Here is a 144,179-nt window from a genome sequence, read left to right on the forward strand (position 1 = left end):
TTGTTTGGAGGTGGAGATGTAGTAGATATGATGAAGACACTGCTAGAGGGTGCTAAAAAATTAAAGACCTTGACTGGAACTTATGAGTTCCTTGATGAAACAAATGCATTGATGGTAGTTCCAAATGGATTACATGACATACAGGTTGGATTTAAAGATGTGGATACCATTAAACTAATCAATGCTTTGGTTGAAGATGACCATATGCAAGATGCAAAAGATAGAGAGGAGTGCAAATAAGATATTCTAGATTTCACTATAGATTGGGAGATTAGAGGGGGTAAAGATACTCCATTAGAGATTTTGCTAATGTTTTTGCAAGACATGCAAGAAGACCAAGAAAAAGTATGTGCATGCAAGAGTATGATTCAGGAGTGCCTACAGAGCATTATATAATTGATGTTTTACCATTTGATTTAGGATACAATATTTGGGTTGCATCCATGATTGATTGGTTGAGTAAATTGTGGTTGTTAGACCTAACAATCAATATGGCTATAAGTGACCATAGTATATAGGTAGGGTTGAATTGAAAATGTTTTAAATTGCTTTAAATGGGAGAGGGTTTCATCTAGAATGGGATTTGATACCTTGGGAAGAGGCCTACAAATTTTGATGACAATCTAAGTTCATATACAATGAGATATAGAGATGGAAAGAACGATGTCTAGTTGAGACTGCATGCTGTAAAGAACAATTGCAAGCTACACATAAAATTTTAGGGGCTAATGCCTTCAAAATTTAGTCCTAGGGTGCCTAGAAATTTTGTGGATAAAAAAAGGCTATAGTTTTCCTTTTTAAAGCTTGGAGATCCGAGTTACAATTCAAAAAGATATGGGCAATTTTCTATAGGGTGGACTTGTAGGGCAACTTTTTGAAGGGCAAAATGAGACTGTTTGATGGATGTGATCTACTATATGTGACATATGATTTGACAAAGCTAATTGAGGCTAACCTAAGGATACCCAAGAAATAGAGGAGGTTGAGGATATGCGAGATAAGATATGTAGAAGAGATGGATGCAGAGGAGAATCCAATGAAAGATGAGTAGTTTGGCAATGAAGATGAGGATGACGAATATGCTTTGATAGAGAAGCTTGAGCTTGAGATACCATATGATCCTAGTGGATTTACAGAGCTTGAGTTACAACAAATATTAGATGAGATATCATTAGATGTAGAGGGATATATACAAGATAACAAGATTGGGTTGTTGATGCCTTACGATTTGGGCAAGCAGGAGTGATTGAACTTGTAATGTGATGAAGATAGGTGTTTGGATGCATCATCATGGAGACATAGTGATCCAAAGTATGATACCTTGGGAAATGCATATATGGGTTATCGATCTAGGTGGATTACATTGTGTGGCCCATTTGGAGGATGTGCAAGTTCAAAGGGGTAGATGTCGTGAGACTACATGTTCAATGAGTGAAGGAAAAGCAAGGAAAAGACATCCATACAAGTATTTTGAATATGTACTTATGGATACTTAAATAAAAATTTTACATGATTTCAAGGAGTAGAACTGGTCCATCAAAATAGTATGAGCTTCTATTATTAAGTTTTAATAACTCAATGAGAAGTTTGAATAGATTAAAATACATGCAAGGACTTATCTTGAGTGGTACAAACTGTCCAAACCCAAAAGTATAAAGAAATGATGCATTTACAAAAGGGAAAACAACAAAGGAAAGAAAGGCAAAAGCAAGCTTTTGTATTTGGAAATAAAGATTTTGAGTTTGTAAAAAAGGGATAAAAATGTATAAATAGAAGCATGGATGAAGGAGAAGGTCCGGCCAATCAAAGTTCTGAAGATAACTTGTGCCTTGGCAAAAAGAACACAAGCTTGAGCTCTAAATGGGTGCCTTACCTTAGAAGGCTACCTAAATGACGAGATTGAACAAAGATTCTGCATGACTTTGGACTAAAAGTTGAAGGTCTTGCAAAGAGAAATCGTTCTCGTATTATCAAAGTATGCTTGAGGAATTCTCATCATTTTATGGTGCTTGTATTTAGTAATACATACTGTTGTCTATTCTTTTTGTTTCTCATCTTCCATCTTGTTTGTTCTAGGATCCCTATAGTTAGTGGCTACTCGCAAACCCTCCTTGACAATTTGTTGAGCTCAACATGAAAGCCACATCCATATTATTAGCAAGCAAGACATGCGAATCATCTCTATCATCAAGTTTATCAATTTCCACTGGTAAGTTGAAGCAACTTTTATGAACTTTTAGTGCACATATGCAATAGCAAGAACAACACCATTAGCACCAAATGCTACAACAGATGCAGTGACAAACCAATGTGTAGTATGAGGTTAAGACTACCAAGGCTATGGAAGGAGTGAAAAGCCAAAATATGATTTTTGATGGTTGCAGTATCTTGAACTATTTAAAGTTGTATGAATCAAAAATGGAGTTCTTGGGTGTGCCTACACATAGCCACAATACTTTTATAGCTAGTTACTTCATCCTTCAAACCGCACATCAACGAGCTCTATACTATGAGTCGTATTTGGCATGCCTTCAAGAAAGCCTTGAAGGAAGAATATTTTCTAGAAGATCTTGGAGTAGATACAATATGTAATTTTGACATGTGGGTATATAAGCCAAACAAAGGCTTGGTGGTGATAGAGCTATTACGAGAGTTCAAATTAAGATTTAATAAGATAGATGCTACATGTCAAGCAACTTTAGAGCTTGAGAAGGTGAAATTATTCTTACAGTCTTTGAACCCAATGCTTCAGCACAACTAGGAGAACTCTTGAAAGATAGGACTCAACCTACAGCTCTAAAGACTAATTGGCAAGATGCAAAGGATGCAGTCACTACCTTGGTGAAGTGGCAAATGTGGTAATCCAAATTGCCAAACGATACAATCTTTTCTCGATTTCTCCTATCACTGCACCTTCTACTACTTTGACTGTGGCTATCAATGCTATGCATACATCAAATTTTCCTACCCCTATTTCCATACCAAAACATGTTTCCCTACATCAAACTTCTTTGTGATTCCACCACTCAAGAATGACGATATGGATGAATTTCTTAAAGCTATTTAATATCTAAAGCTTGATGTTGCTAGAATTGCAAGGCTTACACTAGAAAATGTAGGTTCTTCATAGGCTCTACCTAGGAGGGAATATATTAAGAGACTTATTTGGTGTCATAGTCTTGATCATTAGTTTAAGGATTGTGAGTCATTTAGAAATTCCAAGAGAAAGAACTCGGTTTTCTGGGGAGAAAATGGAAAAATCTGTTTGACTTAGACAAGTATGCTGGTTACTCCAAACTTCGACAAAGAGTGGTATGAAGAAGATTCTCGGGGACATGACTATGCAGACATCTTATGGAACCAAGGGAGATGCTTAGCTTATGGAATACATGTTGAGAAGAAGCCCAAGATGAAAATAGAGCTATGGTAGTATGTTCTCAGGAAAGAGAAAGAGTTGAGAAGACAGAGTTATTTGCAAGATAAAGAGAGCATTGATGAGTATATGGACTCATTTTGTATAGAATTTGCTACATATATTTTAGCTATGCCACAAGTCGAGTTTCAAAGTGGATCTAAACTTGTGCAAAAACATACATTGGATATGTTGGATGCTAAGTTTTCTTAGCAAAAAGAGTTATCTACTACTTTATTTCAATGGCAAATGAGTTTTAGTCGAGACAGTTGTAGAGGATTGAATTATATTAGCTAAAGGAGTCTAATGCTAAATTATTTCAGCATCCAAAGTGTGAAGATGTCCTTATGCAGTCCAAAGAGTATAGGGCTAATCGTTTTTAGCCAATAGAGTCAATGGTGCTGCCCATTTGTAGCAAGAGGTGTGTTTGACAGAGGGTATGTTTGATGCCAAGGTTCCATCCACTAAGGCTTTGATTAGAGATGTAGTAAATATGACAAAGACACTACTAGAGGGTGCTAAAATAGCAGAGTTCTTGAGTGGGACTTATGAGTTCCTTGATGAGAGAGATGTGTTGATGGTAGTTGTAGATGTACTATTAGTAGGTAGAGTACATGAGATACAAGTTGCATTTAAAGATGTGGATACCATGAAAGTGATAGATGCTTTGATCAAAATGCACATATGTAGAATGCAGAAGATAGAGAGGAGTGCAAATAATATATTTTTTATTTCATTATAGATTGCGAGATTAGAGGGGAAAAGATACTCCATTAGAGATTTTACCAATGTTTTTGTAGGACATGTAGGAAGACCAAGAAAAAGTATGCATACAAGAGTATGATTCAAGAGTGTCTACACATCATGATATAATTGATGTTTTATCATTTGATTCAAGATACAATATTTGGGTTGCATGCATGATTGATTGGTTGAGTATGTTATGGTTGTCATACCTAAGAGGTTGATATGGCTATAGGCAATTGTAGTGGATAGGCAAGGATGAATTGATTATGTTTAAAACTACTTTAATTATAGGAGAGGATTAATGATGACCAATGCATCTAGAATGGGGTTTGATACTTGGGGAAGAGGACTATAAAGTTTTATGATCATCCGAGTTCATATACAAGAGACATAGAGATAGAAAGGATGATGTCCAACCGGGACTTCATATTGTAAGGAATAGTTACAAGTTGCGCAAAATTTTTTGGGGCTAATACCTTCAAAATTTGATCCTAGGGTCCTAAGAAAAGCTGGAGATCACAAATGGGGCTACAATTTTTCTTTTTCAAGCTCAACAATCTAAGTTATGATTCAATAAGATACAAGTAATTCTCTACACGGTCTTGTAGGATAGTTTATTGGCCAATATGAGACTAAGTTTGGTGGATGTGATCTATTGTATGCAACAAATGCTTCAATATAGCTGATCGAGGCTAACCTAAGGATACTCAAGGAAGAGAGGAGGTTCTTGATATGCGAGATAAGAGATGTAGAAGGGTGGATATAGAGGAGAATCCAATGAAAGGTGAGCAGTTTGGCAATAAAGATGAGGATGATGAATGTGCATTGATAGACAAGCTTGAGCTTGAGATACCATATGATCTTGGTGGATTTATAGAGCTTGAGTTATGATAGAGGTTGGATGAGCTATCATTAGATGTAGAGGGATATATATAGAATAAGAAGACCGAGCTATTGATGCCTTACGATCTAAGTGGGAGTGATTGGACTTATAATGTGATGAAGATAGGTGTTTAGATTTATGATCCTAGAGGCAAAGTGATCTAGATTATGATACCTTGGGAAACACATCAATGGGTTTTTGATCTAGTTGGTCACACCAACACTGCTCCATCTTGGAGCGAGACTTGCATGCATTAACATGCAGAGCCAAGATTTCACCATCATGCCCATGCATTCATAAATGGGCACGATACATGTAAAGCCAAGATTTCACCATCGTGCCCATGCATTCATACATAATGAATAAGAGTTTGTTAAAGCATGACTTTACACATTTTAATTAGGCCCTTTCAATGAGCTACAATCTCTATCTATCATGTGATGGACATGTATGGGTTAATGGTGGATCCCATAATTAGATCTATTCTAAACCCATGGGTGAAAACATGCATGTCCTATGATCAATTAGTGGTAAGAGGCCAATGCAAATTCTTAGGTTGTTAATTGTTGCATTGAAAGACCAAAGTTAACAACTTCAGGAAGATAACAAAAAAGGAAAATCATGTGATTGCTATGGTCATGGAAGTTATAACCTATAACTTATGAGAGTCAGAGACAAAACACAACTACAAATACATGTTTATATCCTCAAAATGGTTTATTATGAGTTCATGCTCGATAACATAAAAAGAAGTATCATCCAAAAGAATTTGCATATCACTCCATTGTTTAGAGGATTGGCACTCAACATTGTTCTATGGAAAGCATATTTAGTTTTTTCCTTTACATTTATTGTAAAATTATCTCACAAACTAGTACACTAATGATACAAAAATTATGGTTATCTAACTTTAGCATGTCTTACAACGAGTTAACTAACAATGGTATTTCAATAAGCTTCGTAATAATTTCAAATTTGCCATCAAGTTGATCAAATGCATTCTTCAATGATTCTCCCATGTCTTGCCAAGTTGTGGGATAGAAACATCTTGCAAATCCTCCATTAGTTTAATGATTTTTCTTAAAGTTAAGTTTTTTTTTAGTGTGTCAATAAAAGGATGAAAAGTAAATTGTGCGATTCTCCTATTACTCTAGGTATCTACACGTTCTTGCCTTTTTTTTTTTGTTTCATTTCCTCTCCAAATGTTTTTGGAGCAAATGAGGTGCAACAATGTTATTTGGATCAAAAAATGAGGCTAGTTGTGATTTCTAAAAAGTCAAGTTTTATCGTCTTAAAAATCTCTCTCTTCACTTAACCAAATTTGCTTCTATCCTAGCTATTATTATTGGGAATTCACTCTTGCTCATTGCTTCCTCTCCCTCCAGCACTCACACTTGAAACTATCCTTTTCCACATTAACATCGGATACATGAAACACTAACTCTCCCACATTATCATTAACAAGCAAAGAAACAAGTATAGTCTATGGAAATACATAAATTGGACACACATATTTGTACCAAGCTTCATAAATCTTTGTACGAAATTGTATTATGACATAGGGTGGTTATTTGTATACATTATAACATGTAGGCTGTTCTTCATAGCTTTCTTATCTTATCTCTCTACCTTTTCAACTTTTGCAACTCTTTTAGCCTCTTGTATAATAGGAAGTTATCTGCAAAGCTATCATGCTATTGGTTATTGGTCTAATCTTCATTTTGGGCATATCAATTAGTAGTGTAGCTCAAAATCTTAGCATGCTCTTGGTGGCTATATGCTCAAATTATGAAGCTAGCTAGGTACCTTGAGTTGATCCATAGGTTGTATCGTGGTTTATATTGGGAAGTGTCCCTTTTCCAATTATTTGTTGACTTGTGTTGTGATGTGGTTATTCGTGAGTTTAGAGTTTCTTACATGCACTAGGGCTGTGGTTGGCACTCTATCTCTCTTTCCTTTTCAACAATGTAATGCCACATACATAAACCTATTAGGTCTATACATATTGTATATTGTATGGGGATTTCTATGGGCATATGAGAAGGCACCTAGGAGGACTAAGTGTGACCAACATTGGTTGCTTAAGCTCTAGTTATTTTACTTTGGGTTAACTCGTACCAACTTGAACCATCAAAACCATTCACAATTGACAAAGAAGGGTGCATTACATAATACAAATGTTGAGAAATAATATAGGAATTAGGAACCCCGTAATTACTTTTGCTATTGGTCCCTAATGTATTAGAAATTGAATCATTTGTAAATCCTTCAAGTCCACAAATTTATATTGTTCATACCACCTAAAAGTAACGTATATAAATAGGATGCACCAAGATAATCTAAAAAATCCTACATTTTTTAAAGAAGCATCAATAAATTCACAAAACAAGAGAAACTCATTTGGTATAGCGATGTTATGGTGAGAAAGAGAGAATATAGAGAAACATTGTTAGAGGACACACAAAATGAATAAAGCTCTTCGATAGGGTTATTATAACCACATTAAGACACATCAATCTATGGATGAAGCAAACATATGAAACAAGCATACCTCTACTAGTACAATGAGATTATTGGGTTGGGTTGGGGGGGGGGGGGGGGGGAGGGAGAGGAAGAGGGAGGGAGGCAAAGAGAGAAATGAAATGATACGTTAGCCTTTGTAAAGGACTAAAATGGCCTACAAGACCATGAGCTACAATCATTTGTATGATGGAACAACTATCTCAAAAGAGTAGTAAATGAAAATGCAATAAACAGTAGAAGAAGGCTGAAAGCTACAAGTGAGGAGAACTCTAGATGACAAATAAAGAGCTCTAGCTAAGACAATCTCATGGAGGTGTAGAAGGACTATACCTAGCCTAAGTAATAATCTATTGGATTTGCCTATGGAAGTGCCACCAATGCATGTGTTAGGGTCTAGCATGTCTAAATTGGCCAAGTTGGACAGCTTGATCAACCAATATCCCATGCGTATGTGTAGATGAATAAGGCTATGACTATGTTGGAACCTCAAGAGTCTCCCTCATAGAGAAATATGTAAGTTGCCTCTAGGTCAAGCCTCAATGTCTTGAAGTTGCTATACTCCTAAGGAGTGTGTCTCAAAGTTGTCATACCTCAAGGAGGAAGAGACCAAGGCACCAATGATCAATGAAATCCATGACTTTAGATAACGGTCCAAAATCTCTAAATAGATAATGGAAATGGCCTTGAATCTTGTAGTATAATGGATAGATGTAAATATAGTGTTCTCTATCTTTGACTCTAGCTAACATATCTAACATATGCACACCTCTAGTGGTATGGTTTTTTATTTGCCACTCTCAATATATAACCAGTTCAAAGAGGTGCACACTTGACCAATATCACACCAAATCCCATGTGAGAGGGTGGGTGTTCGTGTAGCTCATGGAGAAGATGCTCTTCATAGAAATACATCTAATCCCTAGCTCCTATACTAGTGCCAACCATGTCCCATTGGTGTCTAGTTGGGTGAGATCCATCATGATAACCCTACCAATCTCTAAGTGGATCAAGGTAAGAGATGGTGTATCAAGGGAGTATTGAAAGAGGGGTATCTTGTCCATACTAAGCCATGTGACTCAAACAAAATTGACATATGTGTATACCAACATGAAGCATCACCCTCTTTGCCAAGATGTTGAGAGGACTCAAGAGCCAATTGTGCATATTTATGTATGGGTAGATCCCATAAGCTGTGTATGTTGATGTAATGTTAAACACCGTCACTTTTACTAAGGTTCACTGATAGCCACCAATGTCTTTGGTGTTTGGGTATAGTAGCTTGTGAATTGCAATGATGGCTTACTTTCATGGGAATGTGGGTGAGGATGTACATGCATGGATTTCTTGTGTTGAGCAATGAATAGAATGGTGTGGTGTAGTGGTTGATGAGGCAAAGGAGGATTTTGCTATCCAAGGATTCAAAAGCTATGTAGAGGAAGTGATGAGTTGTATACTAGAGGATATTGTTAGCACTTGGTCAAACATGTCAATGTTTTCTTAAGAGTTTCTTCTTTCTTTGACCCTTAGGTTCTACTACGACTAATAATATGTACAAGCATTTTCAAGATTTATATTAGGTGTATCTAAATGAGATTAGGGAGATGGGTTGTTATTATGTGGATTACATAGATGTTTGCATCCAAAGTGGCAAAAGGTGTAGGATTTGGCTTATTGTGTACCTCTAAGTTTCCAACAATATCCTGGATGTGGAAGAGAAGACATGCATACATGTAGAAGAGATAGATGAATGTAGATCAATGCATACTTATTTTGAAGAGGACGAAGATGGATTCTATGCATGTACTATTGTTATGTGCAATGATGAAGATGTGGGAGAGGGCTCTCCTAAGTCCACTTTATCTTGTAGTATTAAAACCTTTTTAGGTGTTTTTCTTGCTAACGATAATTTTGATTTGAGTTCATTGTCTTTTGGAGAGGGTTTAGATACCTCTTGTGAGTTTGGCAATGGTTTTTGTGATATTGCTGGATTTTTGCATGGTGAATGTTTGCACAATGAATGTGGTGATGTTATTGAGTTTGGCCCTATTAAGTTGGTCATTGAAATAGTTGATGATATTTGTGTGGTTGATAAACACAAAGTTGAACATCAATCCTATATGCAAGAAGATGTGGGTACTTTGGATAATGCCTTTTGTGTTGGAAGGCTATGTTTCAATCACCAACGATGCAAGGATGCAAATGATTGTGATGTGCTGGAATATCTAAGCTTCATGCATGTCAAGAAAGTTAAGGACAAAGCAGTGAGAACAAGGAAGCACCCAGAACAACCTTTCTCTCTATTGTTGAATATACTTTTTCTTATGAATCATGTGTGCAAGAACCTTTATTAAATTTGACTTGGACATCCCTTATGAGAGCACTCATGTAGACTTGAAGGTTGATGATTATAGAGTTAGTGTTCTTGAAGCAAAAAGCCAGGACACTACAAAGTGGCTCTTAGTACAAATATGGAGTATCCATTAAAGGAAGTTGAAGAGGATGCTAATACTATGGTCGTGATAGAAATTACAACATAGGATGTTGTTGTAAACCCAAAGGTCTCTCTAGTCCCTATGGAGAATCAACTATTAATACAATGGCATCTATGTTTCACCCCTTCGCACTCTACCAACAACCCTCTCATACAGTGCTCGATTCCCTCAATTGAGCTCCTTAAGCACTCCCATAGTATATAGTCTATGTATCAACCAATCTCTTAGCACATCATCATCAAAGGATTTATGGAAATCCACAAAGTAGTAGTAGATCTATTAGCCACGAGCTTTGCCCTCCTCAATGATCACTCTAAGTGTGGGGATGTGATCCAACATAGAGAAGCCTCTCCTAAAGCCAACCTATCCCTATGCTTTGGGACCCCGCATCTTCACTCACCTGCTCAACTCTAGCTCAAGAATGGAGGCATATAATGTAGCCAATGTATGTCCAATCACAATAGTATGATAGTTACTGGGTAAAGTAGGATCCCTTGGACTTGAGAATAGGTTCAATAGTTTTTGTGCTTCAGCTCTCTTAGAGGCCTTCACACATGGCTTTGTTAAACATGTAAGCCAGGAACCTTGCCACCAAGTCCTTAGCATGAATCGAGTGCTCAGCTACTAATCCATCATGATCTCGTGCCTTGCCTTTGTTGCCGAGTTTGTCAATAACATCACACCCTACTCTCTATAAAGAAGGTGGTGGTCTTTGGGCAAGGCTTTGGTGGATCAAGGATAGGAAGTTGACTTTCTATTGTGGAGACTAGCTACATACTACTCCCACGTGTGTGTGTGTGTGTGTGTAGAGAGAGAGAGAGAGAGAGAGAGAGAGAGAGAGAGAGAGAGAGAGAGAGAGAGAGAGAGAGAGAGAGAGAGAGAGAGAGAGAGAGAGAGAGAGAGAGAGAGAGAGAGAGAGAGAGAGAGAGAGAGAGAGAGGATCAACTATAGTAAACAACATAACTCTATCTACTTAGCCCTTGAGGTGCTTCTAGTTCATGATCCCCCTTGGGGCTAGGAGCTCAATTGAATCCACTCATGGGCATGTAGCTCCCACAACGTGGTTCCACCTCAATGGGTCACCCCAACACATGTCCTCAACATGCCATGACTGACTAGTCATAGATGTGAGATGATTTGCACCACAACATGGCTCAAGCACCTCAACGTGGCTCCACGCTTAGAAAAATTTCACTTGGCATCTCCCTCTAATGAGCACGGAGTTTTCAACTTGAAATCTTTGTAAATTAGACCCTACAAAGCCCAAGAGTGTGAAACCCTCCCCTGAGCACTACTACCCTGCTCACTTCTCATCTCAAAGCATGCGAGGATAGATTGTTGTTTTACATCTTAATCTGATATAAAATAGAATAAAAAAATGCTTTGAATCTGTCACCTCATTTAGTGCAAATTCTTGAATTTCAATGAGCTAAGAATGTTTTTCATGCACAACAATCATGTGCGTTCTTACCCATCAATTCATATGTATCCTTTGAGTTACATCTTAGTGTAAAGTAGAATAAACATATCCCTTCAAAAGCCTTCAAAATAGCCTTACCATGTAGTGCTCTTCAAAAAAGTGCTCCAACGCGTTTTCTCAAAATGAAAGAAATGGTAAACTAATTATTTGCTTCCTAAAAGGAGAGTACAAACTTTATTAAATTGGGAACTTTTTGGGGATGTGTCTCAATTGAGAAGCTTGAGCAAATGGGTAGTTAATGAGTATTGAAACCAAAAGGAAAGTGGAAACAAATTTTTGAAAGAGACACACTGCAAAGTGAGCATTTACCTTTCAACCAATGAGAAGAGCACCTTTGCTTCATGGTGTGTAGGATCTATAACTACTTGGAAGAGTATAAAAGTGTTTCTACAACAAAAGTTGATAGTGAGAGACAATGAAACGTGTATAGAGTAATACTAAGCAAAGCTTCATAGCATAAAGCTAGTTGTGCTTTTAATACAAACCTCTTTTATGATAACAAATGCTAATTAAAGGATTGATAAGTTAGTAATGAATGGGTTTTGAATTTTTCATTTTAGGTGACTTGATGGCACCTAAATGCATAGGGTGAAGAGTTTATTGAATGAAAAGTCTGACTAAATCAAATTCCATCATAACCTCATTTTGATAAAACGTGTGGTTTTGATTGAAGAATTGAATAAAGAGACTTGCAATAAGAAAAGTAAAGGAAGATAATTACACATAGAAAGGAGAGAATACCTAACAAGTTTCAGTCAATTTTATTGCTTATATTATGCATGTAAATGTAGCATTAATAGATGCTTGATTTCTCCACAAAACAGAAGGTTATGATCATTGCAGCTACATATCTAGGAGGAATAAGAAATGTGCAATAGTTTGCATTGGCATGTAATCCGCAAAAGCAAGGGCTCTAAGTATTTAGATATTTGGGAATAACCAAACATTGGCTAATTTTCTCTCTCTATTTCCAAAGCAAAGAGCTATTTTTTTTCTCTCGATAGGAATAAACTTTCAAAAACTATTCACCATGCCATGTACCATTGTAAAAGCATATACCTTAATGGTCAAGCTAATAAACTATTCCAAGCGAGGTGTAGTCACACATTTTCACATGGACATGAAATTTTGAGGTGCTTTAATTTTGTTAATAACTTTTGATAAAGTTATTAATCAAATGTGCAAAGCTCTTTAGCACATGTGATGAACCTGGCAATTATTTCATGATAAGAGGCCAAGGACCCTAAGGATGTAGTGGGTGTTGAAGGCAAAAGTTGTAATAAGTTATGTCTCACAGGTTCTAGGTGGTACCCGGTGCCAAATTTGGGCCTAGACCAATTTATTGGCCACTAATGTCAATGGTGACATTAAAGGCTAGGCATTAATTAATTAATTAATTAATGCCAGTCTAAGGGCTAATAAGGAATACTTGGAAGACAAATTGGCCTAGCCAATTTAATTATTGGCTAGTGAAATTAAATTTTTGAGCACTAGAATGATTATTAAATTAATTGGTCACAAACTTACCAAACTATAAACTATACCCATGTGAGAAGCCCCTCTAGAGGGTAGTAGAGCAATAAGAGATTTATTATCTATTCATGAAAAACATATCTAGTGGGTTGATACAAAAATGTTCAACTTTAAGCTTTGGAGGGATTTTTTTTTTTTTTTGTTTTATGACTAAAAATGTTTGTACTTTTAAAGGTTTTAAGATCTTTGTCCAATGAAAAACATTTCTAGAGGTAGAACAAAAACATCCAACTCAAAGTTTAGGTACGAGCTTTTGGTTTGTTTTTATCATTTTTACAAGTAAAAAATTTATATGCTCAAAGGTTTTAGATTCGATCCAATTTTGAAGATCCTCTTGGGAAAAATTGCAATTTAAATCTTATTTTGGAGAGGATTTTTAAAAAGTGATTATATCATTTTTAAACCATGAGAAAATTTGTAAGTTTGAAGGCCTCTGTAACTTAAATGTGTTTATAGTAAAGAGAGTCAATTTTGGGCACGAATAGATTTGATAATACACCTCTGGGGAAGTTAGATGCAGGGTTCGAACTCGGGCACGCCCCAGAAGCCAACGCACATGCGAACCACTACGCCATGACCCCCTTGGCAAAGAGAGTGAATTTTAAAAGTCTTTTTTCAAAGGCAATCTAAACCTTTGGTTTTTCATGTTAACTCTGGGACTCACAGAATTGATGTGATTGATGTGGGTAAATGCGTTTCCATGTTGATTATTAACCCGCTTTGCTTATAGAGTAAGATCTAGTCTCTGAATTTGTCAGGAAAAGCACAGTCAGTCACTGGGGGGCGTCAGGATTGTCTCATGTACTGACCAAAACGGACCAACAACAACAATCAACCTCCTCATTGCTCAACATTTGTATAAAGAAAAGGGTCAGCAGGTCCGAGTACGACTGTCAGCATATGCTGGCATAAGGCATTTTGCAGCAGAAAAGGATCTGCTTGTGTAGTATACACAGCACTGTCAGAAAGCTCAAGAAGAAGAAGGAGGAGGAGGAGGAGCAGGAGAAGGAGAAGCAGGGGGTGCTCTGTTCCTGTGGATCTGGGATCTTTTTGCATCCGCCATGGCCAGTACCGTGGGCTTAGTGCCCATCACCCGCGCCTACCTTGCCAAGTTCTATGACAAGTACCCTTACTCCCCTGCCTGCCCCGACGTTGCCTCTCTTTCTAGCTCGCTGAGAGATCATTTCCCGCAAATGGAGGCTCAGATTATCGAAGCATCAGGTACAGTCACATTCTTCTCTCTTAACAATCTACATACAGAGGATCTATTTTACATGAAAAAAAGGTTTCGTTCTGAGATAATCCCTTCTCATTTCAATAGAATACTAGGGTTTTCTCAATAACAATCTGTGACTACATAAGTGGACTAGCTTCCTAGCTGTCTCTATGCTGACGGAAGACATCAATGTGATGGAATTAGACAGTATCAGCAGAAAGATATCCTCAGTTTTCATTCCTAAATGCTGTCTATGAATGCGAGTCTTCATATTTCTAATCTGTATACGACATGTTCATCATGTTCATGCAGGGGATCAGCAGATTGTTGCCAGCCTTGATTTTTCTCCACCTCACAAAATTGATGAGAACTTGTGGAAGAATCGTGAGCAGGTGGAAGAAATACTGGACCTTCTGAACGAACAGAACTGGCCTGCTCATGTAATGCTCTGCATGAACATTCTTCAACACTTATGATGGAAACTTATAAATCTTCATAATCCAGTTCGTAATGTTGTTGATGCTTATTACAGCTCCATGAGCATGCATCTGCAACAGCTATGGTTGCTCGTGTTGCAGCAGAATTGAGCTCCTTGATCACAGTGATCGAGGATTACCAAGTTAGAAGTTCTGAAAAAGTTTCCAATATGGGTAAGCATACCTTGAAGTGCTTTAATACCAGTAACTCTGAGAGTTATTGAGTTGATTTTTCATCATGAGATGAATTGGATAGGGTTGTTGACAGATTGGCTGATTAAACTATAATGTGATTGCATTATATGCTCCAGTTCGAAGAAGAGCACATGAAATGAGCCAGCTAGAGTGTAGTGAGGCTGTTTCCAACATTAACTGTTCATTGGGTGTGAAAATGGCTGCAAAAGTTTGTACATTATCACCTATTTATGTTTATCTAATAGCTAAAATAAAAATTTTCAAGAAGTAATTGACCAAATAAAGAAGAGCCCCAATGGTTGGTCTGCCTGTTCCCAGTGGTGGCATTGTGAGGGAAAAGCTTGTTGTATGCTTAAGCTTCCCTGAAAGTGGAACCTTTTTAAGCAAGGATGGTTCCAAAAAAGTAGTGAGGTGAAGATAAAAAGTAAACAGAATGGTACACAAACATGGATTGACCAAGGTGTTAGTTGCAATCAGTTTCAGAAATGTTACAGCAGATCATAAAATATGCCTAGTGGAAAAGGTGCGATTTGTGCTCGAAACTGTAGTCCTAATATATTAATCCGATTTCAAAGAGTAACAAATAGATACTTTGTGGCCGGTATTTGGTGGAAGAATCCTTTGCATCTGTATTCAATGTTTTCACGTCCTTCCAATGATGCATGTAGGGATGCTTTTGCCAACACTGATCCTCCTTATAGTTGCCCCTCTTGTAATGAGGGTGCCTCTCAGAAGATCCTTTGTTCTCTTTCTTAACCTTGCCCTCCTTTTCTTTCTTGCCCTTTCCTTCTCCTTCGTCCCCCCCACGCCCCCACAATTGGAATCTGCTGCAAAGGCCCAGTGATTTTCTCTGATCCACTAGAGTTCTCTGCATGCCAAGGCTCTCACTCATGCACTAAAGGAACCAACTCCATTCATGCCAATGTTGCATGTGCTTGTGAGGTAAGCAACTGGTATTATAAAAGACATCATACCTAGGAGAGGGAAGATGGATAAATAGTGTGACTGCCAAGTCCCTAGAATCCACCAATTCTCCACAAGAAGTAATTCAGACTGAATCGGCCCCCTCTTATTGGTGTGATCCCTCATGGTGGGAGTGTTGAGAAACCCTTCACCCATAGTTTTGCATTGTGCGTTTTGCGTTTAGGGTTTCACAATCGACAGCCCCAAAATGGGGCTGAGTGCCCACAGTGGGGTATCACCCAGACAGTTGGCGCCCTCCCTTCGGGCGCCACCCTAGACAGTCTTTTGCCTATTTATAAGTTGCCTCTGTCACTCATTTGATACGGTTGATTCATTCAGTCCGTCACCTCTTCTCTCTAGCCTTTCCACTGCCCTCATACCCCTTCAAGAGGACATTGCGGTTCGTGGTTCGTGGCTGTCTTCATCATCTTTCTTGTGCTACGGCACCCTTGTTACCTTTTATCACATTCACTCCATGATTCAGATCTTTATCATTCCATTCATTAGAGTTTCTTCTCTCTTCTCTTCTCTTCTCAGTGTTTACCGAGTTCACTCTCTGTTCCTCCTCGCAAACCCTGCTGTCTCGTTGGTACGTCATCTTTTGACATGGTATCAGAGTTGGATCTGCTCAAGTAGCGGCAAAGATCCTCCACTCTAGTGAAGGCAAAGACCGGTGGTGGATTCATCATCCACTTCTCTTCTTTTTCTGCTGCATCAACACCATAACTGGCGGCTGCTCCCTCTTGCGTTTGCTGTTTTCTAGCTTGCGTTCAGGGCTGCTGCTGCTGCCTCCACTTCCCCTTTGCTGCGTTTACTGCTGGTAGCTCTTCTGTTGCACTTGGTGGTATTCCGACACCTTCTCTCTGCTGCTATTGGCGGCTCCTCCCTGCTGCTAGTGGCTCAACCAGACAGTTGGCGGTTGCTCTCTGCTGTAGGTGGCTCAGCTTGATTGCAAGCGGTGATATTCTGCAGACGGTGGCTCCTCCCTCATTGTTGCAGGCTGCGTTTGTAGCTGGCGGCTCCTCCTTGGCAGCTGGTAGCTTCTTCTTGGTAGTTGGCAGCTTCTCCTTACAGCGGGCAGCTCACTTCTAGCCCTTCCATTGCCCTCCTAGCCCTTGAGACGAACATTGCAGTTCATGGTTCGTGGTTGACCTCTTTCTTCTTCAACAAGGCACATTGGTACCCATGGCTTGTTTACCAACAGATAACCAATCTATTGGGTGTTTCTATTGTGGCATCATTGGACATACCATTGATGCTTGCCGACTTCGACCTTTGCTCCCCACCCCTCGGGAGTATATGCATCTCCCATCTGGCACTACCTTTGCCACCTCTCCTTTGTGGGCCACAGAGATCGTTTTACATCGGCTATAAGAGTACTATGCTCAAGGCAATAAGATACATCTGATGCACACTAAGTTCTTTCGAGCACATGGAGGATCAATTGGCACTACGACTAGAGATTGTGGCAATGCCAACGACAGTCTTTTCCCACCTATTTTCGGGTACAGTGGCTACCGCAGCGCGCGGTTTTGCAATCCACTCCATCGAGAGACCATGATTATTTGATATCGTCTCCTTATCAGTTCGGTCCTTCGAGAGACAGTGGCTGCTCGATTGCTTCCTCTTTTTCGGCTTTTCGGTTTGCTCCATTGAGAAGCAGCGATTGTTGTCCACTTATTGCTCAGTCTGAGCCCCACTCTTCACCCTCTCTTGCTCAGGTTCGAGAGGCCACCTTTGTGAGTTTTTCACCATCCCAGATATCTTCTTCGCACGACCGGCAACACTTTCTTCATCCTTAGACATTTTGGAGTCCGTGATCCATGAGTTTTTGGATTCCCTATCTGCCTTGGAGGGGGGTTTAAAGGGGGATGATCTTTCTTTGCCCTCCAAGGGGACATCTTCATCTATTGCGACTTCGGAGGGGGCTCCTATTTCTCCAGTTTCAAAGGGGGTCCCCACCCACCACTCAATCCTTCGCATACCCTAGTGGAGGCCTTTTACTTTCTTCTACCTTTGGATGGGGTGGCTTCCTTCCAGCGGTCATCTCAATTATTGATACCTAGGATCTGGAGGATCTACCCAGATCGGGGCCTTGGAGGTTCAGGTGTGACTTGATGACGAGGCCTTCGTATTTCTTTCCGTATGGATGTACGGAGCTAGTGGCTTCTCTCGTGAGGTTGACTTTTAGGTTCTCCAATTCACTTTGTCTACTATTCTTTACTGCAGGTTACCTTTCAGGTGGAAATCTTGGATCTTAGGGATCCTCTACATCTTCTTCCTCCTCTTCTTCTTGCCTTGGTCGCTTGGTTAGTATGGAGCCAACTCCTAAGCTCGAGTATGGGCATATCCTTATCGTTCTCAGCACCACACAAAGTCCAACATTCCTCCTATGCATTGCATGTTTTCATCATCTTGTACTAGGGCGCTTGGGCAAGTGAACAATTTCCCTAGGAGGGACATTGTCCAAGTGGCACCTGCTGCATGAGCATTCTTCAACATGTAGCATTCCATCTCCACCTCACTCCTCTCTTCTTCCCCTTTTTGGGCTTGAGAGGGGGTGTTGAGAACAGACTCGGAAGAATGTGGCATTGTGTTTAGGTGATGTGACTATGGTTTCCAAGTTCAAAGGCAAAGGAAAAGTCAAGCAAAATGTAAGAAATCAGCAAAAGAGTGATGCTGGACAGCCATCAAATAAGGTTGTCCAAGACACAGAAAAGACTAAAAAGAAGGGAAATGCCATTATTGCAAGAAGCCCGGTCACTATATCGATGAATGCAGAAAGAGATTGGCCAAATAGAAGAAAAAGAACTCCGGTTTGATTATCCAAGAAACATCAGCTAGCAAATCTACTGATGATGATACTTCAGCTAACTTTGTAGAGGAGGACTATGCATTTCTCACGTACAGTTATGATTCTTCAATGGTTGATTCAGCATTTAATGCTGCTGAAATGCAGCAAACATGGTATTTTGACAGTAGGGCATCAAAGCACACACTTCTAGGAAGTATTTGTTTACCGCTTTGCATTCAGCCCCTGCTAGGAAGCGTGTTACATGTGCGAACAACATCAGTTATGATGTATGTGGCATTGGGACAGTCACTATTACTGCTGCAGATGGTTGTGATTTTATGCTTCTAGATGTCTTGTTAGTACTTGGCATTACAAATAACTTGTTGTCTATTTGTGCTTTTAATAAGCATGGCTTTCAGGTCATCTTTGAGGATGACAAATGCATTGTTAGAGATAGAGAGATGGATTATGTACTTAGGCTGTTTGGCACCTTGCATAAGGGCCTATTTTTGTTGGATACATATGACGGACAATCTCATGATGCTTTAGCAGTCACTACTCTTTTGCCCGCTATGCAAAATGCAGAGCTATGGCATGCGTGCTATGGATACATGAGCTTTGGGAGTTTGATGACCCTTCAGAGTTGTCATATGGTAGATGCATTGCCTCCAGTGGAGACTCCACCTCCTCATGCATGTGAGGGATGTATTTTGGGCAAGATGCATAGGTTTGCCTTCAAAAAGGATGGTGCGGTGCGAGCTGTCTGAAAAATGCAGCTTATTCACTCTGATGTTTGTGGTCCCATGAGGACACATGCACTTGGAGGTCATCAGTACTTTGTTACATTTATTAATGACTACTCTTGGTATACATGGGTGTATGGGCTGAAGGCAAAATCTGATGTGTTTATGCATTTCAAACATCTTGTTGCAAAGCTTGAAGCTAAAAATGACCTAAAAGTGTAGACACTTCACACAGATAGAGGGGGGGAGTACATGTCTCGTGCTTTTGAGACACAATTGCTTAATCATGGCTTTACGCATCAAGCCACTGTTAGAATGACTTCTCAGCAAAATGGTGTTGATGAAAGGAAGAATTGGACTCTTATGGAGATGACTCGTTGTATGCTAAAAAGCAAGGAGCTACCTCATAAATTTTGGCTAGAAGGCCTTTAGTGTGCACATCATGTCTTGAATTATGCACCCATTAAGGCACTGAAGATGATCACACCGTTCGAAGCTTGGCATGGCGAGAAACCCAAAGTGGACTACTTTTGGGTGTTTGGTTGCATAGCCTATGCAGATGTTCCGAAAGAGCTTCGTGGGAAGCTTGATGACAAGGCTATAAAACACATATTTATTGGCTATAGTTCGGAGCGCAAGGCCTATCGCTTGTATGACCCACACACAAAGAGAGTCTTTGTCAGTAGGGATGTTCTATTTGCTGAAATTGCTGCATTTTCACATGATCAGTTTCAAATGCGTGCCACCCATGACATTGGTGATGTCTTTGAGGGTCTTTTGCCACTTACTTTGGAGTCTATGCTTGTTGTAAATGGCAGGGCAGACTTAATACAACAAGCTGTTGCTGCACCATATGCTCCCGAACAGCAAGGTATCAATGATGGTTTGCCACATGCAGTTGAAGCAGTACAGCATGAAAGGGCTGCTGTAAATGCAGCCAAAACAGTCCCAAGATGGCTGTTACAGACTCTCCAAGAGAGTAAAATGGATGCTCCTATACCTCAACGCTCTAGAAGGTTGCCAGAAATGTAGCAAATGATGCAGGGGGGCACATTTGATTGATTTTACGGAAGTAGATGATTGTGATGAGCATGTGTTTATGAGCTCACTATTGGATGATGATGAGCCTACTTCCTTTGACGAAGCTCAGCAAGATGTACATTGGATGCAGGCCATGCAGGATGAGTTAGACTCTATTGCCACTAACTCTACATGGGATCTTGTGGATTTACCACCTGGCAAGAAGGCCATTGGCACAAAATGGGTTTTTAAACTCAAACGCAACGCTGATGGTACAATTGACAAGTACAAAGCACGGTTGGTAGCAAAAGGCTATGCACAGAAGAAGGGCATAGATTATGAAGAAACTTTTTCCCCTACATTGCGTATGAGTATGGTGAGATGTGTGATTGCTATGGCTGCAAATTATGACTGGAAAGTACATCAGTTGGACATTAAGACATCATTCTTGAATGGGGATTTGCATGAGGATGTTTATGTGTCACAACCTCTAGGGTTTGTGGTTAAAGGGAAAGAGCACATGGTATGCAACTTGCATAAAGCTCTTTATGGTCTCAAAAAGGCTCCTCGTGCATGGTACTCCAAAATTGATGCTTATTTGGCTAGCAAAGGGTTAAAAAATAGTCCAATTGCTCCCACTCTATACATTAAGAATCAGGGGGGAGGACTTGCTGATTATCATTCTTTATGTAGATGACATGTTGCTTACTGGACCTATAGAAGAAAAATTGCAGATTTAAGGCTGAATTAAAACATGCATTTGCTATGTCAGATATGGGCTGCCTACACTATTATTTGGGGATTCAATTCACCCAAAATCAGCATGGTATCATCATGTCACAGTCACAATATGTGGATAAGCTGTTACATAGGTTTAGTATGCAAGATTGCAAACCTACGTGCACTCCTATGGAGCCATGCTTAAAGCTGTCTATGCATGATGGTGAAGTGATGTCTGATGTTGCAATTTACAGTCAGGCTGTTGGTTGTCATATTTATCTTTGCAACAACTGCCCTGATATTCAATATGCAGTATCTCAGGTGAGCATGTATATGCATAGCCCACGGACCATACATTGGCAAGCTGTTAAGTGGATCTTCAGCTATTTGCAAGGTACTCAGTCACATGCATTATTATTTCACATGCATTATTATTTCCTAGGGGGGGAGACTTGCACTTACATGCTTACAATGATTCAAATTGGGCTAGTAATGCAGACACTAGGCAGTCTACTAGTGGACACTGTTTCTTTCTAGGCCGTTCATACATTTCATGGCTAAGCAAGAAACAGCCTACATTGGCTACCTTGTCTTGGGAGGTTGAGTATAGGGCAGCCTTCATGGCAATAGTGGAATGTGTATGGTTGCGCAGATTTTTGTTGGTTGATCTACATTTACCATTGGAGGGTCCTACACCTATTCTTTCTGATAGTCAGAGTGCTATTGCAGTAGCACGAAATCTTGTGTTTCATGCTCGCACGAAACACAGAGGTGCATTACCATTATGTTAGAGAGAGATGCTATGCAGGAGAGATCAGGTTGATGTATGTACCCACACAGAAAAATGTTGTAGACATTTTCACCAAGGCACTACCACACGAGAAGTTTGAGGCTTTTTGAAAGTCCGTAAACTTGTTACCCTTTGGTGATTGATCATCCTTGTACTTCATCACATTGGCATTGCAAGGGGATGTTAGAATTTGCCGATTCTATGGGTAGCGGCCAATGTAATTTGTGTGGTATGGACACTTATTAAAGTGTCAATGTAAGGTCTTAAAGTAGTGACACTAGGCTCTAGAGTAAATTAAACCTAACTCTAGTTAGTTGGTGGAAGGCTGGTTAGGTCAACCCTTAACTTAAACATAAGTTGTACTTTCACTCTATCTTTCATTCTAGCAAGTACACTCTTCTTTTTTTACTTCAGCTCACTCTCTTGCTGTCATTGTCTCTCCTCTCTCCATAGCTGGCTGCCATTTTCCACCAAGTAGTTCTCACCATCGAGCTTTTGATCTGAAGGAAGAGTGGGTAGGACAGGCACCTTTTGGTCCATGATTGCTTGAAACTTTGTCTCGGCCTTAGAAGACATCTTCTTCTACAATGCCTGCACAAAACACAAAAAGCAGCTCCCTCTGACTGTGAAAATACAGTTTGCTAGGGCTGAGGTTCGCTCGTCCCATTCCTTCTTCACTTGCCGGAGGGGATGAAAAAGTAAAATCTGCACTTGAATGCCAAAAACGCAGCCTTCTTCCTTCTCTAATAGCAAAAACACTAGCAACTTTAGCAAGTCTTCTCTTTTCTCGCATGCCCACGCTTGCCTCAGCCTTGTTTTGATGCGCAGCCCACCTGCTGGCACTTGAACGCTGAAAATGCAGCCTTGTGTCGCACTGAAAACTCCTCTTTAGATAGGTCCACCCTAGGTCAATCCTTCGATGCTCTCATACCATGTTAAGAGTGAAGTAATGCGGAAGCGAATGACTGTGACAAAGAGTGAACAGAGAGAGAGGAGAGAGAGAGAGAGAAAGAGATAGTGAAACACAAAAAATCTGCAGTGAAGAATGTTGTATAAGGATGCAGAATTATACACGGGTGCAAAGAAAATATCTTGGTATGTCTCTACCTCGAGGATCTTGATCTCTGTCAGCCTCGAGAGCAATCTCCGCAATCAGCGGACTGAAATCTGTTAGAGACAATGTGTAGACTCCTGGAAACTCAGCCTATTTATAGGCTGTAAATAATATCAATAAATGATCAGGTCGGCTGCATTAAATGCAGCGGACTGTCTGATTGCTGCCACGTGGCATTGCTGACGTGGCTGCATGCGTCTAAGAAATGACTCTCAACAGCTTCAGGATGTATGATTCTTTGTGTATACCATTAGGTTGGGGAGGAGGATACAAATGAGCAAGATCAGATTGATGCCAGCTGCACTTGAACATTGGGTTGCCCAAGGTATATCGCAGCCTTTCATGGTAGAATTTTTGAGGAGATTGGATGACAATTCAGACCAAGAAAGGTTTCACTCTCTTTGGTTACTAGCACACAAGAGTTTAGCAATTGATACATGGCTTAGCTATGGTAGAGACCCTCTCCCTTGCGTTATAGGTGTGAGGAGCATGAGGAGACACAGGGGCATTGCATGTGGGATTGCCCCAAGGGCTTAGGAGGTTTGGAGGAGAGCCCTTAGGATGGTGTTTCATGGCATTGCAAACTCTATGATTGCTACATGGGAGACGATTGCTTGGGTCATAGACAACAAAGGCTCAACTTGTGGATATCTTCTTTTGGGTCAGCTTGTGAGGAAGACTATCATGCTAGATTTCTCAGACAATGTGGACTCAAGGACATTGTCATAGAAGGTAGCTTATAGCTAGTTTTATTGCTTGGTACATATGGACGACTCGATGTAGCTAGTCTATTGATTTGGACATATCTACCGCAGAGACTCTCCAGGATTTTGAATAGAGATTGTGCATGCTCTCCATAGGAGATGGGAGAGAATACAAGGCAGTGCATAGAACTATGAGGAGGAGAGGTGCTTTTCTTAGGACATTCTAGATGCACATGGTGTGGCATTATAGACCTCCCAACTGGTCATTCAGTCAGGCTTTGTAATAGACTTCCCCTTATTACATATATTTTGATATGGAAGCCCCTTACAGGGCTGCTTTGTATTTTGCATTTTGCCTTGGGATGTTTGTTCCAAGGAGTTTTATAAATACAAAATTTTTTCCTTTCTAAAAAAAAAGTATGCATGAAATTTGATAACAAGTTTAATTTCAAAGCTTTAGTTTTATCATACCCTACAAAAAAACTCTTGGCAAAATGAGTTGGCTTCACAAATATTTCAAAGAGGTAATCTTTATTAATAGAAGATTCTTTTGGAATCTCGCAACTCGGCACTCCTCAAAGCAGTTTGCTTGTCCAAATCATCAGTGCAAATCTGAAACAGGGACAAAAGATCTTGGTATCTCAAACAAAAATTTCAAGATATTACAGTGTATTGAAAGTTAAACATGCAAGTTGACATATTTATCTTTGGTATATTATTGCTCCTTTGAGACTCAATGTTAATGAATCGGTCTGTTGCGTGAGTACATGTGCCTTACACTTGTGTGTATATGTGTGGGATGGATGTGGATGTGAATTCATCAACCCTCTCATACACTACTTTTTATATCATAGTGCTGGATTCACTTGAAAACATAAACGTTTCAGATATATGACTTCTAAAAAACTATGCAGTTTGTACGCATTAGGGGGAGGATTTATATAATGATTCAGTTGATTTTGCACTTTAACATTTTTTAACTTTCTGGAGCTGGAGAACTGTTCTAAGCATTCGAAGAATTTATCTTTTCAACTTGCATGTCAGAACAGTATATCTTTATGGTTCATATGAAGATTAAAAAACTTCAATCAATTAATATGCAAGGCATCCAAGATTAAAAAAACATTCCCTATATGAAGTTTGTTTCCAATTAAAAAACCTGAAAAAGTTTACTTGCTGTAATCCTTACGTGTGACTTCGAGATATTTTGTACCAATAGGATTAGGATAGGTGACTGACCATTTATTGGGATGTATCATTGTTAATTTTCTCAAACACGCCATACCTCCTTTTCCTGAAACTTTTCTAATTTATACAAGATCTCACCTATATGCTAATAAAATTTTCAACTCTGTAAGTGTGCATATCCTTTTTGGTTTCCTCAAAATCCAGGATGATTTTTTGCCAACATTATTCTTGTGCTCTAAAGTAATATTTTATCTGCAGTTATGACATACATGCCTCAAGATTTTCGTGGATCTATCCTGAAACAGCAACGGGAGAGGTCTGAAAGGAAGCGGCAAGGAGAAGTTATTTCTCTTGTAAGCAGTGGAGGAAGCATTCATGACAAATATGCCCTTTTGTGGAAGCAACAGATGGACAGGTAAAATTTTACAGTGTATGCAGTTTATATCCAGGAATGACCAAGTGATGGATTTGAATTTCGCATGTGCATTATCATCATTTTATGGTTGTTCTGTACATGTAACATTTCATCCAAAGTTATATTTTGACGTGCTGTATTACAAGCTCATGTTTGTTGCATAATTCATCTGATAATTTGTTCTTTGAAACCGATTGTTGATTGTTTTGTGTACACAATAGTCTAATAAACTCTAGCCCTCATCTTTGCTTGTAGACGGAGGCAGCTCGCCCAAATCGGTTCTGCCACTGGTGTATATAAAACTATTGTTAAGTACTTAGTGGGAGTGCCACAGGTAAAAGTCTACACAAGATAATAGCCTTGTTACAGATGCTTTTGTCAAGTTCAACCTTTTCCTTACACCTTACTGGTGGCAATATGACTTTCTTTAGGTTTTACTTGATTTTGTTCGGCAAATCAATGATCATCATGGGTGAGATGTTTCAAATATTTGTCATGCTATCAAACAATGTTTATCAAACATTTTTATCAGAATTATGTATGCTTCGAGGTTTGAACGATGTGTTAGACAGACCTATGGAGGAGCAGCGTGTGCGCTATGGGCCTCCTCTCCATCAATTGACCACCCTTTCTATTTCGATTCGGATTTTTCTAGTGCTTTGGTGGAAATCATTTGATGATAACTTGTCGTAAGTTTTCCTCTTTTTTGGTAAATGACATGAATAAATGGGTACACGTTTCAATGACTATTATGAATACATCCTTTTATGAAAGCATCTTCATGTGAATCAGGAAGTTTGTAATTTCATGATTATAATGGAAATTTACCAGGCCTGGTGCCTCATGCAGCATCTAGGTCACTATTCTTCAATCTAGATGTGAATTAATGATTGGCTTAGGGAAACTGATAAAGAGAGAGAAATAGCAACTCCTTCTTGATTGTTCAAGGACTCATTTATACATGTAATGACACACAAAATGTCACTGGGTTGTAATAGGTTGTAGTAACTTCTTCGTAGAATGTGATTATTTGTGCCGTTTAAGTACACAAAAGTGATTTTGTTTTTGAACTTTTTTGCACAAAGCCCTAATGTCTAATAATTAGTAAATGGATGCCGTGGTCCATGGTGGTACTTATATCATTCATGTTATGATGTTATCAATGGTGCCTTTAATGTGAAAGGCCATTGTAAATGGAAGGGTGCTCTTTGATGCATGAACTAACATAGGGAAGCATTTAGGGTAGGACAATGCCTCAGATAGCATTCCAAAAAGGAACAATGAGAGAGAGAGAGAGAGAGAGAGAGAGAGAGAGAGAGAGAGAGAGAGCGAGAGCGATGGCGACCTGACCTTTGCGTTGACTCTGTCGAGGCCTGAACGCCTGCGCAATCCAGTGCGCAGAGAAGGCCTGCGTACATGTCTACCTGTCTGCGGACGCGTTTTCCCTGCGGACGCGTTTTCCCTGACCTGCGCCACTGTTCACCTGCTTTGGGTGCCGCCTGAGTTCCTGCTGCAGACTAGCGCAGGGTCCCGTCTTCCTTGCCCGACACTTCGAATCCTGCCCTTGCCTTCCAAAGGTCCATTTTCTGTCCTGCTCGCACTCTGTCCCAGCATATCTGTGTATCATCATCGACCTGATCTGCATCCTGACATTCCTCTGGCACCCTGCCCTGTGTCTGACTCCGAGGATCTGTCTGTGACGGCCTGCTCTAATCCCAGAAGGAGACAGATTGTGTTAAAGTCTGTACAAACAGTACCGCAGAGTATAGATTTGTATAGAGGACCTAAGATACAACGACCTGCACAGAGAGAGAGAGAGCGCCCTGTAAATAGCTTCAGATCTCTTGTTAAAGTGGTGATACAACATGGTTGTTCTGGACATGGCCTTTATTGACCAAATGGTGGCAGCCCTTGGTCCGGATTCTAAAACAGAGGAACCAGAGGATATGGTTCCTTGCACAGAGGAGATGTCACCTGGTCCTGACTTCCAGCCTGCGGGCAAACGCACCAAGCATACTTCGGAAGACACAATGGATCATCAGGAACGTTCTTATGCTCAGATTGCTTCTGATTCTATGGATTCTCAGGATGTTGACTGGGAGCATTTGTTGGAGTTTGCCAATACTCTGCTTGGTGATTATGTTCAACATAATCATGAAGCGTTTTCTGGCTCTGAAATTGAAGATGTTCTGGAAGCCATTGTGGATCCTAAAAATGTGTTGCGCTCATTCTCAGTGTTTTATGAACATGCTGTTATACTCTTTTTCACTGGTAGGATCCCAATGCTTTCCTATATTCGCTAGTGGCTGCAAAGTCTACTGCAAGGGGAGTGTGTTAAAGAGATTTTTGTTGGGCCCCGAGGCTTTTATGAGGTGCTGTTGAAATCCGAGCAGCATCGTGCCGATCTGCTGACTAAACTGCCATTGTTCTTTGATCGCCGTTTGGTCCATGTTGTGCCATGGCGCCTAATGGCAGATTTTCAGCGTTTGCTTCAACGCGAATGCCCGGTGTGGGTTGAAGTGGAAAACTATCCTGCTGTCTATTGGCCACTGTTAAAGGATGCCATGGCTGTTGTGGGCACTGTTTTGGTTCCCCCGAGCCTAAGGGCCACGAATCGTAACCTTTTGTATATGTTATGGGACACTGCCTGGAAAAGGTCTGCTTGGTTACGTCTTAATTGCTTTGGCATGCATCCTTTGCACTTTCGTTTGAAATGGGGTAACTTTGCAAGGCATTGTTTTTCGTGTGGAAAATTGGGGCATTTTATGGCCGAATGTCCAGTGAAGCAACCGACTTCAGATGCTGAGCATATTTTGCCTCCCATGGAAGATATGGTGCTTGATGCTCCGTCACAGGATGTGACCTAGTCACCTAAAGTTTTGGATAAAGGCAAGCAACATGTTTCGGGTCTGGATTCCCGTGACAATGACTGGGTAGATGTACGTGCCAAAAAAGGTAAAAGGTTTAATGCTGATATGGCGGATACTGTGCCTTATGCTTCACAAGATTCCTTGTGTACTTATATGTGCAGGAAAGACATGTTGTCTTCAGAGCACACTACTCATGCTATGGTTTCTTCTGTTCCTCGCAATCAGCCCACTAGGAAAGTATATACGGATGGTCCGAAGGGCCCACCTGCTAAGTTGACTTTTGATGCTAGAGGTAATGTGATTACCCTCGTCGTTATCCCCGTTCCATCCCCAAGACAGTGGATACACTGTCTACCTCTAAATTTGGTCCTTGGAACTCTTTTGCCGTGTTAGCTGATTTTTTGGATGAGGAAGTCCTTGACATTCTAGCAAAAAAGGTTAAATCGAGGCAAGCTTTGTCTCGTTCCTGAGTTTCTTTTTGAATACACATGAAGATAGCCACGTGGAATGTGCGAGGCATTTGTTCTCGCAATAAGCAACATGCCATGTGGAGTTTATTGCATGAGAATCAGTGGGATGTCTTGTGTGCTGTTGAGCACAAGAGTCACGGTGAAGCAGGAAAAGTTGTGGATTGCCATGGGTTTCGCTTGTTTTATGCAGGGACACATGCCATGCATTATTCTGGTGTGCTTATGATTGTACATGAGAAATATCTGCGTGTTCTTATTAAAAATGATGTACATGGCCGTTTTGTGGTGATTGAAGTTTTAGTTGAAGGTGAGATCTTATGGTTGCTGGGTCTCTATGCTCTGAATGACCCTCTATCGCGCCGGGATCTTTGGAATACTTTGCAGACCTCCTTGTCACTTGGCAGACGGGGTTTTTTGACGGGGGATTTTAATATGTGTGTTGATTCTTCACAGTCCACATCAAAGCATTCGGTGATGGACGCTCCGGAAAGCCGTCTGTTGAATGCGTTTGCTCTTGCCGTACTTAAGCAAGATCTCTGGTCATGGCTACACCCTTCTTCTACATGGTTACTTTTCATTCTGTGCAGTATACAACTACATGGTCGCGGTTGGACCGCATGTACATCATGCAGAATGATGCTTTTATTCCTGAGATGCTGGAAATGAAAGTGTTGCAGCAATATGCCTTGTCGGACCATTTTTCTCGATAGCTTGAGATGCTTGCACAACCCATTGCACCTTTTAAGCAATCTCTGGATAGACTCCCTTTGCGTTTCAACTCGTCTTATTTGAAGCATTCAATCTTTCAAGGTTATATGCAGTAATTGATTGATTGATTTTTATTGGACTTCTCCTCTGAGGGCAATGCTTCTTTTGAACGATTGCTCTCTAATGTGCAGCGGGTTGTTCGGCGGTATGGGATCCATCATGCCTCTCTTTGTCGGGGGCGTCGACAAGTAGCGGAGGAATTACTGGCTTTGGTTTGTTCTCTACTGGTGGAGACTCCAGATGATGTATTTCTGCTGCCATGGGCTATGCGTTTGGCTGATCTTATTAAATAGTTTCAGTTGAAATCTTATCAGCAGGCCAAATTGCAAAATTTGACTGAGAATTTGCGAGATAGTGCTTGTCAGACTCATAAGTTCTTTCGAGCTCTCCATGCATCCCCTGCTCGAGAGAATATGACTAGACTCCAGGATGCAGATGGTCAAATGGTCATTGATCCTCAGACTATTGTGAATATGTGTAGGAATTATTTTCTAGGCCTTCTTGGTTCTACTACTCCACCTTCTGACCAAATTACTCATGCCGGCTCAATTTTCTATGATTTGGTCCGCAATCAGGTTCCGCATGGCATGCAAACTACATTGGAGACAGATATTCGTGAGGAGGAGGTTATGGATGTTTTGTTACACTTGCCCAAGGATAAAAGTCCCGGTTGGGATGGTCTCACTAATGAATTCTTTGAGGTTTTTGCTACCTGACTGGTGAAACCATTGACGGCTATGTTTCAGCAGGTTTGGGAAACGGGGTTCATGCCTTCCTCATGGAAAGAAGGACTTATCAAACTGCTTCCAAAAGTTCCTTCGCTGTCTATGTTGAAACATTGGCGACCAATTTCTTTGATGGGTTCTATGTATAAAATCTTTTCCAAAGTGATGGCGAATCGTCTCCATAAGCATCTTCTTGCCAGTGTGCATCCTCTTCAATATGGTTTCATTAAGGGCCGAAAAATTCTGCATAATGTCTTAAATGTGCAAATGGCTATTGACTATGCAAGGCACTCTAATCAGGAGGTGGTATTGATTCAATTGGATGTGGAAAAGGCTTTTGATTATTTAGACTGGTCTTTCATTGCAAAACTTATGTCTACTATGGGCTTTGGTACTCGGATGTCTCGTTTGATCTACACCATTAGTGCTGCGGCTTCTTCGCGAGTTATGCTGAATGGTGGTATTATCAAGCCATTTGTCCTTGCATGCTCTGTGAGACAGGGTTGCCCTTTGAGTCCTCTCTTTTTTGCCATTGCGACTCATCCAGTTCTTTCGATGTTATCCCATATGGTAGCTTCTAATCAGTTGGCTGGATTGTCTCTTCCTTTTGGACAGCACTTCATTAGTCAATCCTTGGCTGATGACAGTTTTATGATTTTGCGTGCAAATAAGGATAATCTTCGCAAAGCATTAGATGTTTGGACTCTCTTTGGTCATGCTTCTGGTCTTCATATCAATGCTTTGAAATCAGCCATTCTCAGTTGCACGGAGTCAGACTTGCAGTCATTGGACTGGCAAGGAATGGTTGTTCCCCGTGGTTTCATTGTTAGGCATCTTGGGTACCCTTTGGGTGTTGATGTTCGGCCAAAGTAACTACTAGAGTGGATTTCACAGAAACTGGCAGCTAAGTTTCTGTATTGGAAGTCACAGGCGTGGCCCTTCTATGTTCGCCTCAAAGTGGCTCAGACAATTTTGTTGCCGATGCTCACATATTTCTTGCCATTGCTGCCTTGGACTACTACTACATTGAATGCTCTTACTCAATACATTTGTTTCATGTTATGGAAGAAGGATTCCTTGCATGCAGGCATTTCATGGATTTCTTGGTCGCATGCATGTACCCCCAAACGCATGGGTGGTGGGGCTATTTTGGATGCCGAAACTCATATGCTGGCACTCCGTTGGTCTCTTTTTCGTGCCATGTGCTTGGATCATCACCCGTGGGTCTTTATAGCCCATTATTTTCTTGAGGATCACGGGCTTATGCATGGTAATACCCAAATTCGGAGCTCTTGGTGGCATGTTCTTAATGCAGACTCTTGGTTTTCTAGTCCTTCATCATCCGTGCTTGCTCATCTCGTATGTTCCTGGAAATTGGTTCTCCAGAAGGCTCAGTGGCATCCTGCGGAGGACTGCTTAGCTACTAACTCTTTTCAACTGGAATTGTTGGCAGCCTCGTGATTACTTTCTTGGGAAGGCAAACATGAGCTCAGACCAAAATTTAACCGCATGGCACGCTTGGGCTTGACTTTAGTTGCAGATGCCACCCTTGCCAGTCGCAATGTGTTGATATCGTTTCGTACAGTGAGGAGGCTTTTCAGGATTCCTCGTGGATACCGTGATTTATGGGGACAGCTTTTGATGGTGCTCCAGAGCAGACAACCCTTTCCTGCCCTTGCTTCGGGTTGTCCGTGGCAGGACTGGGACCTTGCAGGCCGGCTGAATTTGGAAAAGGCCTCAGCTAGTCAGGTGTTTCATCTTCTGATTAAAGATCATTAATGGCTGGCTACTAAAGCTAATACTGTATGGGGATTGCGTAAATCTCAGTCATGGTGGAAGGTAACTGTGATGGAGGGCTGGTTGAACAAGACACCGTTCAAATGCAAGGGCTTTCTTTGGAGGGTGATGATTGGTGGTCTTCCTCTTGCTTCAGCCCTTTCCAAGCGTCGAATCTCCAACGCCAATTGTTTCTTTTGCACCACCAGTGTAGAATCGGCCTGTCATCGATTTATTTCTTGCCCTCTCGCTAAGAAAATCTGGTCACTCTTGTCAGCGGTTTGGCGAGCAGTGGTTGGTTTCTCGCTAAGCCCTTATGATTGGGTTTTGTGCGGCCCAAATACCCCACACCGGCACAGTCGCATATGAAGATCTTGTTTCACTTTCTTAGATACTGGGGCTGTTGGCACAATTGGACCATTCAGAATGCTTTTCTTTTCGATTCAGCCTCTAATTTTCAGGGACATATTGCTAGGCTTAAAGGTCTCTTGCATTGGCAGATAGATCTCATTCGGCACTCTGACTTACTCCCTCAGGAGAACTTACTTCCCTGGCATATGGCAATTTCCTCTGTGTCTTTGCCATGACTTTTGTAACTCTTTTGTTGTTTAGTACTTTATAAATATAACATCCATTACGAGAGAGAGAGAGAGAGAGAGAGAGAGAGAGAGAGAGGAATAAAATGACTTATAAATGTCTAAAAGAAGCCAAATTTACCTATGAGACCATAAGTTACAACCATCTACATCATGAGACTAGTGTTTGGGAAACATACATTACAATAAAGAAATCTAGTTCTAAATGGTAATAACAAAAGAAAACTAGCTAATAATGTGAGGGAATACACGTGAAGAAATGCTCTAAATGCAAAAAGCATGAAACCAATTATATGACACAATGTAGAGATTGATGAACTCAGAACACAGTTAGGGTTAGGGTTAGGGTAACTAAGAGACAATTGACACAATAAATAATAAAGTGAATGAATAATGAATAACAATGCTCATGCAGTAAACACACTATATAGTGAATATTGAATCTCGAACTCTCGTATCTCTGGGATCAAAGTAGAGGTTATGAGTTGTAGAGTGTGTTGTGAGAAATAAGCCCTTAATAGATATATTCTTTTACCCCACGGCGTCCCATCCCAAAGCAGCTAGGGCATTGGGCAAAGGGCGCACGTCAGCTGGCCAGCTACCTATCAACACTATAGAGGTGATGATTATCTTAACAAGGGAGGCCAAGTGATCACCTAAGAGAGGCCAGGGCATTGGACCAAGGGTGCATGTCGGTTGCCCAGGGGCCTACCAAGTCTTGCAAAGGCAGATGGAATCAACAATGGACTTTTGATTTTAAAAAAAATTAGGGTTGTCGGTGTGATTTGTTCAAATGATTTAGCACTAAGTGATGGTTTCAAATTAGTCTTCGTCATATTGAGTCACTGTGTCTCGAAGTATGGGAAAATAAGGATGGATAGTTCCACTATCTTCATAAAACAAGCAAAACAATTCCACACAGTACTAGGATAAGTGCTTGGGGATGTCTAAGTGCGTGTGTGTGCCCACCAAACATATGGAGAGAAAGCCAAAATGGAAAAGTAAGCAAGACAAGCAATGCGAGCATGCAAGAGTAAGAAAAGATTGTCTTTGGAGACTACCTTTTGTAATGCTACGATTATGGTGGATCCAAAGTCAACCACTCCAAGGGTGATCGAAAAGGGATAAATGGACTCAGATGTATGTTTACATGAAGAGAATGTCAATGCATGGGATAATGCAAAGGAGGATGCAAATATTCATGCTTATGCAGAGTGCGATGCAATGGTGCCACTGGGACAGTGCCCTTGGCAAGGGAATTATTTACTTGCGCAAGCGTCCTTTTACAATCATGCAATCTTGACTCTGCGGATGAAGTTATAGATGTCCATAATATATAATACATAAAAAATAAAAATTTAAAAGGGAAATGCTGTTAATATTATCATTGTCCAAGAGAAGGAAACCGCTCCTCTCAAACTGGAAGGAGAAGTAAGAGAGAAGCACCCTCTCCCCTTCAATCGGAAGAAGTAGAGGAGGATGTACCCAAGCCGATTCGTGATAGAAGATACTAGAGAACTAGCCGGTTGATTGGCTTGGTCAAAATATTTGCAAAATTTTTGCTTGATGGCACAAATGCTAGGCAAATGGTACCTAGCTCAACCTGTTTTTTGGTGAAATGGTAGTGAACCACCATGTGTCATGTTAGAGAGGAGATGATTGGATTGCCCTTAAGCGCAATGGTACTCTAGTTATCGCAATAGACAATTGTAGGCGACTTGCAAGGAAATTGAAGCGTAACCACCAAGTTTCTCAAGTAGATGGTCTCCGTAGTACCATCGAAGAGAGCCCAATACTTTGCTTCGGTCATGGAAGCCGCCACTGACTCTTTCTTACGATTGACCCAAGAGATAGGTGGTGTGCCCAGGGTGTAGAGATAGCCTCCATGAGAACACCGTTAGGATCCCCTATCTAGTTAGAATCAGTGTATCCTTGCAAGCATAAACCATGTCTATAAGTTAGTCCAAAATTATAGGTACACCTTAAATATCTTAACACACGAAGACAAGCTGTCCAATGAGACATTCTAGGTGTATTAAAATACTAAGTAAATTAACTGAGAGTGCAAGATTTGGCCTAGTATGAATCAACCAAAGTAATTTCCCTACAACAGAACAACTGATATGAGCATCAAAAGGCGGATCCAAGGAATCCTTGTGTAGATGGATAGTGAGATCTAGAGAAAAGCCTACAAAAGTCAAGAGATCAGCTCGAGGGGTGAGCTTTCCTATCTTGTCATTGGGAGTGTGTGTATAAGTACGACTACCGAAAACTTTGAAGTGAGAAATAACAAGCCAAGAGTCAAATAATACCTCGTACAAAGTCTTTCTAGGGACCACCACAGTCCGGCATCGGTTGAGGATGTACACTGAAGTGTTAACAGCCTCAACCCAAAGGTGCTTAGGGAGCTCTATTGCAAACAATATAGAGCATGCCATATTTAGGACAGTTCAATTTCTTCGCTCTACAACTCCATTTTGTGCAGGGGAGTTGGTAGAGACGAGCTACGAGCAATGCCTTGCTCTTGTAGAAATTGAGAAAAATCATGGGAGGTAAACTCGCCAGTAGAATCATTCTTCATAGTACCCACATGATGACCAGTCTGATTAGAAACTAGCAGCACCCAAGCATAGAAATAAGTAAAGGCATTGGACTCGTACTTGAGGAGGTACACCCACATGTATTTAGAGAAATCATCCACTATAAAAAATAAGTAAATTGCGCCATTTAAGGTGGCAGTGGATGTGGGACCACAAAGATCAACATGAATGAGCCTAAGGGGTTTAGTAGCTCTAGTGATAGATTGCTGAGGAAAGGGCGTATGATGTTGCTCACCTAGTTGACATGCTTTACAAACCTCTCGAGATAGTTTTTAGGCGTGGAAGGTCCTCAAGCATCCCCTAATGTGAAATACAATGTGTCATTGAAGGCGGTAGTGGTGGGACCACAAAGATCAACATGAATGAGCCTAAGGGGTTCAATAGCTCAAGTGATAGACTGTTGAGAAAAGGGTGTATGATGTTGCTTACTTAGCTAACATGCTTTACAGACCTCTTGAGATAGTTTTAGGCGTGGAAGGCCCTCAACCATCCCTTGACGCTACAACTCATAGAGAGAGTCGTAGCCAAGATGTCCTAAGCGAAAATGCCAAAGATGCTTAGAGTCAGTGGGCTCCTATGTAGTGGCCAAAGAGCTTGGAAGTGATGGAACTCCGAATCATCGCTAGTCGGCTCAGTAAGAAAGTGGATCATGTGGTAAAGGCCATTAGGTTTGCCTTCACTAAACCAGTTTGAGAGTCTAGGACCTTGACTGTTGCTGTGAAGAAAACTGCTCGCCCTACTTGGGAAAGGTGTTGAATGGACAACAAGTTCACCCCAAGTTGGGGGACATGATAGATATTATCCAACAAAGTGAGATCTGAACCCAGATTAGAGAGAAAACTGACGCGACCTTGGGCTTGAATTGTGATTGAGGAGTTATTTCCTACGTGGACATTCTTGGCTGTAGGGGCTTGAGAAATAAAAATATACACTCTACGAGTCGTGATAGGTAGCTCCACTGTCCACAAGCCAAATAGGTACTGATGTGCTCAATTGTGACGAGTGGGCCTCTGTAGGCACCTCATCAAGAGGCAACTCGCAAATGTGAACGAGACTTGTATCCAATGTCTCTAAGGAGACAATGTAGGCCTTTGCAAGCCAATCGGACAAACCCTTTGGAGTTGAGTAGTTCGCCAACTGTGATGATGGACCGGTGGTAGTGTGGGTTTGGCCTCTCCATTGCCTCTACTGAGGGTTGCTATCACCTTGCTTTCCTTATTGCGGGTTACCCGATTGGGGTGCAGGGGTCCGACTCTTGGATTTGGGTTGTGTACCTCTTGCCTTAGATGGACACTCGGTGTCATAATGGCTAGTCTATTGACAATACCGATTCTTTCCATCTTGGTTTAAGTGTGGATTGATTGTTTCCCTGGGATTCACTAGCCTGATTTTGATTTTGATTTGAGTTTTGTGTGCCCTTGCTGTGTTGCCTTCTTTGAGAAGATGCAACAAGAGCCCCCTCTAGCGAGGATGTGTTATGAAATTGATTGAACAACCGTGCATAACGCAACAACTGATACTCTAACTCATAAAATGTGGGCATCTGAGGCAGTGAAATCACTTGCTGCACAAAATGGAAATATTTTCTTGGTAGCTTGTTAAGGAACATGGTAACCTGATCGTCAGAGGACTTAGGAGCCCCAGTGGTTGGAAACTCGACAAGGAGACATCGATACTCAACCAACTTGACTTTCAAGTCATCCTTGTCTGTGATTTTGACATGATCCAAATTGATGCGACAGGTCCTAGCCCGAGTAGCATAGTTGTCAATCAAGTGTGCCCAATGCTTGGATGCTAAGTTGAAATGGTGAAGCTGAGAGTGAAGCCCAGGCAACAAGCCTTGTATAAGCTTGACAATAGCAGAGGCATTACGAGCCTTCCATGAGCAGATAATCTCATATGGAACAAGGGCGGGATTAGGTTGGGGTTCCAACCCTTGCACTAATTCCCATAGGTTTTGAGAGTCTAAGATATGCCTCATCAAATTTGACCAAGTGGTGTAGTTTGATCCGTTGAAATGAGTCTTGTCATTAAATGTATGCTTGGTGGATGAAGAACTAGAACCATGAGGTGTTTGGGAAGATGGATAGATGGAATAAAATGGAGGATGAGATGGTGGTGGTGGCAGTGGATAATAAGTAGGAGGGGGTATAGGTGGATAAGTAGAAATAGGCTGCTGATGTCGAGTGAGTGCTGATTGCTGCGGAGGTACTGAAATGGACATAGGTCCACATGATACCATAGGTATAGTTGGAGGCACTGGGACATGATAGCCTTGTTCAAATGTTGGATGGAGTACTACAGAATGATCAAATGGTCCACTAGGTAATGCCATAGAGGCAAATTGTGATATCGAATGATCCACACTTGAACACTTGAAGAATGTCTTGGAGGGGAAAAACTTGAAAGTGTGTCTGTGGGAGGTCGAGTTGCCATCACAGGTACACCTGACAACGGGTATGTAGAGGTCCTAAAGATCGTTCCTAAATATGCAGAACCCCTTGGTGTGGTGTGTGGTGGATAAGGTAGTGCACTTAATGAAAGCAAAAAGGTAGGTGCAACAGAGGATGAGGGAGGGATGGGTGGGAGCCCAAATGGATTTGTAATGGATGTTGTCACGGGAAACATCGTAGATTCCTTTTGTCCATTAAATGCACTAGATGAAGATGCACCTACTCCATATTGACCATGAGAAATAAAATCATTCGAAGGAAAAGGAAGGGTAGGAATACTTACAAGTTCTTTTAGCTTCTTACCTAGTTTTGAGTTCATGAAGAAATAGCTGTCTTCCTCATTACTTACAAACCAAATATTGTTTTGAAGAGTCTCTTCTTCTTGAGCATCTCCTGATCCAACAACAAATACAAAATCAGTTGGCATAGAATCTGAAATAGTAATGTTTATACTTCGCATTGGAGAAAATAAGTAATGGGGAAGTGATGTGTACGTTAAGCCAGGTTCCACTTGTGGATGGCCGGTCCGTAGTGGAGATTTCGAAGGTCCTACTAGATCATTAGTTCTGTGCATCGAATCTAAAGAAGAAAACTCAGGCTTGCCTTCAACCTCCTGCTGAGAAGGATGAGATCATACTTATCAGTAAAAATCTGATATGGTATGTGGACTCCATGGTAGTCCAATGGTTGTCCGCCCACGTCAAATCAAGCAATATCAAGTTGGGAGACCAACTCCTAATTGTTTTTGTCCATGTTTGGTTGTGGAGATTGGAGCAATGTCGTGAATGTGTTTGATGTCATGTTACACTTTTGTTGTTTTTGTTTTCACGAATGAGCTTTTTGATCAAAGGCCAAGGTTTCTGAGAGAGTACCTAGCTCTGATACCATGCGAAGAAATGCTCTAAATGCAAAAAGCATGAAATCAATTGTATGACAAAGCATAGATTGATAAACTCAGAACATAGTTAAGGTTAGGGTCAGGGTAACTCAGAGATAGTGAACACAATGAATAATAAAGTGAATGAATAATGAATATATAGTGCTCATGCAGCAAGCACACTATGCAGTGAATAGTGAACCTCGAACTCTTGTATCTTTGGGATCAAGGCAGAGGTTATGAGCTGTAGAGTGTATTGTATTCTGAACGGATCTCGAATCGTAGCAAAGGCAGGCTCCGAGTGTGGAACACCAACAAATGCAGCCAAGGAAGGTTGGATTTGATGCATACGGCAGTGCAGGAGAGAGAGACTAAAAATGTAGGTACCTGAGGAGAGAGAAAAATTCGGTGACAGTTATTAGATGCAAACACAAATGTTAGAGGTGAGAGAATGCTAGGCAACAGTCAGAAATTGCAAACACGGCATTCAAAAGAGAGAAAAAGTCATGGTGATTATAGACAATAGGTGGCCATAGCATCTAGTAGTAGGTGACAGCTCCACAGGCCTGGCGATAGCAGCAACTGCATGTAGAAGTTTGGGATCAGGTGTTGAACGATGAGAGGTGGCTGGTGGAAGCTTTGACTTTGTGATGTCCTCCACAAACAGGGGAGTTATGGCTTTTGAACCATGCAAAAACGAGATTGAGGGAGAGTGGTGGCATGCATGCATATTTATAGAAAGTTTGGGACACCCAAATTAGGGTTTTACTTGTGGGACACAGTAACTCTCTAAGATCGTGTTTCTTTTTAAAATAAAAGGTTTTCTTCATTAATTAAATATGTAGTCAAACTAATGCATTTTTAGCTCAACAACACATTATCTAAGAAATCCCCCATCGTTTGTTGTTGCAGTATAATCTCAATCTCTCCCATATATGTGAGAGAGAGAGAGAGAGAGAGAGAGAGAGAGAGAGAGAGAGAGAGAGAGAGAGAGAGAGAGAGATTATTCGGGTGTGCTCATGATTGTACATGACAAATATCAGCCTGTTCTTATTAAAAATGATGTTCATGGCCGCTTTTTGGTGATTGAAATTTTATTTGAAGGGGAAATCTTATGGTTACTTGGCCTCTATGCTCCGAATGATTCGTTATCTTGTTGGGAGCTTTGGCAGACTTTGCAGACCTCCTTGTCACTTGGTAGACGGGGCTTCTTCATGGGGGATTTCAATATGTGTGTTGATTCTTCCCAGTCCACATCGGAGCATTCGGTAATGGATGCGCCGGAAAGTCGTATGTGGCATGAGTTGGCTCTTGCTGTTCTTAAGCAAGATCTTTGGTCCTGGCTACACCCGTCTTCTACAGGGTTTACTTTCCATTCTGCCCAGTATGCAACAACGTGGTCGCGATTGGACCGTATATATATCATGCAGAATGATGATTTTCTTCCCGAGATGCTCGAAATAAAAGTGTTGCAGCAATATGCCTTGTCGGACCATTTCCCTCTGCAGCTCGAGCTGCTTGCACAACCCATTGCACCTTTCAAGCAATTTCTGGAGAGACTCCCTTTGCGTTTCAACTCGTCTTACTTGAAGCATGCAATCTTTCAGGGCTATATGCAGCAATTGATTGACAGATTCTTCTTGGACTTCTCCTCTCAGGGCACTGCGTCATTTGAAAGATTGCTCTCTAATGCGCAGCGGGTTGCTCGGCAGTATGGGATCTATCATGCCTCTCTTTGTCGGCGGCGTCGCCAGGCAGCAGAGGACCTGCTGGTTTTGGTTCGTTCTCTGCTGGTGGACACTCCGGATGATGCATTTCTGCTCGCACTGGCCATGCGGGTGGCTGATCTTATTAAAGAATTCCAGTTGAAATCATATCAGCAGGCCAAACTGCAACATCTGACGGAGACTTTGCAAGATAGTGCATGTCAGACCCATAAGTTCTTTCGAGCTCTCCACGCCTCTCCTGCTCGAGAGAATATGACTAGACTCGAGGATGCAGAAGGCCACCTTATCCTGGATCCGCAGACTATTGTGCATATGTGCAGGAATTATTTCCGTGACCTTCTCGGTTCCACTTCTCCACCTTCAGCCCAAATTACTCAGGCCCGTTCGGTTTTTTATGACCTGGTCCGCAATCAGCTTCCGCAGGACATGCAAGCTACTATGGAGTCAGATATTTGTGAGGCAGAGGTTATGGACGTCTTGTTACACTTGCCCAAGGATAAAAGTCCGGGTTGGGATGGTCTCACCAATGAGTTCTTTGAAGCTTTTGCTACCCAACTGGCGAAACCATTACATGCTTTGTTTCAGCAGGTGTGGGAAACGGGGATCATGCCTTCCTCATGGAAAGAAGGACTTATTAAACTGCTTCCAAAAGTTCCTTCGCCATCTAAGTTGACACAATTTCTTTGATGGGTTCAATGTACAAAATCTTTTCCAAAGTAATGGCGAATCGGCTCCATAAGCATCTCCCTGCCATTGTGCACCCTCTACAGTATGGTTTCATCAAGGGCCGAAATATTTTGCACAATGTATTGAATGCTCAACTGGCAATTGATTATGCAAGGCATTCTAATCAGGAGGTAGTACTGATTCAACTGGACCTGGAAAAGGCTTTTGACTATCTGGACTGGTCTTTCGTTGCTGAACTTATGTCTGCTATGGGCTTTGGTGCTCGGATGTCTCGTCTAATCTACACCATTAGCGATGCAGCGTCTTCGCGAGTCATGCTGAACGGAGGTGTTACTGAGCCATTTGTCCTTGCCCGCTCTGTCAGACAAGGGTGCCCTTTGAGCCCTCTATTCTTTGCCCTTGCGACACATCCAGTTCTTTCGATGTTATCTCATATGGCAGCCTCTTCTCAGTTGGCCGGACTGTCGCTTCCTACAGGACAGCACTTCATTAGCCAATCCCTGGCGGATGATAGTTTTATGATTTTGCGTGCGGACAAGGATAACCTTCGAAAAGCATTGGATGTTTGGGGTCTCTTTGGTCAGGCGTCCGGCCTTCGTATCAATGCGCTCAAATCAGCCATTCTCAGCTGCACGGAGTCGGATTTGCAGTCCTTGGACTGGCAGGGTCTGGTTGTTCCTCGTGGCTCCATTGTCAGGCACCTTGGGTACCCTTTGGGTGTTGATGTTCCCCCAAAGCAGCTTCTGCAGTGGATTTCTCAAAAAATGGTGGATAAGTTTATGTATTGGAAGTCTCAAGCCTGGCCCTTCCATGTTCGCCTCAAAGTAGCCCAGACAATTATGTTGCCAATGCTCACATATTTCTTGCCATTGTTGCCCTGGACTACTATGACTCTGAATGCTCTTACTCAGTCTATTCGTTTCATGCTATGGAAGAAGGACTCATTGCATGCAGGTATTTCCTGGATCTCTTGGTCGCATGCGTGCACCCCCAAATGCATGGGTGGCGGAGCTATTTTAGATGCCCAAACTCACATGCAGGCACTCCGTTGGTCTCTTTTCCGCGCCACGTGCTCGGATCATCATCCATGGGTCGATATAGCCCGTTATTTCCTTGAGGGCCATGGCCTTTTGCATGGCAATACCCAAATCCGGAGTTCTTGGTGGCATGTTCTTAATGCTGATTCGCGGTTCTCCAGTTCTTCTTCGTCGCTGCTTACTCATTTGGTATGTTCCTGGAAACAGGTCCTCCAGAAGGCTCAGTGGCATCCAGCGGAGGATCGCTTAGCTACTAACTCTTTTCAATTGGAATTGGTGGCAGTCTCGCGTTTACTTTCATGGGAAGGTAAACATGAGCTTAGACCACAATTCAACGGGATGGCACGTTTGGGCTTGTCTTCAGTTGCGGATGCCACCCTTGCCAGTCGCAATGTGCTTATATCGTTTCGTACAGCTAGGAGGCTTTTCAAGATCCCTCGTGGATATAGGCCTTTATGGGAACAGCTTTTGAGGGTGCTCCAGAGCAGACAGCCCTTTCCTGCCCTTGCTTCGGATCATCCTTGGCAGGATTGGGACCTACAAGGCCGGCTGACTTTAAGCAAAGCTTCTGCTAACCAAGTGTATCATCTTCTGATTAAAGATCATCAATGGCTAGTTACTAAAGCGAATGCTTTATGGGGATTGCGTAAATCCCGGTCATGGTGGAGGGCGACTGTGATGGAGGGCTGGTTGAACAAGACACCCTTCAAATATAAAGTCTTTCTTTGGAGAGTGATGATTGGTGGTCTTCCGCTTGCTTCAGCTCTTTCTAAGTGACGAATCTCCAATGGCAACTGTTTCTTTTGCACCACTACTGTGGAATCCACCCGCCACCGATTTATTTCTTGCCCCATCGCTAAGAAAGTCTGGTTATTTTTGTCGGCTGTTTGGCAAGGGGTGGTTGGTTTCACCTTGCGCCCCTTTGATTGGGTTTTCGGGCAGCCCAAATACCCCACTCTGGCACAGCCACATATGAAGCTCATGTATCATTTTCTTCGATATTGGGGCTATTGGCATAACTGGACCATTCGGAATGCTTTTCTTTTTGACTCCGTCTATAATGTTCAGCGGCATATTGCGAGGCTTAAGGGCCTCTTGTATTGGCAGTTAGATCTTCTCCAGCATTCTGATTTGCTCTCTAGTGAGGACTTACGTCCCTGGCATATGGCAATTTCCTCTGCGTCTTTGCCATGACGTTGTAACTTGTAGTACTTAGAACCTCTTCACATGATGGCTTAGATTGTCGTCATGTATCTTGTAATCAAGTAATCTTGTACTTTTTTCGTAATTAATACAATTACCTTTCACGAAAAGAGAGAGAGAGAGAGAGAGAGAGAGAGAGAGAGAGAGAGAGAGAGAGAGAGAGAGAGAGAGAGAGAGAGCGAGGACTCCTTGCATGCAGGCATTTCATGGATTTCTTGATTGCATGCGTGTACCCCCAAACGCATGGGTGGTGGGGCTATTTTGGATGCTAAAACTCATATGCTCGCACTCCGTTGGTCTCTGTTTCGTGCCATGTGCTTGGATCATCACCCGTGGGTCTTTATAGCCCGTTATTTTCTTAAGGATCACGGGCTTGTGCATGGTAATATCCAAATTCGGAGCTCTTGGTGGCATGTTCTTAATGCAGACTCTCGGTTTTCTAGTCCTTCATCATCCTTGCTTGCTCATCTCGTATGTTCCTGGAGATTGGTTCTCCAGAAGGCTTAGTGGCATCCAGCGGAGGATCGCTTAGCTACTAACTCTTTTCAACTGGAATTGTTGGCAGCCTCGCGATTACTTTCTTGGAAGGCAAACATGAGCTCAGACCAAAATTTAACCACATGGCACGTTTGGGCTTGACTTCAGTTGCAGATGCCACCCTTGCCAGTCGCAATGTGTTGATATCGTTTCGTACAGCCAGAAGGCTTTTCAGGATCCCTCGTGGATACCGTGATTTATGGGGACAGCTTTTGACGGTGCTCTAGAGCAAACAACCCTTTCCTGCCCTTGCTTCGGATCGTCCCTGGCAAGACTGGGACCTTGCAGGCTGGCTGAATTTGGAAAAAGGTCTCAGCTAACCAGGTGTATCATCTTCTGATTAAAGATCATCAATGGCTGGTTACTAAAGCTAATACTGTATGGGGATTGCATAAATCTAAGTCATGGTGGAAGGTAACTGTGACGGAGGGTTGGTTGAACAAGACTCCTTTCAAATGCAAGGTCGTTCTTTGGAGGGTGATGATTGGTGGTCTTCCTCTTGCTTCAGCCCTTTCCAAGCGTCAAATCTCCAACGGCAATTGTTTCTTTTGCACCACTAGTGTGGAATTGGCCCATCATCAATTTATTTCTTGCCCTCTTGCTAATAAAATTTGGTCACTCTTGTGAGCGGTTTGGCGAGCAATGGTTGGTTTCTCGCTAAGCCCTTATGATCGGGTTTTTGTGCGGCCCAAATACCCCACACCCTCACAGTCACATATGAAGATCTTGTTTCACTTTCTTAGATACTGGGGCTGTTGGCACAATTGGACCATTCGGAATGCTTTTCTTTTTGATTCAGCCTCTAATGTTCAGGGACATAGTGATAGGTTTAAAGGTCTCTTGCATTGGCAGATAGATCTCATTCGGCACTTTGACTTACTCCCTCGGGAGGACTTACTTCCTTGGCATATGGCAATTTCCTCTGCGTCTTTGCCATGACTTTTGTAACTCTTTTGTCGTTTAGTACTTTATAAATATAACATCCATTACGAGAGAGAGAGAGAGAGAGAGAGAGAGAGAGAGAGAGAGAGAGAGAGGGCATCCATGGGCATGTGGCCCGTGTGCGAGGAATATTCTTATGGCAAATCTCCTCTATGATGTGAGCAGACCTGGTTCTTTTGGATATTGCTGCTCCCTGGATGGTGATTGTTCTCTCCACTCCAACTACTCCTTTTGTGTGACTTGATAGTACTGTTCATGTAATAGGTTGTTCTGAGAGAGAGAGAGAGTGTGTGTGTGTAAGAGAGAGTTTCTCGGATGACCTGACGGTCTGATGTAACAGAAAGTAAGAGATACACAGTGAGAATGCTGACCTGATGGTCTGATGTAAATATTTACTACTTAATTCAATTATCTTCACGAAAGAGAGAGAGAGAGAGATAGAACTACTTTTTTTTCAATCATCCAACCACAAGAACAGCTACAAGATCTTCTGAGGAAAGAGGTATCCGATGATGCAACCGTTTCTTATTCTCATTTCAGGGTATAGGCTAAACAAACCTAAAAAAAGACCAACTTAAAAAAAAAAAAAACCAATTAACAATGCAGCAAGCATGTATATTTTGGATATCGGGGAGTTATGTTTGCACCTTGAAATCCATGGGAGGCGGGGCAATTTCGAATGTGGGGACCCATATGACAACCCTTCATTGGCCATTGTTTCGGGCCTTTTGTATTGGTCAACCCCCTTGGACTTTTATTACTCGTGCTTTCCTTGAAGAATAGGGCCTTTGCCATGCAATTCAAGGATTTAGGGTTCTTGGTGGCATGTGCTTAATGCTAAAGTTCACCTTTCTATGTGTGCCTCATGTCTTCTTAACCATTTGGTGTCTTTACGGAAAATTGTCATTTCCAAGGCTTATTGGCATCCGACATAGGATAGATAGGTGGTTAATTCATTGCCGACGGAAATTTTAGCTCTTTCTTCGATTCTTTCATGGGAAGGCAAATCGGAGGAGAGACCTAAATTTAACCTCATGGCACGCTTTGGATTGTGACCTCAGTGGTTGATTCCACTCTCTTGCCTCGAGGCACCTTGATGTGCTTTTGCACCATGAAAAGAGTCTTTCAGGTACTACGTGGCTACAATGATTTTTGGGGTAGAGTCTTTGATCTCTTGCAGGATTGGCAACCCTTTCTTGTTCTAGATTTCAATTGCTCGTGGCAGGAGTAGGATCTTGCAGGGTGTTTGATCCTTCACTACTCTTTGGTTAATTAGATCTATCATCTCATGATTAGAGGCCGCATAATCAAAGCCAATTCTCTTTAGGGATTGCACAAATCTAAGGCTTGGTGGAAATTGACAATAATGGAGGGATGGATCAATACAAATGCAAGGTATTCATTTGGAGAATGTTTGTGGGGGGCCTCCCTCTTCCATTGGCCCTTCATTGTAGAGGTATATCTAATGGGGATTGTTTCTTCTGCACCATTGGGGTGGAGTCTTCCCATCACATATTCATTTCTTGCTCTTTCGATCGGAAGATTTGGGCCCATCTCTTAGACGTTTGGCTCGTGGTGGTGGGCATGTGGAAGTGTCCACTTGATTGGGTTTTTGGGATGGCTAAATATAATGGTTTGCCTTGGGTCACATGAGGATTTTGTTTCACTTTTGGAGATTTTGGGGTTGGCATTTTTGGGTCACTTGCAATGTGTTCATTTTTGATGCTGCCTCGGGCATTCAACATCATGTTACGAAGCTTAAGGGACTTCTCTAGTGGTAGCTTGACCTTCTTTAGCATGCTGATATCTTGGTCAGAGATGATTTAGTCCCTTGGCATACGACAATCTCCTCTGTTTCTTTGCCATGACTTTTGTATCTTTTGTGCAGGATGGACTAGAGCCATCTTGCATCTTGTAATCTTGGAATCTTGTACTTGTATTTTTTTCATAATTAATACAATTACTTGGGGGAGAGAGAGAGAGAGAGAGAGAGAGAGAGAGAGAGAGAGAGAGAGAGAGAGAGAGAGAGAGAGAGAGAGAGAGGGAGGGAGGGAGGGAGGGAGGGAGGGAGGGAGCCGTCGCCTGCGCCCCGTCGCTGTTGCCTGCATTTGTGCCCCGTCGCCGTCGCTTGCAACCCCGTTGCCGTCGCCTGCATCTGGAGGCCCGTCGCCATCGTCTGGAGGCCCATCGTCTGTCGCTGCCTGGACCTGTGCCCGCCGTCGCCTGCATCTGCGCCTTGTTGCAGCAAACCCTAATTCGATTGCTTTCGTTAACGACAAGAAGCGGCGACAGAGAGACAGGGCGAGAGCAACAGAGGCAGGCGTGGATGCTGTTCCTGCGCTGGCCCCTGGCGCCTGCCCGCGCGACCTGCACTCTGTTGACCTAGTCCGCCCCGTTTTTCGTGTCTTGCATACTGCCTACCGTCAATCGTGCTGTGCCACATCGTGGATGCCCTAACCAGCGTATCGCAGATTTGCCAGGTTCAATCGGGTGGTGATACAACATGGCTGGTCTGGATATTGCTTTTATCGACCAAACGGTGGCAACCCTTGGCCCGAATTTTGATACAGAGGAACTAGAGGATCTGGTTCCTCGCACAGAGGAGATGCCTCCTGGTCTTGACTTCCAGCCTGTGGGAAAATGCACCAAGCATACTTTGAAAGAGACAATGGATCATCAGGAACGTTCTTATGCTCAGGTTGCCTCTGATTCTATGGATTCTCAGGATGTTGATTGGGAGCATTTGCTGGAGTTTACAAACACGCTGCTTGGCGATTATGTCCAACATAATCATGAAGCTTTTTCTGACTTGGGAGCTGAAGATGTTCTGGAAGCCACCGTGGATCTGAAAAATGTATTGTGCTCATTTTCGGTGTTTTATGACCGTGCTGTTATACTCTTCTTCACTGGCAGGATCCCAGTGCTTTCCCATATTCGCCAGTGGCTGCACCATCTACTACAAGGGGAGTGTGTTGAGGAGATTTTTGTTGGGTCTCGAGGCTTCTATGAGATGCTGTTGAAATCTGAGAAGCACCATGCTGATCTCTTGTCTAAACTGCCATTGTTTTTTGATCGCTGTTTGGTCCATGTTGTGCCATGGCACCCAATGGCAGATTTTCAGCGTTTGCTTCAACGTGAATGCCCAGTGTGGGTTAAAGTGGAAAATTGTCCGGCTGTCTATTGGCCACTGTTAAAGGATGCCATGGCCGTTGTGGGCACTGTTCTGGTCCCTCCGAGCCTAAGGGCCATGAATCGTAACCGTTTATGTATGTTATGGGACACTGCTAGGAAAAGGCCTGCTTGGTTACGTCTTAATTGCTTTGGTATGCATCCTTTGCACTTTCGTTTGAAATGGGGACAACTTTGCAGGCCATTGCTTTTCTTGTGGAAAATTGGGGCATTTTATGGCCGAATGTCCAAAGAAGCAACCGACTTCAGATACTGAGCATGTTGTGTTGCCCATGGAAGATATGGTGCTTGATGCTCCGTCACAGGATGCGACCCAGCCACCTAAAGTTTTGGATAAAGGTAAACAACACGTTTCGGGTTTGGATTCCCGTGGCAATGACTGGGTAGATGTGCGTGCCAAAAAAGGTAAACAGTTTGATGTTGGCCTGGCAGATATGGGAAAGAAATGGTGTCTTCAGAGCACAATGCTCATACTATTGTTTCCTCTGCTCCCCGTAATTAGTCTACTAGGAAAGTATATACGGACGGTCCAAAGGGCCCACCTGCTAAGTTGGCTTTTGATACTAGAGGTAATGTGACTACTCCATGGGATCGTCGTTATCCCCTTTCCATCCCCAAGACAGTGGATAGTCTGTCTACCTCTAAAGCCGGCCGTCAGAACTCCTTTGCCGTGTTAGCTGATTTTTTGGATGAGGGAGTCCTTGACATTCTAGCAGAAAAGGTTAAATCGAGGCAAGCTGTGCCTCGTTCCTAATTTTCTTTTTGAACACACATGAAGTTAGCCACGTGGAATGTGCAAGGCATTTGTTCTCGCCATAAGCAACATGCCATGTGGACTGTATTGCATTAGAATCAGTGGGATGTCTTGTGTGCTGTTGAGCACAAGAGTCACGGTGAAGCAGGAAAAGTTGTGGATTGCCATGGGTTTCGCTTGTTTTATGCAGGGACACATGCCATGCATTATTTTGGTGTGCTTATGATTGTACATGAGAAATATCAGCCTGTTCTTATTAAAAATGATGTACATGGCCGTTTTGTGGTGATTGAAGTTTTAGTTGAAGGTGAGATCTTATGGTTGCTGGGTCTCTATGCTTCGAATGACCCTCTATCTCGCTGGGATCTTTGGAATACTTTGCAGACCTCCTTGTCACTTGGCAGATGGGGTTTTTTGATGGGGGATTTTAATGTGTGTGTTGATTCTTCATAGTCCACATCAGAGCATTCGGTGATGGACGCGCCGGAAAGTCGTATGTGGAATGCGTTTGCTCTTGCTGTACTTAAGCTAGATCTTTGGTCTTGGCTACACCCTTATTCTACAAGGTTTACTTTCCATTTTGCGCAGTATGCAACTACATGGTCGCGGCATGTACATCATGCAAGATGATGATTTTCTTCCTGAGATACTGGAAATGAAAGTGTTGCAGCAATATGCCTTGTCGGATCATTTCCCTCTATAGCTTGAGATACTTGCTCAACCCATTGCACCTTTTAAGCAATTTTTGGATACGACTGCTCTCTAATATGCAGCGAGTTGCTCGGCAGTATGGGATCCATCATGCCTCTCTTTGTTGGTGTCGTCGACAAGCAGTGGAGGACTTACTGGCTTTGGTTTGTTCTCTGCTGGTGGACACTCCAGATGATGTATTTTTGCTGTCACTGGCGATGCGTTTGGCTGATCTGATTAAAGAGTTTCAGTTGAAATCTTATCAGCAGGCCAAATTGCAAAATTTGACTAAGAATTTGCAAGATAGTGCTTGTCAGACTCATAAGTTCTTTCGAGCTCTACATGCATCTCCTGCTTGAGAAAATATGACTAAACTCCAGGATCCAGAAGATCGAATGGTCATTGATCCTCAGACTATTGTGAATATGTGCAGGAATTATTTTCTAGACCTTCTTGGTTCTTCTCCTTCACCTTCTGACCAAGTTACTCATGCATGCTCAGTTTTCTATGATCTGGTCCGCAATCAGGTTCCACTTGATATGCAAACTACTTTGGAGACAGATATTTGTGAGGCGGAGGTTATGGATGTTTTGTTACACCTGCCCAAGGATAAAAGTCTCAGTTGGGACGGTCTCACCAACGAATTCTTTGAGATTTTTGCTACCCGACTGGTGAAACCATTAACGACTATGTTTCAGCAGGTTTGGGAAACGGGGTTCATGCCTTCCTCGTGGAAAGAAGGTCTTATTAAACTGCTTCCAAAAGTTCCTTCGCCGTCAATGTTGAAACATTGGAGACCAATTTCTTTGATGGGTTCGATGTATAAAATCTTTTCCAAAGTGATGGCGAATCGGCTCCACAAGCATCTTGCGGCCATTGTGCATCCTCTTCAATATGGTTTCATTAAGGGTCGAAATATTCTGCATAATATTTTAAATGTGCGAATGGCTATTGACTATGCAAGGCACTCTGATCAGCAAGTGGTCTTGATTCAATTGGATCTGGAAAAGGCTTTTGATTACTTGGATTGGTCGTTCATTGCAGAACTTATGTCTACTATGGGCTTTGATACTCGGATGTCACGCTTGATCTACACCATTAGTGCTGCGGCTTCTTCGCGAGTTATGCTGAATGGTGGTGTTACCGAGCCGTTTGTCCTTGCACGCTCTGTGAGACAGGGTTGCCCTTTGAGTCCTCTCTTCTTTGCCCTTGCGACTCATCCAGTTCTTTCGATGTTATCTTCTATGGTAGCTTCTACTCAGTTGGCTGGATTGTCTCTTCCTTTTGGACAACACTTCATTGCTCAATCTTTGGCTGATGATAGCTTTATGATTTTGCGTGCGGACAAGGACAATAACCGCAAAGCATTAGATGTTTGTACACTCTTTGGTCACGCTTTTGGTCTTCAAATCAATGCTTTCAAATCAGCCATTCTCAGTTGTACGGAGTCCGATTTATAGTCATTGGACTGGCAAGGACATGTGGTTCCCCGTGGTTCCATTGCCAGGCATCTTGGGTACCCTTTGGGTGTTGATGTTCGGCCAAAGCAACTACTAGAGTGGATTTCACAGAAACTGGCAACTAAGTTTCTGTATTGGAAGTCGCAGGCTTGGCCCTTCCATGTTCGCCTCAAAGTGGTTTAGACAATTATGTTGCCAATGCTCACATATTTCTTGCCTTTGCTGCCTTGGACTAGTACTACTTTGAATGCTCTTACTCAGCACATTCGTTTCATGTTATGGAAGAAGGATTCCTTGCATGCAGGCATTTCATGGATTTCTTGGTCGCATGCATGTACCCCCAAATGCATGGGTGGTGGGGCTATTTTGGATGCCGAAACTCATATGCTGGCACTCCGTTGGTCTCTTTTTCGTGCCATGTGCTTGGATCATCACCCGTGGGTCTTTATAGCCCGTTATTTTCTTGAGGATCACGGGCTTATCATGGTAATACCCAAATTCGGAGCTCTTGGTGGCATGTTCTTAATGCAGACTCTCGGTTTTATAGTCCTTCCTCATCCTTGCTTGTTCATTTGGTCTGCTCCTGGAAATTGGTTCTCCAAAAGGTGCGTTGGCATCCAGTGGAGGACCGCTTACATACTAACTCTTTTCAACTGGAGTTGTTGGCAGCCTCGCGATTACTTTCTTGGGAAGGCAAACATGAGCTGAGATGGCTCGTCATCGATTTATTTCTTGCCGTCTCGCTAAGACTATTTGGTCGCTCTTGTAAGCGGTTTGGCGAGTGGTGGTTGATTTCTCGCTAAGCCCTTTTGAGTGGGTTTTTGTACAACCAAAATACCCCACACCGGCACAGTTGCATATGAAGATCTTGTTTCACTTTCTTCGATACTGGGGATGCTGGCACAATTGGACCACTCGGAATGCCTTTCTTTTTGATTTGGCCTCTAATGTTCTGGGACATATTGTGAGGCTTAAAGGTCTCTTGCATTGGCAGATAGATCTCATTCGGCGCTCTGACTTACTCCCTCCGGAGGACTTACTTCCCTGGCATATGGCAATTTCCTTCGCATCTTTGCCATGAATTTTGCAACTTTTGGTTTATCTGGTACTGAGATTTACACAGGATGGCTTAGAGCCATCGTGTATCTTGTAATCATGTAAACTTGTACCTTTTTTTCGTAATTAATACAATTACCTTTTACAAAAAGAAAAGGAGAGAGAGAGAGAGAGAGAGAGAGAGAGAGAGAGAGAGAGAGAGAGGCGGGCGATGGCGGATCTGGTGCCCCCCTGACCACGCGGCGTGCTTTCTGTGTTGTGGGCGACTTCAGACCTGCGCGCGATTCAGTCTGCCTTGATGTCAACATCGTGAGCGATTCAGTCTGCCTCGACGTCAACATCGTGAGCGATTCAGTCTGCCTCGACGTCAACATCGTGCCCTTGACCTTTCAACCTGCTGACCTGTTTGAAGGCGCCGTCTATTGCCCTGTTCGTTTCCATCTGACTTTCGCGAGCAGCAGGGCACAGAATAGGGACGTGACAAATTGTTCTGTTTGACGAGCAGACGGGGTCCACAGGACAGTCCGACAGGCCACGGTTTTTGCAGAAACAGACGCCCGTCTGCCTTCGTCTACTCTGCTGTCCGCAGGTCCGCTTGCTCGTTCTCTTCCCTTCTGCAGAGGCGCCTGGGGCTGCAGTCAACCCTAAGCCCCACAGTCGTCAGACAGGCAGCGTCTTGACCAGCGTGCCTGTTGATCTGTACAAAGAGAGAGAGAGAGAGAGAGAGAGAGAGAGAGAGAGAGAGAGCTTGCCACACAGAGCGTGCGACAGCGTGAGCCAGCAAAGGGAACGAGCCCTTCTCTGCACAGCGGCCGCCTGTTTCTGTGCACGCGCTTCCCAAGCTTCTTCGTCAGTCCAGTGTCGGGTCCGTTTGGCCTCAGAAAGCGGGAGAGCGGCCTGCGCATTCCTGCCTCCCGTGAGATCTTCGTTCACCCTCTGACCGGTATACGCAGTGATACACCATGGCTGGCCTGGACCTGGATTTTATAGACCAAACGGTGGCAGCGCTTGGTCCGGACTCTGATACCGAGGAACCCGACGATGTGGTTCCGTGCAAAGAAGAGATGCCCACTGCTCCTGACTTTCAGCCTGCAGGCAAACGCATCAAGCACACTTCGGAGGAGTCAATGGATCATCAGGATCGTTCCTATGCTCAGGTTGCTTCGGACTCTGCAGACTCTCAGGATGTTGACTGGGAGCATTTGCTAGAGTTTGCCAACACTCTACTTGGCGATTATGTTCAACATAATCAGGAAGTCTTTTCCGACTCTGCACCGGAAGATGTTTTGGAAGCCATTGTTGACCCCAAATCTGTCCTGTGCTCCTTTTCAGTATTCTATGATCGCGCGGTGATACTCTTCTTCACTGGTAGAATTCCCCAGCTTTCCCGTATTCGCCAGTGGCTGCACAGTCTGCTACAAGGGGAATGTGTTGAAGAGATTTTTGTGGGGCCCCGAGGTTTTTTTGAGGTGCTGTTAAAATCTGAGACGCACCGTGTTGCTCTTCTGTCTAAACTGCCTCTGTTTTTTGATCGCCGTTTGGTCCATGTTGTACCATGGCGCCCAATGGCAGATTTTCAGCGCGCGCCTGTTGCAACGGGAGTGCCCTGTATGGGTTGAAGTGGAAAATTGTCCGGCTGTTTATTGGCCACTGTCGAAGGACGCCATGGCTGCTGTGGGCAGTGTTCTGGTCCCTCCAAGTTTAAGGGCAGTGAATCGTAACCGCTTGTGTATGTTATGGGACACTACCAGGAAAAGGCTTGCGTGGTTACGTCTCAATTGCTTTGGCATGCATCCTTTACACTTTCGTTTGAAATGGGGCAATTTTGCAGGACACTGCTTTTCCTGTGGAAAATTAGGGCATGTCATGTTGCGCTACCCATGGAAGATATGGTATGTGATGTCCCGTCGCAGGATGCTATTCACCTACCTAAAGCTCTGGATAAAGGTAAACAACAGGTTTCAGGTTTAGATTCCCGTGGCACAGACTGGGTTGAAGTATGCGCAAAAAAAGGTACCAGGGTGATTGCTGGCATGGAGAATTCTGTGTCTTCTGCGTCACAAGATTCCATGCGTACTTATATGCGCAGGAAAGAAATGTTGCCATCGGAGCACTCACCTCCTTCGATGGCTTCCTTTGCCCCCCGTCCTCAGCCCACTCGGAGAGTGTATTCGGATCGTCCAAAGGGTCCACCAGCTAAGCTGGTTTTTGATACCAGAGGCAATGTCATTACCCCGTGGGATCTCGTTATCCCCGCTCCATTCCCAAGCCAGCAGATATGCCGTCTACCTCCAAATCTGGTCCGCAGAACTCTTTTGCCGTGTTGGCTGATTTCTTGGATGAGGGAGTCCTGGACATTCTCGCAGAAAAGGTCAAATCGAGGCAAGCTATGCCTCGTACTTGATTTTCTTTTACAAAACACCCATGAAAATAGCCACGTGGAATGTGCGAGGAATCTGTTCCCGCCATAAGCAACATGCCATGTGGACTGTATTGCATGAGAATTAGTGGGATGTCTTGTGTGCTGTTGAACACAAGAGTCACGGTGAAGCTGGAAAAGTTGTGGATTGCCATGGCTTTCGTCTGTTCTATGTAGGGACACAGGCCATGCGTTATTCTGGTGTGCTCATGATTGTACACGAAAAATATCAACCTCTTCTTATTAAAAATGATGTGCATGGCCGCTTTGTGGTGATTGAAATTTTATTCGATGGAGAAATCTTATGGTTACTTGGTCTCTATGCTCCGAATGATCCTTTATCGCGTCGGGAGCTTTGGCATACTTTGCAGACTTCTTTGTCACTTGGCAAACGGGGCCTTTTCATGGGGGATTTCAATATGTGTATTGATTCTTCGTAGTCCACATCGGAGCATTCAGTAATGGACGTGCCGGAAAGCCGTAGGTGGCATGAATTGGCTCTTGCTGTTCTTAAGCAAGATCTCTGGTCTTGGCTGCACCCGTCTTCTACAGGGTTTACTTTCCATTCTGCCCAGTATGCAACAACATGGTCGCAGCAGTTGGACTGCATATACATCATGCAGAATGATGATTTCCTCCCTGAGATGCTTGAAATGAAAGTGTTGCAGCAATATGCATTGTCGGACCATTTTCCTCTGCAGCTTGAGATGCTAGCACAACCCATTGCACCTTTTAAGCGATTTCTGGAGAGGCTCCCTTTGCGTTTTAACTCGTCTTATTTGAAGCACGCAATCTTTCAGGGTTATATGCAGCAATTGATTGATAGATTCTTACTGGACTTCTCCTCTCTGGGCACTGCTTCGTTTGACCGATTGCTCTCTAATGTGCAACGGGTTGCTCGACAGTATGGAATCCATCATGCCTCTCTTTGTCGACGGCGTCGGCAAGCAGCGGAGGACTTGCTGGCTTTGGTCCGGTCTCTGCTGGTGGATACTCCAGATGATGCATTTCTACTAGCACTGGCAATGCGTGTGGCTCATCTTATTCAAGAGTTTCAGTTGAAATCGTATCAGCAGGCCAAATTGCAGCATCTGACGGAGACTTTGCAAGATAATGCGTGTCAGACTCATAAGTTCTTTCGAGCTCTCCATGCCTCTCCTACTAGAGAGAATATGACTAGACTCCTGGATGCAGAAGGGCACCGGGTCCTTGATCCGCAGACTATTGTGCATACGTGTAGGAATTATTTCATCGACCTTCTTGGTTCCACTTCTCCACCTTCAGCCCAAACTACTCAGGCTCGTTCAGTTTTTTATGACCTGGTCCGTAATTAGATTCCGCAGGACATGCAAGCCACTTTGGAGTCAGATATTTGTGAGGCGGAGGTTATGGATGTTTTGTTACACTTACCCAAGGATAAAAGTCCTGGCTAGGATGGTCTCACCAATGAGTTCTTTGAGGTTTTTGCTACCCAATTGGCGAAACCATTGACGGCTTTGTTTCAGCAGGTGTGGGAAATAGGGATTATGCCTTCCTCTTGGAAAGAAGGACTTATTAAATTGCTTCCAAAGGTTCCTTCGCCATCTATGTTAAAACATTGACGCCCAATTTCTTTAATGGGTTCTATGGACAAAATCTTTTCCAAAGTAATGGCGAATCGGCTCCACAAGCATCTCCCTGCCATTGTGCATCCTCTTCAATACGGTTTCATTAAGGGCCGAAACATTCTGCACAATGTATTAAATGCGCAACTGGCGATTGATTATGCAAGGCATTCTAATCAGGAGGTCGTACTGATTCAATTGGACCTGGAAAAGGCTTTCGACTATCTGGAGTGGTCTTTTGTTGCAGAGCTTATGTCTGCTATGGGCTTTGGTGATCGGATGTCTCGATTGATCTACATCATCAGTGCAGCGGCGTCTTCGCGAGTCATGTTGAATGGAGGCGTTACCGAGCCATTTGCCCTTGCCCGCTCTGTTAGACAGGGATGCCCGTTGAGCCCTCTTTTCTTTGCCGTTGCGACTCATCCAGTTCTTTTGATGTTATCTCATATGGCAGCTTCCAATTAGTTGGCTGGATTGTCGCTTCCTTTTGGACAACATTTCATTAGTCAATCCTTGGCTGATGACAGTTTTATGGTTCTGCGGGCGGATAAGGATAACATTCGCAAAGCATTGGATGTTTGGGCTCTCTTTGGTCAGGCTTCCGGCCTTCGCATCAATGCGTTGAAATCAGCCATTCTCAGCTGCACGGAGTCGGATTTGCAGTCATTGAACTGGCAGGGTATCATTGTGCCTCGTGGCTCCATTGTCAGGCATCTTGGCTACCCCTTGGGCGTTGATGTTTCCCCAAAGCAGCTTCTACAGTGGACTTCTCAGAAACTGGCGGCTAAGTTCCTGTATTGGGAGTCTCAGGCTTGGCCATTCCATGTTCGCCTCAAAGTAGCCTAGACAATTATGTTGCCGATGCTCACATATTTCTTGCCCTTGCTGCCCTGGACTACTACTACTCTGAATGCTCTGACTCAGTTTATTCGTTTTATGTTATGGAAGAAAGATTCCTTGCATGCAGGCATTTCCTGGATTTCTTGGTCGCATGCGTGCACCCCCAAACGCATGGGTGGCGGAGCTATTTTGGATGCCCAAACTCACATGCTGGCCCTCCATTGGTCTCTTTTCCGCGCCATGTGCTCGGATCATCATCCGTGGGTCGTTATAGCCCATTATTTCCTTGAGGAGCATGGGGTTCGGCATGGCAATACCCAAATCCAGAGTTCGTGGTGGCATGTTCTTAATGCCGATTCCCGATTCTCTTGTTCCTCTTCATCACTGCTTGCCCATTTGGTATGTTCCTGGAAACTGGTCCTCCGGAAGGCTCAGTGGCATCCGGCGGAGGATCGCTTAGATGCTAATTCTTTTCAACTGGAATTGCTGGCAGTCTCGCGGTTACTTTCATGGGAAGGTAAACAAGAGCTTCGACCACAATTCAACCGTATGGCACGTTTGGGCTTAACTTCAGTCGCGGATGCCACCCTTGCCAGTCGCAATGTGTTAATATCATTTCGTACAGCCAGGAGGATCTTTAGGATCCCGCGTGGATACAGGAATTTATGGGAACAACTTTTGATGGTGGTCCAGAGCAGACAACCCTTTCCTGCCCTTGATTCGGATTGTCCTTGGCAGGATTGGGACTTTGAAGGCCGGCTGAGTTTAGGCAAAGCTTCCGCTAACCAGGTCTATCATCTTCTGATTAAAGATCATCACTGGCTGGTCACTAAAGCTAATGCTCTATGGGGATTGCGTAAATCCCGATCATGGTGGAGGGAAACTGTGATGGAAGGGTGGCTGAACAAGACACCCTTCAAATATAAGGTCTTTCTTTGGAGGGTGATGATTGGGGGTCTTCCGCTTGCTTCGGCTCTTTCCAAGCGATGAATATCCAATGGCAACTGTTTCTTTTGCACCACCAGTGTCGAATTTGCCCGTCACCGATTTATTTCTTGCCCTATCGCTAAGAAAATATGGTCGTTCTTGTCAGCCGTTTGGAGAGCGGCGGTTGGTTTCTCGCTTAGGCCCTTTGATTGGGTCTTTGTGCAGCCCAAATACCCAACACCGGCACAGCCACATATGAAGCTCGTGTTTCACTTTCTTCGATATTGGGGCTGTTGGCATAATTGGACCATTCGGAATGCTTTTCTTTTTGATTCCGCCTGTAATGTTCAGCGGCATATTGCTAGGCTTAAGGGTCTCTTGTATTGGTAGATAGATCAGATCTTCTTCAGCATTCTGACTTACTTTCTCGGGAGGACTTGCGTCCCTGGCATATGGCAATTTCCTCTACATCTTTGCCATGACCTTGTAACTCTTAGAACTAGAACCGTTTCATATGATGGCTGAGTGCCATCATGTATCTTGTAATCAAGTAAACTTGTACTTTTTTCGTAATTAATACAATTACCTTTTACGAAAAAGAGAGAGAGAGAGAGAGAGAGAGAGAGAGAGAGAGAGAGAGAGTCTGATGTAATAGAAAGTAAGATATACAGAGAGAGTGTTGACCTGATGGTTTGATGTAAATATTCACTATCTAATTCAATTATCTTCACGAAAAAAGAGAGAGAGAACACCCATTAGAAAAAAGACTCCTTGCATTTATGTATCTCTTGGATGGAGCCATGTTTGCACCCTGAAAAGCATGGGTGGTGGGGCGATTTTAGATGTACATACCTATATCGTGGCCTATCGTTGGTCACTCTTCAAAGCAATGTGTATTGATTGTCATCCTTGGGTCTTTATAGTCCACTTTTTTCTTTGGAGGATCGAGGTATGGTACATGGTAACACCAGCATACAGGCATCATGGTGGCACGTTCTGAATTTGGATACTCACTTTTCCACACCCTCCTCCATTTTGGTAAATTATTTGGTTTCTTCTTGGAGGCTCGTTCTTCAGAAGGCTTGCTGGCATCCTGCAGAGGATCATATGGAGGCAAGTTCCTTTTAGTTGGAATTGTTGGTGATGTTGCAGTTGCTCTCTTGGGATGGGAAACAAGAAGATAGGCCCAAGTTCAATCGTATGACAAGTCTAGGTTTGTCTTCTGTTTTTTGCAAATGCCACTTTATGAGCCATGGGGAGCTGATGTCTTTTCGTATGGCAAAGAGACTTTTCTGGATTCCTCGTGGATACCGTGACTTATGGGGCCAGATTGAAAGGTTGATGCAGCCTATGCTGCCTTTTCCTGCAGTTGACTCGGATTGCGCCGTTGGCAAGAATGGGATCTTGCTAGTCATCTTTGTCTTCGAAAGGCTTTAGCTAACTGGGTGTATCATCTCTTGATTAAGGACAAGCATTGGTTGGTTGCTAAAGCCAATGGGGTTTGGGGCATGCATAAATCCAAGACTTGGTGGAAAATGATAGTGATGGAAGGATGGTTGAACAAGACCTTGTTCAAAAGCAATGTCTTTCTTTGGAGAGAGATCATTGGTGGGCTTCCCCTTGCTTCGGCCCTTTCTAAGTGTCGAATCTCAAATGGCAACTACTTTTTTTGTACAACCAGTGTGGAATCTTCACATCATAGATTTATTTCCTGCCCTTTGGATAGGAAAATTTGGGCTCTTTTGACAAATATTTGGCATGTGGTTGGTTTATCGCTGAGCCCTTTTGATTGGGTTTTTGCCAAGGGCAAATATCCCACGTGAGTGCAGCCACATATGAAGGTTTTGTTCCATTTTATTTTGGGGCTGTTGGCATAATTGGATCACCTGGAATGCTTTCGCCTTTGACTCTACCGCGAGCGTCCAGGGACACAAGCTAAACTCAAGGGTCTTCTACATTGACAATTAGATCTTGTGCAGCATGCTGACCTTCTCCCTAAGGAGGATTTACCTCCTTGGCATACCGCAATCTCTACTACTTCTTTGCTGTGACTTTTGTACTCTTTTAGTTATTTGATCTTTTGTGAAGCGAGTTTATGCACAATGGCCTAGAGCTATCCTACATCGTGTAATCATGTAAACTTGCACTTTTTTGGTAATTAATACAATTGCACAGAGAGAGAGAGAGAGAGAGAGAGAGAGAGAGAGAGAGGGAGAACTTCGTTGATGCAATCAGGTGTGTAGATGAGCATGTTTCTCTTGTGGAGAACTGTGTGAAGGCTTATGCAACCGAATTCAAACATTTCTTGGATTTTCTTGGGTGAGACATGTTTTCCAAACTTTATAGTTCAATGATGCTCGTTGTTTATCCACTTATGTCTTTCCCCTAGTGCTTGTAAAACAGCTGTCTGACGCAAAACATTGTTTTCAGGCTTGTCTTTGATAACTCACCATTTTTGATCTCTGCTGAGGAAGCAAGGATTGCAGAAGGAATGTAAGTTCATTGTTAAAATTTCTCAACTGAGGTTCTGGTCAAGTAATCTCTTGACAGGAAGATCTTGCAGCTTACAAATCAATTTGAACATCTATTTCAATTAAAGGACCCACATGAAAGGAGAATTTCAACAATAGTATTATCATTTTGAAAAGATATGTCGATTTTGTTTCACATGTTGTGCAACACAAAAAAGATGAGGCGTCAGGTTATAACAGGAAAACATCTGTGTAAGTGGTATGATAAGCAAGTAGACTGAAAGATGTTTCCAGGCTAAAGCAAAAGAAGAGGAAATGAGCATGTAGCTGTGGTTGGGTTGTTGCAGTTTGAAATAGAAAGCAGATTATGTTTGCTCAACTTTGTGCATAGAAACTTTGCAAAAAGGAATTATGAATAAGTTGACGAAGAATCAGTAGAAGAAAGCTTTTGATGATGCTTTGTAGAGTCATCACTGGTTTAGATTCTGCCTACAGGATGTCAGGCATAATTTTAAGATAGATGGATGGAATTATTCTGCAAAGTATAGGACCACATTTGTATTCTTTTTCTGCAGAAGCCTTTTTGAGGTATGCTCAGGTGCTGCATTGGATTAGTATTAACAAGAACATACATATAGTAAGATTTAACAGTCAAAAGTGTTGGGAAGCACCCTGTAGACGTGTGTGTAAACACATCTTTTAGTATGAGAGTGTTTCACATCATGTAAACACACTTAAGGTTAATATTGGTCAAGCAAGTAGGTGTATCTCTTGGCCTATATTAGATGAGCCTTGTACCTTGTAGTCTAAAGACTAAAGACTCGAGAGCCATAGATTTCTGAAGGCTGAAATACATATGTCTATATGAAAAGCCAAGGTCCCAGTGGCAAGGGAAATAGTAGATACATCATACATATATCAAGCTATATTCTCAAAACAATGCTCATAGATGGCAAGCTGAAGCCACAAGCTGCATCTACGACCAATTGGCCAAACTGGTGTTGGGAAGAAGTAACCATTTTTTGACTTTGGGCTTTGAGCTTTGTGCGCGCGTGCACACACACACACACACACACACACACACACACACACACACACAAAGTTGTATTAATGTCTACAAATGGCCAAATTAGCGTATGAAGCAAAATCATGGGTATGTCCAAATGGATAGGTTGAAGCATTGAGGTAGAGCTACTTGGTGAGGTGTTCTGTATCCCTTAGTGGTGTCTCGAGCGAGGGCATGGGTCGATGGGTTGTGGGCAACATGCTTTGCATCTCTTGGTGGTCCTATCTAAGGTGACTGTGTGTGGTGGAACCACCATTTCATTTGGGGTATGCTCTGAGATACTAGGTGTAGTCATAGCTATGAAAAAGTTAGTGAGGATGTGTTGCTATGATCCCCCAAGATACCTCCCTTGAGATTGCAAGAGACGATCTCTATGTTGACGGGGCTCCAAAAGGAAGAGTTCAAGGCAATACTGATTTGGGAAATCTATAGAGCTCAGAGAACGAGGGGATCAAGACACGTAGTGGCTGTTAGTAGCAGAGAGAATGAGAGAGTAGCGAGTGAGCATGATTCTTGGGTACAATGATGAGTGTGTACTCTTTAGGTTTATATATATCACACTGTGATTCTCCTGCTCCAGTATGCCATTCTCTTGAGGTGTGTTCGTGTTGGTAAACTACTAGTGAATGCCATGTTTTGCACAAAACTTGGCTAGCATGTTGGAGACAAACTCCCCTCCTTTTTCAAAATGTAGGGTCTTGAGTTTCTTGCAAGACATGTTCTCCTCGAAAGATCAACCAATCCTTATAAAGTGTGAGAAAGCTTTAAACTTCAGCTTCAAGAAATACGCCCAAGCCATTTTGCTAAAATCATCAACAATTAGCATAAAGTATAAACTCCCCTTAAGGGACTCCATTTGCGTTAGTCCACATAATATCGTTGAAGCAAGCTCCAAGGGTTGCTCAACCCTATGTGAAGCTTTGTTGAGAATCACATCTCTATGTTGCTTGCTATGAATGCAAGATACACATGGCAGGTGGCTCATCTTAATCTTTGGCAAGCCAATCACAATGGACTACGAGCTACCTTCCGAAGGTACTCGTAGTTGAGGTGGCCAAATTGAGCATGCCATAGCTTGGTTTGAGTTTGAGAAGAGATAAGAAGAGAAGTAAAGGTTGATAAAGTCCGCATCTTGTAGACTCCATTTTCCTCATGGCTTGCACAAACAGCCTATCGAGAATCTCCATTGAGAACTCCGAATGAGTCCTTGTCAAACTCAACCATAAGACCAATAGCACAAATCTTACTTGTTGAAAGAAGATGATATCACAAACTTGGCATGTAGAGAACTTTTGATATGTGGGCACCATTTGCCTTTGGTAGGGACCGAAGAGATGTCACATATGAGAATTTGCCTATACATTGGATGCATATGGGCAATACCATATGAAGGAGTCATGTGGCGAGAAGTGTCACTATCCACAATCCACTCATGAGACTAGGGGGCCAATATTGCTGCATCAATGGAAATCAAAGGAGCATCCTCATTCACCTCCAATTGGAGGAAGGCGGCTGATGCAGGAGCAACCATTGCTCTTGAGTCCTTCATAGTTTTCTCCTATGAGTGTCCTTCTTGTCCTTGTTTGGACAGTCCTTCTTTCAATGACCTATCTTGCCACAATTGCAAAATAGACTCCTTGGCTTTCTCGCTTGGTCTGTTCGTCCTTGTTGTTGTTGTTCTTTCCCTTCTATTAGGAAGATTGTCCTATCAATGCCTCCAAGTTGGGAGCGTTCTAATCTTTGAGTTGTTTCTCTTGGTCCATGACCATCAAAACCAACTCCTTCCACTTAAGGGTGTTTGTCCACCTTGAGGCAATCAAGGCAGAATAGAAAGCACGAAATCAAGGTGGTAATTGTGAAAGAAGAGTTATCCCCATGTCCTTTGAGGTTATCACTTTCTGTGCATTTTGGACCTACATTTGCAATTGCTAAAGCTTATTCACATACTCTTGCATGGAAGCGGACTTGGACGGGTTCAACATCTACATCTGCATTTCCAAAGATACTCACTTCATCACGGTCATCCAATTGTATAAGTGGTCTTATTTCAGCCATATCTCCTAATCATTTGTTGAATGTTCGATGTGAGCTATAACAGTTGGAGTGCAAGAGGGAGAGAGAGAGAGGAAAGAGCCTCAACTTTCTTATCAACATAAATCTTAGAGGCATCACGAGCTGTAGGATGGTCTTTTTAGAGATTAGTGATCCCTTGAACTAGCATTTCTCAAGTTATCATTGGTGGAGTCAATTCTCTTGGAGTTACTCTCGGAAGGCATTATTCATTATTCGTGTCACTTTGTGGGTATTTCCAGCAGTGGCAGTGTACGGGCAGTTTATTAGGTAGGCGATGATGCCATGTGGTAGCTGGAGGACCGATCACTGATTATTTTATTCATTTGTGCAGTAGTCAGGAGGTTCTTGACCAGGTCAGCCAGTTTTACTGACCAACTGCATTGTTTTATTGCATTATTTTCTCCTATTTAGGCCCGGTTGGCAGCCTGCCCTTCTTACTTGCTTTTTAGGTGTTGGTGGGAGAGATATGACATGAGGAGATCCGTCTACAACCCCTATATATCAGCTCTCTTCATTTCAGCATTCATTGACTACAAATTTTTGTGTTCTTTTGTCTCTTTTCTCTCTCCCTTTCTCTCATGTTCACTTTTCTTTGAGTCTTGTCCATACATTTCTGCATGCACTTTGACATGGTATCGGAGTAGCGTAGAAGGGCTGATTGATTGTGGGCAGACCTGATCGGGAGGATTCTTCGTGATGAAAGTTTGAGTTTTCAGCCTTTGTAGGCTGCAGTGAATAGGTTGTGCGTGGAGGAGTGAAGTTGCTGTTTTCTGTAGGTCCTTGCTGTTCGTGAAGGAAAAAAGGCTGTATTTTCAGCTTTTTGCTGCAGATTTTGAGTTTTCACCACCTTTGGTGGGTGAAACTCTTTGAGGACAAGTGGAAGAAGCCCTAGTAGGCATCGGCACCGGCATTGTGCGAGGAGATAGCGGGGGATTGCCCTTGTTTTTATGCAGGTCATTCTATTTACAACGTTGACCAAAATTGACACGGAGTTAGCTATTATGGACCATAAGGTCCCTATGCTCTGGGTTCCTCCTCCAGATCAAAAGCTTGATGGGGAGAATTACCGCATATGGCATGTAATGATGCTTGCCATCTTGGAGTCTTATGATTTGGCAGGGTTCGTGATGGAGGCTATAGACTGTCCTATAGCACGTGATTGAGGCTATAGACCATCCTATAGCTCGTGATCGAGGTCCTACAGTTGGTGATATCTCCAAGCTTTCTTCAAATGAGAAAGCCGAGTAGATAAATGTATAGACACATTGGGATCTACGGAATGCCCACATCCGTACTTTTCTCTTTACCTTAGAGGACATGGCTGTAACTCTTCTTTCTCAATTATTGCTCGAATTCAATGCCTTTTACTTCACCTTGATTGCTTTAGGATGGTCAAAGACTCTTCGTTGGGAAGAGTTGGTTCCTATGGTTTTGGACCAGGAGGAGCAATTGAAAGGACATAATGCTTTCAAATGGGAGGCATTGATTGGTTAGTCTTCTCGGAAGAAGATGAAGGACTAAAGGAAGAAGTAGGAGGACAAATTGAAGATAGACAAAGAGAAGGATTCCACTCCTCACATTTGTGGCAAGATAGGTCTCTTGCAAAAGGATTGCTTCGACAAGGAGAAGAAGGAGAAGTTTTAAATGGATTTAGTAGTGGTGGCTGCTCCCTCATTAGTTGCCTTCCTCCACTTGGAGGTGATTGAGGCCTTGACCCCTAAGGCTTTTGATATTGTGTTCATGGCCCCACATCCTCTTGAGTGGATTGTTGACAATGATGTCTCTTGGTACATGACTCTTTTTGTAGCATGCGTTGCACATTTGCATCCTTCGCATGGATAGATTCTCAGCAGCGATAGCTCTTTTGTTCCTATTCAAGGGAAGGGTAACGTGTAGCTTATATGAGATGGGCAGGGTGACGCTCATACTTCAGAGGTGCTTTATGTGCCAGGTTTGGGTTACCATTTTCTTTCGGTACACAAGATTTGTGGCCTTGGCCTCTTGGTTGAGTTTGACGAGGATTCCTTTCGGTTTCGTGCTTACTTCTGGTTATGAGAAGAATGGAGTCTACAAGCTACAGTCTCCTTCTACCTTGAGCCTACCTTGAGCTCTCTTTCTCTTATCACTTAGACACAGTTCCCGCATTGGCAAGCTCGGTTTGGCCACCTAAAGTATGAGTACCTTGAAATAGCATTGTGATGCCATTCCTAGCAAGGCTTCAAGGTGGACTTTAGCACCCTTGGAGCTTGTTTCTATTGATCTGTGTGGACCTACAAGGACGAAGTTTCTTCAGGGAAGCTTGTATTTCATACTGATTGTGGATGATTTTAGTAGGATGACGTAGGTTTTTTTTAATAGTTGAAGTCGGAGGCTTTCTTGCACTTCCAAGGCTGGTTACTCTTTGAGGAGAACCAATCAAGCTAGAAATTGAAGACCTTAGGATTGGATAAGGGAGGAGAATTTGTTTCTAATGAGCTTGCTAGATTTTGTGTAGATCATGGTATCCAATAGGAGTTTGCAAATACAAATACATCTCAAGACAATGGCATATTGGAGTGGAAGAACCAAAGTGTGATTGAGATGGCTCACACTATGATTGAGCATAGTCAAATACCTTAGTGTCTTTGGGTCGAGGTTGTGGCTATTGCAGTCCACATCCTCAATCGATCTTTCACTTTAGCAGTTGTTGGTATGACACCCTATGGGGCATATTTTACATCTAAGCATGGCGTTTCTTATTTTAGGGTTTTTAGGTGTGACACCTATGTCCACATCCCAAAGACACAACTTCATAAATTTGAAGTGGCTTTTCAAAGACAAATCTTTTTGGGTTATAGCTTGCAGTCCCAGGGTTACCAATTGTATGATCCCGTTAAGAGATAACTACACGAGTTGAGATGTTTGATTTGTGGAGATTCCAGCCGCAGAGGGGGGTGAGGAGTACCCCGTGCTTGGAGATCTAGGAGATAGTTGGTTCCTCTAGAGCTTGCACCTCATGGAGATGCTTCCTCTTTGGATGAGGATACTAGTTTCCTGCCGGCTTTCCGGATTGAGCCATTGCCGGTGGATGCTCCAAAGACTTTAGTAGATGGTGCGTGTCGAGGAGATCCAACTTGCTCCTCATTGGGTACAAGATACACTCTGTGATTTTGGGATTGAGGGAGTCCTTGAGGAGTGGCAACCGTAGGATTGACTGCAGTGGTCTTTGAGGAACCAAGCACATGCTATTAAGGTTGTCTGTAGTAACTATTGTTTGATGACCCGTGCTATACAGGATAGGGAGCCCACCTTCGTAAAGAAGGCTTTGTAGTCACATCATTGGAAGAAGGCTATGGAGCAGGAGTTGGATGTTATTGAGTAGAATAGCAATTAGGATCTTATGTCTCGGCCCATTTATAAGAAGGTGATTGGTGTGAAATGGATCTTCAAGACCAAATATCACAGTGATGGTACTTTGGATAAGCACAAGGTGTTGCTCATTACAAAGGGCTTCGCAAAGCGGCTAGGGGTGGATTTCCATGACACCTTTGCACTTACGACTCAGATGGCTACCATTATAGTCTTTCTTGCCTTAGCCAACCATAGGAGATGATTGGTTTGTCAACTCGATGTGAGGTCTGCCTTCCTCAATGGTGATTTGAAGGAGAAGATCTATGTTGAGCAGCCTCTTGGCTTTTCCTCATCAAATGGACATGTAGGCAGGTTGAAGAAGGCCCTTTACGGCCTTAAACACGCTCCATGTGCTTGGAACAAGAAGATAGACTCGTTTCTCCAAGGGACGTTGAGGTATTGACATTCCTCTTTTGATCCATAGTTGTATGTCCACACCTTAGTCGTAGGGCACATGTTGTTTGTGCTTTCTATGGATGATCTTATTTTGATATGTGATCGTGCCCAAAAGGTCAAGGAGACTAAGCTAACACTATACGATATATTTGAGATGATGGATATGGGCCTTCTACATTTCTTTTTAAGCCATGAGATTTACAAGATTGTGAGGGAGTTTTTTGTCTTCCAACAATGGTATATGTAAGACCTTAGGCCATGTTTGAGATGGAGAGATGCAATGCCATTTCTACTCTTGTGAATTTGAATTGGAAGGCTACGACCCATGTAGATTCTCCGGCGGTAGATGCTACTTGCTATAGGCAGTTGATAGGGTCCTTGAGTTGGCTTCTTCACACTCCGTTTATGAAACCAACCTTCCTTCTTGGATAGGGTGGTAAATAACTTGATTTAACACTACCTACAACAAGTATTAAATTCACATAAATTAAAAATCCAAATATTACCACTTTAGTCTTGGAGATTGGACATCTTGTTGGCCCTAAAATTGGTGTCCCTTGTAGTATTTCTTTATCTTATATTATAAATGGAAGAAGTACAATTGAGATCCTTTGATCTCCTCTACTAATCTAAGTGGCTCTTGTTGTTCAAATTGACCAACAAGCCTTTAAACCAATTTATCCCTTGGTTTGCTTGGAGATTGGCTTTTACCCTACTCCTTGAAAGACAAATTCAGCTCCAATTTTGATATTGGTTGGTTGGGTTTCTGAATCTCCTTGAAATTTCTCAATTTCAATTGTTGGAATTCAAGCCCTAGGCCCTCAGTTCTGAGCATGCATCTTGAGGTGGCTATCAAAACCCTAATTTCTGTTGTAAATTAGGGTTTACAGTAGAGATTGACTGAAATCTATTTCTTTGATGGCTCAAACTGCTAGAAAATTTTGAGGTAACTTGAGAGATGCCTGGGGGATGAGAGAGAATGCTGTAGAGAGAGAAGTTTTAGAGTTTCATCGCGAGAAATGTTGAAAAACTGCTGTTGCTCTATTCAAATAGCCATGGAAGCTGTCACTTACAGCTTAGGACCACCAGAAAGACTGATGCCTTCTCTTGTATTTTGTCACTTGCACTAGAAGGACCTTGGACTGCTTTCACCTGCCTCTACAAGGCTCCAAATTGCCGTCACTTGCTGTAGGATTGGTCTGTGGTGGAAGTCTATTCCAGCCATTGTGAGAGAGGAGGAGGCTGAGAGAGCAAGGAAATGCTGGTGATATAATTTGCAGCCAATGAAACCAGCCTTCCTTCTTGGAGAGGGTGGTAATGCCTTGATTAAGCACTTAATTACAACAATCAGCAAATAAACATAAATTGAAATGCATGGTTTACCTTAATAGTCTTGGACATTGGACACCTTGTTGGCCCCAAAACTAGCGCTTCTTTTGGTATTTCTTTAACTTTAATTGCTAATGGAATGAGTATAAGTTGAGATTCCACAATCTGCTTTGCTGTTCTAAAAGCTCTTTGCTGTAATAACAATCAACAAGCAATTTGAGCTGATTGCTCCTTGATTTTTACATAGGACTTGTATGAATGGAACCACCAATTGGCCAAATGCTACCCCAATTTGCAATGAATGAGCTGGCATTTGAATTTCCCGGACTATTACTTAAATTTCAGATGCTGAATTCAGTGCATGATGCCTTCTCCTATTGGTGCGGGTTTCGAGGTGGCTGTCAACCTCTAATTTTTGCAGAAATTTAGAGTTTATAGTAGAGATAGGTGAGAGAAAGCTAAGATTAGAGAGAAATCTGATTTTCTTTGCGAGAAAACCCTAAATTTTACTTGCCGCTCACTCCACCTTGCATTTAATGCTGTCACCTATTGCCAGGTACCTCCAAAATGTTGTCACCTGATCAATAGTGTTGTTGCCAGCCCCTGGAAGTGACTCCCTACTGCCCCTTGCCTGTTGAGGCTTCCAGATGGTTGTCTTCTGCAACAAATTGCTTTTCTCTGATAAAAAATTAGACTAATAGTTCTCTCTCTCTCTCTCTCTCTCCGCACAAGCTGTAAACTAATTGAATGGCTGAGACCCAGTCCCTAAAAACGTTTTCTTTGTTTGTATGGGCATTTTCGCTAAGTGGCAGTCTTCTAAACCCGTTTTTCGGTATTATCCAGCTATTTTATTAATTTTCAAAATTAAATAATCCTAAAAATTAATTTTAGCCCTTCTGACCTTGCCCATCGTTAAATGTGCCTATCCATAATTAAATTGGCTAGGCCATTTGCAACTTGGAGTGGTATCCAACTTCAATTGACTCTTAAACTATAATTAATTAATTAATTAATTATTGCTAGTCCCTAGTATCATCATTGCCACTTTTTTGCCAAATAACTATCTTAGGCTCAAAACTGACACCAACTAACCCCCAAGCCCTACCTAGTATAACTTGTCACAACTTTTGCCTTTAATACCCACTGCATGCTCGGGGTCCTTGGCTTATGACCATAAAATAATTGCCATGTGCATCACATGTGCTAAACAACCTTGCACATTTGATTATAACTTAATCAAATATTATTAGTAAGATTAAAGCTTCTCAAATTTAACTGGTATTAATTAATTAATTAACACTAGTCCCTAGTATCACCACTGGCGCTTTTTGGCCAAATAACTATCCTAGGGTCAAAATTGACACCAACTAACCTCCAAAGCCCAGTTGGTATAACTTATCACAACTTTTGCCTTGAACACCCACTGCATTCTCAGGGTCCTTGGCTTATTACCATGAAATAATTGCCATGTGCATCATATGTGCTAAACAACCTTGCATATTTGATTATAACTTAATCAAATGTTATTAGCAAGATTAAAGCATTCAAAATTTTGCATCCTCGTGATAGGTTGATTTTTGCTTTCTTGTAGGTTTGTTGGCTAGGTTTATGAGTGAACCGAAGATGGTACATTGACGGGCTGCTATGAGGATTTTGTAGTTCTTGAGGGGAACCCTTGATCTTGGTATTCATTATCCAACAGGTACTCAAGATTCACATTTGGTTCTTACAGGCTAGATGGATTTTGATTGGGTTGGAGATGTTGACCAATAGAGGTCAATGACATGATATTATTTTACTTTGGGTGTAGGTGTTATCTTGTGGAGTAGTGAGAAGCAGCCCATTATTGCCTCTTTCTTCCACAGAGGTGAAGTATCGAGTAGCGTTTTCTACCACATGTGAGATGGTATGGCTTTGAAGGTTACTAGGAGAGCTTGGCTATCCTCAGGCAGGTCCTATAACACTTCATTGTGACAATAAGAGTTGCATTGCTTTGGCATGGAACCCAATGTTTCATGCTAGGTGGAAGCACATTGAGATTCATTACCATTTCATTCGGGAGAAGATCTTGGATGAGACAATTGATGTGGTTTATTGCAAGAGGGAGAATAATTTGGAAAATTTGTTCATGGAGGTGCTTCCTTAGCTTCTTCTTCGACAACACTCTAGATCCCTGAGCCTTGTGTTGCCTCCAAGATTTGAGAGGGGGTGTTAGAGATTAGTCATCTTTGGGCTAGTATTTTTAAGGTTACCATTGGTGTAGTCATTTCTCTTGGAGGTACTTTCGGAAGGCATTATTTATTATCCTTGTTAGTTTGTGGGCATTCCAATAGTCATAGTGTATGGGCAGTTTATCAAGCGGGCGATGATGCCAGGTGGTAGTTGGATGACTGATCATTGATTATTTATTCATTCGTGCAGTAGTCAGTAGGTTTTTGATGAAGTTGGCCATTTTCGTTGGTTGATTGCAGTATTTCCTCCTATTTAGGCCCAGTTGATAGCCTGCCCTCCTTATTTGCTTTTTAGGTGCTGGTGGGAGAGATACGGCTCGAGGAGATATGTCTACATCCCATCTATCTTTGCTCTCTTCATTTCAGCATTCATTGATTGGAGAATTCTGTGTTCTTCTGTCTTTTTTCTCTCTTCCTTTCTCTCATGTTCACTTTTCTTTCAGTCTTGTCCATACGCTTCCACATTTGTTTCACTCTAGCAGGTCTATAGCCTTGGTCATAAGCTCCGCCAAATAAGAGGACTCCAAGATGGCAAGCACCATCACCCGCCAAAAGCGGCAATTCTCTCCATTGAGCTTCTAATTTGAAGGAAGAGCTGGTAACATGGGGATCTTACGGTCCGTAATAGCTGGAAAGTCCATGTTGATCTCAGAAGATATATTCACTTGAATAACCTACACAGAAACAAGGGCTGCCTCCTCTGACTGCGCAAATGGTGTCTGCTAGGGCTTCCTCCGCTCATCCTGAACTTGTTTCAACCGTTGGAGGTGATGAAAACTCAAAATTTGTTACAAATGGCTGAAAACACAGCCTTTTCTCCTTTACGAACAGCAAAAACTTGCAAAAAACTTCTCTCCTTTCCTATACTTGACTGTTGGGCCCAACCTTCCAATACTGAAAATGCAAACTTTTGTCATGCTGAAATCTCATGTTTGTCCCGAACACCGTTGCTCTACTTGTCTTGGACTTGTTCCAATTGCCCGAAGCGTTGAAAACTCAAAGTCTATTACCAAAGGCTGAAAACACAGCCTTTCTCCTTTACAAACAGCAAAAACCTGCAAAAAACAGCAACTTGGCTCCTTTCACGCACTTCACCTGGTCGCCTCAGCTTTCGAATGCTGAAAATGCAAAGTTCTGTCATGCTGAAATCTCTAGTTCAGGTCTGCCCACAATCAATTGGCCCTTGAATGCTGCTCTGGCCATGCCAGAGTACAACGAATGGAAAAGCGTAGGACCAGATTGAAAGAAAATGAATACAAGGGAAGAGGGAGAGAGAGAAGAGATAGTAGAACATAGAAATCTTTAGTAGATGAATGCTGAAATGAAGAAGGCAGATGTGTACATGGGCTATCGAATGTATATTTGCGGGCTGATCTCTTTCTCCACTTGAAATGACAAGTGAAGTATGACCAGGGCAGGCTGCCTATAAATAGGCATAAAAATGGCAATAAAATAGTCAGCTTGGACAGTAAAACCTAGCTGATTGCTGAATAAAATAATGGCTAAAATGCTGCACATAAATTGTGGCTACCACGTGGCAACCAGCACAACTTGCCAAGCCTGCTTGACTGCCTGGTAAAGCTGGAAATGCCATGTAAACTGCATTGAGCTATCCAACGTGATAAATAGGAAATGCGTAACTGTGCTTGAGAGTGCTAATTATATGACAGTAACAGTGCGTGACCAAGGAATGAATAAATCTATTTATAGATTTGACACTAGCTATATCCATGAACTTACAGGGAATGGACATTAGACTCACCTCCCAACGATAGAGCCAAATGAACTCATTTGTGAGCCTATGAGCTGGCAGCATACTGGGTCACAACCATGTCCCAAGACGTGGCCCCCCACACCACCAACCCGCACCCACCTAGTGTATCGATGCGTTGGCCTATAGACCAAGAGTCTAAGAGTGGTGATCACACAATAGTATGCATAATAGGGCCTTGAGTCCTATAAATAGGACTTTGTTGCCCTAACCCTCTAGTGCACTTAGTGCAAATAAGGTCAGTTCATGACCATTGTGACCAATGCTACTAGTGCCCATCTAGATATCCAAGGATGTGACACTTACCTTGCTTATTGCAGTCTTACTTTCAGAAGGAAGCTTGATGGTCTCATGATTGGAGTCATGCCTCAAGCTCTCAAGCCACGGATCTACATCCGATCCATTCACCTCCAATGTTGCCAAGAGAGTGGAAAAAGAGGAGAAGAAGCTTCTCCTTCCAAGTTCCTTACACTCTCACACTCTCTCTCATGGTAGCAATGATTGCATCAAGCCCCCAAATGGTATGGTAGATGAGAAGAGAGGAGAAGCAACGAGAGAAGGTGTCACCCTCTTGGTCCCTAACTTTCTCCCCCATGCATATATACTATCTCTCACTCACAAGCTTTGGCTATGGTGGAAGTAAGAAGGAAGAAGGTGGATGGAAGAGCTCCAAGTTTTACTCACACAAGATTTAGTGATTCTACTCATTTAACAAATTGTATACCTAGGGTTGTTGGCGTAGGTAGCCTTAACCCTTAGCCTTTCTCAAGTTTGGACATCTCTCTTTTACATGCCTGTAGCTCTTTAGATTTGACATGACAGATGGACCTGCCTGCTGATCTACATGCCTTCTGTGTCTTTTGTGCATACATGAATATAAAATTTCCACTACATGTCCACGACTTTGTGGGATATTACAATTTGTGTAGGTGTGAGCTCTGCTCTCACTTGTTGAAAAGTATATAGCAGGGTATGATAAAATCTAGTTGACTAAAAAGAGACACCCTGCCTGTGCATTCTTGGTGCCTTAGATTTTCTAAAATTTCCAAAAAATTGCCGCCATGATCTACGTCCCCTCTTTAGATTTCTACTAGCATCAGTTTCTCTCTATGTCCGCTGGGTGTTTCTCCTTACCGGTTGGCCTTTGTTGAATGCTTTGACCTGGACTTTGGGCACTTTAACCAACCGTTTAACTTTGAACTTTCATAGTCTTCTGCAGCCTTCTCTGTTTTGGGTGAGCACTAACCTCACGTTTCCTTCCTTTTGGTTGTGCCCACTCCATCAGCTGTCATAGCCTTCTTCAACCAGCTAGTGTTTTCTTGCTCCTGTCTTCCCATTGTCAGATTTCTTCGTCATCTATTGCTTTGTCTGGTGCCCTCACTGCCCTGCCCTTGGGCACCTGTGGAAGGGCCTTTGTCTGTCAGCATCAACAATGCATGCTTTCCTGTTTCATTCGGCATTATGCAGGTTTTGCATTTCCTTCTTTGTGTTCTCTCTTTCTCTCTCAGTGCACTTTCCACTTCTGTACGCACAGTAGCACAAGTATGGGTTTCTCCACAAAATAGAGGAGCTGCATAGTCTCTTGCTTTTCAGTTCTACTCCAAAGTCAAACTTTGGCTCTGATATCAAATGCAAGGGTCTTGACTCTTGTTCATGGTTGGACTTAGATGTGTATGGGGGGACTGAATCAGAAGATTGAAATTAATGATCCATATGAAAAAGGGAAAACATACTTGGCCATTTCTGATTGAAAACCAGGGTTCTCAGGCATGGAAATATCACGACTTTGCAAAAATAAGGCTGTTTTTCTACTTTCCCTGTTTAGTTCAGTCTGCTGGTCTGAATTGCAGCAAACACCACATGTATACAATTCATAATTGCTGCAATCTTCTGTTACAAAATTAGGATCACAGATGATACTAGAATTTTACTTCTGTGCTCAGCTGTGTTTTCCACATGGAAACATATGGAAATAACTATGGTCTTGTTAACTCCCTTGCCAAGGAAGGGGGATAATAGCCCCAAAAGTTATATAGGATTTTCTTCTACAGGGAGGAAAGACAATGCAGCAGCTGGCAAGCTCACAGATGGAAGGATGGAAGTAGTCAGAGGGTATACCAGGAAACGTGGGAAGGTTGGGTAACTCTCCATGCTCTGGAGGCAGTTACTTTTGAGGGCTGGTCCAATAAGCCGGTAGACTAGCAGACTGCTGAAGTTAGCCTGTCAACTGCAGCCCATCATCCCTTGTCACTGATGAGTGCTACTTTGTCCGGGTCTATCCAATTGCTGTCCAGCCCTGCTATGCCTAATATATGAGCTCAGGATCATCTTCTGATGCTGCTAGACATCTTTTACTTCAGCACACATCACCATTGTTTTTGCTTGGATCTATTGTGTGTCTAGGTGGGTCACAAGACTGGGATATTTATGCTGTGAGAACCTAGTTGATGCTTTCTTCTTCCACAAAACCATGCTTTCGATCTATATCATGTGAACTTAAGTAATTTGTGTTGATGACAGATTGAATGCGTATTTGTTGCTATTACAGTTTTAAAGCATAGTGAAAATATCTCATTCTTGTCTTTGATGGGTACACAGAGAAGAAGTTGATGATTACAAAGAGGTCACCATTGTATCAGGGAAAACTCATGAGGTAATGCCCTGGTGTTCTCTTTTATTTGGTTCTCCTTTAGAATCGACTTTTGCACCATGGATAGAGAGTTTGGGACAAGAAAACGATTGATTAAAATCTTGTTTGTTATATGATCCATTATACAGTAAGACAATGATCAATAAAGGTTTTCTACATACAGTAGCTATAGATTTTATGATGATTCAACATGCCATTACAGAAATTGTGCTGGGGTTGATGTCTGATGCACATTTCAAAACTAAAGTTTGCAGCACCAAGACAAGAAAAGTGTCTCTTTTTGATTTTGCTGCCTGGATGTGGTAGTCTTGGTTTGTATGTTGGATAGGTACAGTTTTGGTATATTGACTTAGCTGATATAAGGAGTCATTACACTGCGACTCTTGCCTGTTGGAGACTGGAGGCTCACAGGCCGTGTCTTGAGGGAAATAGGGATATCCACAGTACTTGACTCTGTTTGATCTCTACACAGATGAGACAGAGGGGCTTGTTAATGGAATTTTCTTTAGGGTTGTGATTTGTCAATGATGCTTGCAAGTAACTTGATCTCTGTATTCAAAGACATTGTGATTTTACAAACCCCAAGCTGAGACCTCATGGTGAATCTTGTCCAGAAAGAAGGCAGCAGAGTGCTACTTCACTTATGACAAGCTAATAAAATGTAGGTTTTATCATCTGTTTGTATCACATATTTGACTTGATTTATACTGTGAAATGCACAAGCCATGCTTATAGTATTTCAAGGCAGTAAGGCTAGAGAAATTTTCCAATATGGAACAAGAACCAAGATGTGGTTATGTGACACCTCAGTAGTTTGTGCAGGAGTAATGCTGGAGAAGTATTCCAGTAGGGAGCCCAAAAGCAAGATATGGTTCTGTGACACTTTGGTCCTAGTGGTGGTTTCTTATAGAATATCAATTTAGGGTCCAGCTGTAAGAATTCAATGTCGTTAAATTAGAGGCACAAATGATGGTTTAATCAGCCATTCAATTAAGTATCTGTTGATTGAGCGCTCTGTGTTGTTTTCAGCTGAAGTGCAGGAACATTTTCTCGTGCCCTGTGCAGGTTCAATTATTGAATATTTGTGAGAGTGAGCAATGGAAGCAAAGAGCACTGAGAGGAGAGGAGAGAAGAGAGAATGAGAGAAGAAACACAGGTGCAGCTGAAGGAATAGCCTCCTGATCATAACACATTCAAGGCTGTGAACTGTCGGCCCCTATGTGTGTGGATGTGGCATTAGTAAGGGTGCCGGATTAATGGTAGAAAATGATGAAAATGCAGGTGATGATGATGAGGCTGCAGGTGAAGATCTGCCAATGATGCTGGAAGCAAGGAAGTGGCAGTCTATATGTGCAGTGGTCTGCGAAACTGGTCAACATGATGCTTAAAAAATGAGGCAACCTGGTGCGAGTGATGATACTGGCTAACCTGCTGCTGTATGGGCTGGCAGACTTTGATAACTGGTTGTCTACAAGAAGATGATGCCACCTAGGCTGCCGTGCCGCAAGACACATGAAAATGTGCCCCTAAATCAGGCTTTAAACAGCATGAACAGGCTGAGGATTTCAGTGAATAACAACACTTAATGCATGCACGAAGTGTTACAAATGGTATCTGTTTCCTTGTTCCGCTGTTTTGGCCTTGGGCTGAAACTTTGTTTCGCAACTTTGAAATGCGTTTTTGTTTTCTCATTTCTGAAATTCTAAGCAACTATGTGTATACTGAATACTGACTTGTGTGGACTTACGGGCACAGTCTGCATTCAAAAGGCCAACGCTTTTGTGCTTATTGTTGATGATTTCAATAGGTATGTGTAGCCATGTTTTTTGGAGTACTAGAGTGAGGCATATTCCAACTTCTATGAACTAAAGGTGTTTGCTGAAAAGCAAACTTTGAGGCGTATTCCAACTTCTATGAATTAAAGGTGCTTGCTTAAAAGCAAACTTCTTTCAAGGTTCGAGGTATACGAGCTAACCATGATGGAGAGCTTTGCTCTAAGGTCTTTGATAGTTTTTGTGGGGAGCACAACATTCGGATGGAGTACTTCCATCTGAACACACCATTAGAGAATTGTGTGGTGAGTGCACCAATGGGACCATGCTTGAGATGGGGTGTTCAATGTTTTAGCATCGTGGTTGTCATTCCCTTTTGGGTGAGGCAGTTGCTAAAGTGGTACATGTCTACAACAAGTCTCCAACTTTGACATTTCAAGAAATGACTTTATATGAGGCTTTCTTTGGAAATAAGCCTCTTGTGTCTCACTTTCACAACTTTGGGTGCAATGCCTACATTTATGTGGATGAGAAGAAATAGGAAATGCTTGACCTAGAATCGAGGAAACTTATCTTCATCGATTATAGTATTTGATGAGGTTGCGGCCTCAGATGATCCGATTAATGGTGCTTCTCTTGCAGGTGCTTCTTCATCATTGATTGACCCTTGCATCCCTCTCTGCTTACTCCCCTCTCCCAACACACACACACACACACACACACACACACACACACACACACACACACAAACCATTAGCCCCTCCCTTAGTACCCTTTTTTGGCCTGTGACTTCTCCTTCTCCTCCTCCATCTTCTTTTCCCCTTTCACCCTTGGCTTCTTCTTTTTCTTCTTCTTCTTCTTCGAGATTTTACACTCCTTTCCCATCCCCTTAGTTGTCTTCTAGAGATATTGAGTTGTCCGAGGGGGAGCCCTCTTCTTTTGATGAGGGGGGTATATCTTTACCTAGTGAAGGAGAGTCTCCATCCTAAACAGGTGCATTACAAGTATCAAAGGTCTCTGGCCTCCATCGCAGAAGGATGAGTCTATTTTTATTCCACGGTAGTATAGACAGCTTATGTAGGATGCGAGCATATCTCAATTTTCCACTATGCTGCCATGCCTACGTAGATCAGCCAGGATACAAGCCAGGTAGGGTAGCTCACACCGTGTGAACTATGCTCTTGTGTCACCGATTTCATATGATCATGAGTCTACTACTATTAATGAGCCTCTTGTAAAGGATGTTTGCCATTGTGCTATCATCTATGTACGAGGAGCTCGATACTATTGAGTGTAATTAGACTTGGAAGTTGGTTGTGTCTAAGGAAGTAGAAAGTGGTTGGTGTGAAGTAGGTCTATAAGACTAGATACCTAGCTGATCATACCTTGGACAAGCACAAAGCTAGGCTTGTTGCCATGGGTTTGGAATAGCAGGTAGGCTTGGACTACTCAGAGATGCTTGCACCTATAGCTTATATGTCTACTATTTAGTTTGTTCTGGCTCTTGCAGTTCATCATCGATGGCCGGTTTTCTAGATAGATGTAAAGTTTGCCTTTTTGAATGACATATTAGAGGAGGAGATTTATGTTGATCAACCTCCGGATTTTCATATATAGGGGAAGGAGGATCATGTCCATAGGTTGCTAAAGGCCCTCTATGGCCTGAAGCAAGCTCCTAGGGCTTGGCATTGGTAGATTGATTTGTTTGTTTTATAGAGAGGCTTCTATCAATTAGATCATGATCCCAACCTTTACTAGGAGGTTGAGGGAGATTGTGTGTGCATCAAACATCTTATCTGTGGATAACTTGATTATCATAAGGAGTGCCTCACAATAGGTGGATTGGAATGTAGAGAATTTGTGAGAGGAATTTGATATGATAGACCTTGGTATCCTTCACTTCTTCCTTGGTCTTGAGATCTATTAGTTGACACAGGGCATCTTTATTTCCCAGCACAACTATATCTTCGAGCTTCTTTTGGAGTTTGATATGGCTGACTATAAGTCAATTTTTAAGCCCCATGGACCTTGAGTCCAAGTTGGTGACTATCGGAGATCCCCTACTAGATGCTACTCAAAACAAGTACGTCCCCTACTAGATGCTACTCAAAACAAGTACGTTATTGGCTCCTTGATCTAGATTATTCATGCTAGGTCGGACATTCTTTTGTGGTGGCATTGCTATCTTCTTTCATGAAGACCCCTAGCCAAGCTCATTGGAGAGCACATTGAGGTTCAATACCATTTTGTTCATGAGAGGACTGTGGATTGGCAGTTAGTGGTGGTCTACCATCCCATGGAGGACAATGTAGTGCAGGCGTCTTCACGAAGCCTTTGTCTCAAGCGTCTATGCTTCATCACATGAGATCTTTGGGTCTTCAGACACTCCTAGAATTTGAGACAGAGTGTTAGCCTGTATTTTGTTAGTTTGTCATCTCTTGGTTGTGAGCTCCATCAGAGTTTGAAGGAGACACAGGAGCTCTGATTGTTTCAGACCATTAGTTCCGTGTGCATTTTGTTTTCAGTGAGCTACTAGCTCATAGGAGTGTAGTAGTCATGACATGGCTTTCATATGGTAGGCTCCCAACTGCATGTGCAAGATGTGCCGAGCCAGAATAGATGCAGAGACATTGCCTATGGGATTGACTTAGAGCCGACTTAGAGCCGGGGAGGTATGGAGGAGAGTCCACAAGATGGTCTTTCACAGCAGAACAGAGACCATGGCTGCAAATTAGCAGCGTTCTGAAATGAAAGGCTTTTACGCTATTATCATCATTATCTATGACAGCACTTAAGCCTTTTACCTTTTATCATCTTCTCTCTTTGTTTGTGTTTTATGCTAATATCGACAGTAGGCAGCCTTCCAGTTACTTTCTCTTGTCTTTGTGAACTGGAAAGATTTGTTTAGTCCTAATTAGATTGCAGAAATCTCACTATTTGATTAAATTATTAAAAAAAGCACCAATGTATTTTTATTCCTTACAGCTGATGCATCAACACAGTCTCTAGTCTACCATGCATCATAGTAATCATCCAGCATGATAGTTAATTTATATCCAAAAAATCAAAAATCTCAAAACCTGATTAGACTCTGGCAGGACTTCTAAATGATAACTAATGACAGCATGCTTGATTGTATGTAATATAGCCTTCCTTAAGTAAGTCCTTTATTGCAGGTGACTTTGACAGTTGACTGTGGAGATTCCTTGGTAGCATGGGACTTCCAGTTGACTTCAGGAAAGGTAGGACTACATGTGCTATACTTGGGTACATGTGACATGGTCTTTATGATACGTGTTTCCTCGAGTATGCAAATGTTTGCAAACATAGGTTGTTTTTTGGAGTATGTTTGGTCAAAACATTCTTGACTGTTTTCCTTGAACAACATTATTAGAACTTTTAAAAACATGTTCTTGGCTTTGGAAACAATGTTTAAATGAACATATTTGTCAAAGCAAAACACCTATGCATTGTTTTAAGAGCCAGTTGCATAGAAAATGAGACTGCAAAACTGCCATGAATAAAGCAAAAACTGCTACTAACAACCATGAACTTACATCAACTAGTCCTCAAGTTTGTTCAATGTTGTGTGGCTCGTGCTCTTGTGAAAGATTTAGGACATATATGTGCAATGCTCGAGTAGTTGAAAGTTGAAACTTAGAAATTCTCGTATATGGTTCAAAACTACCACGAATGAAGCAAAAATAGTTATGAACAGCCATGAACCTACATCCTAGCCATCTCAAAGTTTGCTCAACTTTTTGCTCCCACTTGTGAAGATAGGTTTAGGATGTATTTTTGGCATGCTGGAGTAGTTGAAAGTTGAAACTTAGAGATTTTGGAAGTACAGCAAATTTTTGGGCCATGTATGGTTCAATTAGGGGCAGTGAATCATAATTAATCCATATTTTCATACCTGTCTGCATATGCCGTATGGAAACATATGGAAAAAACTATGCTCCCCCCTCTTTCTCTCTGTGAGAAATCTAGTTTGTCTTCCATTTGTTATAACTTGTAATTGTAATCTTAGAAGCTTGTTAGCGCAAGCTTAAAATATATTTTTTCTGCTAGTGTTTAGGCTTTGTATGTTTTGACTAGAAAATCTGGGTCGTGTGTGTTCAGCCCAGGGTGTTCAAACATACTTGAAACATATTTTCATGACCCAGTGCATGTGCATTTCCTTCATGTATGATGAAAACTATGATATGTGATGCACTATTAACAGGACCCTGCTCTAACATGTTGGGAGAGGTATTGAAGAGTTCAAAAGTTTCAACATGTTTAGAAAGTGACAATGCTAGATCATGTTTAAATTTACACTAGCAAGTTTGAAGTTGAAGCATCAGTTGCATTGTTCTATTCCAACTAAATTGGAGACTTTAGGGCCAATTTGCAAGTGCTGGTGCAAGTATGGAACACTGCCAATTGGTTCTAATTGATCAAATTTGGAAGGCTTATAGTTCACTAGGTGCATCGGCATGTATTTAAATTGGTCCAACTTGTGGTATGTTCTTTGCTGCAATATAGTCATAGTATGCTCAGTCTTTCAAACATAGAATAACATCTTCCTAAGCTGATTGTTGGGTCATCAATAATTACACGTTTTGATCAAATGCTTTTTTCAACACAAAGGTCCTGTGAATTGTAGTTATAAAGACTGTGAACTCAAATACGAGGCCTTGGGCTCACTACCCTTTTTTTTTTTGGAGAAAATAGTCTGTCTTTGCAAAAACATAGAAGAAACAATAAATGACACTTTCTTTTTTGAATATAATCTCTATGCAGGATGTTGGTTTTAGTGTGGAATACATCGATGAATCAGGAACTAAAGTGGTACTATAACTTACCTTATGCTTTGCTAGTTTCTCTTTGTCATTGAGGAGTTATCCTTGCCAATGATCACTAAAAAAGATTGAACTTGCAATGCTAGTGTTATTCTGAACCAAACTGTCATCATTTTAGTTGGGTAGCTAATGTTGTGAACAGGGTTAAAGCTGGGTTCTATAATAGACAATTATGTTTGGTCTCTTCTATTTTGTAAGTGGGCACACTTGCGTTAGTTTGGGAAATAATGTGAGTTTGGTGCAGTAAAGGTTGATGGATAATTGTTCAATTTACAGCTTTGCTGCCGTCAAAGTGACTGGATCCATGTAGAGATTGATACGCATACAATATGGCCTAATCATGGTTGGCAATTTTTGGGTCTCAAATCATGCACCTTTTCACAGAAATAATTCAATAAAGATCTATCCAAAGATGATGTCATGGTTTTTTTGTTGCATAGCTGCATATTACTATGATCTAAGTCATGATAATGTGCATTCAAGTCATTCGCTCTAATGTCCTAACTTCTTAAGGAACTAAGCACAATATTAGGGCCATGCATAATACTTCAATAAGACTTTCATATTGGGGTATCTATAATGTATTGAACTCTATGAAGAAAACTGTGATCGTCCTACAGAAAAGCATAGGAACTCAGTTATAGATATCTTCGACATTGGGTCTGCTTCACAGAGAATACCTAGTACAAGGGTGATGAAACTAATCGGTTTGGCTGTCTAGACTGATTATGAAGTCAGATAAATAAGTATGGAATACACAAAAGCATTGGAAATTGGCACGTTGTAGTGTGGCTGCTCAAGGGTGAGTGTGTACTACAAGGGCTATGAAAATAACGAGTTTGGTGGACTACAGTGCCAAATCCAACTGCTGTTGGATTTTCATAACTAGTGCCAAATGTAACTGCTGTTGGGTGAAGCATGTTTGGGATATTTTCAAAATATATCTAATTAGATCATTAGAGCTAATAGTAGTTTCATTTGATGCCACTTCCAGGCTTAGGCCTGACTGAAGTAGGGATGTGTCCTCCATCTCTCTGCCAATGTTGGGAGGCATGCTGCATTGTCTCCTGAGATGATGAATGACCTTGAGAGGGAAAGTGTGTCCTCCCCTCCCAAATATGTTACACCTTTCTGACGACATTGTTTAAGATATGAAGTGTGCAACACAGATGGTGCCACTTTTTAGGCTCCCTCATCCCTGTAGGTTTCTAGATTGCCCTTTGACAATTTTGTAGACTGGTGTTGAGGTCTCATTTTGCTAGTGAGAGCTGGGTTCTGGAACAGGCCAGCAACATTGTCGGGGCCTATGATGCTGGTCCTAATGACCAAGTCTATCCTAAATCTTTGGAGCCTTTTAGAAATCTGAAGCTCCTCTGAGTGCCTCTTTCACGAGGGCCTACAACATTGATCATACTGCTATTTATCTTATGGCTAATCCTGGATGGAGGATCATGAGCTCAGTGGTCTCATCTTTCAGTTTTCAAACTTCTTGCTGAGTCTTTTTAGTTTTTTGATGCTTTATTTATGAAAGGTTGTCAAAAACCCTTTAATATCCTAAATCTTTGGAGCCTTTTGGCAATCGGAAGTCCCTCTAAGTGCCTCTTTCACAAGGGCCTACAACATTGATCATACTGCCATTTATCCTAAGGCTAATCCTGGAAGGAGGATCATGGGCTCAGTGGTCTCATCTTTCAGTTTTCAAACTTCTTCCCGAGTCTTAATAGTTTTTTGATGCTTTATTTATGAAAGGTTGTCAAAAACCCTGTAAATTTTTATTTGGCAAATGTATCTGAAAATTGATATTTTCATGAAAACTTAGGAAGTAAGACCTTAGTTGCAATTTAGGTTTATGAGAATTCTTCTTCAGACTTCTACCTTGTCCGTTTACTGGACACCCTAATCTCGTACAGGTAAAAGAAGTTCATGCAGGTGTCTATATCCTTAGAACAACATCCTTATAGCAGTGTGAGTCGACATCTATGAACATTATCTTTAAGTCCCTTCAATACCATCTATTGCACTTGAATCTCTGTATTATCTTGTTCTTCATAATTCGTATTGCATAGAACAACCCAAATTTTGTTTTGCCAAGTTTAGTAGTTTCCATACTCCATATTAAACAGGACAATTCTATCTTTATAATCCAAGCTACACAGGAATTCACATTTCTCAATGACACATATTACCTGGTCATTTGTGCCTTTAATCTACCTGCTACATGATTCCAGGTTCTTTCTCAGAGTATGTGCATCATAAGATTGCAATTCATTTTTTCAAGAATTTCTATTATACATGGTGTTTCATGTTTTCTCGTAACTGTCCATGCTACATAAGGTGGTGATTTTCTTCTCCTATGATGCATGTAAGGTGAGAACATGTCTTCTGTTTTGACCCCAGGGTTCTGTTTCTTAGTTTATAAAGGATGAATTCCAGGAATGATTCTTTATCCTGTAGTCCAAGACCAAACCATAATTATTCTTCTCTCTTCCATATCTGGGATGATAGTTGTTCTCAAGGTTTCACTACCTGCACCTCGTAGCAATCATTCTTGAAACACATGCATAGGCACACACAGTGACTGTTAACAACACTAATAAATGCCTGCAGGTGCAGTTTACCACCCTATGGAACAATGTATTAGACTAGATGACTGAAAGCTGTATCATCTGAAGGCATAGGCTTATAACAACAGAGTGCCATAGGTTCTGAACATCAAAACAGATTGCCATACACTGTAGATAGATACTCCTCTACAACCATAAACGAGAATCTTGATACCTCCCACGAGCCTACACATGGTATCATCACTCTATATTCCTAAGGCTTGTCTTCGATCCAGGAAATCTGGGAAATAGTCACAAGGCATGATACCAAATCCATAGCAGAGACACAAATGTTCTCTGGTCCAATTTTAGACTCGGGTTAATGGCATCTGAATTGAACATCCTTGACGTGATAACAAGTGTCAACTGATGTTGGTGCTCCCAAAGAAGGCTCCCCCTGACAACAAAACTTGTCTCAGACACAATAGCCACCAGCCAGCTTTTGGAGGGAGGGTGGTGGGAAGAGGGGAGGGACTATATACTGACCAGAAGGCTGTACACCTGATTTTACTTTCTAATAATGTAACTGTGAGGAGGGAGCAGTGGAAGTTCTAATTTGATTCCTATTTGTTGTGCACAGCCCATGCTTCCATATCAACGATGTGAGAGCAATCAGGTAACTGCTCATTTTACCAATAAAACCATCCAAATATTGTGATATGCATAAGGGGGATATTCAATCAGGAATACTAAGTAGTTTCTACAGTAGAAACTTTGCATATTTCTGATGGTATTAATTTTCTTCAAATCTTTCTTCTGTGTGCAATAAAAATAGGGGAACTTCCGATCACCCTCTGTTGGCTCATACAAGCTTATCTGGGATAATTCATACTCAACCTTTTACCGCAAGGTTGGCACCTGCTGTGTGTGTATGACATGTTATATTTATGAAACATATACTATTTCATGCATCATATTTATTACCATTAAAACAATCTTTCGCCTCAAATAAAATGCATTTTGGCAGGGTCTACGGTACAAGGTGGATGCTATTCCTCCAGTTATTGAGACAGGTCCCACAGACAACACAGAAATGGACGAAACGTGACTCACAAGTGCATGCACATATCTTTTTTTGTAAGGAATTCTGGAAGCTGAATGATATGTTTTAGATGTGAAGATTGTTCAGCCCTGAAGATGCCTTGCTGGTGAGAATAATGGTTCTGAAGGGAAAATTGATACGAGGCTTGCAGTTATTAGTTATCATGCCAGCAAGGAGGGTGAAATTCAGATGTGCCATAAGTAACATTCAAACATTGGAGGTGCTGCAGTTCAGCTGGTGTCCTGACTCCTAAGAGGAGGATGGTCAGCAAGCTGGTTTTCTGTAGATAGGTAATGCATACATGGAATGAATGATCACAATTTGCATCTTCCAAGGTGCTCTTTTGTTCCACACAGAGGCATGTAACCATTTCAAGCTCTGTCTAACTGCTGCCTGGTTGCTAGTGTTTATTGAGAAATCCAAGCCTAGGTCTTTCAAACAATTCGTAGACAACACATTGTGATCAAATTATTGTTGCACATTCAAAAAGATTTTATCTGAGATGAACAGTTTTGAGAAGATATTTGTGCTTCCGTACATTGCTTTTGTACAGGAGTGTTGGGAACTCTAGGTACAGTTGGAGCATCTATCTGCATTATTCTTTGAGTGGACATATACCCAACATGGTCTGAAAATGTGATGTTTTATGTTTCCTTGATTCTCAATCCTCAAATTTAGATCTTTAAATTGGAAGCCTGCATTATTCTTCGAGGTGTACGTACACCCAATATTGTCTGAAAACATGACTTTTTATGTTTCATAGATTCTGAATTGTAAAGCCAAAATGAAGGCCTCTTAAATTTAGATCTTTTGTAACTTTTGAGATATACTTTCTGTGATCATTCACGAGTGCATGAGCGGTTGCGATATTTATTAGTGATGGTCAAGGCAAACATTAGAGCTTTCATGTACTTAGGTGTTTTAGGGAGAATCTGTAGCTTTCTCTTTGCATACTTAAGTGATTAGGCATGCTTTAGTGTAATTGGTGTCTAGGGATGAATCTAACAATACCCTTTTTCCATTACTTCAGTAATTACAAATGTTGCCAAGCATGATTGACCATGAATGAATAAATATCTTGCAGCAAGTTACTCTTCAAAAGGAAAAATGAATCCCCAAGCAAAGCCATTGGATTGTGGACACAAACACGTAGCAATTTAATTTGTATGCAAACAACTATGTAAATATATATTATTAGCCCCTCTTTCAATTGAGATATTGATGATCATTTGACTTGTTCGAAAGCTCCCTCAAAGAATGACATTTCATCAAACCAATAAAGATCACTATCATAATCCATGATAAATTTTCACCTCAAATGAGGATAATTGAGCGATCAAGCCATAGTGAATGGATGTATTGAGAAAGGCAATGTCTGCTGGATCATTAAGATCATAATATTTTCTTCATATATGGAAGAGATTAACAGTTGATCAATAATTCCATGAATCATGTATTGGTTGAGTTATTTGGAAGTCCAAGGTATCATGTTTGCCAATATGTTTTGAGGTTTTAATTGTGTGGATATGGACCATTCTTCAAGATCTAAGGTGGATGATGAACTTGAGCCTATGGAGGTTGCATGATTGGCTACTCATGCTAAATTCGACATTGTTTTACATATAAGGTATAAATACTTTATAATGTAAATGGACGAATGATTTTAACTATGTTCATGCCATACATCCAATGTGCTCTTTTTAGAAGCACAGCAATAAAATACAATTGTTTGATTGGTTAAAAGAATATCTTTATTGGTTATGATATTTATAATCTAAAGAGTATATGCCTTTTGAGGCCTATTAGGAGTTGAATTACAACAAAATCTTTCTCATAGTTATCTTTAGGGATGGAGATGCAATGCATAATGCAAGATGAAATATGGGGTATTAGGACTTTCTTATCACAAGGTTTGTGACATGGCATAAATAGACTTCTTATGACAACATTGATTCTTCCTACAACATGATGACAATAAATGACAACTCATATGCTCACAAAAAAGTAGCAATGGAAACATATGATAATGTAATTGAGCTAAAGATATGCGTACTAAGGGTAATAGACATTCCTTATTATCACCCTGTTTTTGTTCATGATGGGTTAGAAGGAAGCCCATTATAATTCCATGTTACATAAAGAAATAGACACATCTTTCAATATATGTCCTTTGATTAGCTCCTCTAGCTTACTGCATGGGCATCTTATCCTCTCAATTGGTCAATGCTTAGGTTCTCCCATGTTTTAGGGTTCATGAAAAGGTGGATTTCCTTCATCTTATAGTTGCTTCAGTTTTTGAAAAATCATCACAAACACATTGAATAAAAAATTACACATTTCAAAAATACACACCAACTCTAAAATCACCAAACATAAAGAAAAAGGTTCAAATGCACACATTTGGCTAAATCTTTTTGATAGGTTTCAATCCTATTTAGCAAAAAAAAAGCAAACACAGAGAGAGAGAGAGAGAGAGAGAGAGAGAGAGAGAGAGAGAGAGAGAGAGAGAGAGAGAGAGAGAGATGATATCCTATAGAATGCTTCATAAATTGAAAGGAAAGGTAGGAAACTTTCCTTAAACCTTGCAAAACCAGGCCCACATAGACCATAGACATACAGAAAATCTCCATCCTCACACTCTCTTCTATATAGAAAAAATTTAGAAGCACAAGAGATATGAGATGCAAGAGTTGTGCCTTGCAAGAGAGATAAGAAGATACGTGCAAGTAGAAGATAAAGAAGAGAGAGGAGGTTGCAACCACCTCTCTCAACCACTTTTCCCCCAAATCACATGCCTCCTCATTCTCGCTTTTCTTTTTGTATTTCTTTGGAATATTTGTCTTACATGGTTTTTGATACCTTACAGAAAGGTTTGATTATTGAAAATAAAAGAACTTCTTAACCTTTCAAATTGGAAAAGTGACACACACATTCAAGGCCATAACTTTAAAATTGTTAGTTATGTCTTTTACAATAGTTGTCTTGAGATTTTGCAATGAAGTTACAAGGTTAAATGATCAAACTATATAAATTTTGGTAATAAAGATCATACTTGTGTGCCTAAATTTGCACAAATTTGAGGGTTATCAATTGAGCTTGCCATCTCAACACTCCCCCTCAAGCTCTACAGTATTTATGCAACTCCAAGCTTTGAAATTTTCAAAGCTTCTTTACACCCAAAGCCTTTGTGATAATGTCAGCTATCTGATCCTATGTGCTAACATATACCAAGTCAAAGCACATTCTCTGTTACAAAATGCTAATGCACCTCAATGTGTTTTCTCCTAGTATGGAACACTAGGTTTCTAGCTAACTATATGTTGCTCATGTTGTAGCACTCAATGTCAACTAGACTATCTTCCTACAAATCCAAATCACCCAATAACTTTTGTAGCCATGCCACCTCACATGTTGCCATAGTAATGCCTTTGTACTCAACCTCTATACTTGATAAAGAAATTGTAAGTTGCTTTTTGCTACTCCATGTAACTACTGCACTACCTAGGGAAAACATAAATCCAATGGTAGACTTCTATCAGATATACCCAACCCAATCTATATTTATGTATCCAAACACATATGTCATTACTTGCCTCATAAAAAAGTCCATAATGCAAAGTGGATTTCACATATCTCAATATGCATCTAATTGCATCCATTGAGGCTTTCTAGGCATCTGCATAAATTGATTGTCAAGGCCAACAACATAACGTAAGTCCTGGCCTTGTGATAGTCATGTAAATCAAACATTCTGCTATCCTCCTGAACATAGTAGGGTCTTCTATCTCATCCCCAACATCCACACTCAACTTCACATTTTACTCCAATAATGGTACTAAAAGAGGCTTAGATGCTATCATACCATACTTGGACAACATATCCAAGCCATATTGCCTTTGGGATAGCCATATACCATCATCACATCTGATCACCTCAATACCAAGAAGTACCTTAGCTCACCTAAATCCTTCATCTCAAACTTTGTCTTCAAAATATCATTGACTTCAGCAATCCCACTGTCACTCTCACCTATGATAATCAAGTCATCCACATAGATGATTATGATGACCAAACGTACATCTCCCTTTCTCACATAAAGTGAGTGATCAACATTAGAAAATTAAAAGACTATGTTGACAAGATACTCTCTGATTTTGTCAGACCATGCTCTAGGTGGTTGTTTCAGTCCATAGAGCACCTCCTTTAATCTACACACTTATGTTGGATGCTCTAAATCCTCATAACATGCTAGCTACTCCATATATACATCTTCTTGCAATTCACTATACAAGAAGGCATTCTTTACATCCATTTGTTACAAACTCCAACCTTTGGCTACTTCCCAAAGAAATCAAATATCTAGCTCTTATCATCCTAGCAACTGGACTAGATTATCTATGCCATACATTTAAGCATATCCTTTTGCAACTAGCCTGGCCTTATACCTACTAACAAAACCATTTACATTATGCTTAATTTTATAGACCCATTATAGCCAATAGCCTTCTTGCCCTTAGGCAATGGTACTAGATCCCAAGTCTTATCAGTCTCTAATGTAGCCATATTCTTATCCATATGCATCCCAATGAGCATGACCAACAACATCTTCAAAACAAGTGGGCTCAACATCCTCAACCACCTTTTACCATATAAGCATAATAACACTTGTAGATACATTTGAAGATATAGGGCTACTCCTTAGTCTCTCATACCAAGGGCTAACTATAGATGTGGTACCAGATGATGTTCTAGGTCCACTAAGGCTCTATGATTCTTGCTTTCTATCTACATATAACTATCGAGATCATCATTATCATTCAACGCATCACTACTAGACCTATACCGACTACCCATCTCATAAAAAATAACATTTCTACTTACTCTGAATCCCTTGTGATAGGGTCATAACATCAATACCCTTTCTACTTTAAAGAGTATTCAATACAAATACATTTTGTAGTCTTTTTATCAAGCTTCTTTCGCAACTCATCTAGCACACAAACATATGTAATACAACCAAACACAAGTGTGACACATCAAGCTTCTTGCATGTAAAATATTCTTATGGGGTAATTCCATGAATTGCACAACTGTGGGTGTTTTGTTCATAAGATAGATGGTAGTATGAATAACTTCAAACTAAAAATGTTTTGGCAATTTCTTTTCAGCCACCATCAATGCCCATGTAGCTTCTTCAATATGCTTATTTTTCCTTTATGCAACCCCATTTTCCTATGGGATATACCTACAAGTAAATTGTCTCTTTATCCCACGAGACCTCAAGAAGTCATTGAACTCATTAGACAAGTACTCCCTCCTCTATCTCACCTCAAGCACTTAACTTTCAAATTTGTTTCTATTTCAACAGAAGCCTTGAAAGTTTTGAAGTACTAAAATACATTGCTCTTTTTCTTCATGAAATACACCCATAACTTTCTTGAACAATCATCAATAAATGTGATAAAATATTTACTACCACCAAGAGATATGTTATGTGTAGGCCCCTGAACCTTTGTATGCACAACATCAAGTATATTCCTATACTAACATCTCTAGCATGCAAAAAAGATTGACTTGTCCACTAACCAAATTGACGTGCTTTACATACTTATGAAATTCTACAACTCTAAAAGCAAGTAACCCCCTGTAACACTTTGGGCTGCATTAATTTTGGTCTTTGCACATTTGCATGCCCAATATATTTGTGTCATATTTTAGTGTCTGAAACCACTCCTTTTCCTTTAGCATATATAGTTGAAATTCTAGCATCTAAACTGAACATGAGGTCAACTCTGCTTCCTTTTGCAATCAACCTACACTTATAATTAAAGTCTTCTATAAAAAATCATTTTGTATTAAATTGAGTCTACATCCCTTGGTCTACCATCTAGCCAATAGACACTAAGTTCTTGTGATGGATGGCACACATAATATACTTGACAGACTCTTTGTTTGACCATCATGCAAGGATAAGAAAACTTTTCGAATGTGTGAAATTGGGTGGCATGAATCATCACCCGTCTATACATAATCTAGATTTTATAAATATTGCACCTCTCCAAATCATTTAGCATGACTAGTCATATAATTAGATGCACATGAATCAGCATAATATACATGATCATGTGTCCCCTTTCTCTTGTAGTAGCATTTAATATATGTTGTATAACAAACAAACGCTCATTTTTGTATTCATTCTAGTGTGAAGACGATACATAGTTTCCTTCTTGCAATTTACCATTGTGGATATTATCTTTCTTAGAATAACATTGGGCTACAATATGATCTATTTTACCACAATAGTAACAACCAATTCTAGAATTGCTAGAATTGTTGTTCTGCCATCCACCTCTTCTATTAGAGCTCCCCCCACCTCCAAAGTTGCAATGACATCTTGAAACCTGCATTTTGCTAAACTATTGATTCGACCTGTTTTGCTGGTTATCACCAACATGTCTTATGCCATGGCCTCTTGAAGAGAATGTGCCACGCCCTCATCTCGAACTTGACTGAAATTCTTGGATCTATTCACCACTTATTTCAAATGATTCACCTTGCGTGAGTCTTTTCAATGATCATGAGAGAAACCAACTCATTAAAATTTGAAAATGACTTTCGTACATACATAGACATAACAAATGATTTCTAGGCCTTCTCATTATAAAGGCCACCCAAAGTAAAAGAAACCAAATTATCACCATCAGACATTGCATCAATAGTTGCTAAGACATCAACAATGCTTCTCACTTTCTAAACATACTCATTTACATACATCTTCCCTTTCTTCATAGTATTCAACTCTTGCTATATATCCTAGCATAATATTGTCAATGGCTACAAATAGCCAATACTTCATCTTTTTCTCTTTTGTATTCCATTCTTTCCATGCCTTTAATTCTTATGCAATTGTTGCAGGATTAGTTTGCTCTAGTTCATTTTCTTCACTTGAAACAAACTCGTAAAGGCATTTTTCAATAAGAAAGTATGTTACACAAAACTACCATCATGGATGTTTATCCTTCTCCAACTTCTCAATGATGGGGTTTCTCCTATTCTTTGCCATCATCATAAAATTGATACAAAACAACAAGCAAATTCTCAAAAATTGTCCAAGCTACATGTGAAGTTTTTGCATTTCTAATATGTTCTAGCATAATATTGTCAATGCAGCTAGCCAATACTTCATCTTTTTGTATTTTGTATTCCATTCTTTCCATGTCTTTAATTCTTCTTCAATCACAAGATTACTTTGCTCTAGTCCATTTTCCTCACTTGAAACAAACTCGTAAAGGTCTTTTCCAATAAGGAAGTACATCGCACGAAACTTTCATTATGGATACTTATTCTTATCTAACTTCTCAATTATGGGGTATCCACTATTCTCTACCATTATCATAAAATTGATACAAAATAACAAGCAAGCCTTCTACAATCTTTCACAACAATTGCATAACAACACACTAAGTAGCCTTTTCACTGATTGTTTAATAGTACATGTAATCTGCAACTTGTTAGTAGATAAATCTTTTGTTTGCTTCTAGAAAAACACCTAAAAAAAATAGATATTCAAAATTTTGTAATATGTGTATCCACTTTTAGTTGACACAATCAAAATCACAGTATACCTTGAAACTATTGTCTACACCCTTGCATGTCTAAAACGAGGCCCAAAGCAACCTCAATAATGGAAAAAGAATCAGGGTGGCATAAGCTTATCTATAGAATATACAATGCTTCACTCACACATCAAATCTCATAGCAATCTGACATTTTTGCTCTAACTTACTTCTGGTGCCTTTGCAGTATGCACTATTCAAGAGAAAGAGTGGAAGAATGGAATAGATTCTTGCCCGTCACTTGCTTAATCGATTCCTCACTTCTTTTCTTTTACTTTAGCCTTAAAAATGAACCTCTCTCAATGGTGCTACTCTGATACCATGTCACAAATCACGTGGTGGGGAGACTTACTTAAGCTGCTACACCAAACACATATCATACGCATAAGAGGAATCTCACTCTAGAACACAAGAAGAAATATGGATGCCAAAACGACTTCTTATTGGTTTCTTCTTCTTCTTTCACACACAATACATGTACACAAAGTATAGATAATATACAATATAAAGAAAAGTGGCCTACTAAGTCAAATGGTGCATAACAGAGATATACAAATTGATTGGCACTATAACTATGCTAGTTGTAGGTAGATACAACAAACCAAATATAAAAAGTGATAAGTCAATGGCCATGTGAGGATCATAATGACTATCGATGTGCTAATTATAGATGTATGGGCCCACCTAACCAAGCAGTTCATCACCAATGTCCACACATGTTGTGCTTACCATCTCAATAGTAAGCAACGTATATTACAGGAGATGCATTTTTCTCCTTTGGCAAAGTATACTAGATTGTTTAAGACATTTGATAAAATCCATAAATACTTTTATTGAAAAGAAATTTGAAAATATGTGAAACATTATGTGATAAAGTGCTTAGCATGCTAATACAATAAGAATTCCAATTTATTGCATAGTGGTCTACTTCAACCATTGCCCATTCCACATGATAAATGGACTAAGATAAGCATGGACTTTATTACAAAACTTCCTTCCACTAAGTAGGGTTCGAATAGTATTTTTGTTGTGGTTGATCATCTTACCAAATTAGCTCACTCCATCCCTACTAAAGTCCAATATTCAACCAAACAAGTGGCAGATCAGTTCATGGAAGAAATATTCAAACTTCATGGGTTACCTATGAAGATTGTCCCTAACAAGGATACACAATTAATGGGGAAGTTTTGAAAAATCCTCTTCACTTCCATGGAAACCAAGTTAAATCTAAGCATGGTCTATCATCAACAAACAGATGGAGAAAGGAAGGGTCCATAAATGACTACAAGTCTGTTTGAGACACTTCTACCATGATACACAAAATGTGGGGGATCATTAGATTCATCTTGCAGAGTTTTGTTATAGTAGTACATATAACATGAGCATAGGCATGGAACCATTCGATGCATTATATGGTTACAGGGTTATAAGTATCTTTAGCATTGTTTCAAGATGAAGTAAATCCTCTTGCTAGTTAGAAAAGATAGAGGCCTTAATGAAGCAATGCAACGAAAATTATAGAAAGGCACAAGAGACTATGAAATCTTATGTAGATGATAAATGAAGGAATATGGATTTTGACAAAGAAAAATGAGTATTCTTGAAGGCATGTAAGTCTCTTAATGCATCTCTTACGAAAGGACATAATAAGCTTGCTCATTGCTATTATGGTCCATATTAGATCACAAGAAAAGTTAGAGATCTTACTTACCAACTTGATTTGCCTTCAACCACATGCATTCACAATATCTTTCATGTCTCCCAAATCAAGAAGTATATTGGCCTTGACATTCAAGTTCTTGAAGAACTACCTCTCCTTGATGTAGATGGGTTGATCATTTATAAGCCTGAAGGAATTGTTGGCAAGAGAGAGAAGGTTCTAAGGAACCATATTGTCATGGAATATCTTGTTAAGTAAAAGGTTTTGCCCATGGAAGAGTCTTCTTAGCAACATGCTTCATAATTAGATTGATTTCCATGGCTTCTTCAAGAAGATACTTAGTTCGTTGAGCAATGGACAGCTTGTTGTATTAATTTTTTTTATTGAAAACAATTGACCTATCGATACCAAGTTTGACTTTTGATGATATGAATGGAGACCTTGTAAAGTGTACTTCATTTTTATACCTCATACTAACCAATCCAACATTTCTATCCAAAGTTAAGGGCCATTTTCTAAAGCTACCTTGTCCACTAGAATAACATTCTAGATTTCCACTGTTTTGCACCTTTGATTACGCTTCTACAAGGCTATTTCAGCATTGGACTCTCACTTTTTCATTTCTACCATCCATTTACCATCTCAGTCTTCAAAGTTTTGAGGATAAAGCTTTTGGGTAGGGATAGATTGTAATTAAAAAAAATTATACCATAGTTTAGTTAATTAGCTCATTTTAGGCTAGGAGTATAAAATGCAAGAGGGTGCCAATGTGACATCTTTTGCACATTTGTAAACTTCTCCATTCTTAGAGCTTGAGGGTTTTATACATTCCCACTAGCATTGAGGATGGATACTCAATGTCCACCATTACAAGATGTGAATTTCTTGTAGCATTCTCTCATCTTGATTCTCATTGTACCTTGATTTAATTTAATTATGGCTAGCTTGTACTATAGTTTAATACATAGTTCCAGCTATGGCATAGCTATGGCTAGTTGTTTCACATGTGTTTTCTTGATTTCTTGGTTATTTTAATTCAAGATAGGAAAAGTTCATTTCATAAAGATATCCCCATTATGGTTATATTAGAAGCAAAATGTAGTACTAAACTTATTTTTTCCTATTCTAAATTTTCTTTGATTGATAACCCACAATGGATAGTTGGTTCCATCTAACTTGTCCTCAATGGCCAACATGCAAAATAAATCATTGCTGCCAGCCATGGCCATTGATTGTACTTAGTGCAAAAGTTTCCCATAGAGAGGAAAACGCTCACAAAACCAACATATGCTATGTATCACAATATAAATGAGACTATAAGGGCTCTCACCCTCCATGATTGACTACTAGCAAAAATTCTACACAAAAGGACAAATATCTCATGTAGTAGTATTGAAAATAGTGCACACATAGACCAAAATGAACCCTAATATAAATTCTAACAATGCTTATCCCTTATGGATTATCCCACAATATTTGTCAACCTGTTAGTGCTTGTCAAATCTCCTCTCAATTTGAGAATACACACAACTTGAAGAAGAAGAAGAAGCTTCAAAGAGCTCAACACAAAGTGTATTGAGAGGTATCGATAGAGAAGATTTTATTAGACAATGTATACCTTAAAATGTGTGTGTGTGTGTGTGTGTGTGTGAGTGTGTGTCTCAAGCATGTTCACACACATCACTACTGAAATATGACAACATTTATAGATTGAAGAGAAAATAGATGATAGAAGTCCCACTATAAGAATAAAATCAATATATGAATATGCCTCAACCTATATGATTAGAGAACTGAGGCCAATAAATTAAGACCATATTTTTCCATTAGAAATTACAAGTTTATAGAAATATCAATGTGTTAGAAAAGTAAGGCCAAGAAATTCAGACCATATTTTGTCATTAGAAATTGCAAGCTCATAACAACATCAATGTGTTATCCTATCCGTTAGCAATATGTAACAAAGTATATGTAACTACATTCAACACTATATTTGCAAATATCAAATATCAAAAGCTACGAAATGTGTGCATGTGTGCACAAGCATGTATATGTGTGTGTGCATATGCATGTGCATTTGTATGCATGTGTGTGCCATGCACACATGTTTGTGTGTTTTGTAAGAGGACAATGACTTTGTTATAGAAACTTAAATAGATACCTCCTCTTAGTAAAACTAGCAAACTCAAGGTCAAAAGCAAAATTTCCACAATTTCATGGCTCTTTTCTATGAGCAATGTCATCCATTAAGGTTTATATGCACATCTTTTCTCAATCTTGGATACATGTACATTCTAGTGACCTTGTGTTTTTGAAAAACCCACTAAAAATATGGTGGAAGTCTAATTCTAGTATACATTTTCATAGCAAATTTCGGAACAAATGCTATTGCTTTGGAGGTGTATGATATGACTACAATTAATGAGGGTAGCATTGTATTGCCCTTACCTCATTTTGTGTTTAAGATGTTTACATGCTATAGGCACAATCTCTCATCTCCTTTGAAATTGACTTGCAATCATTAGACCATTCTTTGGTAGACTTTTTCAGCAGCAACATGTCTGATTTCCTTCAAAAGAGATTTGACAAACCCTTTTATTTATTTGGCAAATTTTCATGTCAACTACCTTAGTCCAAAATTTTTAATTGGGTATATTTGGGCTTTGTGAATGAGTTGGATATAAAGGAATGGTGCATTTTTGGGGGAAGCTCAATGATTTCATTCTTTTAAGTCCAAATGTAGGCACTTGTTGCAACATTTAATTGATTTAAAATTATGACAAGTTGTAAAAGGTGGATTCAACATAATATTAAAATATGTGCACTAGATATAAGTTACACTCAACTTTTTTGATTAAGAGAATACACTCACATCATCAAATGGCACATTTTTAAAGAAAATTGTTGCCACTATCTTAAGATTTGACCCTTGGCTAATGGTAATTTCATTGAAGAATTTGGTGTTTTTGACATCTTTTGCATCCACAGTAGTTATAAAAAACCCCAAACAAGCTTTGAATCACATAGATCGAACATAAAAGTGTAGAAACACCAAATCAATTGTGAGAATGGGATTGTGCCATTTCGTGCATATTTGCATGTTTTTGTTCACTCTAGATGCAATGGTAATATCGAAAATACCTAAATACCATCAAAGGAATATGGAGACTCAACCATCCTAAAAAACCTTTAGCTTTGAAGTACTTCATTCTATCCTTTGACGACATAAGCCATATTGCAATAAAGTAAATTTGCAGAATTTTTGAAAGTGTTATTTGCATTGAATGTAGACTTGAATGTTTTGGAGAAACATGTCCTCATTAAATATGCAATTGAAAATTGTTTGAAAGTATTGAATTAATCAAGCTATTTTTCAACATTGCTTCCTCATTCGTTATGCTCTATTTTCTCATTGCTCTAAAATGACCTTTGAATGGCCTTCAAAATATTGTTGTGACTAAGGTTGGTTACAACACTTGTATCTCTATCATATCATGCATGTTGAAATCCAATTTGATACATGTTCAGTTGGTGGACACTTCTAGGTAGGGGAGACCAGTAATGTATTTGTGCCCAACCCAAAACATGACCCGAAGTTGGTTACTTAAAATGATTCGAAGTAAACAATATTTGATCCGCTAGGACATACTATTTCTAAAACCACTAGGACATACTAGTTTTTGTGTTGGAGCATTTGTGTCTAAATTCTACATTAGACTAGATTGCAGGTAGGGCAATGTGTAGTCATAATAAACAATTGTTACACACACTCACACATGCACACATCATACACGTATGCATGTGTGTGTGTGCGCGCGTGCACGTGTGTGTGCACGAGTGCACACATGTGTCTCCCAATCTTTGTTTGCTCTTTTAGTGACTCTGACTGATGGGCATTGTAGATGCCATTCCAAGGCTTGATCTCCTGGTTGCTTTGGTGCTCCTTTTAGATTCTTGACAATACGTTCAAACATTGATGATGGACTGCCTAGCTAGATGGGCCCACACGTCTACACTTAGCATGTCAATGGTCATTACAATCCTCACATGGCCACTAATTGTATCACTTATTATATCTGGCTTGTTGCACCTATCTACAACTAGGCATAATTATAATGCCAATCGATTAGTATAGTCAGTTATGCACTATTTGACTTAGTAGGCCACTTTTCTTTATGTTTTCTCTTATCTATACTTTGTGTACATTTTATTGTGCAAAAGAAGAAGAAGAAATTAGAAAGAAAATGTTTTGGTCTCCATCTCTCTTGTTGTGTTTTTCAGTGAGCTTCCTCTTGTGTGTATGATGTGTATTTGGTAAGCAACTCAAGCAAGTCTCCTACCACATGATTCGTGACACTTAAATGATGTTTGAGGAGTCAAGTACACTTTCCCTTTGAACCAAAGAAGTACACTTTACTACTTGAAATTGCAAAATTTAGATGCATTGTCTTATTGTAATTTCTTCATTATATTGCCTGTGTCTCATCCAATAAATATTTCTCATGAATATTCTATATCCAATCTTTCTATAGGGTAGAAATAGTAGAAATAGAACATGCCCACATCCTAGATAATGCATTTGCCACTACATTATCTTTGACTATCATATGGGAAATCTCAAAGTCATAGCCCTATAGCCTAGCTCACAACCTTCTTTGTTTAGAAGAAAGATTAGGCTATGAAAGAAAATACTTCAACACCTTAGTGGTCACTCTTAACTTTGAAATGATTGCCATAAATATAGTGATGCCACTTCTTAATAGCATGAAGTATAGCTAACAGTTCTTGCTCATAGATGTGGAGTTTTCTCTCTTTATCATCCAGTTTCTTTCTTTCATAAGCAATAACACTATGATCTTGTCATAAAATAGCCTAATACGATGACCACTAGCATTAATAATATGGTTAACTCCTTGGAAAAGTCAGTGCACACTAAATTAGGTGCTGAAATAAGAAGACTTTTTAGCTCATTAAAGCTCTTCATGGCTATAACATCCCTAAAGAAAGCTTCTTTCTTCAATGCAGTATTGAGAGGAACTGCTATACAGGCATAGATCTTGATAAATCTTCGATAGATAGAGGATAGTCTTAGAAATCTTTGCAATGAAGTAGAATCCTTGATGCATTGTACCTTCTTTGGATCCACCATAATCCCTTTCTCACCAACTATGTGATCCATATATTCTACCTCATTGGTTATAAAAGTATACTTTCCTTTCTTTGCAAAAATCTTATGTTTTCTGAATGTGAGGAGGACTTCTGACACATGTTATAAATGATCCTCTCTATTCCTATTATATATGAGGATATTATCAAAGAATACTAGGACTGATCTATACAAGAATGGTTATAAGATTTTATTCATGAGAGGCTTGAAAGTACCAGATGCATTGGAAAGCCCAAATGGCATAACAAGAAGTGATAAAAACCCCTTTTTGTCTTAAAAGCCAACTTGTACTCATCACCTTCCTTCATCTTGATTTGGTGGTATCTTGACCTCAAGTCAATCTTGGTGAATACCTTTGCATCCTTGAGTTTATCCAACAAATTATCAATGTGGGGGATTCGATATCATTTCTTAGTTGCTCTTGTTAAGGTCTCTCTAATCAATGCACATCCTATAAGAACCATCTTTTTTTTAAACAAGCAATACCAGAAAGTAAAAGGTGACTGACTAGGCTAAATAAACCCCATTTCTAGTAAGACTTTAATCTATTTCTCCACTTTTTCTCTTTCATACTTTGACCACTTGTAAGGTGGTTTGTTGATAGGTTTAGTGTCAGTAGGTGCTAATTCAATGGGATGGTTTGCTTCTTGCTTAGGAGGTAATGAGTGTAGGAGGCTAAAATATATCCTTAAAATCTTTCAAAAGTTTGCATAGATATAGATCATGCTCATTGGGTAAAGAAGATTTTTCATTTTCATTCACCTTCAAAAGGATGAGTGTGAAAATGCAAGACATAACATTGATTTCCTTTTTCATCTTGTTGTTGTTGTTGTTGATTATTATTATTTCCACTTGTTTCCTCTCTATGCCATTGAGTGTTACTTGCTGACTATTCTGAGAAAACTCCATAAACATATGAACGAGATCTAAAGAATATTTGCTAATATTTTTGAGCCAATCATAGGTAACAATGATGTCAATGGGACCCATATCTAAGACAATCAAGTCCGTCACATAATGGTACAAGATTGAGATAACTCAATGGGAGTTTGTAGGGTATCTCCTTGCTCAACTCTTGAGCTCCATTTGCAACTTGTATCTTCGGTTGAGAGTTGATTTCTTGAGGCAATAACTTCAACTTATGTAATGATTTCTCGTATTAGTAAGAATATAAGCAACCTTAGAATAGATAGTGTCTTTGAGCCAAAGTGTGTTCTCTTCATTGCAACCCATCCAAACATCTTAGGATATGAAACATAACATGGGTGAACATGCAATAGTCGAAGAATAATCCATTTGTAATCCACGAGGATCAAATGAACCACACACGGATCAAATGGAAACCTGTTAATTGGCTCTAAATCCTCTGGAGTGTCTTGATCATCATGGTCATGTGTCTCATCACAAGTAGGAATAGCCTCTACTTGTAATAGACTTTCCTCATGTGTCTCATCTTCATCTAAATCTTCCGTGATTATCATGTTAAAATTGGCATTATTTCCTTTGTATTTTTGTTTATGTTTGGGTGACTATTTCTCACCACACTTGAAACATAATTCTTTTAGCTTATCATTAAAAAAGAGCTTGATGTTGATATTATATAGGTGATTGTTTAGTTTTACCATTAGCTCTCTTGTAATCCCCTTTTGATTTAATATAATACCTAAATTTCTTGCCTTGTTTAGAAGTATATGTTGTAGGATAAGTGAATCCTGCTGAAAGTATTTGAAACCCTATTTTCTTGTCTATGACCCTCTCTTTGTTTATTGAAGTGGTGTCCAATTCTTATTGGATGATTTGATTGATAAGTCACTCTTGTTTTGTGACTATAGCATTCAACATATTGTACAGTTACATGGACATTTGTAGGCTTTGCTATCCCAACCTCTACTGAAAGGTTTGGATTAATACAAAAAATGTAATTGTTTAATTTTGTTGAGTCAGAAATATCCTCAATGTACATGTAAATATTTAAAAACCGGCTGGAATACTTTCTAGCTATAGAGCCTCTTTGCATAAGATCGTACCATTTTCTTTCTAGTCTCTCTTTTTCAATTGGAGCTATGAATACTTGAGTCATGGCTATTTTAAAGTTTTTCCAAGTTTGAATATTTTGTTCACTTTTTCTTATATATCTCCACCATGTGTGTATAACCCTCTAACTGTAAGACTATATAATATTTATTTTCTTTGTCATTATGTGGGAAGAGGTTAAAGTATATTTCCAACTTGTTGGTCCATTCTTCTAATTCTATTGGTAAGGGGTTATCTTCTTTGAACTGAGACATGCTAATATTTTCCTTATATTCTTTGTTATAGTGATAATGCTATCCATTATTATTGGGTAGACCAATTGACTTTTGTTTATGAGAGTTATTGCTAAATTTTTGTTATCCAACCATGATTATTGTTTAAAAAAATGCAATTCATTTTTCTTGTTGTCAAATGAATGATGACCAAGTGAAATATTCTTGTGTGGCTTATGATTTTGGCTGGGTTGTTCATGTGGCATTATGTCATTAAGATCTTCATCATGTTGAAATATGCCATCTATCTTGGTTCCTCACATGAATGTGTTGATCTTGACTATTCCTTGCATTCGTTACTTAACTATTTGGGGGATAAAACTTTTTTTAGAAGGAATCACACCCATGTGTGTCATCATCTCTATCAACATGCTGAAAATGATCATGTTGTCCATGATTCTTTAAAAGATTGTAAATGAATCTTCCTCTATTCAATGGATTGGAGGGGAATTAAAGGGCCACCATGCTCATAAGTTAAATGTACAAATGATTGGTTGCTTTAGACTTTGCGTTATCATTTGGAAGTGGCATACTGTTGACATTGGAAGGTTGATTACTTTTGTTTACCGCAGCACATAGGAATGAAAAATGGAGCAGAAGTGCGGGAAAAATGGAAGAAGGAGACAACCAAGAAAGCACATGACAAAGGAAGAAAAAGGTGTCCTGGATGGAGCTTAGACTCTGAAAATCTGAATGACGGCGTCGCCTCGAGAAAAGAAAAGAGTAAAAGCGCGCCATTAAATATGAAGGCGCTCTCGAATCCTTGTAAAAAGAGCGCCAGGCTCACTCCTGTGCAAATTGTATGCATTAGTGGGAACGGGATAAGTTAGAATGGTGGGAAATAGGAAAAGAGGGCCTAGGCTAATGGCCGGCCATGTAAAAAGTGGGGATGACCGCCCAAAAAGTAGGGCATGTATATAAAGTTCAAAAGTGAATGAGAAATTCATTCTTGGGTGTGGCTAAAGCTTCTTCTTCCTCTTCCCTTGCTTCTTACCTTCTTGCTTGTGCTTGAGTGAGGGATTGAGGGAGTGTGAGGAAGTGAGTGTGTGAGAGTGAGGGATCGTGGAGAAGAAGCTCCCCATCTTCTCTCTTCATCTTTCCTTCCCTTCTTTTCTTCTCTTTTCTCGTGCGGCTATGGAGGATAGAGCTTGACAGAGAGGGCTTGAGGTTGCTTGAACTTTCCACAATGATCGTGGAGTTACCGGAGTGAGAGAGAGAGGAGGGAACTCGATTGAGCATCAAGGTAAGCTCACTACACTCGCAAGGTAGGCATTGCGCGTCAGCTATATGAGAGGTAGCCATGGCCGCTCGGCTTGAAACGCTTGATCAATAAGCGGTCCGTAGGTCTCGGGGTAGAGCTTTGTATCTCCCCTACATTTTGGTTCCATTGCCGGGACCGACGGAATCGAGCCTTGAGCACCACGCGCATTAGATCGAGCATGGCAGTAGGGTTCGCAGCCTGAACCGGTGCTTGAGATAGTTAGGAGGATTAGGAGGTTTTAATCCCTGGAGCAAGTAAGTATTTTGATTTGCTGCTGTATGTTAGAGTAGGACCATCTGTATTTATTTTTGTTTCTGATTTCTGTTACAATAGGTTAAGGGTAGGATAGGAAAAAGAAGGGAACATAAGGGTCTGCTGAGAGAGGGAGAGAGCTACGGGAGATCATGAAGTACTGACCGAGAGCCCAAGAGAGAGCGAGAGAGGGAGAGAGCTATGGGAGCTACGGGAGATCATGACGTTTCTCTCTGTTGCTTGCATTGATTTGGAAAGTGCAGCACGATTTGATAGAGAAGGCATTGACCTAAAGGTGCCGTGCGCAACTTGCGGGCCGTCGGCCTAGTCTGTCTGATTCCTAGAATCGGACCGCCCGATTTCGAGAGTCAGACCGTCCGATTCCCATAATCGGACCAGTTGAAAATCAGACTCCTATAATCAGACCAGCCCACCAAGTTGGGCCATATGTCGGAGTCCCAGACTTGAGCCACTCGACCCATTGCGGTGGTCGGACCATCCCCGTCCGACTAAGGGAAGCCGGACCAGAGTAAGACTGGACCGGCCCGTCCAATTCCCAGAATCAGACCAGAGCACTAGAGCTTGAATAGAAGGTGGTTCACCTAGGCCACAGACCTGGGTACCCTCGTTACGTCTCTAACCCCCCAGGGAACCCAATTTAATCTTGGAAGCTGGAGACCAGACAAGGTGACCGAAGATTCACCCCGAATAGCTAGACACCGATGTAATTGGACGTGACATTCGGTGACCAGCCAACCAACTAACCAACCCTGAAGCATGATAGGGAATGCAGCAAGGTCTTTTTGTAAGACTTTAGATTGGCCAGGACCTGCACCAAAAGCCACATTAGGTCACAACCGTAGGTAGTGGGGTGGAACCTGCATCAGGCATTTAGTGCATCCTCACCTCACCTTCTGATTTCATCACCTAGGGTGCACTACCAGGAAGGGAAAAACTTGCTTCACACTGAGCACTAGAAAGCACGAAGCACAAGTTGTGGATAAGATTAACGACGGTTTTAGTAACAAGGAGCTTAACAAGAACCATAATAATATCAAGGAACCCACTACTAGGAGAGGATCCCAAAGCATAGTGGGCTACTAGGGAACTCCATCTGTAGGGCCCTAAGAGGACACGAAGATTCGGAGGACCATAACATAGAGAATTTGACGTTGCCAGAGCTACTCAAGTTGATCGACGACCTAGTGAAATGGGAAGTGGAACCAATGTCAGGATCCCAAGGTGGACCCCAGGAGAGGACCGACTGGACTTGGGAGAGTTCCCAGTCATGGTGCAGGAGTTCGTCAACGAGTATGACTTGCTGGCCAGGACGGTAGTTCAGGGTAGGCCAGTAGAGGAAGTAGTAGCGACCCTAGAAGAGGAACAAAAGGCAATCAGAAGGGTGCTAGAGAGCACGATTGCCTATATCCATGAGCAAAAGACTTTGAAACTCCAATAAGACGTGGATATGTACGAGGCCCGGTGCATGCTAGCCCTGGCTGGAGCAGCACAAGGTAGGACCAAATGCGGAGAGAGAGCGGGCAGTGGAGGATGACTTGTCATTAAGTGAACTTGTAGCCAGGCGGCTCATGGACAACACGTCCGCTGAGCAGGGCGCGGTAGCCTTAAGAGAGCTACATAAACCCATACATCTCCTATGAAGAGGAAGGCAATCCAGTCCTAATGGACTATCGATCGGTGCCGGTGATGGCGCTAGGCAGAGGAAGAGGTAGAGGCTTTGGAGGACCAAGCCAGGACCCAATCTCATGTTGGACCTGCGGTCATCCATGCCATATATCATCATGTTGCCCAGCAAGGGAACATGCAAATTAGGACAAGGCTGACCTTAGGTGCGCCAAATGTGGGATCACACACTTGCTTGACTGCCCTAGGTGAAAACTATCAGCCAGTCCGGCCAACGTGCCCTCTGTGCCCTTGGGGCTATTTGGGGTAGAGACCTTTGGCAGGGAGGACACACCCATCCCATTGCATGTCATGATGCGAGCGCAAACAAGATGAACAAGCATCTCATTACTTGGGCCAAGTAACCTGGATGCAGCCTCGCTGAGAAATAAATGCCAGAGGAGAAGGAGAAAGAGAGCAGACGCAAGGATCACTCTTAAGACTGAGGAAGCTACAACCTTAGTGGCGGGAAGGGGGGTCACAGATGCCGAGGCAAAGACCTCCGCCCCCAAGACGGCGGAACTAGGTAGTGCCAAGGTGGAGGAATACCCTCATCCAAGGCGGCAACTCGAGGCTATCGCCAAGGTAAAGGAGTGGGTCAAGGATGCCCAAGAACACCTTAAAGATGTAGAACCCATATTGGAGGATTCGATGGAGGACCTTTCTAGTGCAAGCACACACGATTCGCCATCGCGACCTCAATCGGGGAATGCGCTAACACCATGAGAGATGCCACAAAGGCAAGACCAAGGAGAAGCTTATCAACAAGCTAGCCATGACATGTGGCCGAAGAGTGGTGATCGAGGGGGAAGCCAACTACCTAGTAACCTCCTCACCACCTTAGTAACCACCCCAGTGACTGTTAATTTGGGAGACCTGCTTCGGCAGCACCCTCCATTGTGGTGAGAATTGAGGCACTGGGTGGAGGGGAAGGGGGAGCATGCTGCCGCTGACTTGCACGAGTAGGTTGTAGTCACGCAAATTCCAAGCCTAACGTTGCACTCGGCTCCAAGGTCACTACACATCAACGCTTTCTGGGAAGGCACGGAGATGCATGCAGTCCTACCTGTCTTAGCCTTAGGGGATGCAACAGGGAAAGGAATTGTGGACAATGGTGCAGGGGTCAATGTCTTGAGCCACCCAGTTCTACAGGCCTGGGAAAACCCACTTGTGGAAGCGGCTAGGTTCAATGTTACATTGGCCAATGGAATGAAGGTCAAACCATTCGAGGTCTCAAAAAACTGGCTAGTGAAGATCGCAGGAGTGCAGTTTTCCATAAATTTCATTGTCATGAAGGGGGTGGACTACGACATACTGCTAGGCCGGCCATGGATGAGGAATGCATGAGTGGTTGAAGACTGGGAAAACAACCTCATATTCTTGGGGAATAGGACGGAGGCGGTAAGGGTTGAGATGGACACATGGAAGACTACCCCAGCTGACCTCGATGCTATCTCAACCATGCTAAAAGGCGATGCCCAGGCGCGCAAGCATTGTGGGACGCTGACCAAGTACATTCCCTGCCCTGAGGATGAGAGGGATTGGATGCATGTCTTGGCAACCATTGACGTGCCATTCTCAGATGAGGAAGAGTTGTATAAGCAAGTGGCTAAGTCACCAAGCATGCCAGCAGAGGAACCCACTATGCCACTCTGCATGATGGCGAGGAGCTCACAGGATCTAGGGAGACCAGTCTTGTTCCACACCTCCATGAACAAGCTTGAGCTTCAGGGAATCGTAGGGTACCTAACCACTAAAATGAAAGGCAGCAAAGCGGCTAATCTAAAACCCCTAAGCGATCTCTTGGTTCGGCCTGAATGGGAATGGACAAAAGTGCACGATCTCAACCTATCATACAACTAGGCTTTAATCACCAACGAAGAGGAGATCGGAGAGGAAAACCTAGGGGATGACTAGCAGTCGGAGGGGCAAGATTCCGGTGATGAGGAGTACGAGCATTGTCGCTCTGAGACGGATGAAAGCGAGGAAGGGCTTAACACGATAGATTGTGACACTGAAGGGAGAGCAATCGAGCAGATCGAGGCAGACTCTAGGCCGAAGCGAGAAAGGGATGGAAAAGGAGTTGTGCAGATGGAATGCGATAGGACCTGGTTGGAGTAGGTGGGAGCTATGGATTATGAGCAGGCAGGGGTGGCACAATCGCTGGTAGTCCCAATACTGGAAGACGGAGTCACCTACTGAACTACGACCTCCGGGCGAAATCCCTTCCTCAAGCAAGGGATGCGAGTTTAACTCGGAGTCTGAAGTCAGTACAGAGAGTGATTTCGAAATACCCTAACCCTCTAAGGTCAGACGCACTAAAGGGGACTTGCCAGTCCACTTAAGGCGCAAGCGGATTAAGGAGGGGACCAGGAAGCAAACTAGAGACTCAGAAGGAGAGAGGCAAAATAAACCACAGGACCTACCCAAATGCTTCACGAAGTTTAAGAAGGGTGATAGAGTGGTGGTTTTGCTAGGAGCAAAGAGACAAGGGCAAGCCAAGGAACCAATCGAGGGACCCGCCAGGGTCAAGGAAGTCGACATGGCAGGGGAGGGCAAGAAATCTCGACCCGTGTTCATTGCTGACGACCTGACCAAGGAGGAAGAGGCTAGACTGGTTGCTCTCCTGCGAGAGTATGTCGATGCGTTTGCTTGGTCCTTGGAGGAACTGAGAGGAGTCGATCCTAGGGTTGTGACACATAACATTCCCATGGTCCCAGAAGTGGTGCCAACGAAGCAATGACCTTACCCTATGAATCCCAAACACACTCATGCGGTGAAGGAAGAGATCGATAAGCTCATGAAGGTGGGATTTATATATGAGATCGAGCACACATATTGGGTATCACCCATAGTGATTGTTATGAAAAAGAACGGCAAGATTCGAGTGTGTGTGAATTACAAGAAGGTGAATGCTGCTACGAAGAGAGACAACTACCCTTTGCCATATACCGAGCATATGCTGGAGAGAGTAGCAGGCAAAGAAGCTTACAGCTTTCTGGATGGATTCTTAGGCTACAATCAAGTGCAAGTGCATCCTGACGATAGGCACAAGAGTGCCTTCGCCACGGAGTGGGGTGTCTTTGCCTACATCGTTATGCCCTTTGGGCTAATGAATGCTCCTGCAACCTTCCAACGATTAATGTGCACGATCTTCAAGGATATGCTGCGACGCGAGCTGGAGGTGTTCGTAGACGACCTATGCATACACTCCAGTTGGATCGAACACTTAGAGAGGCTGGGAGCCGTCTTTGAACGATGCCGACTATACAAACTCTCATTGAACCCCTTGAAGTGCCAGTTCTGGGTGAAGCACGGATGCATCCTAGGGCATGTAGTGTCACGGAATGGCATCGCCACTGACTTCTCAAAAATCAGGGCCATTACCCCGACATCCCATTGCCCACCAATTACAAGGGCGTCTAGTGTTTCTTAGGCCACACAGGATACTACTGACGCTTTGTACTAAACTACGTGCTGATTGCTAGACCATTGTACAAGTTGCTGATTGTATTCGAGTGGACTGAGGAATGCCAATGCGCGTATGAACACTTAAAGAAGGCTCTCACTACTGCACCAATCTTTTGAGCCCCAGAATGGAGTGTAGCATTCCATGTACACATAGATGCCTCCAAATTTGCTATCAGAGCCATTCTATGCTAGCCTGGTGAACATGGTCTTGATTACCCCGTGAGCTTTGCTAGCGGGCAGCTCATCGAAACAGAAATGAACTAGTCCACTACAGAAAGGGAAGGGCTAGCCATGGTATTCTCCATAAAGAAATTTAGGCATTACCTGTTGGCCACACCCTTCGTCTTTTACGTGGACCATCAAGCCCTGTTGTATCTCATGAACAAGCCATGCGCCACAGGTCGCATAGCAAGGTGGTTACTTCTCCTGCTGGAGTTTGATTTCTCAATGATTGTGCGTAAAGGGAAGCAGCATTACATGGCGGATCACATGTCCCGCATACTCATAGGGGAAGCTGTTGGCCAAGGCAGCCTTGATGATTTACCGGACGCGCACCTATTTGGCCTGTCTAGTGAAGAAGACTTGTTTAGAGCTGATTTGAGACCTTATTGGGCAGACAATGTTGTCGAAATGTTAGAAAATGGCCTACCAGAGAGATCTATTGAGAAAGCCAGGCTAAGGAGACTTATCTTAAAAATCCAGCCATACCAACTAATTGCTGGCCAACTCTATAGGTTGGGACAGGACAGGTTGCTACGTAGATGCGTGTGCGAGTACGAGATGCATGAGGTATTGAGAGAGGTGCACGACGGTATAGATGGCAGACACTTTAGTGGGGACATGACTGCCCGTAAGGTATTACAATTCCAACTCTGGTGGCCCACCCTATTTCGTGATGTCACTAAGTTTGTCAAACACTGCGACGAGTGCTAGAGGACTAAGATGCCCATGCACAAAGATAAGATGGAGTTAATCCCCATAATAGCTCGACAGCCCTTCAAAAAATGGGGCATTGACTTCATCCGACCTGTCAGTCCAACAGCTTAATACTCCCAGGCGCGCTACATCATTGTGGCAACAGACTACCTGACAAAGTGGGCGGAGGCACGAGCCACCAAAAGGAACGATGTTAGGACCACTATGAAGTTCCTGTGGGAACATGTCTTTTCGTGGTTTGGTTGTCCAATCAAACTAGTAAGTGATCAAGGTGCACACTTTGTTAATGAAGTGATATCCCACATGCTCTCAACCTTTTTAATCATTCATAGAAGGTCCTCCCCCTACTACCCTCAGGCAAATGGCCAAGCGGAGTCCACAAATAAAATCCTGGTTAACGTGCTTACTAAGGTAGTATCCACATCAAGAAGAGACTGGGATAATAAGCTGATGGCCGCCTTGTGGGCTTATCGGACGGGTTATAAGATGGCTGTTGAGCAAACACCCTTTAGGCTGACCTATAGGACGGAGGCCATTCTACCTCTAGAATTCTTTGTCCCTAGCTTAAGAATAGCAGCGCAGGAGCGTTGGGAGGGAAGAGAAGCTTGGACTAACCGCTTAGAGGAGCCATAGCGTCTCACAGAAACTTGGCTTTTAGCCACCTACGCTCTAATCTGTGAAAAGGCACGACGAAAGCTGTGGTATGACAAGCACATCAACCAGCGCAACTTTGATTAAGGGGACCTCGTACTACTCTACTTGGTGAAAGGGCACAAATAGAAGATGAAATTTTGAGGGCTGGGGCCTTTTCGGGTGCGTGCAATTAGCAGAACGGGCAATGTCGAGTTGGAGACGCTCGAAGGGGAAGTAATAGGCTTCTTCAATGGTAGTCGCATGAAAAAGTACTATCCCCCTTCCCATCCACTGCACGAACCATCGATGCGTGAACCCCCCGTCGTTGTCTGCGTGGCCACAATCATCGAACTAACCGATCACGATGAAGAAGCAGTGGCACCTGCCTACCTTCGAATCACGGTCACTGCAGAACATACATATTCTTTTGATGCCCTGATCGACGAAGGGGCCGACCATAATGACTTGACACACAACCATTGGACACGCATTGGTCGGCCTAAATTACAGCCCACGAACGCGAAACTTAGCCCATTTGGGGGCAACACTTACCCTCTCTTAGGGAAATGCCGAGCGGCTATCTCCGTTGAGTCTGGGACTATCCCAGTCGTCTTTTATGTGTTACCAAACACTAAAGGGGCCGGTGATAGATCACTACTAGGGTGCACTTTCAAAAAGCAGACAAGTTGCAATGTGGACTACAACTTAGACCGCATTCACCTGACCGTGGGCAATGTGCGTACAATAACTACTTTCAGCAAGGACTAGCTTGTGCCTTCTACAATTGCAGAACCATCGATGGAGACTCCCGCAGCCAAGCCTAAGGAGAAGGGTATGGATATCTTACCCCATACCCCAATCGCCAGAAGCAAACCCACCCAAGCCATCCACATGGCCAGGGAACCCATGCACACATGGGTGCCAAAACGGCGAGCGCCGCCTCCTGGTAGACCACAGAAACACGCTTCTAAATGCAAAAATTATCAGTCCAGCCTAAGAGGCAGCCCAAGCGCCATCGACATGGGTGCACCGCCATGCCATGATGGATACCGAAAGATCTCCTACGAGCGCAAGGATACTATGAGGGCAACCCCTGGATATGGGTGCCTAAGGTCAGACACCCAAACGAGTCAAGTGTGGGCAGCCCCACTCTAGCTGAACAGACCGGCCGCACAGGCAAGGCACAAGTCGCAAGGAACATTGAACCAGCAACGGTGATGGTTAAGGCCACCCAACACCTCCAGTGTCCCAAATCGGATGATCCAGCACCCTCTAGGTCAGAGGAGGTGCACACCCCCATGCCCAGTTGAATGAATTGCAGCACGCTCCCTGTGGCATGGGAACCCGCCGCAGTGTTTTCAAATGATCCAAAGAGCACAGTCCCATTAACGACGCCTGCAAGGGAGTCACTATTGTCCAGCCCAACTGCTCCATCACCACCAGCAGGTCTAAAACCTTCGTATGAAAGACGATCCTTCCTATCAGTGGCCAATGATCTCACCGAGACCTCCAGGAATAATGTAGTGACATGCATCAAGGAGTTGGACGACACCTTCACTACATTCGCTAGAAGCTACGAGAGACTTGACCTAGGACTTCTTGACGAACCCCTCGCTTCCGATGTTCGCTCGTTGCCATGCCCTTGGGAGGACTACGAGTTCATGACCATCAAGTTTCCCAAGGTTGCGGCTGAGCTAATCGCTAATGGAGAGATCTCGAAGAAACAAGCTATTCTTAGACGACTAGTCATCTCATACCGCAAGCCCGCTCGCTCCATGCCGGAACGTGAACTAGAGGAGCTTGTGCATCTTGCTAGCTCTGCTTCTCCATTCCTTCAACTGTGGTACGCCTTACGACTCCAATGGGAGAAAAAAGGCCACTGGATCATGACTAATGCTGAGCAAAGGAGGGCAATCAAAACAATTGAACGCGACCCTACGTACGTGGCACCTCTTTCATTCAGAGTTCTGGCCATTACATGCAACCTACACTTAGATGATCAGGTATTGGCCCATCCGTACATTGACCAATTCCTCACAGAGAACGAGTTGCACATTGCTAGTTGCCTAAACTCGGGAGACATCTTTCATGACGTCTTAACCTACATCACTCAAGCTTCCCTGCAACCAGGCAAACTTGATCGCCATGCCCAGTTTGAATACAACCCTAACCTATATACCTGGCTTATGGCCAAGGAGCTCACCCCACACAGCCCATGCGAGCCTTCCCTCCCCCGTGCCACTTAGAAAAGAGGGGGGAAGAGCCAGTGACAACCAAGGGACTGACCAAGTGATGTAGCAAAAGTGTGAAGGCTAACAATCCTATACTAAATTCAAATAGGAAAGAAAGCAAGGAGGAAAAGATGTTGGTTGTTAATTATTTCTAAAAATTTTCATCTCCTTAAATCTGCCCGGTAAACTGGCGCACACATTTTTTTTCTTGGGATATGCTAGGAATGAATCAAATTGTAACTCTAACATTGGCTGGGGTCATGATAGGCACATACCATGGCAGGATAGGGCAGACTTCCATTTACAGAAGCAGAGATGACGAAATATGGAATCAGCATCGAAACATGGGGATTCAGCCAATTTACTTTCAAGCATACCATGAACCTGGATGAGGGTATCTTGGAGGAGCCGGCCGTAAGAGAGCTGGTGGACAAATTCAGCCTCCAAAAGTACATAGAGAAAGTCGGGCAGGCTGTCAACTACAGCATGTGCACAGAGTTCCTAAGAAATTTCAATGAAGGACGAAGTTGTAGCACGGTCACGGTAAGGAAAGGTAATCAAGAAAGACGGGTATAGATCCCCCTTAATGCTGCCATTGTCGAAAGAGCCCTGGGACTCGTGCCCAAAAAAGAAAGACGCCCAAAAAGGGACGTGTATGCCATGCTGGGAGTCAAAAAGGAAGATGTGCACACGATCAATGGAATTAGTCTAGCCGACATTCCAGACCTGGCGACAAGAATGCAAGCTAAGATGATCAATTCTCTCTTCTCCAGCCACAGGTACAACGCCCTCATGAATAGGATCAGCGTGCCACTGCTGGAAAGCATTGCAGTAAGAGTCCCAGAGGAGGTGGATTGGAACGATTTTGTCCAGAAGACTATAAAGAGTTCAGCCGCCCTTCTAGCTCCAGCCACAATGCCAGCCGGTGGGGAATCCCCAGCCTCCACCGCGCGATCCACGAGGAAAAAACTTGCCATCAAGGCCTCCACGATCAAGTACGGAGGTATACTTACAACAATCATTGATGAGGCCATCAAGGGTGCTGGCATGGAGGGAGAGCAGATTGAGCACCAAGACTCACCACATCGAGAGGAGGAAGGCTCGAGTGAAAGGATGACTAGCGATGTAGGAGATCCTAAAGTACCACCCCCGCAAAAGGCTGGGCCTCAAAAGCAAATGAAGAATGACAAGGGCCAAAAGAAGGCGAAGACACTGAGCAAACGGGAGAGGGCCGAGGTGAAGAGGGCTCAAAAAGAGTCATGTGGGTTGGAAGAACAACTGCAGAAGGATGAGGAGGAAGAACTCGCAAGAGTTAAAGAGGAGTAAAAAAGGGCAGAAGAGGAACTACGGAGAAGGGCGGAAGAGGAAGCCTATGAACTGAGCATGAAGGAACTGGCCGAGTTGGCTGAGGCCACTCGCAGGTCTGTTGAAGAAACTCACAGGACATGAGAAATCAACCCCTATGGTCCTCACCATGAAGCCGAAGCGAGTGGCAGTGCGAGGGCAGTCCCGATGATCGCAGGCAAGGGAAAGTCCCTGTTACACCCCCTGCCTCCCTCCTTCGTGCCGACACCCAACAGACACCCCAAATGCCGCACAGCCCACGCCTTCTCGGGACACAGGCCAACTGATGAGCATGATGCAGATGCTCGTCAGTAAGGTGGCAGAGATTGTCCCAAAACCTGGAGCGAAAAGACCTGCCACTGCTGATGCTGAATCCAGGAAAGACCCTAAATGGCAAAAACTCAAAGCATCGACCACCACAGCTCCCAACCCCCTGTCACCGAGAGTAGACTACGATGCCTACGTGGCCGAGCTCCTAGCGCAGCTGCAGGCGGCAAAGGAGGAAAAGAAGGTGGCCCTACTGGAGCTGGAGAAAGAAAGGGAAACCTCGGCAGTCTTGAAGCTCGAAGTTTCAAAGCAAGAGGCTAACCGGCGAAGGGAGGTCAAGGCGTTACAAGACCAGCTGGAGGCAAAAAAGAAGGAGGCCCAGGACAATGAGAACCGCCTACGACAGAGGCTGGAGGATGAAGAACAGAACCTGGTGGCCGAACAACGGGGCTTAAAGTTGCTAGTGCAGCAGTATGTCGACCTAGAGCAAAGAACGGCCAGATTAGAGGGGTATGGACTATTGGCAACTCAAGAAGGTGAACCGAGCGAGGGGCAGGGGGACGCCATGGCAAAGCTTTAGTATGAGCTCGAGGAGAAAAATAGGCTAGAAAGAGAGATATAATTCCTAGCACAGGGCCGGTCCACAACCCTCGTAACGGAAGTGCAAACAACAACAGGAGGTACAACGGCTACAAGGGGCATTGGAAGTTGCCAAGGAAGACACTGAGGCCCTCATGGCCATGGCCTTCATGCAACGAAGACTGCACCTTGTAGAAATCCAGAGCCATGAGTAGCTAGAACAGGAAAGATCAGAACGAATTGATGAGGCAGAGCATAAATTCAGTATCGAACTCAAGTGAAGGAAATCGCCGAAGAGCAGCTGGCTTGGAAGTCCAAGGAGTGGCACCAACTCTGGGCTTTAACAAACGATCAACAATAGAAGGTGATGACCACACTGGCAAGTGCAATGGAAGAGGAAAGAAAAAAGATGGATCAAAGGGCCAACACTTGGGAAGCAAACAACTTTGACAGAATCAGGCAATTAACAGAGTGCTTGGCAGTGGCAGAGTGTGAGAGAGTGCTTGCCGAATCTAGAGCTGAAGCAGCCAATGTATGCACCCACACACAAAGGCAAGCCTTTCTCAACACCGTTCTACCTGTCACCCAATCACAGGGCGATGATTCAGTGGAAAGGGTGAGAAGAAAACTGGAATTGATAACCCGTGCACTAAGGTACGGCCTTCAGGAATGGGAGCTCCCCACCAGCACAGGACTCACCAAGGAACAACAATTCAGCTACCTACGTAGTGCCGGTCTCTCCACTGTTGAGCTCAAGGACCTAGGATTCGAAGAGTAGGAACCGCCCGCACCAATATCGCAAACAATCCCAGCTGTGGCCGAATAAGAGACCAAGGAAGGCTCGGATTCAGACCAAGAGACCGACGAAGAACTACAAAAAGTGCCCAGTTCCCCTCTACCAGACCTCCCCCCAGACAAGACTGAAGATGCCCACATGCCGGAGCACATTGTGGCAGCCACAAGAAGGAGGTAGGAGCTGGCAGAGGATGCACAACATAGAGCCCGGTCACTACCCAGACAATTCTTTGATGAGCCAGTACCACTACGAAGGGACCCCAACCCCATTGATTGGCTACAGGAATTGGTCATCTGGCATGACTGGGAGTTTCAGACGAGGCCTTTTGAGATGTCCTTCTCCTATCCACGCTCGCTGGACCGGGTGTTGCCGCTCTATATCCTATCCAAAATCAAGGATCTAGCCAATGACCTAGCGAACAGATGGGTGGAAGAAAGGAGCCTAATTATGACCAGGTGGAGGCAGGAGCCTACAGACTATTGGCAGGACAAGGTGAACCGGATTCCCAAATCCGTCCAAGGCTACGAAGTGCAGTCGAAGTGGCGGAGGAGGATTTGGGATGCCAATTTTGATGCCTGGACTGCTTTCTGCAGCTCACTCCTCGAGGAGCGAAATGACCCCTCCTACATGCCCTTCCCCCGTTGGCATGGAGTGGACTATGACCGCGCCATTCACGAGGATTTTGATTTTCCTAAAATATATAATGTAAATTTCCAAACTCCCAAGGAATGCTTAGTTTTTAGACAAGAGGATATCCTTCCATCCATCACCCACTTCCTCGCGAACTTCTCCTTCTGCCTAGATCTTGCCTTCCTAACCACCTGCAACTATCTTAGGTTGCTCAAATTCCTATTAGTACAGAAGCCCACTGCTGAAGAAGTTCACCTTCCCCCCCTCTTTTTTGACATCAATCTAGGCATCGATAGTAGAGCTATGACTAGATTAATGATGAGGGCATCCCTCCTTCCCTCTTTTTGCTTGGAACTCTTAGAAAACATGAATGACACCCGTTTCACAAGGTGTAACCATCCCTTTTTGTCATCCACACCTTTGAAGGCCCGAGCTGCAATTAAAGAATATCTCCAAAGTCATGCCTTTCTATCCCAATGCCTATGACCTCCCGCGCTTCGGCTGATGGTGATCAACACTAGCCAAACACCTTCTATGAAAAAAAAAAAAACTTTGCTCACCGCATCTAGGGATCACCCCTAGCCCCTCTCCCCACTTCACGCTTCAGGCATATCAAGGGCGGGACTTTCAGACCTGTCACCCTAAGCTCTGCACTGCAGTGCACCTCCAACAATGCACGAACTGGGTCCTCAAGTGTGAGACATTACCAAGGGCTTGCCCAAGGTTAGACCCATCTCCCAGTTCCACTGCACATGCACTTACACCTCACCGTGAGACAGACACACCCCTTTGGGAGTACACAACTTTCTCTTGAAGGCTGTTCGTAACTCAGTCACGGCCCGCCATTGGCATGGATCTTGGAACCACGTGTTCTTCAACTAATTACGGAGCCCCAGTTTTGACAGTCATCGCCGACGACAAATTCCAACTGTGTAACCAAGGCCGAGCATCTTCATGCAGATCAAAGCAAGCCAGAATCTATCCCAATAATCAAGAATCAACACCACATCATCTCTCATTCACAACACCACCTTTTTGATAGTGGTCATCTACCTGCCAATTCCACTTAGCACCAACCCCAACTACCCTACTGCTCCCCACCCCAGTGCCATGGGACTGGCACTCCTCTAGGAGGGGGGTAATGTTTACTGCATCATAGAGGAACGAAAAATGGAGCAGAAGTGTGGGAAAAATGGAAGAAGGAGACAACCAAGAAGGCACATGACAAAGGAAGAAAAAGGTGTCCTGGATGGAGGTTAGACTCTGAAAATTTGAATGACAGCATCGCCTTGAGAAAAGAAAAGAGTAAAAGTGCGCCATTAAATATGAAGGCGCCCGAATCCTTGTAAAAAGAGCACCGGGCTCACTCCTGTGCAAATTGTATGCATTAGTGAAAACAGGATAAGTTAGAATGGTGGGAAATAGGAAAAAAGGGCCTAGGCTAATGGCCGACCATGTAAAAAGTAGGGATGACCGCCCAAAAAGTAGGGCATGTATATAAAGTTCAAAAGTGAATGAGAAGTTCATTCTTGGGTGTGGCTAAAGCTTCTTCTTCCTCTTCTCTTGCTTCTTACCTTCTTGCTTGTGCTTGAGTGAGGGATTGAGGGAGTATGAGGGAGTGAGGGAGTGAGTGTGTGAGAGTGAGGGATCGTGGAGAAGAAGCTCCCCATCTTCTCTCTTCATTTTCCCTTCCCTTCTTCTCTTCTCTCTTCTCGCATGGCTATGGAGGATGGAGCTTGACGGAGAGGGCTTGAGGTTTCTTGAACTTGCCACAAGGATCGTGGAGCTACCAGAGTGTGAGAGAGAGGAGGGAACTCGATCGAGCATCAAGGTAAGCTCACTACACCCGCAAGGTAGGCATTGAACATCGGCTATGTGAGAGGTAGCCATGGCCGCTTGGCTTGAAACGCTTGATCAATAAGCGGTCCGTAGATCTCGGGGTAGAGCTCCATCCCGCAAAATGTAGGGGAGCTATGGAGCTCTACCCCGAGACCTATGGACCGCTTATTGATCAAGCGTTTCAAGCCGAGCGGCCATGGCTACCTCACACATAGCCGACGCGCAATGCCTACCTTGCGGGTATAGTGAGCTTACCTTGATGCTCGATTGAGTTCCCTCCTCTCTCACACACTCTGGTAGCTCCACGATCCTTGTGGCAAGTTCAAGCAACCTCAAGCCCTCTCCGTCAAGCTCCATCCTCCATAGTTGCGCGAGAAGAGAGAAGAGAAGAAGGGAAGGAAAGATGAAGAGAGAAGATGGGGAGCTTCTTCTCCACGATCCCTCACTCTCACACACTCACTCCCTCACTCCCTCACACTCCCTCAATCCCTCACTCAAGCACAAGCAAGAAGGTAAGAAGCAAGAGAAGAGGAAGAAGAAGCTTTAGCCACACCCAAGAATGAACTTCTCATTCACTTTTGAACCTTATATACATGCCCTACTTTTTGGGTGGTCATCCCCACTTTTTACATGGCCGGCCATTAGCCTAGGCCCTCTTTTCCTATTTCCCACCATTCTAACTTATCCCGTTCCCACTAATGCATACAATTTGCACAAGAGTGAGCCCGGTGCTCTGTTTACAAGGATTTGGGAGCGCCTTCATATTTAATGGTGCGCTTTTACTCTTTTCTTTTCTCGAGGCGACACCGTCATTCAGATTTTCAGAGTCTGACCTCTATCCAGGACACCTTTTTCTTCCTTTGTCATGTGCTTTCTTGGTTGTCTCCTTCTTCCATTTTTCCCTCATTTTTGCTCCATTTTTCGTTCCTCTGTGCTGCAGTAAACAAATTTGCTACCCAAGTTGTTGAATATAGCAATCATTTGATCAAAATTTCCATTCAATATATGACTGTGCTGTCCAGACTTTTCAAAATAGGTAATCATTTGATCAAACTTGTCATCTATTGTATGATTTAGTTGGATGATGCCTTCATTTATGCTGTTAATCCTTTGTAAGAGTTATTGGTACTCATTTGAATCATGGGATACATTAGCTTTAGCTATAGGTTCCACAACACAAGGGTCTCTTGGCCAAAGTGTCTCATCATCTATATTGCTATTGCCCATATAACGTTTTCCCCTTAGTTTGTTGCCCTCATGGATTTGTGCATGGTAGTTAGCCAAATGCTCATTCATTCTCAAGTAGTTGCTTCTTGTTTCTTGCCATTTGAATAGATGTGGTAGTAAAGGACAATTTGTCTCAGTAAATGGTGATATCTTGAGTTTTACTTCCCCAATCCCTCAGTAAATGATGATATCTTGAGTTTTACTTCCCCAATCCCTTTGGTTATTGGATCTAAATAAATCCTATAATGTGTGTATAAGAGAAATTTATTGAAATAACAAGTTGGAAAGAGATATGGGGTAGATCCAAGTCAAAACAATAAACCCTATTTTGATGTCTAGAGGTTGTCTATTATGATTATCTATCACTAAAATGACCATAACTTTTGATCTACATGTCCCTTTGAATTTTTTTAAAGATAAGATCAAAGCTAACTTTGTCCTCTTTGAATCAAGCAGTAAAATTAGAATCAAGATATCTATTTCTATGATTAATTCTTTATGAAAATACAAAATGAAATAGCAACTTGTATATACTTGTAATGGCATTATTTAAGTCCTATTTTGCCAAATTTGACCATAGCTCATCATGGCATATCTATGGTTATGGAATTTCATCTTAGATATCCTACAAGTACCAATCAATCACTTGTGTATGGCATGCAAATTCTTGCAATTCCTTATGGTCAATACCCTATTTTATCTTGTTTTAGTGCCAATGATCTTTGAGTCTTTTCCACTCTTTCCCAAGTGGTTTTCCATGGTCTACCACCTATGGTGAGGGATAAAATGGTAGACGGGGTACCTAAATGGGCTCTAAGACTTTAGAAAGTATGCAAAGTTTCTTTCAAGCTAGGTTATGCACCCCCATGGAGTCCTAAATAGCAAGGGAGGGTCACCTCTCTTTTATCTTGCTATCTCATCCGGCTTTGACTTTCTTCTCAATCGGTCTATATACATGGTAGTGGTAGTATTCTAAAAATTAGAAATGATATGCATAGCTGAAATAAAAGCTTTAGGTGTTCAATGATATGCAAGAATATGAAAGCTCAATGAAGATCAAAGAGGGTTGAGAAATCATTACCTTCAATAATCAGTGACTCTCTCAATTATTAAAATCACATTTTACAATTTATTGGGTTTATAATGTATAAGATTAGCAAATGATCAAAATTCAGAGATTAGCCAACACATAGGAAAAGAACTGCTTAAAATTTCAGATGCCAATACACTTGAATTCATAGTCAATCATGGAAAGCATCAATGAAAGCAAAAAAGTTGATAGGCTAAATCATCAATCTCATACTGATTGAAATTCAATCTTCAATGGTTGGGAATCGAAATGCAGTGATCAATGCTAAAAATTTCAATCAAGTAATGAAGATATACTAAGCCTACTTAAGATTTTCCTAATCTCCATTTAACTTTAGTTAGACTAAGAACCTCCAAAATAGGCCTCATATTGACTAGAGCTACTAAAATGTCCAAGAAACCACCATTCTTCTTTAGATCTTCTCCTCCAAGATCCTCAAAATTAGTCAAGACTTAGTGTAGAGAATCCCAACTAGTCATTGTTTGAATTGTAACAAGATTTGTGACTAAGATTTAACTCTAGTTATCCTATAGTGGTGCTAATAACTAGATCAAAGCTTGAAAACGACCTTACCTATGGATCAAAAGCAAGGCTCTAATACCATTGAAATGAACTTTGCCTATCTTGAATTAAAATAACTAAGAAATCAAGAAATCACATGTGAAACAACTAGTCATAGCCATGCCATGAACTTTACATTAAACTACAACATAAGGTAGCTATAGTAGTTGAATTGAATCAAAGTACAATGAGAATCAAGATGAGAGGATGCTGCAAGAAATGCACCTCTTGCAATGATGGACATTGAATATCCACCCTCAGTACTAGTAGGGAGGTATGAAACTCTCAAGCTCCAAGAATGGAGAAGTTTATGAATGTGCAAAAGATGTGTTACATTTGGCCTCTCTTGCCTTTTATACCCCCAGCCTAAAATAATCTAATTAACTACACTAATGGCATGCAATTTATTTTACTACACTTTATCGCATCATGTAACACATCAATGTTTTTATTTCTCTATTTGCTATATGATTTGTCATCTATTGATTTGCAAAGAGGCATTGGAACATTGTGCATGTAATTAAAGAACGTTTTGGTGGTGTTGTAGAAGTTATGAGTGCAAAAAAAACAATATAAATAGATGCTAATGATGATGCTATAGGTTTGAGTTTTACTCCAATTAATGCTAGAGTACTACCACCACCACCACCACCACCTACTCTTGAGTACATTTGTTGGGATGGTAGAGATATAGAGTCTCATGCCTTGATTGCATTATCTATTAAACATATCATGACCTTATATATTTTCTCATGTAAGGTAACTAAAGATGCTTGGGATATACTTATACATTTGTATCAAGAGAGAAATGATGCATGTTGCTTACTTTGCATAAGCAATTAGAGAGTGAATATATGGATTAAAGGGACTCTATGGATAATTTTTGGACGAATATCAAAGATCTTAAAGAGTAATTGAATGCTGTAGGTGAGATTTTGCCATACAGTTGACTTGTTTAGACTATTCTCAATGGTCTTTTTGATTCTAATTTGAGTTTTGTGGCTACTTTGTGTTTGATGATGAAAGAAAATCCAAGTGCTTTTTCATTTGATGAGTTGTTTTCCATTTTGTTGCAACAAGAACAATCTCAGTAAAACAAGTCCATTATGCACGTTGTAGATTAAGAATTTGTGGCTAGTTAGAAAGGTGAAGGAAAAACCACATTTTCTACAAGTAGAAATTGTCCATTATGCATGTTGTGGATCAAGCTTTCCTAGCTAGTTAGAAAGAAGAAGGCAAATCCATATTTTCTATAAGTAGAAATAAAAAAATGATGCTTAAACAAAGAAGGTTGACAAGGATAAGAACAAAAATGATAGTCAAATCTAGTGCAAGTATCATAAGGTAAAAGATCGTTTCATTAAGAACCATCTTAAATTGGTTGTGAAAGAGGTTAAGAAAAAAGAGACTAGTATGGCTATTGTAGAAATCTACAAATGCTGCTTAAACAAAGAAGGTTGACAAGGATAAGAAGAAAAGGATAGTCAAATCTAGTGCAAGTATCATAAGGTAAAAGATCATTTCATCAAGAGCCATCTTAAATTGGTTGTGAAAGAGGTTAAGAAAAAAGAGACTACTATGGCTATTGTGGATGCCCCTCCTAAATTAGGATCTAGAAATGATGTGCAAGATATGAAGTGGGCATATAGCGTGCAATGATACTTCAAATATATGGCATTTCGATAATGGTGCCACAAAGCATTTTACTTCTTTAGGTAGTCGATTCACTTACCAATAACTTCTTTTATCCTATGTGGACTTGGTAAATTTATATTTATTGTTAATGGTAGTATTTTCACATTTACAAATGCTATATGTGCACTAAGAATCAAGAAGAATTTGTTGTCAATTTTTGCACTTGCTAAGATTGGCTTGATTATGAATTTTGTTGTTGATCACAAATGTATAATCCATGATCTCTCTTGTGGTGATACAATTATTGCATCCGGTTTACTATATTGCCAGTTGGACAAGTTCAATAACTATGGTTTATGTATGAAAGACATGGCATGTTTATATTTGTAGGGTATTTCAAATGCAATTATGCGTATTTTGGTCATTTGGATATTACTAGTTTGCTGCATCTACATGAATCTAATATAATGTCTTGTTTGTTTAGTCTTGAGGTACTACAAAACACACCATGAAGGCCGCATATACAGTAACAATATGCTTTCTTTCCAAAAGATGCTTTAATGAGAGTTTTTCATAGTTGGACCTTATACACAATGATGTGTAGCTCAATGGAAACACTTTCTTTTGGAAACTACCTATACTTCATGATGTGCATATGATTACTTGAGACATGCATGGGTGTATGGGTTGGAAGGCAAGTCAAAAATACTTGTTTCTTTAAAAAAATTATAAGCATGGTTGAAAATTTTTAAGATGTAAAGTGGGTGAACCCTCCCTTCTAATTGTGGGGGGAGGGGGGGTTACATATCAAAGGAATTTAATATATATCTAGTAAATGTGAGCTATATAATGCCATGTATACCATATCAAAATGATGTAATGAGAGTTTTGAATTTTGACTGGGTTGGTTGCTACAATACTCATGTATCCATAAATGGCTTTTGTTTCATGCTTGGAAACTCATGAATATCACAATTGAGCAAGAAGCAACCCATTTTGGTCACTCCTAGTTGTGAAGTTGAGTACATGGTAGCTTTCACAATTGTCATTGAATGTGTTTAGCTCATACACATTTTATTGTGAAGGAATGTATCAAGTAGACTTCCATCCAATTATTTCTCCCTTATAAAGCAATAATGACTTTCTATGTTTTTGGTCATATAGGACACTGAATTGCGGCAAGGTAAATATTGGCGAGGTTGTCAAAAGATACTTCACTATCTCCTTGAAGTTTATTCCTATATCTTCAACCATTCTCCTTAGCAATATAACCTCACACATGACATTAAATGTACCTCTATATTCAACTTCCATATAAGACAATACAATTATGAAGTGCTTCTTAAAAGTTACTTGACTTATAACACACAAAAAAAGGCAAATTTGGCCTTATGATTGTAAGATAGCCTGCATGTATACATTGGCATGAAATAGATTTATAACATTATCTTTGAGACAAGCTTCAAGTTGGCTTCCATGGGAGTGTAAGTTACTTTCTAAGATTCCATGTAGACCTCTTTGAGATATCCTAGTTATTCTTTTATTTATAAAACCATATATTCTTGTCATTTCTTATAACTAGAATAGCTTGAAACTAATGAAGTCTCCAATATCCTTTATACCACTCAACCTTGAAGAAACACTTCATACATTTGATTGAGTTATCCTTCAAGAACAAGTAATCTCTATAAAGGATGAAGTTTGGAATCTTGTTTCAAAACGGTACATACACTTCAACCTATATACTTTGTTTCATTTTTTTGATAAATATAACTAGGGTCCTATTGCATATATACCTAGACTTCATAAAGTCTCAGTGTGAGAAAGAATTTTTAACATCCATTTGATGAAGGACATCCATAACTTGACTTTAAACATGGTAATAGAGCCATTTGCCTTCAACTTCAACCTTGCAAATCTAGTTGTATCCTATTGCTTTCTTTCCCTTGGGAAAATCTTCTAGTTTCCAAGTAGCATTATCATTATCCTCCCCATCCATTATTGAAATCTATTCTTGCTTTCTGTATGATCATGTGTATGTTTGAGGTTCCATGATAGACTAGATTCAGTTATGATTTGCAAAATTTCAAGAATAAGTTAATATTTGAGGTGTAGACTTCATCTTTGTGGATATTTTAAGGGAGGTTGTTGTTGTTGAGGTTCCTCCTTTATGGGTTGCTTCCTGGCAAAACCTGAAGCATCACCAAATGGTAGTTTTATTTTGGGTGTGTGTCAAATAGTTTTAGGCTAGTTGCAGATTAGTTTTTGAGTCATTTGAGGGAGAAGAAAAAAGAAAGGTTGTGAGGTGATTGAGGATTTCATAGGAGAGTCTTTTAGGCTAGTATTTTTAGTTTCATTACCTTTTGATTTTATCATATTCAAGATAGCTTATTGTGGTTAGTTTGAACAATTTGTCACGCTCATCACATGTAATACCCCTAAATATATAGAACTTGCTAGAATTTGGATTAGATGTACTACATCATTTGGTTTTTAGATAAAAACCAGTAGGATAAATCTTCTTTGATTTTGCATCCAACTTTTCCTTTTGACATATGGCATATACATGCAAAAAATGCTACCAAATACTTTCATGTAACATATATTGAGATGTAGCAATTCTTTTGTTGCTTCTCTCTATAACTCCATTTTCTAGGTGAGTGTAGGAGCATATTTATTGAAAACAAAACAGTTCAAGCTCTTTGGACACATATCCCTCCTTTTGTGTCTAATCTTGGTATCTTGATATAGATGCCACATTATTTCTTTGATAGTACTTTTATTGATTGAAAATAAGAGAGGATATTAGATTTTTGGTTCAAAAAGTAGATCAATATGGGCAAAAATAATGTAGTTAGCTTTTTGTTGAGTCCTGAAATGACTATATTTTTAGCTATTTTTTGTTGATTTTTGGATGGGTTTTGGTTGATATGAGGGTGTATTGATTGAATTTGGATGACTTTGGAAGTGTTTTGGGATAGTTTGAGTATGTTTGGGAGAGTCATGATGGGTTTTGTTTGAGATTTGATGTTCTAATAGGTTTTGTGATGAGTATGTTTAGTTCTATTATGGTCTGTTTTGACCTTGTTTTAATATGTTTTCTTTCTATTGGTGAGGTTGAGATTGTGAATAAGTATTTTGAGGATTAATTGAGAGTGCCTTGAATTTGGATGGTTTGAAGTGTTTTTGGTTAAAGTTGTATGGTTTTTATGCTTTCTATTGACCCTTTATTGAGCTTCTGTAGAGCCTTTGGCTCTGTTATGTTTTTGTTCCGTTTGTTCTATGAATGTTTTGTGGGATGGATATTCAGCTTGGGAATGCTTTGTAATATTGGAAGAGGAAGATGCAAGCTCAAAGAAGCACGTGAAGAAGACTTGAAGTGAAGACTACAGTGATAGAGATAATAATAAGCTCTTAAGGGACACTGTACTGGCTCTAGTGACTCTTCATATTAGATATACCTCTTGGGAGTGGTATCCACGACTAAGAGAGGGTTATTTAGGATTATAGATTTTAATTCCATTGTATTATTGAGTGAGGATATGTGTGAGAGCGATCAAGTATGAGAGAGAGTCATTTTTATGCTAAAAAACATTGTATCTATATGGGGAAGACTATGAAGACCTTGAAGATGAATACTATGTGATGAAATTCCATTCAAAGTGGAGCATTTTTTTGTGTTTTTGTGGTTATTTGATGGATTCTAGGAAGAATATAAGAATGCAATCAATTTTGTTAAAGATAAAGTCGTGGGAGATTCTTTCTATGATGTTATGTGAAGATTTGTTGTGCATGGTATACTTTTTCCTGTTGTTGTTACATAAAGGATAAAAACAAGCTTGTTGATGCATACAATATAGATTTTCTTGTAGTAAGATCGCTATTTCCTTGGTATTGTCTTGAGAGCTCTATATTTTCAGTGCGTAGCCAAGGAAAATTGCCATCAATAAGCACCAACAGAGACTGAAAATGAAAGAAGTGGTACTATTGAAGAGGAAGAAAAGTAATGGAAGATTGGAGAATCCCTATAAGTATTGAAGAATTGGAGATCTTCATTGCCAAAGGCCCTTTCTATAAGAAGTGCATTCCCCAATGGCAGAAGCATGTCACTATCTTGATGTGGGCTCTATGTGATAGTCTGATTCCACTATCTTCTGAAGCTATAGAAAGTTATGTCACGATAGCCAATGTTTCCCACAAAATTTAAAAGTGAAGCAGAAACAGAGAGAATGACCATGCATAGTAGATATGGCCTTCATTGAAGAATTTCTAAACATCATCAAGTGGGAGATTGTGAAGAAGCTTCAAGAGCCAGTTGAAGTTCACAAGAACAAGAAGGAAAAGAGTTGGAATTTGTTTGTGTCCTAGTTTTGGCCCAAGGAGATTCCCCTCTCAAAGTTACAAAGGACAAAAATCTGGCAGTGGTCAAAGATCAAAAGTAGAGTGTTACAGATGCGGAGGGACATATCTCACCAAATTTCTTCGGTCCATAGACTACAAACCCTTATGCAGTCAATGCAAAGGAGAGGGCTGCACTGCAAAGGACTGTTCCAGTCCAACTCGTATGAAAGTTACCACTGATAACCAATAGAAGACCCAAGAATCTACCTCTAGCTTGGTGGAATTGGAAGTTGCCACAATAACTTGTGTGCCAAGAAAAGAGAACCTACAGTCCCAAAAGAGAACGTACCCTCTATCTCAAAATGATGAAGTTCAATCTTCCAAAAAAGAAACATAATAGTATAGAAAAAAATGGTACAATACAGAGAAATCTAGTACTATAGAAGGATATAAAGATAGTTACATAGAGACAGGATCAGAGGTCCAAGAGATAGAGGATATAGAAGTACCCTCAGTGATAGAAGACATGCAAATGTTGCCACCTCTAGAGGAAAAATGAAAGATAAAACTGGATGTTGCCCGACATTCCCAAGCCGATTGGAGAAGCATGTGGATCCTATCAAAGAGTATGACTTGGTCAAAGACCTAGATACTTTCAAACCAAACCTAACATTTTGACAATTGCTAATGTTGTCGCCCAGCTATACAAAAATAAATTTAAAAGTATATTGACAAGAAGAAATGGCCTAAGAATTACTCCTACAACTATCACTAATGCTAATAAAGCCCTAGAGCTTGTGAAAGAAGTGGATGTGGCTAACGGCTTCCGGGATCCTAGTACCCTAGAGATTGGCATTTGGATTGAGGGGTATTTTATAGTGGATGCATTGATTGATGGAGGCTCATTAGTGAACATACTGGCAGATGTGAGAATGAAGGATCTAGGCTTGCAAGGTATGCAGCCTACACAATGTCTTATTAGACTAGCAGACCAAAGCAAAATTAAGCCTTTGAGCATTCTCCCATATGTGAAGAAAACTCCTGTAGGATGAGACTATTGGCTGAACTATTTAGTGGTAAAACCAAACTCTTATGGGACCTCACACCTTTGCTGTTGGGAAGACAATGGCTCTTTAAAGCAAGAGCTCAAACATATTGGTTTAAGAGAACTCTAACCCTAGGTAGAGGACCCAACAAGGTGGTGGTAAAGTTGTATGGGTCACAAAAAGGTAACGGATCACTTCCATCAAAGTCTTAATAGACTCCTCCAACAAAGTTCTAGATAGTACATCAATAGAAGAAGAAGGTGTTAAATAGATCTTTCCCAAGACAACAGAGGTATAGTCCCTGATAGTATGCACTATAAGCCAACTCCTAAAAGAAGCAAAGCCCTTGTCAATAGGTAAATACATGTTGCTTGAACCGAAAATGACTTCTTAAATCACCTCTAATAGTGAGATAGAGTCATGAATGTATTGTTCTCCCTATTACATGGCCATAGCAAAGACACAGATAGAATCAGAGCCAAAGGTAGAAGTAGAGGATACAACAAAGAGTCTATTTTTCTTGTACAATAGAGCTCCTCTAGAGGCCGTGATAGAGTCTATAGGAAGGCATGGATGAAAGCTAGGATAAAGACAATGAAAGTGACATGGAAGAAGTTATATAACCAAAGGACAATACCGATGAGGATGAAGTTCTAGAAGCGATTGATGCGATGAAGATCCCATGCTGTTTAGACAGAATGACTCTAGTACCCTTTGGACTTGTTAATGAGTCACAACATATGTAAAACCTCCATAAGAAATGGATTAAGAAAAATAAGCCTTCCTTTAGCACTGGCTATTGTCACCCTAATTTTTCCTTCTCAAGAAAGGACGATGATGATGCACCTTGCCAACAAACATCCAATTTGCAACTTAAGCAGAACTCAGATGGTTCCTATTGTGTGACATTCTTGGAGGCCTCCTTAGAAGATGAGTCTTTGAGTCAAGAAGTAATTAACTCTCCCATAAAATTTGAAATAGTCATGATACCATTTCAACATCCCAAAGAGTCGGCCAAGCCCCCATGGAAGGAAGAAGTCACTTCCATCAGAGCAGTAGACAAGGAGGCCACTCCCTTGAAGGAGTCAAATCTATACCTAGAAGCAGTCTATGGGACCTTCATTTGTGAAGTGGAAGGTGAAAATCAATTAAATTTCGTGGATACAAATGGTACTAAACCTCACTTGAAGGTGGATATCAATCTTCTAGAGGAGGAGCTGCCAGTCCTAGATGACTTATTGAAGGAGAACTTAGATGTGTTTGCATGGTTGTATAAAGATCAAAAGGGGATTGATCCCACAGTGTGTCAGCATCACATTGACCTCAAATCTAATGCCAAAATGTGTGGGGTAAAGATAAAGGTGTATGAATCCAAATTACTCAGCCCTAGTGAGAGTAGAATTGTTGAAGCTCATTGAAGCGGAGTTTGTTTATCTAGTGGCCAATAATGAATGGGTTTTTCCCATCGTGGTAGTACCCAAGAAGAATGGAAAGCTACGAATATGTGTGGACTTTCGAAAGTTGAATTCCAAGACAAAGAATGATCATTTCTCTATCCCTTTGATAGATCAAATGTTAGACGCAGTGGTTAGACATGAACTCTATTCCCTCTTGGATGGATTTAGTGAATATAACCAAGTCCAGATAGCAAAATAAGATCAATTCAAAAATAAACTTTACAATAGAATGGGGAACTTATGCTTATAGAGTGATGCCATTTGGGATCTTTAATGCTTCTGGTACCTTTTAAAGAGTGATGATGGTTGCATTGCAAAATCATTTGCATGATTTTATTGAGGTATACTTGGACGACTTTTGTGTCTATAGCCTAATCCATGAGCATTGGAGACACTTGGAGCAGTGCTTTGACAAATGTCGAGAGTTTGGGATCTCTCAACCCTAACAAATGCGTCTTTGGAGTCTCTTAAGATGTGAAAGGCTGAATGATGAGGTGGCTCCTTCTATTCTAGGAGTTTGATTTTGATGAGATGACCAAACCTGGTCTCTCCCATGGCTTGGTGGTGGCTGATCATTTCTCTCGTGAATCCCTCAAAGTGGCAAAGAGGAGCAGGATGCCCCAAACCTCCATGATGCTTCCCTCTTTCTAGTAGAAACTGCAACTCCTTGGTATGCATATATAGGCAACCTCTTGGCCACTCAATAGTATCCTCCTAGCATGTTCAACTGAGAGAAGAAGAAGCTTTAGTTAGAATCAACCCTTACACCTTGTTAGGCCACGCTCTATGTACAAGAGAGGCAAAGATGAAGTACTGCAGAGATGTGTTGTAGGAGGTGAGATTGGGATAGTTCCAAAAGCATGCCATGACAAGCCATGTGGAGGAAACTTTGGAGGAGAAGTGATCACCAAGAAGGCTTTGCTTGTAGGATACTAGAGGCCTATATTACACAAAGATGCCTATGACTACTACAAATGTTGTGATACTTGTTAGCAGATGGGAAAGCCTACAAAACTAGCACTATGCCACTACATCCCATCCTTCCCCTAAAGCCATTCAAGAAGTGGGGCATCAAATTCGTAGGACCGATTGATCAGCCAACCAGAAGAAAGTAGAACAAATACATTTTGGTCTCTATACAGACTATGTGATGAAGTGGTGTGAAGCCAGAGCTGTCAAATGAGATGATGGCAATAGTGTGACCATGTTTCTATATGAGAATACCATCACTCACTTTGGTAGTCCTTTAGAGTTGGTAAGTGATAGAGGTACTCACTTTCTCAACAAGATTATGGAAGAATTGATAGTGCTTTACAAGATACACCATCGCAAGTCCACACCCTACTACCCTAAAGACAACGACCAAGTCAAAGTTATTAATGGCATCCTCTATTCAATCTTGAAAAGGGCGATTCTTGCACATAATCGTGATTGGGACGATCAACTTATAGAGGTCCTCTGGGTATATAGAACCTCTTATAAGTATACTACAAGGCAAACACCTTTCTAGCTGGTGTAGGACATAGAAGCAGTCTTCCCTATCGAGTTAGAGCTATCCTCTTTGGGAGTGGCTACCACCAAGTACTTGGGAGATGCTAATTCATTACAATGTCATCTTTTACACTTGGAATGTTTGGATGAAATATGTCGAATGACTTTACAGTACATGGAAGCCACACAGGCTTGACGAAAGGCTTACCATGACAACTTCATCAAGCATAAGGAATTCAAGGAAGGTGACCTAGTCCTTGCCTATGATTTGAGATTTGGCAAGTTTCCATGAAATCTCCAACAACATTGGATGGATCCCTATAGGGTACTTGCTGTCAACCCTAACGGATCTATCTAGATGCAGGTTGTGGATGCCTTTAAAGATCCCTTCCTAATCAATGGCTATCGCCTAAAGAATTATTACCCTCCTTGTGGATCTTGACAATCACCGTCAATAGCCCCATTCATCCCTTGTGCGTCAATTGGTAATGCTTTGCATACTGCTATTGATAGCCATCATTTTTCTTTTGACGAGATGGATGCCCTATAAGAGGTTCTATAAACCTCTCACCCCTATTTTACTACCTTCTTATCTAATCCTTTAGCGGTGGCATGGATGGTTCTGATAAGTAATTTTCTAGCCTTATGACCAAAAAGAAAGATTTAAAAAAATTGGTTATGGGAGAAAAGGACTTCGTTCCCTGCCATGTCAACCTACTCTTCAAGGAAAGGTGGAAATACCCTTGGGAGTAGGGGGAAAAAAGAAGAAGAAGAAAAGAAAAAAAACTATTATGGAGAAAAGGAACGAATTTCCTGTCATAACAAGCCTCGCTCCAAGAAAAGGTGGCAAACACCCTTGGGTGAGAAGCTAGTTGTGGAAAAGATGGTAACACCCATAGTCTAGATCAGTCGATTCCTCAATCAAACTTCCAAGATCTAGTTCTGAAAAGCCGCTTCCCTTGGTGCATTGTATCCTGTGACTCTCTACAAAGCATATGTCTCCTTCAACAGATGACATGTTCCTATATTGCAACATAAGTTCATGATCTGTAAGCTACTTCCCTAGGTATGCTTCTTCATCAATAGACATTATCCGACATCAGCAACCAACCAATGCTTATCTTCATCGATAACCCCTTGAGTGATGTGAGCTTTCATCTTAACAAAATGGGGATGTGAGTATGGGATGCCCTTTGTATTCATCAACAGATCATGAGACAAAGGGTGGGATGAGTGATCAGTCTCATTGCCCTTTAAATCCAATTGAGAGGTGAGATGTGTGAATGGAGCGTCGCATGCATGCGTTGGGCCTCTCAATGCACAAAGCACAATCTGTTCTTGTGCATGGCACTATAAGGCTCCGTGGCCTTTCTTCTTACATGTTTGTCGGCATAGGTGGGATGCACTGTTGCACCATCAATTGTGCATAAGGCATACAACCTTCACACAAGCGGTAGTGAGGATTAAATCAATGGGTGACAGGAATTGGGTTGTCCTCTTATATTCATCAACAAAGTGTGAGATAGAGGGGGCTGAGCATGACTAATTTTCCTTTCAAGCAGTTGAGAGGTGAGATTCGAAGGATGTTACAGCACTGGTGATAAAGTACATTTCCATTTCCCTATGCACACACGGGATATGCCTCTACCATCATCACAAGACACATCACTTTTCTTTGTGCATTGCACTATAAGGCTCCTTGACCTTCCTTCTTGCACATATGTTGGCACAGGGAGAGACACATAGATGCACCATCAACTATGCACGTTGGCATACTTCCTTTGTATAAATTTTCCTTGTTGATTTCTAAAATGGACGTGAGACATGGGTCCTATTCCACTCCTCTCTGAGCGATATGAGTCATGGGGCAAGTGACTGATCTATCATCCCAACATGAGTGACTATTGAGATTTATTGTTTTCTTCACCATTGATGACTTACTAGTTTTTCATCAACAATGCTACCTCCTTGGGTATTGCTCCATAGTCCTTGCCATGATGGAGGCATCCTATGGTACACCATGGTATCTCCTGTGGTGGACAACTTTGACTTCCCAACGCATTGATGATGATCTACATCGACCACCTGAATGAGCCAAGAGTTTCTAACAGTACCTCTTGCATTCATTTAGGTGTATGTCATGCCTTAAGTGTGGAGACATATGGGTACATGTCATGGTCAAGTATTGGAACTTGTTGATTAGTCAAACCGATCTATTTATGTTTTAAGTGTGGGGATGCGTCCCTACGCATCTCATTTGTATACATTCATGGACAGCCTACTCATTAATCCTTACATGACATCATGCTCACTTCATGCCTTGTTTGGGTCACTTCCTCCCCTACCTTGCATGTTTTACCCCATTTCTAGCAGTCTTCTCTTGTCCTTTCAATTATTTTATCATTTGGTTTATCCTCCATGTGAATGCATCTTACATTCACTAAAATTGAAATGTGATCCTACAACCTTGTTTGCCCCTTCAAACTGGCCACTATTTTTTTTTAAATTGTCCTCTCTTCTGAGCAACACTTTATCAGTTAGTAATTTTTGAAGCATTCTACACGAATCAGACATGTTTCAGTGCAAACGCACATTTTTCATGCAAAAACTATAGTTTGATGTGATAGCCCTGATCTTCCCCTTCTCCCAAATACTTTTCCTTTTTACATCCTATCTTTTTTTATGCATGGATTGGCCTTATTTATTTTTGCTTGTTTGCGGGTTTCTTTTTATGGGATTTTTGTATTTTTTCCATGTGAACCCACTCTTTTGTCATTGAAATGGCATCCTCTTTGGATCACCTTGAGCTATTAGTCCCCTCAACAAATTTCCTTTTTTCCTCCCCCTTGTTCCGACCACCCAATTTTTTGCTATTTATTTTTAATTGTGTTTTCCTACATGTTTTTGCCTCTTTTTCCATGTGAAAGCACCCTTCTTCTATCAGAATCACCTTCTGCCCTGACAATAGTCCTATCAATCACCATTCCTATTATATTTATTCTTTTTGTTGCCCCTTATTTTGTGTGACGGTTTGTGTGGAATTAATTTTTGTTTGGATTTTTGTGTGTGTTTTTATCGTTTTTTCCATGCAAACCACCATGCTTGTCCTCCTCGAAACCATGTTTTGACTTGATAATCCTATCTAACTCATCAACACAAACATTTTTCTTCTTGCTGCATGTCATTTTGACTTTTTAATTTTTTTAAACTTAAATTTTTATTATGTTTTTGGATTTTTTTCACTTTTTTCATGTTTATGTGCCCTATTCATGTCGGATCTGTGTTTTGACTTGGCACGCCTGTGTGTCATCTTTGTCCACACATTTTTTCTTCTTTTTGCACTTCCTTCCGATCGACAATTTTTGCATTATTATTTTTTACATGTTTGTTCACATTTTTATTGTTTTTCCCATGTGAGTGCGGGTTTTCGCCTCGTCCTTTGCGTGTTGGGGTGTCTTGCATGTCGCATTCTTACTTCCCCTACTCTTGTCCAATCCTGTAATAGCAAAGTTTTTTCAAACCTTGCCCTGTGATGGTGCATGAGATGGGGACACTTTTTTAAATGCTTATTTAAAAAAGACAACATAAAAAATTCAAAAAAAAGAAAATAATTTTATCCCTCAACCATTCCCTCCCGTACCCGTGTCTCTCTCTCTCTCTCTCTCTCTCTCTCTCTCTCTCTCTCTCTCTCTCTCTCTCCCCCCTGCCATAGCCTCTACTCCTCGCTCCTCTCCCTCCATCTCTTGCTTCCTCCTTTCTCTCTTCCTTCTACCCCTCCTCCTCCTCAACTCTCCCTCCCCCCCACCGAGCTCACCTCCCGCCCATCTACCTTCACCTTTTCTCCCTCTCTTGTTGGATCGCCCCCACCCACCCCCACCTGCCAACCCTCCCCACCCTAAACCCCCCTCCCCCCCCCCTGCTGCCGCTAATCCTCCCGGTCGTCCCCCTGCCAAATCGACCTCCTACCCCCACCTAGCAGCTTAGTTATCCCCTGCCTGCTCGACCAAACCCCCCTTCAAAAAATAAAATAAAATTTCCACCCCCACTTGTTCGCATATGGGATCATGCACCTTTGGTGTTTTTTTCTCCATGTTGGGGTTTTTTTCATGATCATGCGCATCATGGGCGTTCATGTGGGTTGTGCTGGTCCCTGTGTATGTTTGTTCTTTTGTGGTCATTCACCCATAGATTTTTTGATTTGTGTGTGCGTGTTGTCTAAGCCCCCGTTCACACGCAAGGATGTGCATGTGGTTTTTCATGAGCGGTAGATTTGTTGCCATTCACACACAACATGCTGTTAATACACCATGTCATTGATACCCACCTTTTACCCATATTATTATTTAATTTTAAAAAATAAAAAAGCAACAAAAAATCATAAAAATATATACAAAATTCAAATTAAATGAAAAAAGTACCAAAAATGTACCAAAAAAACTTTTAGAAATTGGGACAACTCATTCCAAAGGGAAAATTTCAATAAAAATTAAAATTTTAGCAAAATTATTCTAATTCATGAAAAATTTCATAAAATAGCTTTTAAAAATTCCCAAAATTTTCCAACACACTTTTCTACATAAATTCCATCCATTTTTTACTTCTTTTTACCAACATCATTATTGAAAAAACAAACCAAATATCAACACAGACACAACACCCAAAATTAAAAATAAATTTCTAAAGAAAACACACAAACCAATATATAGAAACCCAATAAACATAATCTAACTCACACACAATTTACATAAATATTATCCACCAAAACAAACAAACTAACAATACAATCACCCTCTTTTAAATTTTTAAAAAATCACAAATGAAAATAACATTAAAAAAACACATAGACACACTTACCAAGAACACAAGAACAACATTTAAAAAAAGGAAATAAACCATAACTCACAAACTAAACCACACAAGCTTATTGTTTTGGATGATGGGTATTAGCCATTAGGTTCTTTTATCATTGTCCAGGTGGTCAATTCTCTGTGGTCGACTTGTTGCACTCTTGTATGTGGATTTTTTCTGGACGTGGGAGTCCTACTGGTTATTTTCCACCTTGCAATCAGACTTTGCAATTTCCATGTACAAATTATCATATTTCTTTTTTTTTTTCATTCTTCACGTGCACCATAACACACATATAATTTGTAACTAACATTAACTTGACCATTGCACCCACAAAATTAACAGAATGTACCCCATAAACTTTTAAACTAAAATCAATTGGCCATTAACTTGTAAAAGGAACCCCTTGTCGTTGCACTAGCACATATCACAATAACCCACATATTTTTGTAAATTAAAATTTACCCATGACTGTCCATAGTGCACATGCACATGCATGGTAGACATATTTAGTTTGTAAATAAAATGAACCCCCTGCCATCACACATGCATGTGCTTTGTGGCAAACATCATCTAATTTGTAACAAGGAAGTGCATTAGTAGAGACAAAAGTTCAGTCTAAGTCTGAGTGGGGTTGGGTTACATAATCCAATTCACCATGCATTAATGTGTAATTTAACAATAATAAATTGCAAAATAAAACTTTCACCCCATAAAAGGGATTCGTGTAGTTCTCACCCACCCACATCATGACACCTTAGATTGACTACATACACTTATTACATGGATGGGATTTATCAGTCAAATGGTAGTCTGATCAAGTCCTATCTATTGTCCATGGTGGTTCTGTCATTAGTCTGTTATGGTTTCTTTGCTTAAGTTTGAGTCAGGGCTACGGTTTGAATTGGTTACATTTTATTTGGATTACTTGATTATGAGGGATTAGGGTGCCTCTTTGTTTGCATCACATGAAGCTTTCGATCGCACATGTGCATAGGTCATGTTGAAATTTTTCTATAGGCTGTGGATTGCCTGGGGTGTTTGGTTTAGTCTTATCAATCTTGTTCTTTTCCTTAAGTTTTTTCTATCTCAGTTGTGGTTTGTGTATTGGCGTTTTGTAATATTTTCCTATTTTCCTAGTTTTGTGTGTTTTTTCTTAAATAGTTTAAATGGCACCTTTTGAACCTCCTATGCTTGTGATTCAACATCTTCCTCTTCCGGTCCATGATTATTCTCTCCTACTTGATGTTGATCGCATTCGTAAGGTTGGTATTCTTTTTTTTTGTGGCCCTAAAATCCCCTCGAGTGGATGCAAAGATCTATTACTCTTGTCTAGAGACTTACAAGAAGCTTTTGGGCTTCATTTATGGTCGCCGGTTCTGTTTATCCCCTGCTACTATTCAACGAGGCCTTGTTCCTACCTTTTCTAGCTTCCCTGTGCCTAGTGGTAATCATTTATTATCCATTGCATAGATCCTTGCCTTACTGCAGAAGGAGACCTCTACTCCTTTTCTTGCAAATAAGGTTATCACAAGTTGAGGACTATTAGTGGCATATATTTCCCCTCCCTTGTGGAAATAGTCATGCCAATTCCTCTAGGAATGGGGCAAGCCTCCATCTAAGTGTTTGTCTAGAGAACTATTCACTATGTCTATTAAAATTTTTGAGGGGGTTAAGTTTAAGTGGACAAACTTTTTGCTAGCTAAAATGGATTAGCATTTTCAACGTGTAAAGAAGGGTCAACTCAGTACCATTTTCTATGGGGTTCTCTTACAGAAGATCATTCAATTGGCACCTTCCCCAGGTGGCATTCTTGTGTCTAATCCTATTCTACTTTTGTAGTAGTCTCCCCCTTTTGATCCTTCTTGTCCTATGCAAGCCAATTCAAATTTACTAAATGTGCCCCCTATCAAGATCATTCAAAAGGAGCATCGCACACAAGGTCCTTTTGATCCTGTTCGATACAAATTTCAATACCTGAGGTGTCTGCTAGCTTCCTTCCCGTGTTCCTTGCATGTTCTATTTTTTTTGTGGTACAACGAGAAGACACACTAGATTCATAGATCCCTTCACCCCTCTAGTCACATTGATTACTGGAACCTTGTTTTCCCAACTTATGTTGAATGTCCAAACAACAATGGAAACATCTTGGACTTCTTGTTTGTCTACACATGAGTTTCTACCTCTTTCTAGGACAAGGTGGATTCCTTGACCTGTCAATTGAGTAAGGTGCTAGAAGATTTGGTTTTAGAAAGGTCTGCGCTCAATGACATTCATACACAAATGCAAGGAGCTACTATTGTAATGAATTCTTAGAAAGCTCCCATTAGAGAGCTGGAAATTAAAATTGCAAGATTAGGGGCATATAAGGTATCCATCACTATAGAGAAGGATGATGCTTTGGTAGAGATACTTATTTTAGCCATGAAGCTCAATGTTTGTGAGGGTGAATTGAAACATGCCCAAGTGATTGTGGAATCTCAACAAAAACATATTGATGAGTTGTAGTTTAAAATAGTTACCTTCTTTGTTCCCCCTCCTGCTCTTATTATTCCTTCTGTTGTGCCTTCTAAGGAGGAGCTTGAAAATTTACAAGAATAGGCTAGGCTATGTGATGCCTTTGCTACCAAGGTGTAAAGGTTACAGTACCGTATGGAATGTGTGAAAGAAGCTTTTGCTCATTACAATGAACTTGTCTCCCCTTCGCCCTCTTTTTAGCTTATATATCATCAGCAAAGGTTGGCCTTATATATCTTTTTGAGCAATATGGATTTACAAACTCTAGAGGGTGGTTGGCATGATCTTTGGTCGAGTGATTTTCTTAAATCAATGTTTGACAGAGCCTTGGATGACTTACTGTATTCTCAAGTTAGATTGATCTCTTTTATATGTATATTAAAGGGGACTTGCAAATTCCAAATGACGAGGATTTGAATATTTATGTGGGGGATGTGGTTTTGCAAGCTATATTGTATGTACATTCTGTGGAGTTCGATCTTGTGGATGTGATGTGCAACATTTCATTAGCACACCTCCTAGTGTAGAGAAGTTCATTAGCATCCTCCTTTGGATGATACTATCATGGGTCCACGCCATCGACATAGTACTTTTATAAGTCTGATATCCAATAGTAACATGCTAAAGTGTTGCAACACATTGGTGATAATCCCTTGTTTACTGAGGAGTTCTTCTAGTATTTTAAATTATGTTGTTCTATTTACCCTCGTGATCTTATTTCTTATTCCCTTATTGTTGCTCATCTTTATTTTTATATTCATCTTCTTACCACTAATCTTGATTCCATTCCTCTTTTATCTTTTACCTCTGCTTTATTCCCTCATATTCTAGTTTTTACTCCCTGCCCTTTTGCTAATTCTACTACCTCTTCTCTCCTACAAATCCTTCTCTTATTGTTCCTCATATTCCTTCCACTTTTTTTTCAGAATCACTTAAAGACTTCTTAGTATAATTTCCTCCATTTCCAACATCATTATCCTTACACTTTCAATCTTTCTTTGATCTATCATATCCACCTCTTCACTGTTCCACAAACATTCTTATTCCACCTCCTATGGAATATATCAATCTTCCAACTCAATATGTATTTGATACTGTTGGATTTGATAATGATATTCTCGATCGATGGCACTGGACTTTACATGATTCCTATGTTGGGAGACTTCTTCAGCATGTTCAAACTCTTGACTTCAATTTGCTTGTGTGCATGCTCAGTTAAAAGATACTTCTGTACGTCTTGCTCCAATTTATGTTGGTATCTTGCCTTCATCTATCAATAGCCCAATCTGAACACTTAGAAGACCATTCCAAATTTGACAATAAATCCTTATGATGATGTGATTGTTGGTCAGATGGATGTGCTCTACTACTTTGCACATGCGTTTCCTACCAAATTCATTATCTTGTTGGAAAGGATGTGTTGTCTGCAGTTCCTTTAGAATGTACCTCTTCATTTTGTGGATGAAACCAAAACCCTAGAACGTCTCAAGCTTAGCACGAAGTTTAAGAAGAAACATCTTCATCCTACATAGAAGTGGTGTAGTCTTTGGATGCACCATATTTTTAATGAAAATTCTCCTTCTTTTTAGCTCTTCATTTTTGGGGGCTAGTGCCATTCAAACTACATTTTGTTGTGTATTTGTGGGTGTTTTATTCTTTGTTATGTGGTGTGTGTTGTGTGTATATTATCCTTGTCACACGAGGAGACAAGAAAGTTGCTACTGAAGAAGATTGAAACTGAAGCTTATCAAAGATGGTTGGAGGTTGAAGTTAAAGATTGTTTGGATGACTATGTATGCTGCAATGCAAAAAAATCTTATATCCTTAACTAATTTCTTTGGTTCTAGTTGGCATACTCAGGATTGATCTAAATTTAAGGTGTTTTCCTTTCATCACTTTTTTTACTAGATCCAAGTCCTTTTGAAGGTTGATGGGGTCGAGGTTGATTGATCGATGATGAAGATATTCTCATTTTCTAAAGTCGTGAGGACATTCTCATTAAGTGTGAGAATATGTTGAGTGCTGAAATGACTATATTTTTAGCTAATTTTTGTTGATTTTTGGATGGTTTTTGGTTGATATAAGGGTATGTGGATTGAATTTGGATGACTTTGGAAGTGTTTTGGAATAGTTTGAGTCTGTTTGGGAGAGTTGTGATGGGTTTTAGTTGAGATTCAATGTTCTAATAGGTTCTATGATGAGTCTATTTGATTCTGTTATGGTATGTTTCGATTTGTTTTCTTTATGTTGGTGAGGTTGAGATTGTGAATAGGTCTTTTGAGGATTGGTTGAGAGTTTGTTGAATGGTTTTGGATGGTTTGAAGTGGTTTTGGATGAAGCTATATGGTCTTAATGCTTTCTCTTGACCCTCTGTTAGCTTATGTAGAGCCTCTGTCTCTGTTATGTTTTTATTCTATATTTACTCTATGAATATTCTATGGGATGGATGTTTAGCTTAGGAATGTTTTCTAATCTTGGAAGAGGAAGAATGCAAGCTCAAAATAGATCAGAGAAGCAAAATAAGTAGTTGAAGAAGACTTGAGGTGAATACTACAGCGACAATAATAGTAGTGAGCTCTTAAAGGACATTGTAGTGGCTCTGATGATGACTCTTCATATCAAACATACCTCTTGGGAGAGGTATCCATGACCAAGATTGGGTTATTAAGGATTATTGATTGTAATTCCATTGTACTATTGAGTGAGGATATGTGTGAGAGAGATTGAGTATGAGAGATAGTCATTTTTATGCTAAAAAACATTGTATCTATATGAGGAAGACTATGAAGACATTGAAGATGAATACTATGTGATGAAATTCCATTCAACGTGGAGCATTTTTTTGATTATATGTGGTTCTTTGATGGATTCTAAGAAGAATATGAAGAATGTGATCAATTTTGCTAAAAGATAAAGCCGTGGGAGATTCTTTCTATGATGATGCATGAAGATTTGCTGTGCCGGTATTTTTTTCCTATTATGCTTACATGAAGGATGAAAATGAGCTTGTTGATGCATAAAGATAGATTTTCTTATAGTAAGATCCCTGTTTCCTTGGTGTTCTATTGAGATCTCCACTTGTATTGATGTTGTTTGGTCTCCACAACTTAGCATGTATTCTAGCTTGTTGCTTGCTCTATAAATGCTCTTGTTGAACCCTTGTCCTTTATGATTTGTTAAATGTACATTATGGACATGTGTTTTCTTGATCATTAAACTAAATATAGGCAATGGTTTGAGAGCATGTAAGGCGTCTCAAATAGTTGTGTCCTGGACATATGCCATCATAAAAAATAACAATAAGCCAAAAGGGGTTTCATTCCCTTTGAAAACCTTTTCAAATTTCATTTTTTAATTGAATAGTAAATTATATTATGTAGACATAAACCTTTTCTTTTGAAAATAAAATTAACATAAGTAGGCCAAGTAAATGCCATATTAGAGAATTTGGAAATCTCCCAAGTTTCACTTTCAAATAAGGAGTAAATATTTGACCAAGTGGCTAAATCTTAACCCCATATTTGAGAGCGGTACTTGGGGGGATTACTTATATAGTATCTAGGAAAAATTTCACCTTCAATTAAGGGGATAAGATTTGACCATGTGTCCAAATATTAATCACATTAGGAATTTCCAAAATTCATGGAAATTTCCAAATTCTTGAATATGTGGTTAGTATGCCTCTATGATTGCTAAAGAAAAGACCTCCATGATAGTTGGGCGTGCTTGATATCCCAGTGAGCCCTCTCTCTCTCTCTCTCTCTCTCTCTCTCTCTCTCTCTCTCTACCATATTATAAATTACGAGGACCAAACATACCTAGGTCTCTTTGTTTAGGATGTCTAAAGGCACTGATAGCACTAGTATGAGACAAGATGATGCCAAATCACCTAGAGGAGCCCACATAGAGAGTGGTGATAGAATTTTTTAATAGATCAAAGGTTGCAAAACACTACTACCACTACTAACTTGGTAGAAATAGAGCCACCCTAGTAGACACCCTCCATTCCATGCCTTGGACTCACATTGGACAAAGCCATTTCACTTCATTGAATAGCATGATGACCCTGTCTACTAGGACCATGACCAAGGAGGCCATATACCAATTTGATCAAAGCCATTGTTATGAGAAATTAGAGACTTACCACTAGGTACATCAATCGAGTGGTTAGAGATTGCATCATAACTAACATCATGCACACATTTTGAGATCAAATACCATAACCTATAGGCTCTGCCATAGTTCCATCAGTAGTAGAGTCAAATTAGGATTTCATGTTCATTTTATCGATGAGATGAAACTAGGTGTGCTTGTACTTTACCATTGTCTCATTATAAATTTATATTCAACATTGTTTCATAGGCAAGTTATTTCATTGTTGTCTTGACTTTACTAATGATATGGCACTAGACATGGATGTACTCTAGATTATGTCTCATAGGCTGCATTGGTATTATCTAGACATTTACATGTCTTTCTTATGTTCCTCTTTTCTTTTTCTCTCTATTTGCACATATAGAGATATAAGTAGAGGTCATAAATGTAATTATGCGTGTGTGTGTGTGTGTGTGTGTGTGTGTGTGTGTGTGTGTGTGTGTGTGTGTGTGTGTGTGTGCACGCATGTGCGCGTGTGCGTGCGCACATGCATGCGCTTGCATGTGTGCGCATGTGCGTGCTTATATTCATGATTATATCTATATTTATACACATTCTCTTCTCTAGTGAGAACTTGCAAATAGTGAGGAAAGGTAGAAATAGAACACACACGAGGTGTAAGATAATTAAAAGGACTATTAGCATGATCAAATAATATGCACTTGGAGAGTGTTTGAAGGTGACAAGGAGATGAGCCTCAAAAGGGGTTTTGGGGAAAGCTTGCTAATTGAAGTAGAGCTACAAGGATTAAGGATGGATGAAGCCAAATGCGAGAAGGAGCAAAGGTGAAAAGGAGATTGGTGATTGTGGCATTGGCAAATGTGAGCTACAACATAAAATACACATAGGAGATTATGAAGACATTCCATAATAAGAAGAGGATACAAGTCATGGAGCATGTGTTGAATGACAATAGGATTTTGGGTTTGATTATGAAATGTAGGGAAGATAGCCAAATGCAATATGTATCTAAAATTGGTGCTATGCTTAAGTATTCTTTACATGTCCTTAAAGTTCTTGAATGCAATCATGAACTTTTTTGGGTGGGAATTGTGAACATGTTTGCTTATGTTTACAAACATAAGAATAAATTAGTGTTCAAAAACATTTGCATATGTTTGCAATATATCCTAGGAATATTTGCATGGCATTGTATAGAATTCAAAGTGATGGGACAACATGCTAGATTCAAATACATTAATGTCAAAGACAACATAAGTTAGACTGAAGTTTTTGCACAAATCAAGCAGCTAATAGTAGCTTTTTGGATATAGGAGATTAAAGTACCATATAACCCAAAAGATATTTGTCACTAACAAATCGATAGAAAGGAGTATGCTAAGCACCCTATGCATGTCCTTGATGGTACCTTGATTTGGAACTCACATGCTGAAATCCAATACCACTACTGCTCTCTCAAATTCATAACCAACATAGCTATGGAGGACTAAAAAAGCATGTAGTGCTATATAGCATATGGGCATTTTGGCTCTTATACAACATGAGGGCTGTTATGGCGCTTTCACCATAGACTAACACAATACTACATACTAGAATGGGTGTTGTGGCTTCTAGATGATAAAAAGGCACAGACACTTATATAGCACAAGGGTTGTTGTGGCTATTGCACTATAGAGATACATAGTGATATGTAGTAGAAGGGGTATTGTGGCTATATCCATTATGCTATACAACACTATGGGTCTTTAAAGTTTAAGAGCCATAGTATCCCTTACATTGTATAGCAATATGGATCTATAGATGCAAGTAAGAATTAGAGGTGGTTGTTATATCAAGGAAGAATGGAAGCTGATTAATGAATGGGAGAGGATGATGGGTGAGGTCTCGGGTAAGTTACTCATGAATATATGTGTGCATCACATGGGT

At 41.2% G+C, this 144,179-nt stretch overlaps 1 protein-coding gene across 2 annotated transcripts; it reads left to right on the plus strand.

The window, feature by feature from the left end:
- The first annotated feature begins 13,732 nt into the window (after positions 1 to 13,732).
- On the plus strand, positions 13,733 to 85,930 carry LOC148041061 (retinal-binding protein). Of its 2 annotated transcripts, XR_015690644.1 has the most exons (16): positions 13,733 to 14,291; positions 14,599 to 14,726; positions 14,819 to 14,936; positions 25,252 to 25,408; positions 25,664 to 25,742; positions 25,840 to 25,880; positions 25,981 to 26,097; positions 59,851 to 59,934; positions 60,046 to 60,108; positions 74,941 to 74,995; positions 79,941 to 80,006; positions 81,550 to 81,597; positions 81,885 to 81,951; positions 84,792 to 84,827; positions 84,987 to 85,061; positions 85,179 to 85,241. XR_015690644.1 is itself a non-coding variant. In XM_087676294.1 (15 exons), the coding sequence occupies exons 1-15, from the start codon at positions 14,132 to 14,134 to the stop codon at positions 85,257 to 85,259; spliced, it is 1,308 nt and encodes a 435-aa protein (XP_087532420.1). In that variant the 5' UTR covers positions 13,739 to 14,131; the 3' UTR covers positions 85,260 to 85,930. The 2 variants fall into 2 exon arrangements, 1 of the variants encoding a protein (XP_087532420.1); XM_087676294.1 differs by lacking the exon at positions 81,885 to 81,951 and having other exon boundaries at positions 13,739 to 14,291; positions 85,179 to 85,930.
- The last annotated feature ends 58,249 nt before the right edge of the window (positions 85,931 to 144,179 follow it).

Source organism: Lygodium microphyllum, chromosome 1, assembly GCF_053477565.2.
Source record: "Lygodium microphyllum isolate KBCC chromosome 1, Lygodium_microphyllum_v1.1.10, whole genome shotgun sequence".
NCBI lineage: Eukaryota > Viridiplantae > Streptophyta > Polypodiopsida > Schizaeales > Lygodiaceae > Lygodium > Lygodium microphyllum.

What these genes read in the sequence shown, in the direction of transcription:
- LOC148041061 (XM_087676294.1), top strand. Translation starts at nt 14,132, where the DNA reads ATGGCCAGTACCGTGGGCTTAGTGCCCATCACCCGCGCCTACCTTGCC. An exon ending in CAAATCAATGATCATCATGG is followed by an intron (nt 25,881 to 25,980) that starts GTGAGATGTTTC and finishes TGTGTTAGACAG; the next exon opens with ACCTATGGAGGAGCAGCGTG. An exon ending in CATTTCTTGGATTTTCTTGG is followed by an intron (nt 59,935 to 60,045) that starts GTGAGACATGTT and finishes CATTGTTTTCAG; the next exon opens with GCTTGTCTTTGATAACTCAC.